Below are 144,179 nucleotides of genomic sequence, written 5' to 3' on the forward strand. Positions count from 1 at the left end.
TCCTCCTAAGGGACAGAACTTATAAAACTGTACCCTGTTAATTCTCTGGACCTGTATCTGTGATAATTCTCTCTTACTATCTTGATTGTTACTGCTGTTGTCAGATATTATACACTGTGTATCATGATTACATATATCTCCTGGTTTGCCATAGATGGAGTTTCATTTCTATTTCTTCTCCTTGTTGTTTTACTCTGCCATTTTTCTACAATTCCAATGGTATTCTAGATGATCGATTTTGAAAGACCCTAGTGAATTAACATTAATAATTTAAAAAATATTTTCTTCTCTCAGATATCTCCTCAACAAAAAATGTAAAAATTTTTGTTGTTAAGTGGCTAAATGATGAGTGCAGAAAATTTAGATAAAACATATTAAAGAATCAATTTTCATGTAAGAGTGGTAGGGAAAAATAAACAAGGGGTGGTACCTACCGCAGAGCTGATAGTGAGTGGATACGCTTAGGTATTTATTTACAGATAACACTGGATCTAATTGGACTAGAGCTGTTCTGATTGTCAGTCTGTACTCTACCATACTTATTATGCTACTAGGGGCCCAGTGCATGAATTCATGCACCTTGAAAGGAACTGTGGTCCGTGAGGCTGCAGTGGGCACAGCAGTGGGTCTCAGCCCATTCTCTGCGCCCCCGCCAGGCCCCTCCCACCATGGCCCCTGGTTCCCTGTCTGCTGGCAGCCCTGCTCCCACTGCTGCCACTCCCATGTGCTGACAGCACTGGCTCTGCTCGCACCCGCTGATGGCACAGCGATCAGGACCAGGCACCAGCTGTGGATGTGAGTAGGACTGGCACTGGCAATGGGTGTGAGTGGTGGCTCCAGCACCAGCAGCAGGTGAGAGAGGTGGCTGCCAGCCCCGATTTCCCCTCAGGAGCAGGGGCAGGGGGAGGTGAAGAAGCCCTGAGGGCGATTAGGGCTGGCAGTTGCCGCTCACACCCGCTGATGACGTCGAGCAATTGGCGCTGGGTGCCAGCAGTGGATGCAATTGGTGGCTCTGGCACCAGCAGCAGGTGCAAGGAGGCTGGTGCTGGCAGCAGGTGTGAGTGCCCAGTGAGACCATGGCACACAGGAGGAAAGAATTTTCAGTAACCACCAGAGGCTTGCCCCAATGACAGCGACAGCAACAGCGCCCCACCTTGGTCTGGTGCCCCTGCTCACCTGCTCCAGTATCCTTCCATGACAGTGCCTGCCATATTCCGTGCTCTGCCACCTGCTGCCAACGCCTGTCATGTTCTTTGCGTGCCCCCTGGTGGTCAGCACACATCATAGCGATCAGTTGTTTGGTTGTTCCACCGTTCAGTTTATTTGCATATTAGGGATATATATATATATATCCCAGTGCACGAAATTTGTGTGTGTGTGTGTGGGGGGGGGCACCTCAGCCTGGCCTGCACCCTCTTGCAATCTGAGTCCCCTCAGGGGATGTCAGGCCTAAACCAGCAGTCGGACATCCCTCTCACAATCTGGGATGCTGCATGCACCAGAGACCATACTTTTCATACAGGTGAAAGGCACCTTGCTGTTGTATGGGCAGCTACATTTTTTTTTGCCCTGATTATAAAAAGTAGTACATAGCCCTAACTGGTTTGGCTCAGTGGATAGAGCATCGGCCTGCGGACTGAAAGGTCCCAGGTTCGATTCCGGTCAAGGGCATGTACCTTGGTTGTGGGCACATCCCCAGTTTGGGGTGTGCAGGAGGCAGCTGATCGATGTTTCTCCCATCCAAGTACTAACCAGGCCCTGCTTAGCTTCCGAGATCGGGTGTGTTCAGGGTAGTATGGCCGTAGACCAATGTTTCTCTCTCATCGATGTTTCTAACTCTCTATCCCTCTCCCTTCCTCTCTGTAAAAAAATCAATAAAAATATGTATTTTTAAAAAAAGTAGTACATAACATGATCCTTCTGAGGCAGTAGTACCATTTTCCCCGTCTTATGGGTGGAAAAACTGAAGCAGAGAGAAGTTAAGTAATTGGCTTTGTCACACAATTATAAGTGTCAGCATCAGGGCTGACAAAATATGCAAACCAGAGTCCATGCATATCATTGCTGCATCATCCTGTTTTTTCAGTGTTAGAGTAGCCTTGCCAGGTTTTAATTTTTAAATCTAAGAGACTGTTCCCAATATATAGGAATGCATGTTCATCCCCATGTAGAATAAAGAGGATGTGGACAGTTTGGAGATTCTTCTGATGAATTAGGATTAAGCAGCCACAGATCTCTTTTTCAAATATTGCATTAGAGAAATCTAATCTTCAACAGCATGAGAAAAGATATAGTAACTATGAAAAAAGACCATCTATACTAATAATAGACTAGGGCCATCACGACCAGACAGACAATTGGTCACCATAAAGGAATCCCACCTGGATCAGGGGCGTGGCCGGCCTTCAAAACACTGGTGGCCTCTAGCTCAGGCCGGCCCAGTGCCCCAGAGGGGATCCCTTCCACAATCGGGAGCGCTGCAAACCACTGGCGGCCCCTTGCCCAGGCTGGGGTGGCGCTGGGAGCTGGGCATGTGTTGTGTTTTAAAAATAAAGAGCCCTGACCGGTTTGGATCAGTGGATAGAGCGTCAGCCTGCGGACTCAAGGATCCCAGGTTCGATTCTGGTCAGGGGCAGGTACCTTGGTTGCAGGCACATCCCCAGTGGTGGGTGTGCAGGAGGCAGCTGATCGATGTTTCTCTCTCGTAGATGTTTCTAACTTTCTATCCCTCTCCCTTCCTCTCTGTAAAAAAATCAATAAAATATATTTAAAAAAATAAAGTAAAATAAAAATAAAGAGCAGCTTCTTGAAGTGCAGTCACCAAGGCTCAGCTCCGCGCAGGCCCACTGGGCCCACTGACAGGCATGGGAAAGTGGAGTCGGGGCGGGAGCTCCACGCAGGCACACTGGGCCCAGCGCGTGTGACTGGGCAGCCTCGGGGGTTGTGCAGATGGATGGATCGCACTGGACAGACTGCGCTGGACAGCGCTGGTGGGCTGCGTGGAGGGCCACAGAGGTACGGAGCTATTAGGGCAGTGGCCCGGGGGGTCAGCGAGGCTAGGGTGCCAGGTAGGCCCCAGGTCCTTGGGTGCTGCTGGGGAAGTGTGACCATCAAGAGAGGGAGAAAAAGCCTTTCTTTCTGGAAGAACGTGGATGGTTTAATGGTGCTCGACTGCAGGCTTCACTGTGGGGGCGTAGGACCAGACGTGGGCCAGGACGTGGCCTTGGCAGCTGGACTCACCCCCAGCATCGCCTCTTCACGACTTCACAACATCACCCGCAAGTGACCATTGCTGCTGGCCTGTGGGCCCCGGTGAGTCGGCACCATGTGTGCTCAGGGCAGGGCTCTCTGTGTTTCCATTGAAAGGACACTGTATGTGATGTGTGCTGTTGGTTCCTTAAGGTTGAAATGGGGCAGCCTGAACTTGCTTACAATGAGATCTTCTCAGGCTCAGGGAACCGGCAGCCACTGGAGTGCCAGCTTGGCCATCCCACATAGCCAGACACCACCAGGAAGCACAGAAATGCCAAACCCCCAATGGAACCCACTGGAAAACAGACCCCAGTTCACATACTGGAGCGGAAACAAGAAAACAGTGGCACCTGTTGGACCTCAGCTGGGACTGTGCCTGTGGGTCTGTCTGCAGGGTCCCTGCACCCTCGCAGTGGCCCCATGGCCAAGGAAGCTCTACAAGCCTTGATTCCGGAGTTACAGATCTTACAGGTGCACAAAGGTGGAGTCGAAAATAGCAAGGTTAGACTGTGTGTGAGTGTGTGCATTTATACACATATGTCCATTTCCACCAGTCTTTTTCTGTGCTGTTTGAGAGCATGCTCTATACATGACAGGATGCCTGGATACTCCCCTGTGTATTTCCCCAAAGCAGACACTCCTACATAACAATTCTCCACCCAAACACGTGAGGAAATCTCCATTCAAATGGTATTAAGGTTCAATCCACAGACCCCATTTGAATTCAGACAACTGTGTCAACAATGTTTCCCACTCTCCAACCCCAGGATCCCATCCACCTACGATAAATCCTCTGTCATTCCTATCTCTGACAGTTTTTCAGTTTTAATTAAAAATCATAGACTTTTGCCCTAAAAAAATTAAAGAAATAAAAATAAAGAAAGATCCACTGGTGCTCCGAGTTAGGAGCCAGCAGTCCCAGATTGTGAGAGGGATGTCTGACTGCCGGTTTAGGCCCAATCCCTGCAGGATCGGGCCTAAACCGGCAGTCAGACATCCCCTGAGGGGTCCCAGATTGGCGAGCCCTGGGCTGAGGGACAATCCCCTCCCCATGCATGAATTTCGTGCACCAGGCCACTAGTTTGGAAATAAAGAATGACATAACACTAATAACACATTGGAAGGAATACACAGCAGATTAGGGAAAGCTGAGGATCAGATCAGTGAATTAGAAGACAGAGTAGGAAAAATATCACTCTATCTGAGAACAAAAAAGAAAAAAAAAGCCCTAACTGGTTTGGCTCAGTGGATAGAGCGTTGGCCTGTGGACTCAAGGGTCCCAGGTTTGATTCCGGTCAAAGGCATGTACCTCGGTTGTGGGCACATACACAGTAGGGAGTGTGCAGGAGGCAGCTGATTGATGTTTCTCTCTCATCAATGTTTCTAACTCTCTATCCCTATCCCTTCTTTTCTGTAAAAAATCAATAAAATATATTTAAAAAAAATAAAAAAAGAACAATTAAAAAACCGGAGGGCAGCTTAAGGGAGCTGTGGGACAACATGAAACATAACAATATCCACATCATAGAAGTACCAGAAGTGAAGACAGTGTGCTAGGTATAGAGAACCTATTTGAAAAAATACTAGCAGAAAATGTGCCTAACCTGGTGAAGGAAAAAGTCATACAAGTTCAGGAGGCACAGAGAGCCCCAAGCAAGAAGAACCCAAGTAGGTCCACACCTAGACACATTATAATTAAAATTCCAAAAATTAAAGACAAAGAGAGAATCTTAAAGGCAGCAAGAGAAAAGCAATTTGTTACCTAAAAAGGAGCTTCCATAAAATTGTCAGCTGATTTCTCATCAGAAACTCTACAGGCCAGAAGGAAATGGCATGAAGTACTTAAGGTAATGGAAAGCCAGGATCTGAAACCAAGATTACTATATACAGCGAGGCTATCATTCAAAATAGCTGGTGAGATAAAGGGATTCCCAAACAAAAAAGGTTAAAAATGTTTTATCACCACAAAACCAGCATTTTCAGAAATGCTAAAGTGACTACTGTAATGAGAAGAAGAAATGGAGAGAGAAATATAGGCATAAGAAATAAAAATAGAAATAAATAAGTACCTATCATTAATAACCTTAAATGCAACTGATTTCTGGATATTTATTTTTTATCCTGCTACTTTACTCAATTCATTTATCAGTTCTAATTTTTTGGTGGAATCTTGAGAGTTACCTATATACCATGTCATGTCATCTGCAAATAATGTCAGTTTTAATTCTTTCTTTCCAATTTGATGCCTTTTATTTCTTCTTCTTGTCTGATTACTGTGGGTAGGACTTCTAGTATTATTTTGGATAAAAGTGGTCAAAGCAGATATCCCTGTTTTTTTTTTTTTCTTGACCTTAAGAGAAACACTCTTAGTTCTTGCCCATTGAGTCTGATGTTGGTTGTGGGATTTTCATATATGGCTTTTGCTATGTTGAGGTATGTTCCCTCTATTCCCACTTTGCTATGAGTATTTATAATAAATGGGTGCTGGATTTTATTAAAAAAATTTTTGCATCTATTGATATGATTATGTGATTTCTTTATCCTTCATTTTGTTAAGTGGTGTATCATGTTTATTGATTTGTGAATATTGTATTAACTTTGCATCCTCATTAATCTTTTTAATGTATTTCTGGATCTGGCTTGATGATATTTTTGTTAAGCATTTTAGCATATAAGTTCATCAGGGATAATAGTATATAATTTTTTTGTAGTGTCCTTATCTTGTTTTGAAATTAAAATAATGCTGGCCTCATAAATGAGCTTGGGAGTCTTCCTTCCTCTTGAATTTTTTGGAATAGTTTGAGAAAGATAGGTGTTAGTTCTTCTTTGAATATTTGGTAATATTTACCTGCAAAGTCCGACAGTCCAGGATTTTTGTTTGTTGGGAATTTTTTGATTAGTGCTTTAATTTCATCAGTTGTAATGGGCCTATTCATGTTTTCTGATTCTTCCTGATTGAGTTTTGAAAAATTGTATGTTTCTAGGAATTTATCTATTTTGTCCAAATTGTCTAATTTGTTGGCATATGGTTGTTCATAATACCTTCTCAAAATTCTTTGTATTTCTGTGGTGTTAGTTGTTGCATCTCCTTTTTTCTATTTCTGATTTCATTTATTTGCATTATCTTTTTTTCCTTGATGAGTCTGGTTAAAGATTTGTCAAACTTGTTTATCTTTTAAAAGAACCACCTATAAGTTTTATTGTTCATTTGTATTGTTTTTTAGACTCTATTTTATTTATTTCTTCCCTTATCTTTATTTCATTTTTTATACTCTCATTTGACTTTGTTTGTTGTTCTTTTTCTAGTACCCTTATGTGTAACGTTAGATTGTGTATTTGAGATCTTTCTTTCTTGTGTGTGTGTGTGTGTGTGTGTGTGTGTGTGTGTGTGTGTGTGTGTGTGTGAAGTAGGCCTGTAATCTATGAATTTCCCTCTGAGGACTGCTTTCACTGTGTCCCATAGGTTTTGAGTTGTTGTATTCTCATTTTCGTTTGTTTCCAGGTATTTTTTTTGATTTCTTACTTGATCTCAATTTTAACACATTCATGTTATTTAGTCTTTGTGTATTTTTCTGTTTTTTTCTTCTTCTTGTTATTGATTTCTAGTTTCATACCATTATGGTCAGAGAAAATGCTTAATATGATTTCAATTTTTTGACATTTATTGAAACTTGCTTGTGTCCTAATATGTGGTCTATCCTAGAAAATGTTCCATATGCATTTGAAAAAAATGTGTATTTTGCTACTTGTGGATGAAAAGCTCTGAAGACACCAATTAAATTCATCTTATTTAGTGTGTCATTTTTAGACCTCTGTTTCCTTGTTGAATTTTTGCCTGGAAGATCTATCCCCTGCTATCAATGAGGTGTTAAAATCTACTATGACTGTATTATTTTCAATCTCTCCCTCTATGTCCATCAAGATTTGCTTTACATTGCTCCTATGTTGGATACATAAATGTTTACAAGGGGTATATCCTCTTGTTGGATTTCTCCCTTTATCATTATGTAGTGTCCTTCTTGTCTTTTACTATATAGACTTTGTTTTAAAGTCTATTTTGTCAGATATATGTATTGCTACTCCAGCTTCTTTTTGTCATTTTATTTGCATGAAATATCTTTTTCTATACCTTTACTTTTAATCTGTGTGTATATTTTGTTATCTGTGGGTCTCTTTTAGACAGCATATATGTGTGCCTTGTTTTCTTATCCATTCAGCCACCCTATGTCTTTTGATTGGAGAATTTAAGCCATTTACATTTAAAGTGATTATTGATAGTACATATTTATTACCATTTTATTCTTTTAACTATTTCCATCTGGATGTTTTTTCTTTTTCTTTTTCTTAAAGAAGACCCTTTAACATTACTTGTAATAGTGGTTTGGTGGTAACAAACTCCTTTAGCTTCCTTTTTGTCTAGAAAGCTTTTTATTTCTCCTTCAATCCTATCTAATAAAAGAGAAACATGGTAATTGGCATACGACCGCTACCCTTCCCATTGGCTAGTCAGCAAGATATGCAAATTAACTGCCAGCCAAGATGGCGGCAGGCAGCCAGGCAGCTTGAAACTAACATGAGGCTTGCTTGCTTCAGTGATGGAGGAGTGCAACGTTCCCCGCCTGCCTTGCCGGCCTCTGAGCCTGCAGTTTCAAACATTGTAACAAATATAGATGCTAAACAAAACTCCAGAAACCAGCTTTCAAACGGCTGGGATCTCAGAGCTGGAGTTGATACAGAGTTTCGATTATAGAACCAAAACAAACCAGATACCTGCTTTCAGGAGCGGAGGCCTAAGAGCTGGAGCCTCAGAGCTAAAGCTGGCCCAGAATAAAAAAGAAAAAAAAGAAAAATAGAAGCAGTTGGGAGCTTCAGTCCCAGCCTGAAAACAGCCCTCAGCCCCTCACCCAGACTGGCCAGGCACCCCAGTGGGGACCCCCACCCTGAAGGGTGTGTGACCAGCTGCAAACAGCCATCATCCCCTCATCCAGGCTGGCCAGGCACCCCAGTGGGGACCCCACCCTGATCCAGGACACCCTTCAGGGCAAACCAGCCAGCCCCCACCCATGCACCAAGCCTCTATTCTATATAGTTAAAGGGTAATATGCCTCCCAGCACTGGGATCAGCGGAGCTGAGAGGCCTCCCGGCACCAGGATCAGTGTGACAGGGGGCAGCGCCCAAACCCCCTGATCGCCCTGCGGCTCTGTGTGTGACAGGGTGCGGCGCCCCAACCCCCTCACCCCACGGGCCCTGCTCTGTGTGTGACAGGGAAGAGCCATAACCTCCCCATCGGCCCTGCCCTGAGTGTGAGAGTGGCGGCGCCCCAACCCCCTGATCGGCCCTGCTCTGTGGGTGATAGAGGGTGGCGCCCCAACTCCCCTATCGGCCCTACTCTGTGAGTGACAGGGGGGAGCTCCTCAACCCCCTGATGGGCCCTGCTCTGTGCATGACAGGGGGGAGCTCCCCAACCCCCTGATCGGCCCTGCTCTGTGTGTGACGGGGGCAGTGCCCCAACCCCCTGATTGGCCCTGCTCTGTGCGTGACAGGGGGTGGCACCACAACCTCCCCATCGACCCTGCCTTGAGTGTGACAGGGGGCGGTGCCCCAACCCCCCAATAGGCCCTACCCTGAGTGTGACTGAGGGTGGCATCGCAACCTCCCAATCCGCCCTGCTCTGTGCATGACAGGGGGCGGTGCCCCAACTCCCCAGTTGGCCCTACTCTGAGCCCGACCAGGTGCTGCACCTAGGGATTGGGCCTGCCCTCTGCCACCCGGGAGCAGGCCTAAGCCAGCAGGTCGTTATCTCCCAAGGGGTCCCAGACTGCGAGAGGGCACAGGCCAGGCTGAGGGACCTCCCCCTCCCCCCCAAGTGCACAAATTTTTGTGCACTGGGCCTCTAGTTTTAAATAATAGCCTTGCTGGATGAAGTAGTCTTTGTTGTAGGACATTTTTTTCATCACTTTGAATATTTCATGCCAATCACTTCTGTCCTGAAATGTTTCTCTTGAGAAATCAGCCCTCAATCTTACGGGAGCTCCCTTATAGGTAACTGTCTTTCTCTTTTTCGATTCTTTCTTTGTCTTAGATCTTTGCCATTTTAATCATTATATGTCTTGATGTGGGTTCATCTTATTTGGGACTCTGTTCTTCTTGGACTTTTGTGTCTTTTTCCTTCACCAGGCGAGGGAAGTTTATTATTTCTTCAAATGGGTTCTTGATCCCTTGCTCTCTCTCTTCTCCTTCTGGTACACCTATAATATAGTCATTGTGCTTCATGTTGTCCCAAAGTTCTCTTAAACTAACCTCATTTTTAATTTAATTTTATTTTTTGCTACTCTAATTGGGTGTTTTCTGCTGAGTTGTCTTCCATATCACTGATTCAATCTTCTACTTCATCCAACCTACTTTTATTCCTCCCAGTGTATTCTTCATTTTAGATATAGTATTCTTCATTTCCGACTGGTTCTTTTTCATGGGTTCTATGTATTTTTCATGCTGTTGTAGTTCTCACTAAGTTTCTTGAGCATCCTGATAATCATTTTTTTAAAATCTATATCTGGTAAATTGCTTGTCTCCATTTCATTTAGCTTGTCTTCTGGATATTCCTCCTCTTCTTTCATTTGGGGCCTGTTTATTTGTTTTCCTTTTGGGCTGCTGCTTCTTATTTATTTGTATGTATTAGCTAGATCTGTCTCTCAATATTGGTAGGGTGGCCTTATGTAGTATGTGTAGTGTGGAACCCAATGACACTGTTTCCTTGAGATCCTGAGCTGAATTCTCCAGGAATGTCCCTTGTGTGGGTTATGTGAGCCCTCCTGTTATATTTGAATATTGATTGCTATTGGCCTGTTTATGTGTGTTTAGCAGCATTATTCACATATTCAAAAGTTTAAAGCATCCTAAATGTCAGTGGATGAATGGATTAACTAAATGTGATATATACTTAAAATGGAATGTTATTCAGCTTTAACCAGTTAACTGCCACGTGTCCAAAATGGAAACCATCCCATTTCTTCCATATGTGCTAGAATATTTACAAATTTAAGTTACCCTAACTTTCTTTACAAACCCAGAGATGTCACTAACAAGTCTGATTTTAAAATTGGGCGACTAGAGTTAATATGCGAGGTTTGTGGCTATAGACGCACATGGTGTGTGGGGGAGGTCCTCTGCTTGCGTCTATAGCTGCTTATAGTGTACAAAGAGTTAAAAGGAAGGAAATTCTGCCTGGCCTGTGTTTCTCAGTGGTTGAGCATCAACCCAGGAGCCAAGAAGTCACTGGTTTGATTCCCTGTCAGGGCACATGCTCTGGTTAAGGGCTAAATCCCCAGTAGGGGGTGTCCAGCAGGCAGCCTATAGCTGATGTTTCTCTATTATCATTGTTTCTATCTCTCTATCCCTCTTCTTTTCCCTCTCTCTAAAAATAAATAAAACCATATATATTTTTTAAAAGGAAGGAAATTCTGACACATGCTACAACTTGGATGAATCTGAAAGCTGTTATGCTAAGTAAAATAAGCTGGACCCAAATGGACAAATATTCTATGATTATACTTATATGTTGTTCTGGAATATTCAAAATCCTAGAGACAGAAAGTAGAATTGTAGTTACCTTGGACTGAGAGGAAAGGAATGGGGAATTAGTGTTTAATGGGGTAGAAAGTTTCAGTTGGAGAAGATGAAAAAGTTTTGGAGACTTACAGTAATTGGTGGCTGCACAACACAGAGGTTCTTAATGCCACAGAACTGTGCACTTAAAAATAATTAAAATGCTACATTTATGCTATGTATATTTTACCACAAAAATAATAGTGTCAATAATGAGTCAAATCTTTAAAAAATGGTTTAAGTTATGTGACCCACCAATGTCCTCTTTTTTCATGAAATCTTGCTCCTGGGTCCCCCTTCCTCTTCTCTAATGTGGCTGTACTGATCTCCAGAGACCCAGTGTCATCCAAGAATTTCCCTTTCCAGCGCTATTGTTAGAGCCACTCCTTTCTTAATGTATTTATTGAGTTACTCCCTTGTTTTGGTGGATAATATTATTTATGAAAGGATACATGAATATTAAATCTTATGAGTCCTTGCATGTTCCAAAATGTCTTTATTTTGCCCTTTGCTGAATTGCACTTTAGTTTTCCTCAGAATATTTAAGGCATTTCTCCATTTGCTTCTGACATCCATCCAAGTCAATGCTTTCTAATTAATTTATCACATCTCAGCCTCTATATATGATCTCTGTCTCTCAGGTTTTATTGATTTCTAACTTGAAGATTGTCTCCATATGCATATACAGTCCTCATTTCTCGAACCTCTCCCATCTGGAACAATCCTGTCATACTGATACCGCAGCATGACAAAAACATCTCTCAGGCAACAAACAAAGGAGAGAATACTTTTGTTGCTGGAGAAATCAATGATTAGCATAATTTTGAAACATAACGGGGCCATCAAGAGTGCGAATGTTGCTAAGGGTGTAAAAGAAACAATGATCACAGGCAGTTGAAGAGGTAGAAAAACTTGTTGATTTGGATAAATGAAAAACAACCAGTGGCAGCATTTCAGAGGCACTGATTTATGACTAAGCAAAGATGCTGTATGCTGACCGGAAAGGTACCCCTGGAATGAGTGCTGAAAGTGATTCCTTTAAGGACAGTAGGTGGTGGTTTGATAACTTTAAGAAAATAATTGTTTATTTGTAGATTAAACACTACATTAGACATTCATTGTATATAAGAAAAGTTAAAACAGGGAATCATTTGGGGGTATGAAACAGATTAATTCAGTTTACATGATTTCTAATAGGAAGAAATGATTCAGTTTTCAAACAAATCACTTCTGGAACAGCCTTCCAGAATGAAATTAAGTCTGTATTTGTAAAGTTAATAATACCATTGTTGAATACCATCCACTGATGCTTTTGCCCTTGTTTATCTACTAGTTTGATCCTTTGCTTTTTGCTGTTCCCAGGAAATTGTTGGAACTCCATAACTATAATCCGACTGTATAAAAAGGGCTTAGGAAATTGTCCATTATCTTTAGTTTTCCCTGTTTTTTTTTAGCTTCTTTTCAAAATTGCTTTGGAATTGGATTCATTATTTTTGTTCTTAGAAAATAAAATGTACATCCCCAGAAGAGCAAAACATCAAGTAAATAAAAACTCCTATTTGTTTGAAAACTTAATTTGTTAGCTATTTTATGTATTACCTTCAAATTTCCATTGTAAACTGTTATTATTAACCAAAAGTTAAGTCTTTGCAGAGACTACATGATTGTGTCTCTCACAGCCTGACACTGAGAATTAATAAAACATATTTCATTTAACTTTTTTGTTTTGTTTGTTCACTTTGTGCCTTTATATGTATTCCCATCTAAGTGTTTTCAGTTTTTAAATAAATATTTATTACCCAGATCTATATATTTGGATGCATGCATAATTAACATCACCTTCAGTTAAACCTTTGCATTTTGCAAAAAATGGCAGAAATTGACCTTGATATTTTTCAGGAGGACAAATTCATAAATATGAAAACAGAAAAGAGAATCCTGTACAAGAGAGCAAATGACTCAGTGCAGCTTCTACAGTGAAATGAAGATAATCTACAAGGCCGGCACATTTCTGAAAAGTACAGTAAATTATACAATACCACAAATAAGCACAGATTAATATGAGCCTCTAGGTTTTTTCTTGATGCTGGCAATTTGTATATATCTAAGCCCTCATGTGCCTTGCTGTCAGTAGGTTTTTTCCATAAGAGCTAAACATTAGAGAGACCTCCCTGGTGAAATTGTCATTTAAAATTCTACTTCTGCTGTATTACCCATGCTTTGTGTGGAAAGAAGTAAAACTGATCTTTATTATTTTTCTTGTAAAGGGAGAGTTAGAGAAAACATTGATGAAGGAAATCTATAACTAACTTCAAAAAAAGGCCACTATTTGATCTTCCTGACTGAGGAAAACTTTTCAACAGAGCAGTTAGCCATTAGACCAGTAAGTTAGTTGCAGCTGCATCATGCTTTTTTTTCTAACTTATCTTTTGACAAGCAGAGAAAGGCTACATGGTTAAGAAAGGAAGACCTAAGAAGTTAAAGAAAGTACTGGACAACATGTAAATAAAGACAGAGGTGTGATCTAAACATGCTCTGGGTTTGTCCCAGGAGAATACTCTGTGATTCACAGGGCCCTTTCTCAGTGGGCTCAGCCTCCTCTTTTCCTTGCAGCAGCCCCCGCAGGCTCATTTTGTCTTCACCCATGTGTAGGTACCTCCACCACTCAATTCATCCCAGGAATTCGCACCCTGCTTCTTCTCCCTCCTCAAAACTTAGTGTAGAGAGGACCCAAAACATCAGCTGCCCTAGTATATGCTACTCCCAATAAACAGCCCCTTTTAAGACAGGTTTATTGCATAAAGGGAAAATGCATGTGAAGAACCATATGATCAGCATGGGATGTCACCACATGATAAGCATGATACAGCGGCTGTATGTCCATGTCAAATTTTTTCCTTCTGAATAACTCTGAGGCAGACATTATTATCTCTTGGTGAGGATAGAGATTTCTCTTCAGTTGACCTGAATGCCTACAATCTTTATACTATACCATGTCCCTCTGGCCCAAGTGACAGTACCTAACAAAGCCCAGACTTTCGGGCTTCCAACCAGAGCCCTCTTTTGCCTCTGCTTCTTACACAGCACTCCCTGCTGCTCAGCAGTCACCACCAAGAAGGACATGCTGTGCTCGTTGTTACCTGAGAAGATTCAGTTTCAGGTGATAATCTCCTGGGAGCACCCACAGGCCTTGCTGATCTTGGCCTGTGCCAGGAGAGAGTGGATAGCATTTTCCTCCACTATTCCTCAGCATATGTCATCCCTAATTTGCACTCCCCCACCTCTAGTGGCTAATGACTTTGGGGCTTTTAAGGTAATTAGGTTAAGAGTCCTCAAAAGCAGAATTGGATATGTCTTTTCCATTCAAATGCTGATTCTTTGAAATGAAGGTTGACTGGCAAAGAACATTTTAATGATGGTTATAAGACCCTGGTAGGCATGTATTCTTATTCTTCCAATAATCTCAAGTTGTTTGTTGAATGTAAACTAGTGTATTTTTGTATGACAGAGATGATTATGCAGTTGTGAGTTACAGCACAAAACCAACCCCCCCACTCATCACCACAGGAGTCATTTGTCACTTTGCTTAAGAGCAATGAGGCAATGAGTATAAGTGAAAAGAACTATGTCACAACAATTTGAGTGGCGGGGGAGGGGGGGGAGGCACTAATACCTCGACTTTTGTGTTCATGTAACAAAATGTCCCTCAGGGGAGACAGACAATTCCCACTTTTACATTCATCTGCCACATGAACTTATCTTTTTTTTTTTTATTAAACCTTTATTGTTCAGATTATTACAGTTGTTCCTCTTTTTTCCCCCCATAGCTCCCCTCCACCCGGTTCCCACCCCCACTGTCCTCATCTATAGGTGTACGATTTTTGTCCAGTCTCTTCCCTCACACCCCACACCACTTTCCCCCCCTAGAATAGTCAGTCCACTCCCTTTCTATGCCCCTGATTCTATTATATTCACTAGTTTATTCTGTTCATCAGATTATTTATTCACTTGATTTTTAGATTCACTTGTTGATAGATGTGTATTTGTTGTTCATAATTTGTATCTTTACCTTTTTCTTCTTCTTCCTCTTCTTAAAGGATACCTTTCAGCATTTCATATAATACTGGTTTGGTAATGATGAACTCCTTTTGCTTTTTCTTATCTGTGAAGCTCTTTATCTGAACTTCAATTCTGAATGATAGCTTTGCTGGATAAAGTAAACTTGGTTGTAGGTTCTTGGCATTCATCACTTTGAATATTTCTTGCCACTCCCTTCTGGCCTGCATAGTTTCTGTTGAGAAATCAGCTGGCAGTCGTATGGGTACTCCCTTGTAGGTAACTGACTATTTTTCTCTTGCTGCTTTTAAGATTCTCTCTTTGTCTTTTGCTCTTGGCATTTTAATGATGATGTGTCTTGGTGTGGTCCTCTTTGGATTCCTTTTGTTTGGGGTTCTCTGTGATTCTTGGACTTGTAAGCCTATTTCTTTCACCAGGTAGGAGAAGTTTTCTGTCATTATTTCTTCAAATAGGTTTTCAATATCTTGCTCTCTCTCTTCTTCTGGCACCCCCATAATTCGGATGTTGGTACGCTTGAAGTTGTCCCAGAGGTTCATTACACTGTCTTCATATTTTTGGATTCTTTTTTCTTTTTGTTTTTCCAGTTGGGTGTTTTTTCTTCTTCATATTTCAGATCTTTGACTTGATTCTTGAGATCCTCTAGTCTGCTATTGGAACTCTGTATAATATTCTTTATTTCAGTCAGTGTATGCTTAATTTCTAGTTGGTTCTTTTTCATAACCTCGAGGGTCTCACTAGATTTCTTGAGGGTCTCACTAAATTTATCGGCAGTTTCTAGAAAAATTCTTGAAAAACCTTAGAAGTGTGGTTTTGAACTCTATATCCAGTAGTTTGCTTTCCTCCATTTCTGTAATTTGTGACCTGTTTCTTTGTCTCCGCATTTTTTATGCTTCCCTGTGTTGCTAGAGTGGCTTTCTGTGCTAAGTGTCCTGTAGGCCCAGTGGCTCATCCTCCCCAATTACCTGAGGTGGTCACTGTGGGTGCACCCCTTTGTGGGATTTGTGCACAGTCTTGTTGTAGTTAAGCCTCGATTGTTGTAGGTATCAGTGGGAGGAATTGACCTCCAGGCTAATTGGCTGTGAGAATCAGCTGTGTCTGCAGTGGGAGAACTTCTATGCTGGAGACACCCTTCTGGGGCAAGACTTGCTTCTGTGGGGCGTTGGTGCTCACTGAGTCTGCCCCCTGAGTGTGTCCCTTATGGATCTGACGAGTTGTAATCTGGATGGTCCCACTCTGACCACTGGGTACACTGGCTCTTGGATCTAAGGAGGTGCTAATTTAGCCTCTGCCTGAGGCTACCCAGCAGGAGCTATGGAGAGATCTGCAGGTTCCTCTTCTTTGTTTGAGGTTTGGAGATGCCCAGATGAGGCCCAGCTGTGAAGCAATGCAAGCTGCTGTGGGGCCTTGGGCCTTCTTTTGGGAGTTCTGGGCCTCTGATCCAGCTGTAGTTTGTTAGGTAATTTTCAGGTTGTAAAGGGCCAGGCCTTTCACATGCAAAAGTCTCTGTGTACAGCTTGGGTGGGGCAGAGTCTCAGGGGATCAACAGGGTGGAGCAAGCAGCTATGGCTGCTCCTCAGTTCTACCCTAAGAGGTCCCACGTCTCAGTGTCCCGGTAATCGCTGCAAGCACCTCTGAGAGAAAGCTGCCCTCAAGTTCCCCCTGATGCCAGACAGACCAGTTTCTCCCCGTTTGAGTCTGGGTCCCCAGGGACTCGCCCGGAACTGGAGTTCAGAGCAGTCAGGAGCTTGAGACTCCCTCCCGATTGAAAAAGACAACCGCATCCTCAGTTGCCAGCCCTTTCCACATGCGTCTCAGTACCTCTGCACTTTACTTCCACACCTCCTCTGAGTCTCAGTGTCCTTTTCTCTTTCCTTCTAGTTGTAGAATTTCCACTCAGCCAGCCTTCCTGTGGTTCTGGATGATGTCCATTTTGTCTTTTAGTTGTATTTTTGAAGTGGTTGTGCAAGGCAGCAATTTCCGGTGTTTCCCTATGCCGCCATCTTGGTTTCTTGAACTTATCTTTTGAGGGTCCCAAAGAACATGGTTCCAATGTGCCGGCTGTAGCGGGTAGAGGCAGGAAAGTGGCATCTTTGTCAGCTGGGGCTGTTGTAACAAAATACCACAGACTGGGTGGCTTAAACAAGAGAAACTTAAACCTCACAATCCTGGAGGCTAGAAGCCCAAGATCAGAGTGCTGGTGGATTCGGCTCCTGGTGGAGAGAGAGAGGAAGTGAGCTCTCTGGTCTCTTCTTATAAGGACACTGATTCCATCACAGGGCCTCTACCATCATAGCCTAATTATCCAAAACCCCAACTCCATGTGCCATCACACTGTGGATTAGGGTTTCAACATATGAACTTGAGAGAGATACAGACAAATATTGAATAGCAGGTGGGGTAGCACTGGAAGAGGCTCCGGTGATGGGTGGTGGTAAAGACTGCAGGGACCCTCAGAGCCACAGTGGAAACAACTCAGCAGTGGGTACCACTGTAGATGGTTCTAATAGGAACTCTGGTGATTGAGGAAACACAACTGCTGTGAACTCCATGGAGGAACCAGTTGAGTGTCCTGGTGATCCCCATTTATAATTAAAGAACAAGTGTGGGGGGGGGTTACACAATCATGAGTGTTAACATAAACAAGAAAAATAAAGATTATTAACATAAACATGACTCCTTTTAAACTATCTTGCTGGTGTTGAAAAACACTGTTTACAACTATCAGAAAGAAATGTGGATGTAATTGATCTCCACCACCATTTAAATGGGAGAGATAATTATTCCTGTTCCTATGAATCAGAGTTTGTGGTAGAAACGGTCACAGTGATCCTCTGTGGGTTTAATCCCAAGCTGAGCATCTGCATTAGTGTTTGAGCCCCAATTCAGATGTGTAATATTTACCTTTATTGATGTGCCAGTGCCTTCGCACTAGCAAACACTAATCCTAGTCACCAAAACCATTATAAAGAGCAATTGCATAAATGCCGTCACATAGCTGTCTGCTTTCCATCACTCCCAGGTCCTCAGCAGGCAGCCTAACTCCACAATTGTCTGTTCCAGCCCCACCTCTCTGAGTCTTTTGAACCTCCATATGTTGTTGGCATCTCTCCCTTGGTCCCTTGTTCACCAAAGCCCTTTGCTCATATAATGTTAATTGTGAACATGGCACTTTTTCAAAAGATTCTCAGATCAAGTTTTAGCTCAAGTCTCTCTCCTTGGGTCTTCAAATTGTCACAGTTTCAGTCTGGCTATCCTGAGATTAGCAATGCTGGCTGTGGACTTCAGCATCCTGGGTGATTCCCTCCCTCCTCAGGGCCTCTGTTTTTGTTCACACTAACTTTTCCCCAGACTCTGTTAATGACATAGTCCTACCTGGAAAAAGGTAAATTTACTTGTGTTTTCCCAAGGGACTGAAAAACACCTGAGTGTTTTGGGGTTGAACTTCCTCTCCTATGGCACAAGGTAAGTGGGGCTCAAGCTGTAAATACACTCCATTCATTGCCAGAACACCTTTTAATTTTACTAAAAATATGCTTATCAGCAGACAAGTATTTAGTGCCTTGTATCATAGTGGGGTAAAAGTATCAGACATGCTCCCCAAGGTCGAAGATTTGACAATCTGGCCAAACCTGAGAAAAATGAGAACTGACAATAAAGTGTTTCAAAAGCTGCCTCTTCTTTCTCTTTCCATCTCAGACTAACACCTTAAATATAGTTGTCTCTGCAAAATTTTCTCCTTTTTGTTCTTGTCTCCTGTCTCTTACCTCTCTAACCCTGTATTGTCACTACATAATCTAGGTAATTCTCATTTTGCCTCCAAACCTTTTCTCTGTATAACCTTCAACACGTTACTTAATCTTGTTGTGACCTCATTCTTTTATACAGTGCAGTAGTCCTCCTTTATCCACAGGTTCCTCCCACCACAGTTTAGGTTACCTGAGATCAACTGTGATATAAAAATATTAAATGAAAAATTCCAGGACTATATAAATCATAAGTTTAAATTTCTCACCAGTCTGAGCAACATGATAAAATCTCTCACTGTCCCTCTCCATCCTGCCCAGCATGTGATTCATCATTTTGTCCAGCTTACCCACAGTGTATATGCTTCCTGGCCATTAGTCATTCAATAGACAACTCTGTTATCAGATCGACTGTCATGGTATTGATATCATTGTATTTAACCCAGTTATTAATAAACTGGAAATGAACAAAGGGAAGGCCAAATAATATAGGCATGCCCAGTAAGGTCTGGGTTACCTGTCAGTCACACCTGAGAGCAGGTCATTGGCCAGAATAGGCATAGCCACTGCAAGGGCACGAAATCTAAGATACAGAAGCTCCTGAACAAAGGAGTTTCCTCTCTTGCCTCTCTTGCTCTCTGGGCTCCTGGCTCTGTGTGGCAGGGAGCCCACTCTCTGCCTTTGCCCCCACGGCCCTCAGCGATGTTTACCCCACACACAATGGACTGATGGACTAGAACTAGCCTGATATTCTGTCAGACACAACTCCACCATGGAATGAAACTCTGGCCACTGGCTTTGCTTCTAGCTCTACTGAAGCCCCAGCTGTACCTCTTTCAGGACTAGATTAAGGAAAATGGGACTTTTGAAACCCAGGCTGTAATTCCAGGCAAATAAAACTGAACCACATCTTATTCTCCCATGGGGTCTACAAAAATTCTTATTCCAGAAGCAACCCCAGAACCCCACTCCCAGTAGCAAAGGAGAAGGGCAATCCAGGCAATCTACAATAACAGTATCAGTACTTAAGTTTAAGGAACCCATATTTTACTTAATAATGGCCTTGATATTTTCCATAATGTTTATTACAGTATATTGTTATACTTGTTCTATTTTATTCTTGTTGTTTAGTCTCTTACTACATCTAATTTTTAAATTAAGCTTTATCATAGGAAAGTATGCATAGGAACAAACAGTGTGTATATATATATATATATATATATATATATATATATATATATATCTTATATCTATGATTTCAGGCATCCATTGCGGGTCTTGGAACATATCCCCTACAGATGGGGGGGGGGATGTATGTAATGGGAATAATAATTAAAACTTTCTTATAAATTTGATGTGAACATTAAGTGAGAAAATCAATGAAAAGAAATTAGCTTGGTTCCTGATACTTGTTAAACAGCCAATACATATTAGCTATTGTTTTAAAGTTAGAATTATCATTAATTACCATCATCACCACTTTATTTGGCCACAGAAGAGATAATGGCAATAGCTCTCTTTTCCATAGTTCACAGCGTGGTGCACCATACTTTCTTACCTAATAATAGACAAAAATGTAAATTGACCATACCTTTGCTATGCTAACCAGCCAATCAGGAGAGTATGCAAATTAATCTAACAAAGATAGCAGTTAATTTGCATACATGGCTCCAAGCGGTGGAGTGAAGCCTGAGCAGCAAAGCCTCATAGCTCTGGGGCTGGCTCTGGCCAGAGCCCGGCCAGAGCGAAGGCCTGGGTGCCAGGTGCCAGAGTAAAACCGGTGCCAGCAGCCAGGGGAAAGGAAGGCCTATTGCACAAATCTCTTCGTGCAACAGGCCTCTAGTAAGCATATAAATTGGAACAGCTACTGACATGATGGAACTCATCTGTTTGGGTACCTTTTAGCTTATGATTGATTGATTGGAGTGATTCAGAATCACAAGGGAAAGGAGCAGAGAGGGATCAGTTCCCTGGCACAAATTCTGGTAGAAACCCCAGTTTTATTGATGATACTAAGTGGCCATTCATCATCACAGGTATGTCTTTAAAAGTGAGGGTGTCGCCCTAACCAGTTTGGCTCAGTGGATAGAGCGTCGGCCTGTGGACTGAAGGATCCCAGGTTCGATTCTGGTCAAGGGCATGTACCTTGTTTGTGGGCACATCCCCAGTAGGGAGTGTGCAGGAGGCAGCTGATCGATGTTTCTAACTCTCTATCCCACCCCCTTCCTTTCTGTAAAAAATCAATAAAATATATATATTTTTTAAAAAAGTGAGGGTGTCACTGCTAGACGAATTTCCTTTTAGCACATTAATATTAAATTATCTGTGTGTTGCTTTTCAGCACTTTCACATATATTTAGTCATCCCATATTACAGGTAAGAAGATTGAGACTACAAGATATGGCTGGCCCCCCTTCTTTTCTTTAATATCTCCCACTGGCCCTGGCCAGTGTGGATCAGTTGGTTGGGTGTTGTCCCATGCACCAAGAGGTCACCACTTTGATTCCCAGTCAGAGCACATGCTGGGGTTGTGGGCCTAATCTCTAGTTAGGAGATGTGCAGGAGGCATCCCATTGATGTTTTTCTTTCTCTCTCTCTCTCTCGCCTTCCTCTCTCTCTAAAAAATAACAAATATGTCCCACCATATGTCATTCTTTTCTCACAGCTATTTCTTTTCACCTTAAGTATTTTCTCTTTTTCTTTTGGGCAGAGTTACCTCATTTATTATTGATACTGATTAGAGGAGACTTGTCAGTAATTTGAGACTTGATTACTTATATTATCTTCTTTTAATTCTTGGAAAATGAAAAATATATTATTTAAAGATCAATACTTTAGCATGAAAATATGTAATGTTAACTAAAAAAAGACTTTTTTCTTTTAAGGTATGTGGTAAGCAAAGTCTGGAGTGCATTGTTCAGCTTCTGTCAACCCTTAGAACACTTGTTAGGTACTCATTTTTGTAATGTCCTCTACTACACATTTTACAGTTATGTTGATGATAAGACTAAACATATCAATTAATAACCAAAAGTTTTAATAAGCATATGTATAGGTTTACACACACACACACACACACACACACACACACATATTCACAAACATACATTTATATGTAAGAAAAATATAAATGGATAGAAAAAGACTGATAAAACTCTAAATTAATCTTTTTTTGCTGTTTTAGACAAATGTTTGCTTTTTATTACACTTGTATAGCTACTTTATTTTATACTTTATAGGGTCATTTCTATGGTTTCCTGCTCAGCATAATAATTTCCATTGGTATGAAATTATTCTGATGGCTACCTACAAGGCTCTGTGATTTCAATTGTTTGAGAGACATGGTGCCATTTAGAGAATGTTAAAAAATGTAAATATTCATAGTAGAATAGCCACAAAAGACAGTTTCCCACATTATATTGAAGAAAAAATAGACGCATAAGAATGATAATAGCAAGTTGGCATAGAAGAACCAAATCACTGTGGAGGTGGCAGCTAAAAGTTAAATGAGGATGGTAAGTTAGTGCTCTTGTTGAGAGTTCTTACAAATCAGTGGTATAAACTTGACTGCCTCCTACCCTGATATTCACAGAAAATCAAAATAACAAAGGAATTTTTATCAAATTTTCAGATTTTACTTGGACCATTTTTAGTATATTCTCCCTTATGTTTATTCAAATATCTACCTCTTGACACCCTTTGAGGCAGGTTATTTTTAAGCAGCTCCGCAGATTTTTGCTTCAGCAAGCTTTAAGACGTCTGATTTCTGTGTGTCAAAGCACACTGACAACTGTTTAAATCATAGATAGGAGAGAGCTGGTTCAATTGCTAGGGGAGATTGAGCCTTTAGGAGTTGTTGTAGTTAAAATGACAAAGAGTGAAGGAGAGAAGACAGGGACTGGACTCTTGGTGTCTGTCTCCGTAAGACCAGCTCCTGAGCAGGTGACTCCTCTGGAGTTGAAGCAACCCATTTGAGGGATTGTGAGGGCAATTCCTAATGAGTCAGTCTCATCTCTCTCTCTCTCTCTCTCTCTCTCTCTCTCTCTCTCTCTCTCTCTCTCTCTCTCTCATTTGTCTATGAAAAAAATACAGCAGGATTTCTCAACTTTGGCACTATTGGCATTTGGGACCAAATCATTCTTTGTTGGTGGGGGGCGGGGGAGGGCGCTATCCTCTGCATTAGACAGTTTTTAGCAGCACCCTGGCCTCTATCCACTAGATGTCAGTAGTGACCCCTAGTTGTGATAAAAAAATGTCTCCAGACCTTGCCAAATGTTCACTGGGGTGAGTGCACAGAGCAAAATTGCTTCTGGCAGAGACCCACTGATATAAAACGTTGTTGGGTGTACTTATTTATTAAGAAAATTTTTCCTAAATTACTGGCTCCTAATTTTTTCTTCTTGTCTTCATAAGGGAAGTGATAAAAGTACAATTATATGTAACATGTATTACACATTTTTTATTGCTAAATAGTTTATATAACCATAGTGACCACCTTAAGACAACCAATTCTTTAAAAGAATCAGTCTGTAGATTACCACAGGATTCTTATTCCCATTATTTTTCTTTTGCCCTTCTTCTCCCTTACCACAATTCTTCCAGAACCTTCCTAGAAAGTCAAAGGAAAGGAGGCAGCTATTGCTTCTGTAAGGTCGAAGATATGACACTGCATTTTGGGGAGATTGCTAAATATAAGAGAAAATATGGAAAGCAATGTGAAGAGTTATAATGTTAGACTAAATTGTAACTAAAAAGAAAGAGGAGGTAGGTGATTTGTAATATTAGACATTTTGGAAGAGAGTGAATATGTCTTCTTTATATTTGTTCTGGAGAAGAATGCATTCAAGAACGTGGATATGTACCCTAGATCTTGGACTGCCTCAGTACACCTCTACAATTTTTCAGGAGATGACTCTCATTGAGGAATAAGAGAGGAACCATCTAAAGAAAAAATGTGAAATTACTGAAAAAAAAAAAAGAAAAACAACAAAAAACAGAACCCCCAAACACTGATTTTAAATTCTTTTTTATCTTATACCTTATTCCTTAACCACTCTTAATATTATGCAGACTATGCATCAATTTTTGAGATACAATAGACATGATTGAATCTGTTTTTAGAAATCTTCAAAAGGAACAACCCAGCCTAATCCTTTTCAGTCTTATATTGTGGTTTGGGCTCCAAACTTAGTAGTAATAAAGAGTATTCTGTGGTTGTAGTCCTCCATGTCTGTATTTCCCTTGGGCAATGAGAAAAAGAAGTGACTGGATTTGGGTATTCTTAGTATCCTCTGCACTATATTTTTAATTTCACCCATTATTTTCCTTTTTAACATAGTTTCCTTCATCTTGTTCATTAGTTGAATCTTTATTGCACAAATAACATTAAAGACCTTTTCAGAAGTCTTTATGTATCTTCTTGCTTCCTTATATGTTTTTCACACCTGTGAAGCCTTTAGAAATATTAGAATTTGAAACACACTTGAAATTAAAAAAAATTTTTTGATTGGGGCAAAATCTCTATATACTTATGAAGGTTTTTTAATCCAACATGTTATTTTCTTAAAATATATTTTGTTGATTTTTTACAGAGAGGGACAGAGAGTCAGAAACATCAATGAGAGAGAAACATTGATTAGCTGCCTCCTGCACACCCCCTACTGGGGATATGCCCGCAACCAAGGTACATGCCCTTGATCGAAATCGAACCCGGGACCCTTCAGTCCCCAGGCTGACGCTCTATCCACTGAGCCAAACCAATCAGGGCCCAACATGTTATTTTAAGTGAGTATGTTCATTTCATCCCATCAACATCCTCACTCAAATCACCAAGAAATTCTGAGTTTAGGGTATGTATTTTGTAGAATAATTTCCACAATTTATTACTGGATCAAATTTGACTCTAGATAACAAATTTCAACGGAGGGACTTTAATTCTTTTACATATTTTTGTTTTAGCAGGGAAAGTTGTCCAAGGGCTTGGATCTTATTTGTCCCTAATTGATGTTGACTAGAGATAAAAATATAACCAGAATAGATTTTTATAGTAACTCTATATGCATAAAACTTTTAAAAAACTTTATAATATGCCATATATTACATGGATACATGAAAAAAGGTATCTTGAAGTTTTAGGGGGTTTCTCCCTCTAATTGTAACATAGAACATGTACTTTCCTTAACAACCTTTATTTTAAAAGATAAAGGTTTCGAAATTCTTATCCCTTTCTAACCTTTAAAATCCTGAGGTCAGTATGTAACTGCTCGCCAATGTGAGCTTGATACGATACAGTCTCTGCAAACAGAACACTGTGTGCTTGAAAATACTCTGATTCAAGGACTTACGTAGCTCATAACTCCTTTTGAGAAACTGAAAGTCTTCTAAGCCAGAGACCAGAGGTTAATGGAAGAAGGATTGAATATCTTTTAATATTGTAATCACAAAGTTCCCATCAAGGCAGGCTACAAAATTTTTCTAGGCCAGACTAAAATGAACATGCAGGACCCTTAGTTAAAAATTTATTAAGAATTTCAGGAGAGTGACGGCAATCATTAAACTAAGTTAGGGACTCTTTTAAGAATGGCAATTTTCAAGAGAGATATTTTTTCCTTGTAGTTGTCTAGTCCCTCTTTCTGGTTCAGCTGGGTACTTTGTAACTCAGTGAATGTCTTTAGTTATTTAGAACAGTCCAGGGTGATTCATTCCATGGCTTATCTTGCAGTAACAAGAAAACAAGTGACTTCTGAATAATAACATTAACCTGCAAAACACTTTTGATCCAGACTACATTTTATTAAATTTAGAAAGCATCAGCTCTAAGAAACACCATTGTTTTACCAGTATGTACTATTAAGAAAGAAAAGATGTTAGTAAATATGAAACATCGTCCATTGAAAATGAACTGTAAATTTAGAGACAGTAAACTGTTAAAGATCTTAGAATTGATGAAAGTGTGGATCTCAATAGAGAGCTCTTGCAACACGGAGCTACCTACCATTAGACCCTACCAAATGAAGTTGAGAAGCTCTTTTGTTCATAGAAATGAGACATGGAGTGTTAAGGAGATGTACTAAGGTCACCGTGTCTCATTATGGGTAGAGTAATAGGATAGACCACTGGTGCTGAACTGAAAGCTTTCCCCCTACAACTCAGCTGCTGTCTCAACAGGGTAAGAGAAGGTCAATTGTAAAGAAAGAAGAATTGACAAAAACTAGATGAGAAAAGGATAAACGTGCCCATGAACATTAATGTATTTTACTATATATAGTATATGTATATTATATATAGTAAATATATATGTGTGCATATGTGGTATATATGGTGTATATATTATACACATATGTATATATTTTAATACATATACATGTATTTTAAATGACATTTGGGAAGCAATATTTTTGTGTGAAGTTTAATCAATTTATGCCTCATTTTAATTAATTTTGATCTGTTGATTACATATATATTTTTTCAGGCTGTTGATTTATATATGCATGTACACATGCAATATATCTTTTTTGAATGAGTAGTATGGTGTATAAACATCATAAAAGTTTAATGTAAGCCACCAATCAACATCATAAATGTTTAATGTAAGCTACAGAGCCACTGATGACTATCTGCAACAAGAGTTAAGTTTCTGATTTTCCACTTGGAGCATCTTGTGCCTTTGCTGTGGTAAGAATTCTGTCCAAGCACCCCGAAGGACAGGTGCTGGTGATGGTCTTTGGCACTTACCCTGGCAGACTGAGCTTCTTTTCCTTGAGTACTTGTGTGATTACAAGTAGAAGAAGTCCCGGGAGAGGATGGTCTGGACAATGCTACCACCCCAGCAATGAGGTCAAAGAAGCCCTTAAAGTAGAAGTGCCAGGCACAGTTGGCGAGGTAGAGCTCCTGGTAGATGCCCAGGAAGAACAGGTAGTGGGTGGTGATGGTCTCCGCCTCCCAGTCTTGCTGATCATGAAGAGCTGCAGAAGGACGGCCACCGATTCCTGGTAAATGGAGAAGGTCCACGGAATCTTAAGAGGAGAGAAATCACGATTAACTAGAAATGAGCGGTCCTCCCACAGGGACCACCAGAAACTCCACTCAGAAGGTATCATGGTTTCCATCATAAGTTGCCTTAAACTTCATGTAGATCAGGTACACTGTTGCATAGGAGCAGGCAATGTAGATACGCTTCCTAGATGTACTATACACTGAGTGGCCAGATTATTATGACCACCCCAATCAGTATTTCACTGACACTTCCAAAAAATGAACATTGAAAACTTCCTAAGCAAATACTCTCAAGGTTTTATTATTATTTGCATAACTAATTCACTTCATTGTACTTATGAGGTGGTCATAATGATCTGGCCACTCAGTGTATAATGAAATAAATGAAGTAAAAAGATCCAGGTATGGAGTTGTGAAGACCAGTGCAAAGAGAAGCTGGCTTTTTCCAGAAATACCGGTGCGGGAGCGTGCCTTCCAGCTCTTCAGCAGCAGGATGAGGATGGCTAGGTGGGACAGGTTCAGGTCAGCAGGGAGATGCTCAGGGTGGCACCAGGGGCCCCTGGGAGGAAGCTGCGAAGATGGAGAGAGCGGGAGACGTGGCCAGGGGCATGGCCAAACTCCCCCTTTTCTTTTTCATTTTGCTTCATATTTGGAGAGGAAGAAAAGACATCCATTCTATTAAACCTTAATTTTCATCTTGTAGCTGTCACCTGATTGTCATTGGCACCAATGTTATGCCAACAGGAACTCCCAATTTGGGGTGCAGTAAAGAAGGAAACATTTTATTCAGTGCAAACAGCTCAGTTGTGATGTTGCATGCTGTGAGGAGGCCCTGGGGTGAAGTACCTCTCAGGCCAGACAGCTCTGCTCTGCTCTACCCCACCTGCTCCAGGTCTTCCTGCCCTGTGCCAGTTGGCTCCAGGGAGATGTCTTTGGTGTTTTAGCTGCAGTGAGAAACACAGTCTTCAGTCTTTGGTGGAAGAGTAAGTGCAATGTCCCAGCCAGAGGGAAGCCGTTTTAGACAGAGACAGACAGAAGTCCCTGCCCCTGGTGTCTGACTAGCCCATTTTAATGCAAATGAAGTCTCCAAATGCTCACAGTTTGATTGGTCCAAAAAGCACTATCCTGATTGGTCACAGTAGAACTGCTTTGATTAGTGAAGAAACTGACAGAAATATAGCTGCACAGCTCTAATCGGAAAAAGAAAGTCTTAGTCCCATTGGTTGAAATAGGATTCTAGGAACCCCTTTATAAGGGCTGGCTCAGAGGGCAGGAACACAGTACAGACAGGCAGTTCAGTACAGAAGGCAGGTTGTTCAGAGCAGACTGTTCCCTGAAATGCAGTTTATGTGAAAGGTCCCTGTGTAGAAATGACGGCTATGCTCTATTTTCTTTTTTAATTGATCCCAGTTAGCCACCAGGAGCTCTTCTTAGTAAGTATTTTATTTCTTAGGTTCCACACAGCTTATTGTCTTAATCAACATGTCACAGCTAAGTGCATTAATTTCTGAGGAAAATTCTAGCAGGTTCTTGTAACTGTTCATGAGCTGTGGCTATTTACTGCAATTAAAATTTTCTGTCATGACCTGAAACAAACTTTATGTGTTTAATTGGCAGGAAGGTTAAAGAAATAGCATTCATAAGTGACTGTATCCTTTCTTGGCTCTTGGGGATCTGGGATAAAAGGAAGAAGGTCAGGGATCATGAAACAGTAACCACCCAAAACCAGTTAAAATTTTATCTGAGCCCAAATGAGGCTCCAGCACAATAGTGTGCATTGAAAGAGAGGCTGCCAGGGCTTTGGAATGCAGAAGCTTCTGGGGAGAGAGGTAGGAAAACCTGGTCTACAAAGGGAAGGTTCCCGTCAAGAATGCAACCAGACATTATGAGCCACTCACTGTATTGTTAGTCATTGGGGCTCCATGGAAAGCTTGGAACATTGAAGGAAGGGAGCTGACTCCCTGGAAGCAACTAAACAAGGACTAGGAGTTTGAGTCACTACTTAGCTCTAGTTTGGTGCTCTATACCCAATCCCTCTCCACTTTCCGACTCCCCATCTGTAAAATAAAAGAAACAGATACTAATTTACCTCCTAGGGTGTTTTTGTAGCATAATGTCTAAAACAGGCTTGGAAGGAATAAATGGAGTAATCTGAGGCCACAGTTAAGATCAGTTAAGTGGAGAATTAAAGTTCATGATGCTTGAAAGAAAGAATGCAAAACCCCAGATCTACAGTGTCCTGTCCCTAAAGAAACAAGGAAAATATAAAAAAGAAAGAAATGGGCCAAAACCAGTTTGGCTCAGTGGATAGAGCGTCGGCCTGCGGACTGAAAGGTCCCAGGTTCGATTCTGGTCAAGGGCATGTACCTGGGTTGCGGGCACATCCCCAGTGGGAGATGTGCAGGAGGCAGCTGATCAATGTTTCTCTCATCGATGTTTCTAACTCTCTATCTCTCTCCCTTCCTCTCTGTAAAAAATCAATAAAATATATTTTAAAAAAAAAAGAAAGAAAGAAAAGGGAAAACTGAAAGAAGAGCCCAAGGGGCATGATATGCTTCAGAGGTGAGATAAGGTCAAATGGAGTCTGTAGATCAATGCCAGGCATGCACTGAGAACCTCGAGGGGTGGCAGTAAGTTTATAAATTATAAAATTTACAAGATTAGGAAACAGTTATGATTGTAGGTGGCAATGGTAATTGAGAGAAACAAAAGAAAAAATTTATGTCAGTCTGTATACAGAAGGCAACAGAATCAGATAAGAGGAAAAGAAGCAAAAAAGATAAAGGAAGTGGAATATATAGGATATATGCAAATTCAGCATAAAATCGTGTGCGCACACACACACACACACACAAACTTAGTTTGTTTAGAGTAAAAAACAACAACAACTAAACTAAAAGAAACAAAAATCCTCAGTTGTCCTTCCCCAACAAAATAGATTGCTTGAATTAAATAGACAAATTGGTTATCTGGTTGCTTTTGGTCTTGGAGATTCTGAGGAGGACCAAGTAAAACAAAATGAGTCATGGATCAGAACCATCTAATTTGTCTGCAGCGAAAAGCAGAACAAAGCAGATGTTTATTCCCTCTGGCTGAAGCCACAGACATGGAGGGAAAATGATTGCATTGTGGGAAATTAAGCAGGAGAGGTTAGGGGCGGATGGTTCTCTAGTAGAGTTGGCAGCAGACTGTGAAAAGTAGACTGTGCCAAACAGAGCAAAGGGACCGATGCCGCCTTCCTCTGCCAATGATAGTGCCCAAATCCCCGATGCTGAGATATGTACAGGGGAGCAAAGCATAATAAAGTACTGATTTGGAAACCAACCCAGATACAATCTTATTTTTCAGGCAATATGAATGAAAAATAAGCTTTCAGGATGAAGTCTGACAGTTGACACACCCATTTTTTTTTCATTTCAGCATATGATTAGATAGCCAAGGCAAAGGCACATGAAATCGAAGTCACTAGCATCCTGGTTAGATATCAGAAAATGCCTTTCATAGCATGATCATCTTCCACGGAATTTCAAAACCGGGGTGTTTCTCAGTCGCACTTGAATAATTTGTGGCTTCCGGGAAGGCATAAGGCTTGTTTTAACTACACATGTACTGGATACTGAATGTTTTTCTTTGAAACTCAAGAGAAAAGGTTCAGCAGAAAGTAACAGTCCCACACACTTCCTGCTCCTGTGCCTTTTCTACACGGATAACATCACATTCCTAAGTAGGCACAGCAGGTAGACAGTCCTGTGAAGATGGGCAAAATTCTCCCAGATCTCTGTGTCTTCAACACATTTTCTTTCTTTGAACCCTTTTCCAAAAAGAAGAAAATTTTCCTAGCAATAAGGCTTTGGAATAGATGAATTAGACATAGAAAATGCCCTGGCTTGATTGCAGTCTTATCTCAGATGAAAGTGAAGAAGAGAGGCGGGAAGTGGGGTAAGTGGAGGGAGCCCTGCCTCAACAACTGGCAGCACTCGTGGTTCAATTCTCCTCAGGGATGGATCACTCTTAAATCAAGACATTAGGCAGTGGGCCCTGAAAAAGTAGTTTTGGGACATATCTTAGTACCTTTCACCAACGGCTAATATCTTCTATGACATATAACCATTTTAAGGTCTACAAATTAATATGCTATTCAATAAAAGAGCTGTCTATAAGCTCAGAGCAGCAAATGGAAATTCTGGGGGATTTTTCAAAGTTCTCACATTAAAGGAGATGGGGACACATCATATTTTCTTAGTTTGAGAAAAAAAAGAACCAATATCATTTCCTAGGAAAATGGTGTTAACCTCATAATTGGTATGCCCTTGATTCCCTAACCACCCTTACCCTGCCCTTTTGTTTTTCTATGAAATATAAATGAATACAATTTTCCCTGGAAGTGAGCCCTAAGGCTAAATTTTATGCTGCTTATTTGAAATAATTTAAAACAAATATTTTTGTGAACTTTGGATCCTCAAATTGGGAAGAAATGTTTATAAACAGACACTAACATGGTTGATGACATAGTTATCTAAAAAACATAAGCCTTCCTTCCATCTGGCCCCATGAAATAGTATTTGTAAATGATGAATTTGTGTGTAAAGGAACAATTTCCTGTAAATCAATGTACCTTACTTTAGATTTCAGTTTAATACCTAAAACCCTCCCCTTGGAAAACAAACGTCATACAAGTTACGTATGATCTTCCTAGAAAAAAAGGCATGTTATTTGGGTGATTTAACTAGATTTTCAATGCTGTCTCATTGGACACCTGCATTTCTCAATAAAGTTCCAATTAAACCAAGATAGTAGAATAAATTTGGAATACCTATGTTGATAATAAATGGACACAGACAGATTCTTTGGGCATTTTCATTGTAGGCTGCACCCTAATAAACAAATAACAAATGCTTTTAATGACACCATTGCCATGAAATGGCTTTTGGTTTTCTAGTTTCATACCTTCTCAGAGCTATTTAAGTTATTAAACAGAAGAAAAATAAACAAGGGCTGCTCACCATGATTGAGGACAAGCATGATGGAGCCAATCCACAGGAAAATCCTTCTTGATTTTCAGTCATACTATCCCTGGCTGGGAGCTGAAGCTAGTCTCACATTTTAGTTGTGTGAGAATAGCAGATTTCAGGGGGTGGGGGTGTATTTGTCAAACTGTTGTATGATTCTGGTTGTCTGTTAAAAGAGAACAGAGCAAAATCATTCTCTTATATTCAGAAATCAAATTCCTCACTCCAGAAAATTTAGATATTAAGTAAGTACATTGTTGTTTCATGCCACTCAGGAATCTTTGCACCAATTGGGAGAGAGATGAATACACCAAAGGGCATTTTGACTTTGGAGCATGTAGTTACATCCTAGAAGCTGCAGCCTTTCGCACAGTTCCTGGGAGCATGAAGAGCTGTACAGATCACGGAATCAGTAGAGGGAGGCCACAAACTAAGTTTAGTGGCATTTTCTATTTGTTAGGAGAAAACAAGAGAAGGTGAACAATGAAATTCAGTGAGCTATTCCTCAACTCCCTGTTTCTTTCAGAAGCATTGACTCATGGGTCATTTCCTGGGAATTTTTAAAGTTCAAAACTCCTTTCTTCTGGAATATAAATAGGATTACAACCTGGGCTAGGATTTTGAAACTGGTTTCTATAATATCAGATATTAGCAGTAGGTCTTGTTCCATGACTATTTAGGTATAATTTGGCAAGTAATTTTATTCAGTCCTCATTTTTGCCTCCAATAAAGTGATGACAAATAACCTGCAAAGGGTCTTATAAAAAGAAATATGGACATTTATATAAATTATTTTTCTCCTTATATTAAAATAAACACAAAATACTTTGTAGGGTTATTATTTTTATTTTCAGTAACATTAATCCCAAGACAAGCATGATTGTAGTATCTTATATTTCTGTAGTGCTCTATGGTTTATAAAGCATTTTTCACATGAACTAACTCATTAGATGTTTATGAAAATACTAGAAGACAAACTAGATAGATCTTATTTTTCCATTTCATAAGTAAAGAAATGAAGAACTAGAAAGGTTATATGATTTACTTTAGGCCACACAGTCTTGAAAAAGGACTTAGCCCGTCTGGAGTGGCTCAGTGGTTGAATATCAATCCATGAACCAGGAGGTCCCTGGTTCAATTCCAGGTCAGGACACATGCTATATCCCCAGTGAGGGGAGTTCAGGGTGCCTATTGATGTTTCTCTCTCATTGATGTTTCCATCTCTCTATCCCTCTCCCTTCCTCTCTCTCTAAAAAATCAATAAAAACATATATATACATATATATATATTGACTTAAAAACCCTGGTTTATGATAATTGTCAATTAGTCTTTCACTCCTCTTGGGTGTCAAAGTTTTATCAGGTCGCTAAATTTGTCTGTACTTCCTGAGCTAAGTTGCTTAAAATCCTAATATTCTGATTTTTCAAGTGTTGCAATTTTAGTACAGAAATAAAACTGTGACCAGTCTTCTGGGTTGTGAACCTAGGTGTGAAAGATCTGACAGCATGGTAAAATTCAAACTTGATGTCTCATAAACAAACTGACTTGATAGATAGGGGATTTTAAACTCTGAGCATATAATAGAAAGAAGTAATAATATGCAACCATTTATTCTGTGCAAAACTTATTGAATTTTTCCACAGCTTGCCCTTTAATAGTTCCTCAGAGTCTTCTTGTAGAATAAGTTACCACTCCTCTGGCCTTACTTTTTGGTCTTAGGGTAGACCTCTAATAAAACAAGACCATTCAAAATCTCTTTCCAGAGAGTAGTGGGCCTGTAGTGGGTATATTTCTGGAGTGATGGTTCTCATCACATGTATTCCAGAGCAGAAGAACATGAGGGAGAGAGAGAGAGAGAGAGAGAGAGAGAGAGAGAGAGAGAGAGAGAGAGAGAGAGAGAGAGAGATATCTTGGGAGAAGAGATGAGAATTAGAGGGAGTCCTGACAAGATTTCCAAATCCTAGACAAGATTTCTAAATCCTAGTTCTAGTGCCTTCCTAGGGACTTGTGAAATTCCTGCCATTGGGTTCTGGGATACAGGTCTGAAGCCTTACTAATATAAGAACTTACCTGTATTCAAAGTGCATAAGATAACCTTTCAATCCAGCTAAAACAATTGTTCAAAGTAAGTGCCTTCTCAGACAGAATATTTTACATTCAGCTCTTTAATCCATGCCATGCGTCATAAACACAGTGAAGCATTTATGTAATTACGTGAAGGATAATGGAAATTAAAAGGAGGAAATGTGGTCTAGTGGTTAAATTTGCAGACTAAATGTCAGGAGTTTTGTTTCTGTTTTTTATGTGACTCTTAGGACATATACTTAGCTCTTTGCTGTCAGCCCTAAAGTTACAATAAGTTTGTCTCCTACTTAGCTGAACATAGATAGACTTTGATACTCTGGGACCTCTTGAGTAGTAGAAGATGCCCTTGCAATTGGAGAAGTCTTAAAGCCTGTGCAGAGTGAAGGGCTAATTTCATAGTTGGCCCATGCTTCATTATTCACAAAACAGAGGACAGTATAAATCATGCTTGATAGGTCCAGCTTCAATTATGGGAATTAAAGCCAACCCACTTTTTATCATGTGACATAGTTACCAGCTCAACACAGAAAAAAAATTGTGTTGTGGAACTGACAGAGTTTTGTATATATGTGAAAAGAGACAAGTGCTCTTTTTAAACGCTACCCTTCTGCTTTCATAGAACATTTATTTGTCTTTCAAAATCATGACATGACAGCACTCTTTAGTAGAAAATCCTTTAAATTTCCAATTATGATTTTCTGATTTGCTTAGAAAGGTCATCAAAAGTTCCCACTTACAGATGACATAATTGTCTATGAAGAAAATCCCCGCCCAGAGTGAGCAGAAGGAAGGAGATAATAAAGATTAGAGCAGAAATAAATGACATAGAAACCAAAAAAAAATACCTAAAATCAATGAAACCAAGAGCTGGTTCTTTGAAAGGATAAACAAGAATGATGACCCTCAAGCCAGGCTCACCAAGAAGCAAAGAGAGAGGACCCAAATAAACAAAATAAGAAATGATAGAGGCAAAATAACAACAGACCCCACAGAAATACAAATGATTGTTAATAAATACTATGGACAACTCTACTCCAACAAACTAGACAACCTGAAGGAAATGGATATATTCCTAGAAAAAGACAACATTCCAAAACTCAATCAGGAAGAATCTAAAAATCTCAATAGGCCAATTACTATGGAAGAAATTGAAGTAGTCATCATAAAGCTTCCAGCAAACAAAAGCCCAGGACCAGACGGCTTTACAGGGGAGTTTTACCAAACATTCAAGGAAGAACTAAAACCTATCCTCCGCAGGCTACTACAAAAAATTCGAGAGGAAGGAACACTTCCAAGCTCATTCTATGAAGCCAGAAGCACCCTAATACCAAAACCAGGTAAAGACAACACAATGAAACAGAATTATAAGCCAATATCCCTCATGAACATAGATACCAAAATCCTCAACAAAATCTTAGCAAATCGGATCCAGCAGTACATCAGAAAGATCATACACCATGACCAAGTAGGATTTATCCCAGGGATGCAAGGATGGTACAATATTTGCAAATCAATAAACGTGATACATTACATAAAGAAATTGAAAGAAAAAAACCACATAATCATATCAATTGATGCAGAAAAAGCATTTGATAAAATCCAACACCCATTTTTGATAAAAACTCTCAGCAAGGTGGGAATAGAAGGATCATACCTCAACATAATAAAAGCCATATATGACAAACCCACAGCCAACATCATACTCAATGGACAAAAACTAACACCATTTCCCCTAAGGACAGGAGCAAGACAGGGATGCCCATTCTCACCACTCCTGTTCAACATAGTACTGGAAGTATTCACCATTGCAATTAGACAAGAAGAAGAAATAAAAGGCATCCAAATTGGAAAAGAGGAAGTAAAAATGTCTTTATTTGGAGATGATATGATATTATAAAAATATCCCTAAAGACTCCATCAAAAAACAATTAGACTTAATAAAAGAATTCGGCAATGTAGCAGGATACAAAATTAATGCCAAGAAATCTATGGCATTTCTATACACCAATAGTGAACTTACAGAAAGAGAGACTAAAAAAAACAATCCCATTTACCATCGCACTAAAAAAATTAAGCCACCTAGGAATAAACTTAACTAAAATGGTAAAAGATCTCTACTCAAAAAACTACAGGAAGTTGAAAAAAGAGATAGAGGAAGACATAAACAGATGAAGAACATAAAATGTTCTTGGATTGGTAGAATCAACATCATTAAAATGTCCATACTACCCAAAGCAATCTTTAAATTCAATGCACTTCCCATTAAAATACAAACGGCATATTTCACAGACCTAGAATGAACTCTCCAAAAATTCATCTGGAATAAAAAAAGACCCTGAATAGCTACAGCAATCGCGAGAAAGAACAAAGTAGTAGGTGGGATCTCAATACCAGATATCAAGCTGTATTACAAAGCCACTGTTCTCAAAACTGCCTGGTACTGGCACCAGAACAGACATATAGATCAATGGAAAAGAATAGAGAGCCCAGAAATGGACCCGAAACAATATGCTCAATTAATATTTGACAAAGGAGGCAAGAACATACAATGGAGTCAAGATAGTCTCTTCAATAAATGGTGTTGGGAAAATTGGACAGATACATGCAAAAAAATGAAACTAGACCACCAACTTACACCATAAACAAAAATAAAGTCAAAATGGATAAAGGACTTAAATATACGATGGGAAACCATAAAAATACTAGAAGAATCCAAAGGCAACAAAATCTCAGACATATGCCGAAGCAATTTCTTCACCGATACAGCTCCTAGGGCATTGGAAACTAAAGAGAAAATAAACAAATGGGACTACATCAAAATAATAAGCTTCTGCACAGCAAAAGAAACCATCAACAAAACAACAAGAAAGCCCACTGCATGGGAGAACATATTTGCCAATGTTATCACTGATAAGGGTTTAATGTCCAACATTTATAGGGAACTCATACAACTTAATAAAAGGAAGATAAACAATCCACTCAAGAAATGGGCAAAGGACCTAAATAGACACCTTTCAAAAGAGGACATTCAGAAAACCAAGACACATATGAAAACATGCTCAAAGTCTCTAATCATACGAGAAATGCAAATCAAAACAACAATGAGGTACCGGAGAGAAACCAAGATGGCAGCATAGATTAACGCCGGAGATTGCTGCCTCAAACAATCACTTCAAAAAACAACTAAAAGACGGAACGGACACCATCTAGAACCAGAGGAAGGCTGGCTAAGTGGAAATTCTACAACTAGGAGGAAAGCGAATATCATACCCAGACTCAGAGGAGGTGCAGTGCTGAAGTGAAATACTAAGGTGTGGAGTGCAAGCGGAGCGGCCTGGAGGCAGAGGGCACGGTTGTTGTTTTCAATCGGGAGGGAGTTTCAGACTCTGAGCTCCAGTTCCGGGCAAGTCTCTAGGGACCCAGACTCAAACGGGAGAAGCGGGACTGTCTGGCTTCGGTCGGAACTCGACAGCAGCTTTCTCTTCAAGGTTTGCAGCGGTTGCTGGGACTCTGTGAGGCAGAACCCCTAGGGACGGAACTGAGAGCAGCCATAACTGCTAGCTCCAGCCCGCCCTGTAGATCCCTGGGGACCCGCCCTGCCCAAGCTCTGCACAGAGCCATTTGCCGGATAGCCTCAGGCAAATGCTAGATTAGCACCGCCCTAGAGACCCAGCACAGAAGCTCTCCCACTGCAGACACAGCGGACTCTCATAGCCAGTAAGCCTGGAGGTCAAATCACCCCTGGTATTGCCGACAACAATCAAGGCTTAACTACAACAAGACTGCGCACAAAGACCACTAGGGGGTGCACCAAGAAAGCATAAAAAATGTGAGACAAAGAAACAGGACAAAACTGTCAATGGAGGATATTGAGTTCAGAACCACACTTTTAAGGTCTCTTAAGAACTGTCTAGAAGCCGCCGATAAATGTAGTGAGATCCTCAAGAAATCTAATGAGACCCTCAATGTTATGATAAAGAACCAACTAGAAATTAAGCATACATGGACTGAAATAACGGATACTATACAGACTCCCAACAGCAGACCAGAGGAGCGCAAGAATCAAGGCAAAGATTTGAAATGTGAAGAAGCAAAAAACACCCAACCAGAAAAGCAAAATGAAAAAAGAATCCGATAATACGAAGATAGTGTAAGGAGCCTCTGGGACAACTTCAAGCGTCCCAACATCAGAATTATAGGGGTTCCAGAAGATGAGAGAGACCAAGATATTGAAAACCTATTTGAAGAAATAATGACAGAAAACTTCCCCCACCTGGTAAAAGAAATAGACTTACAGGTCCAGGAAGTGCAGAGAACCCCAAACAAAAGGAATCCAAAGAGAACCACACCAAGACACATCATAATTAAAATGCCAAGAGCAAAAGACAAAGAGAGAATCTTAAAAGCAGCAAGAGAAAGAAACTCAGTTACCTACAAGGGAATACCTATATGACTGTCAGCTGATTTCTCAACAGAAACTTTGCAGGCCAGAAGGGAATGGCAAGAAATATTCAAAGTGATGAATACCGAGAACCTACAACCAAGATTACTTTATCCAGCAAAGCTATCATTCAGAATTGAAGGTCAGATAAAGAGCTTCATAGATAAGGAAAAGCTAAAGGAGTTCATCACCACCAAACCAGTATTATATGAAATGCTGAAAGGTATCCTTTTAGAAGAGGAAGAAGAAGAAAAAGGTAAAGATACAAATTATGAACAACAAACATGCATCTATCAACAAGTGAATCTAAGAATCAAGTGAACAAATAATCTGGTGATCACAATAGAATCAGGGACATAGAAAGGGAATGGACTGACTATTCTTGGGGGGGAAAGGGGTGTGGGAGATGCGGAAAGAGACTGGACAAAAATCGTGCACCTATTGATGAGGACAGTGGGTGGGGAGTGAGGGCGGAGGGTGGGGCGGGAACTGGGAGGAGGGGAGTTATGGGGGGAAAGAAGAGGAACAAATGTAATAATCTGAACAATAAAGATTTAATTAAAAAAAGAAGAAGTTAAAAAAAAACAAAAAACAAAAAAACAATGAGGTACCATCTCACACCTGTCAGAATAACTATCCTCAACAAATCAACAGATGACAAGTGCTGGAGAGGATGTGGAGAAAAAAGAACACTCGTGCACTGCTGGTGGGAATGCAGACTGGTGCAGCCACTATGGAAGACAGTATGGAATTTCCTCAAAAAACTAAAAATGGAACTCCCATTTGACCCTGTGATCTTACTTCTAGGAAAATATCCCAAGGAAACTGAAACACCAATCAGAAAGGATATATGCACCCCTATGTTCATAGCAGCACAATTCACCATAGCTAAGATCTGGAAACAGCCTAAGTGCCCATCAGTAGATGAATGGATTAGAAAACTGTGGTACATCTACACGATGGAATACTATGGTGCTGTGAAAAAGAAGGAATTCTTGCCATTTGCAACAGCATGGATGGAACTGGAGAGCATTATGCTAAGTGAAATAAGCCAGTCAATGAAGGAAAAATACCACATGATCTCACTCATTTATGGATAATAAAGACCATTATAAACTTATGAACAAAAATAGATACAGAGGTAGAGAAGCCTCGAACAGACTGTCAAACTACAGTGGGAAGGCCAGGGAGGGTTGTGGGTCAGGAGGGGAGGGTAAGAGATCAACCGAAGGACTTGTATGCATGCATTTAAGCATAACCAATGGACATAGGACACTGGGGGGGTTACGGGAGGCCAGGGGATTGTCAAGGTTTGGAAAAAAAGGAGACATATGTAATACTCTTTGTAATACTTTAAGCAATAAAACAATTAAAAAAAAGATAATCCCCTAAAATAATACTTAGGTATCTTGTTAAACAAAAATAAAATATGTACAGGATCTGTATACTGAAAGTTTTCAAATGCTGATAAAGAAATCAAAGAATATCTACATAAATGGAGAGATATACTGTGCTCATTGGTGGGAAAATTTAAGATAGTAAATATATCAATTCTCCCTAAACTGATTTATAGGTTTAAGGTTATTCTTATAAAAACTAGAGGCCCAGTGCATGAAATTCATGCACGAGGCAGGGGGGTTGTCCCTCAGCCTGGCCTGCACCCTCTCCAATCTGGGTCATCCCTCTCACAATCCAGGACTCTTGGCTCCTAACCACTCTCCTGCCTGCCTGCCTGATTGCCACTAACTGCTTCTGCCTGCCAGCCTGATTGATGCCTAACTGCTCCCATGCCAGCCTGATCACCCCAAACTGCCCACCACTGCCAGCCTGATTGCCCCCAACGACCCTCCCCTGCCAGCCTGGTCTCTCCCATCTGCTCTCCCCTGCTGGCCTGGTTTCCCCCATCTGCCCTCCTTTGCTGGCCTGGTCACCCCTAACTGCCCTATCCTGCCGGCCTGGTGGCCCCCAACTGCCCTCCCCTGCTGGCCTGATTGCCCAGAACTGCCCTTCTCTTCCGGCCATCTTGTGGCAGCCATCTTGTGGTAGCCATCTTGGCTGCCATCTTTGGCGGCTATCTTGTGATGTTGTGAGGTCATTGTGCAAGGGTGCGAGGACCACCTAGGCTTTTATTAGTATAGACTAGAAGCCCGTTGCATGAATATTCACGCAATAGGCCTTCCTTCCCCTGGCTGCTGGCACCAGTTTTCCTCCAGCACCCAGGACCCAGGCCTTTGATCTGGCCGCAGCAGAGAAGCCAAGCTTTGAGGCTAGGCTTCTCCATTGCAGCTGCAGTGAGGCTTGGTTTCTCCACTGCAGCCAAGCCGCTTCAGTCTTCAGTCTTCAGTATTCAATCTTCAATCCAGCCAGAGCCTTCAGTCTTTGCTCTGTGCCTGTGTCTGCAAATTAACTGCCATCTTTGTTGGGTTAATTTGCATACTTATCTGATTGGCTGGTGGGCATAGCGGAGTGGCACCAATTTGCATGTTTCTCTTTTATTAGTATAGATACTAGCAAAGCTTTTTGGTATACATAGACAATCTTATTCTAAAATCTACATTAATAAAAGAGAAAGATGAAAATTGACCATGCCTTTGTGACACCCACCAGCCAATCAGGAGTGAGTATGCAAATTAACCCAACAAAGATGGCAGGTTAATTTGCATACACAGGCACCAAGCGGCTAGGGGCAGGGTGGCTGCTTACATATATGCTGGCGCCAAGTGGCCTGGGTCCCGGGGATGTGTGTCCTTGGGACCCAGGCTGCTCTGAGCCTGTAGGCCCATGTAGAGGCCCCAAGCAGCTGGGGTCCCGGAACGAGCCCTGGAAACTCCGGGCCTACATGCACAGGCACTGAGCAGCCAGTGGCAGGGCAGAAACACCCTCTGCATTGCCATGGTGGGCCTGTGGGCAGTGCTCATGTGCCGAGCGGCTGGGGCACTCTCACTGCCCTGGCCGCTCCTGGCCTACCCACCCAGGCAGGCCTGGGTCCCAGGGATGCCACTGGAATGTCCGATCCTGTCAGCCCAGCCAGAGGCAGGGGGCTGAAGTTCCCAGTCCTTTGCGTTTCTGCAGCCCCTGGACCTGAAGCGAGAGCCAAGAGTGCCGGGAGCACCAGAAATGCTGGGAATCATAGTTCTGGTGGCAGATGCATTGTGTGATCTCCTAGACACTAGAGCAAAGTGAGCCTGGAGCAAGTTACTGTTGCAGGTGGGGGATGGAGGGAAAGCAAAGGTGAGAGACAAGTAAAGTCAGAGTGTCAAGGAAAAATTAAAAGGAAGATATCCTGCAACTTCTATGAAATCTCTACCAATGAAGCAAATTAAAAAAATAATAAAAGACCTCTACTATTCTGTGAGCACCAGACAAAACTGGGTTGGAGTCTCAGACAATTCGCTCATAGGATTGCAAAGACAGACAGAAGCTTCCGGATTGGAGAGGGCTCCCCCGAGTGCTCCCAGATTGGAGAGGGTGCAGGTTGGGCTGAGGGACCCACCCCCCATGCACGAATCTTCGTGCACTGGCCCCCTAGTGTATATATAATAGCTAAATTAACCTTGATAAAAATAAAAAAAAGAGAAGAACCACTCTGCCTGCTCTTGAGGCTCACTGTAGAACTCTAGTAATCAAGACAGGTGGTGGTATTGGCAGCGGGATAGGCATATACAACAATGAAACAGAATAGAGAACCCAGATGTAGACCCATGCAAATGTGCTCCTTTGATTTTTTTGGGAAAAATGCAAAAGCAATTAAGTGAATAGCTTTTTCAACAAATGATAATGAAGCAATTGGAGTATCTATAAGTAAAAACAACAACATACAATCAAAAAAGTAATCCTCAACCTAAACATCAGGCATTATACACAAATTAATTAAAAATGGATCACTAACTTAAAAATAAAGTGTGAAAATATAAAACTTTTAGAAAAAAACTTAGAAGAAAATATTCAAGATATATATATTCAATATATCATTGTCAAGATAGGCAGAAAGGCCTTAGACTTGATTTCAAAAGTGTGATCCACAAAAGGAAAAACGGGTCAAATAGACTTCATAAAAATTTAAAAGTTTTACCAAGCAAAAGACCCTGCTAACAGGATGCAAAGACAAGCTGCAGACCAAGAAACAATATTTGCAAACTACATATTGACAAAGAACTACTATCTGGACTATATAAAGTTATCTGAAAACTCAATGGTAAAAAAAAACAAAACAGAAATAATCTAATTAGAAAAGAAGCACTATAGGTGATTTATAGGCAAATACATATATGAAAAGATGCTCAGCATCAATAGCTATTACGGAAATGAAAGTTAAAACAAATGAAATTCCACTCACACCTATCAGAATGGCTAAAATTAAAAAGGAAAAAGAATGGTTACAGTACCAAATGTAGTAGATAAAGCTGGGTTACTCATACATTGCTGGTAGAATTTAAAATGATACAGCCACTCTGGAAATAATTGGACAGTTTCTTATAAAATGAAATATTCAATTACCACATGTTCCAACAATTTCAATTTTTTGGGATTTATCCCAGAGAAATGAAAATGTACACCTGGGAATCTTTTTAAAATCCTGATTTCTGGGCCTCATCCTCCAGAAATTCTGTTTCTTTGTTACTAATGTTGTGGCCTCACCTCATAACAAAGAAACAGAATTTCTGGAGGATGAGGCCTAGAAATCAGGATTTTAAAAAGATTCCCAGGTGATTCTAATGTGCAACCAAGGTTGAGAATCACTGAGTTAGACAATAAAAAGGAATAGACTGTTAATTCACACAATAGCTTGGATAAATATCAAGTGAATTATACTGAGGGAGAAACAACAATATCAGAAAGGGTTACATACTGTATTAATTTTCTGTTGCTCCAGTGATGAATTACCACAAACCTAGTGGCTTAAATAACACAAATTTATTATCTTACAGTCTGGATGTCAGAAATCCAAAATCAGTCTCTAAAGCCTTAAAAATTCATGATGTGTACAGGGTTGCTTCCCTCTTGGAGACTCTGAGAAATTCAATTTCCTTGATTTTTTTAGTTTCTAAGAATGTTGACAGTCTTTGCCTTGTGACCTCTTCCTGGTGTCCCTCCAACCTCTGTCTCTGTCACTGCATCCCTGCTTTCATAACTCTGATCCCTTGTCTCAGTCTTATCAGGTCTTTTATGATTATACTAGAGGCCTGGTGCACAAAATTTCCCTCTCGCAGTCAGGACCCCTCGTTCCTTACCGCCTGCCAGCTCGCTGCTCCTTACCACTCAGCTTGCTGCTCCTTAGCGCTTCCACAGAGGCTAGAGAGGCTCCCACCACCACTGCTGCACTTGCCAACCATGAGCCCTGCTTCTGGCTGAGTGGTGCTCCCCCTGTGGGAGTGCACTGACCACGAGGGGGCAGCTCCTGTGTTGAGCGTCTGCCCCCTGGTGGTCAATGCGCATCATAATGACTGGTCATTCTGGTCATTCTGCCTTAATGGTCACTTGGGCTTTTATTATATAGACTAGAGGCCTGGTGTACAAAATTCATGCATGAGAAGGTGGGGGGGGGGCCCTCAGCCCGGCCTGCACACTTTTGTAATCTGGGACCCCTCAGGGCATGTCCGACTGTCAATCAGGCTTAAACCGGCAGTCAGACATCCCTCTTGCACTCCGGGACTGCTGGTTTCTAACCGCTTGCCTGCCTGCCTGCCTGATCACCCCTAACCACTCTGTTTGCCTGCCTGATGCCCCTAATTGCTCACCTGCCTGCCTGATCACCCCTAACCACCTCTGCATGCCTGCTTGATGCTCCTAACTGCTCGCCTGCATGCCTGATCACCCTTAACCACCTCTGCCTTGGCCCCAGGTCTAATTAGCATATTATGTTTTTATTATTATAGATTACTAGAGGCCCGGTACACAAAAATTTGTGCACTTAGGAGGGGTGTCCCTCAGCCTGGCCTGTGCCTTCTTGCAGTCTGGGACCCCTCAGGGGATGACCACCTGCGGGCTTAGGCCTGCTTCCTGGGGGATTGGGCCTAAGCTGGCAATCAGACATCCCTCTGGCAGCCAGGCAGTCCTCGAGAGATGTCCACTTGCCAGCGGGGAGCAGACCTAAGCTGCAATCAGACATCCTTAGCGCTGCTGAGGAGGCAGGAGAGGCTCCCACCACCACTGCTATACTGGCAGCCATCAGCCTGGATTGTGGCTGAGCAGAGCTCCCCCATGTGGGAGTGCACTGACCACCAGAGGGCAGCTCCTGCATTGAGCATCTGCCTCCTGGTTGTCAGTATGTGTCTAGTGACCAGTCATTCCCAGTGTTTCTGCTGTTAGGGTCAGTTTGCATATTACCATTTTGCTATATAGGATAGAGGCCTGGTGCACAGGTGGGGGCCAGCTGGTTTGCCCTGAAGGGTGTCCTGGATCAGGGTGGGTGTCCCCCGTAGGTGCCTGGCCAGCCTGGGTGAGGGGCTGATGGCTGTTTGCAGCTGGTCACACCCCCTTCAGGGTTGGGGTCCCCACTGGGGTGCCTGGTCAGCCTGGATGAGGGGCTGAGGGCCGTTTTCAGGCTGGCCGACGACTGAAGCTCCCAGCCTCGCCTTTTTTTCTTTTTTTTATTCTGGTATTTATTTACCTTCTATAATTGAAACTTTGTTGCCATCACTGGAGCTGAGAGCTGGCTCCTACTCGCTCCAGCTCTGAAGCCATGGCCTGCTGAAAGCAGGTATCTGGGGTTTGTTTAGCTTCTATAATTGAAACTTTGTTACTTTTGGAGCTGTTGCTTTCGGAGCTTAGAGCCGGGCCACGGCAGGCAGGGAATCTTGGCTTCCTCCATCACTGGAGCAAGCAAGCCTCCTGCTCGCTTCAGCTGCGTGGCTGCCGGCCGCCGTCTTGGTTGGGTTAATTTGCATATCATGCTGATTAGCCAATGGGAGGCATAGCGAAGTTATGGTCAATTACCTTGTTGTCTATTATTAGATAGGATTATAGATTGGCCCCATCCAGATAATTGGGAGATTATCTCAAGATCCTTAGCATAATCAAATCTGTAAAGTATCTTCTACTATGGAAGGTAATGTGTTTACAGGTTCAAGGGTTTAGGATGTGAACATCTTTGGGAGGCCATTTTTCAGTCTGTCACCTAGACTGCTTGATTCAATTTATATAATATCGTTGAAATCTCAACATTATAGTACTGGAGAACAGAGTAGTGGTTGCCAGGGTGAGGGAGAATGGGTAGGTGTAGCTATAAAAGGGCAACATAATGGCCCCATGTGGTGTTGAAACTTCTCTGTATCTTGATTGTGGTGGTGTGTACACACACACACACACACACACACACACACACACAAACACACACGTGAGCATAAGTCAAACTGGACAAATTTGAACAAGTTAAGTGAATTGTATCAATGTTAATATCCTGGTTTTGATACTTGAACTATGGTTTTGTGAGATGTTATTTTTTATTAAGGGAAACTAGGTAAAAGGTAAATGTAATCTCTATTTCTTACAACTGCAAGTTAATCTATGATCATCTGGAAATAGGAAGTTTAAAAAACAAAACAAAACAAAAAAAACTCAGAAAGTCATACTTACTATTGTAGAAATATAATAATACCTTTGGTTGGATTCCAAACCCATCTGGTCATCAGAATTATTTGGGGAAATTGTAATAATACAGGTTCCCTGATCTCCATCTCTAACACAAGTGATTAGAATTTGATAGAATAAAGGCCAGGAATCCCCTCCTTTAAAAACTTTCCAAGTGATTTATTATCAAAGAGGTTTAGAAATCACTATATTATATGATTTGCTGCTTTTCTCAAAACAGTTTTCATGTGGTATTTTTAGTTTACATAAAATTTCAAGAAGCACATAGGTCCATCTTACCAAGATGACAGTAGAGGAATAGATAATCCCTCTCCACATAGTCTTCAGATGGAGTTATGAATAAGACTAGGGAAAACTGAGTAAGAATGGAGAAAACATGAGATATTGGGTATACAAAATTATCAGGTAGACAATTCCTGTCTGAATTAACCTACTAGAAAGATGGCTGTTTTGAGGTTCTCCCTAGCAGGTGGTAGAGGGGAGCTGTTGCTTGAAGGAGAACCCTAGCAAGGCAGAGGTAATAAGTGTGGATATTAAAAGGGACACATTGATTAAAGATGCTCAGGGTTCTGCTCTGAATGTTCAATGTACTTATGTTATTGTGCATGATTATTTGAAGGCTCTACTTATAGCTGTAAGAGTCAGGGTATAATGAGAACCTCCATTTTAAGATGCCAAATAGGTGAGAAAACCAAAATAGCCAGATACAAGAGCTGGAGAGGAGAACTGATATAATGACGAAGGTAACTTGAAATTTTATGAGTGAAAAATTTTAGAGTACTTGGGTGGGAGCCAATAGAAATGTCCGTTAAAAGATAATGTGGGTCTATTGTGCCTGGTGACATAAAATAGGTGTTGTATGAATAAAGTGAGAACCCTATAATTTATGAGCTGACACTAACTCATTTCAGTTAATTTGGAAACTTCCCCTAAAAAGCAGGACCTGTGTCCTATCCACAAAGTTAATAAAAAAAAACAAAACCCTGATTGGGGTAAATTAAGATAAATAGGCAATTAAAATTAGATGAAAGGACAGTGTACCATATTTCTACACAAGTTTGAGTATTAATAATAACCAGATACGTGCTAATTGTTACTTTCCTGATTGCTGCTCATTTATCTTAACACTAAAGAGGTCTAAGATCCAAGATTAAGGCAGCTGATATTTGAAACTTCATCAGAAAACCCGGTGTGGTGGGGATTACCTATCCTATTACCCACCTTAGGCCGAATTTGCCCAATGTTTCTAAGGGTAGAGGGAATAGGTCTTATTATTCCCTGCTCCTGCCTATATCCCTCCATCGGAAAGGCAGCCAGCTGGAGCTATAAAAGATGCTCCCCTATTCCCACCAGATGCCCATCACTTAATAAAGGGACACCCTTCTCTGGTATCATTTCCCTAGAACCATGGTCTCTGCAAGTATAGCTGTAGTCACTGACCATATATGGAGAGAAATTAAGACTTCTGCCAGCAATATCTATTAAGAAATTAAGTGACAGTAGATAATATTCATTGTGAGAATTTAATGGATTCTGGACCACAATCTACTGTAATGTACCAGCCTCAGGGTATGTAATATTTGTTAATGTTCTTTTTATTAATAACACTAGAGGCCCAGGGCACAAAAAATTGCAAGAAGGCACTCAGCCTGGCCTGTGCCTTCTGGCAGTCTGGGACCCCTCAGGGGATGACCAACTGCTGGCTTAGGCCTGCTCCCCAGGGGATTGGGTCTAACCTGGCAGTCAGACATCCCTCTGGCAGCCCGGGAGCCCTCGGAGGATGTCTACTTGCCAGCGGGGAGCAGGCCTAAGCTGCAGTCGGACATCCTTAGCGCTGCTGAGGAGGCGGGAGAGGCTCCCAACACCACCGCTGTGCTGGCAGCCATCAGCCTGGATTGTGGCTGAGCAGAGCTCCCCCTGTGGGAGCACACTGACTACCAGGGGGCAGCTCCTGCATTGAGCATCTGCCCTCTGGTTGTCAGTATGTGTCATAGTGACCAGTCATTCCCAGTAGTTCTGCTGTTAGGGTCAATTTGCATATCACCCTTTTATTATATAGGGTAGAGGCCTGGTGCATGGGTAGGGGCTGGCTGGTTTGCCCTGAAAGGTGTCCCGGATCAGGGTGGGGGTCCCGCTGGGATGCCTGGACAGCCGGGGTGAGGGACTGAGGGCCGTTTTCAGACTGGCCACACTCCCTTCAGGGTGGGGGTCCCCGCTGAAGTGCCTGGCCAGCCTGGGTGAGGGGCTGATGGCTGTTTACAGGCTGGCCACAGCCCCTTCAGGGTGGGGGATCCCACTGGGGTGGCTGGCCAGCCTGGGTGAGGGGCTGAGGGCTGTTTTCAGGCTGGCCACACACCCTTCAAGGTGGGAGTCCCTACTGGGGTGCCTGGCCAGCCTGGGTTAGGGGCTGATGGCTGTTTTCAGGCTGGCCAAGCCCCCCAGCAGGACCCTCACCCCATGGGGGTGTGGCCAGCCTGGGTGTAGGGCTGAAGTCTGTTTTGAGGCTGGCCACACACGCCTGGTGACCGAAGCTCCCAGCCTCTCCTTATTTTTTCCCCCCCTGGGATTTATCTTCTATAATTGAAACTTTGCAGCCTTGAGCGGAGCTCAGTGCTCATCAGGGCATGTGGGAAGCTTGGCTTCCTCCATTGCCGGAGGCAATCAAGCCTCCTGCATGTTCCAGCTCTGTGGCTGTTGCCATCTTAGTTGGATTAATTTGCATACTCGCTCCTGATTGGCTTGTGGGTGGCTTCAGCATAGCGGAGGGACTGTTAATTTGCATGTTTCTCTTTTGTTATATAGGATTTTCTTTAAATATGTTATAGTCAAAGTTCTTGAGAAGGGAGCTGTTGCTATTTTATTGAGCTGTTGAGAAAAATTGACTATTTGGGTGGGGAGCAGAAGTGCATGACTTTGGGAAGATAATCTAAGTCTATTGTGTAACTCAAATGGAATGGGAGTTTCGTGAATGGGAGTGAGCAATCTACAGCCCATCAGCAGGCCCCATTAATATACAACTGGGGAGGTGTCTCAGTTCTGCTTTCTGGTCCTCACAGGGTGGGGAGGAAACAGTTTTCTCCCAGTGAATACTGGGCTTGGAAACAGGGCATTTTAGAGAGCTATTGTCTCTGTGGTTAAATCCTTGATATTAAATCCACACTTCATGGAAAGAGATATGACTTATTTGGTGAGGATCTTCTCACTGTCAACCCCCATCCTATTCTAAACCCTTTCCTATACCTCCTTATTACCCTTATTTAAACCAAATCACTGGTCTGGTCTGAAAGACTACAAGAATCCAGCATCTCACATCTTAAGATCTAATCCTTAATGACTGGCAGTTTTTTAGTTTTTCTTCATTTAATTCTGTGGATCAGACCTTCCAGATCTTTGGGGCATGTACTTTATGTACACTACACATTGGCATGCCCATGTCATAACGCACTAGAGTGGAATGCCAAACCATTAGTCAGCCAGCTGAAAGGTGTAAAGAATTTAGGTTATTGCTGGATATACCTACAATTTCCTACAGGTGAGCAATTCATACAATACTGTACTTAAAATTCCAATACCATTGTGTTCAGGAGTTTAGTAAACCTTTTGGGATCTAAGCCAACCTAACTCTCTCATACCTTCCCTTTCATATCAAAAGGATAAAGGCCAACACTGTCCTTCTATAGTCTTAATGTTAGCTTTTCTTTTCCTGGGTCAGGGACTTTCCCTTGGCCTAAGAAGCTCAACCCAACACCATCACCCCAATCTCACCCAACATCTGTACCAAGTGCCTTGGATGTGAGATAACATTTAATTAAATCAGTAAAAACTTGGCTGTGATCTGAAACACGTACGAATACAAGGATTGTGTCTCATCCACCTGGATACTATAGGATTAATGTGTTGAAATAAGAAGGGAGATCCTGTGACAAAGATCAGATAAACCATAAACACCACAATTTATTCCTCCCTGGGGATGTTTAATAGACCAGACCAATTATTCTGTTGCTCTGGTGTTTTAATTCCATATCAGTAACAGAGGCAGAGAATTAAATGGGTTTTCAGTGACACCTCAAGTCCCTAGCTAGTTCCCCACATCTAACTCCATTTTCTAGTAAATGGCTGGTTTATATATCACCACAGTTGCCAGGAGCTACATTTTTTCATGTCATTTCCTGATTATAGGTACTTGCATTCTGTAGAGCTTTCCAAATGTGTGTTATTGTTGTTGTTGTTTTCAGATAGTTGTATATCCATTATAGAATAGCCCTGTCAAGGGTATAAAAATACCTCTTTTGAATGTATAGAATATCATCTTTTAGGTGTGAAATGTTTAATAGTATGTGTAATAGTATGCACTTGAGGGCACATGCTTTTGAAAATTGATCATGGAATTCTCTTTGGGACTTGTCAATCTAGTTTATAAGAGGTCCAAGTTGATGCAACCTATGTAGGGCTTACAGTAACTGACCAGAGAGGGTGGACACTAGGCAACAGCAAGGCCCACTACACCTGGACTACTTCTCTCAGACTACCACCATACTGTCCTTCACCAAATATTTTTTGTGTCAGTCTGCTCCCTATGACCTCACACATATAGCACTGTCCCATTTATCTTCTCTTATATTATTTCATCTTCAAAATTGTCCATTTGCTAACATCTACACTAATAAAAGACAAAGATGCTAATTGACCATACCTTCACTATGCCCCAAGCCACACCCACCAGCCAATCAGAGTGACTATATCAAATTAACCCAACCAAGATGGCAGCCAGCAGCCACGGAGCTGAAGCAAGCAGGAGGCTTGGTTGCCCTGGTGATGGAGGAAGCCAAGCTTCCCGCCTGCCCTGGCGGGCTGTGGAACTCTGCTCAAGGCAACAAAATTTCAATTATAGAAGATAAATAAATCCCAGATACCAGCTTCCAGCCAGCCTCCACTGGGAGCTTGGGTCGCTGCGGGGCTTGGCCACCCTGCAAACAGCCATCAGCCCCTCACCCAGGCTGTCCAGGCACCCCAGCAGGACCCCTCACCCTGAAGGGGGTTTGGCCAGCCTGAGAACAGCCCTCAGCCCCTCACCCAGGCTGGCCAGGTACCCCAGTGGGGACCCCCACATTGAAGGGGCTGTGGCCAGCCTGCAAACAGCCATCAGTCCCTCACCCAGGCTGTCCAGGCAACCCAGGGGGAACCCCCACTCTGAAGGGGCTGTGGCCAGCCTGCAAACAGCCATAAGCCCCTCACTCAGGCTGTCCAGGCAACCCAGGGGGAACCCCCACCCTGAAGTAGCTGTGGCCAACCTGAAAATGGCCATCAGCCTCTCACCCAGGCTGGCCAGGCACCCCAGTGGAGACTTCCACCCCAAAGGGGCTGTGGCCAGTCTGCAAACAGCCATCAGCCCCTCACCCAGGCTGGCCACACCCTCATGGGGTGAGGGTCCCCTCTGGGGGGCTTGGGCAGCCTGAACACAGCCATCAGCCCCTAACCCAGACTGGCCAGGTACCCCAGCAGGACCCCTCACCCTGAAGGAGGTGTGGAAAGCCTGAAAACAGCCCTCAGCCCCTCACCCAGGCTGGCCAGCCACCCCAGTGGGATCCCCCACCCTGAAGGGGCTGTGGCCAGCCTGTAAACGGCCATCAGCCCCTCACCCAGGCTGGCCAGGCACTTCAGCAGGGACCCCCACCCTGAAGGGAGTGTGGCCAATCTGAAAATGGCCCTCAGCCCCTCACCCTGGCTGTCCAGGCATCCCAGCGGGACCCCCACCCTGATCCAGGACACCTTTCAGGGCAAACCAGCCAGCCCCTACCCATGCACCAGGCCTCTATCCTATATAATAAAAGGGTAATATGCAAATTGACCCTAACAGCAGAACTACTGGGAATGACTGGTCACTATGACACATACTGACAACCAGAGGGCAGATGCTCAATGCAGGAGCTGCCTCCTGGTAGTCAGTGCACTCCCACAGGGGGAGCTCTGCTCAGCCACAATCCAGGCTGATGGCTGCCAGTACAGCGGTGGTGGTGGGAGTGTCTCCCACCTCAGCAGTGCTAAGGATGTCCGACTGTAGCTTAGGCCTGCTCCCTGCTGGCAAGTGGACACCCCCAAGGACTCCCAAGCTGCCAGGGGAATGTCTGACTGCCAGCTTAGGCCCAATTCCCTGGGGAGCGGGCCTGAGCCAGCAGGTGGTTATTCCCCAAGGGGTCCCAGACTTCGAGAGGGCACAGGCCAGGCTGAGTGACCCCCCGCCCCCCGCAGTGCACAAATTTTTGTGCACCGGGCTTCTAGTGCTTTATAATACCCTAACTTCCAAATGCCTGCTCCTTTCTACCATCAACACCCAATTCAAGTTCCTCTTCCTCATTCATTTAATAAATATTCAATTGACATGCTAGAGTTTAGGTACCTACTGATGAATAAACAAGCATGCTCTCTGCCCTGTGGAACTTATAGCCTATTGAGGAAGTCAAACAATTAACTGGAATACAACCAAATAAGAAATAAAGACTGAACAATGAGAAGAATAATAGGTAGAACTTACTTAGCGAGGGTGGTGACATTTAAGCTAAGACATGAACATTGAAAAGAAGTCATGTGTACTTTGGTAGAGAGAGTGGGGACAGAACATCTGGCAGACAGAACAGCATATGATGTGATTTGATGTACACTTTAGAAAGCTACCTGTGGACAACAGATGGGAGAAGGACAGAAGATTAAGTGGAGAGACCAGTAGGTGACCGTAAAAGTAGTCTGAAAGAAAAGTGATGGATGAGAGGGTAGCAGTGAAAATGGAGAGAATTTACAATGTTGGATTGGATATAAGGTGTGAAGGATGGGGAGGAGCCAAAAATAGATAATCCCCAATCAATTTAAGCCTCTATCTACTCTTTTAGCCTAGTATTCAGTAAAGATCAAAACATATTTGTTCCTTTTCTATTTTCTCTGAAGACATAGCAATTCTATACACCACTTGTTTGCCAGTAACTCAGGTTATAACCTGTGACATCTCTTTCACTGTTTTTTAAACAAAGATACTGGAAAATATAATCAGATAAACACAAAAATTTATATAACATTTCATCCTAGGAAACAGCCCACATTGCTCTTTGAAGAGATGATAATTTCTTCCTGGGACAGCAAGTTCATAATCACTATAAGGAAGCATCAATTATAACATCTATTTTTTTAAATTTTATTTGGCATTATTTTCTTGATTAATTATATACTTACATTCTAAGGTGATATTAATTTTTGGTGCTTTTTCCAAAGGCTCAAGGCATATTTCATTCATGACCCTTACTCATGATTATAGACCAGAAAGTAAATAGTAGAATTGCACTGGTGGGGAATATAAAGAGGCTAAGCTAGAACTGTGTGTCTGGAATGGATGAGCACATTGCAAGGGTTCAGTCAAATATTGTCACAGTCTGACTAGTTCACACAGCAGAAGCAGAGGAGTCTGTTGGAGGTTGCAGAGAGGGAAAAAGTTGATGAGCTGCTAAAGGAGGAAGCCAAGTGAATATTGTTCCCCTTCATCTGAGGGTCAGTTTGCTTAGCTAGAGATCTCAGGTCAGACTATACTAGCCTGTGGTTTCCTGCACAACTCCTGGAGGCCTGAGAGCCTAAAGATGTCAGGTGGACTTATAAATGGCTCAGCTAGAGAGTGTTCTGAGTAAGGCCTCTCAGAAACAAGTCTTGGGTCTGGGGATTTTTCAGCGGGAAGGTTTGGAAAAACCATGTGTAACATGCTGGTGATGTTAGGGTGAGACATTCAGCTGAAAAAATGTGAGAAAGTTCCAGCTATCAGTCATCAATATTAAGGGTAAATCTTTTAGTAAGAAAAAGACTCTTCATGTAAATGCTTCTTTTGTAGTGATTTTCAACTTTTTTCATCTCATGGCACCACACATAAACTAAGTACTAAAATTCTGTGGCACACCAAAAAATATATTTTTACTTATCTGACCAAAAAATAGGGTATAATTTTGATTCACTCATACTGATGGCTATTGTTGTGTTGGCTATTGTCATTTTTTTTTTATTTGACAATCTAAGGCTGTGGTCGGGAAACCACAGCTCGCGAGCCACATGCGGCTCTTTGGCCCCTTGAGTGTGGCTCTTCCACAAAATACCACGTGTGGGCATGCACATACAGTGCAGTGTGATTGAAACTTTGTGGCCCATGTGCAGAAGTCGGTATTTTGTGGAAGAGCCACACTCAAGGGGCCAAAAAGCCGCATCTGGATCGCGAGCCGCAGTTTGCCAAGCCGCAGTGTGCTGACCACTGATCTAAGGGAAAAGAGGTCAGTGTCCCTGATTAAGTAGTAAGGTATTGCTTTTAAAAAGTCTTGTGGCACACCATTTCACTGTTCTATTGTCTAAACATGTTCAAAAAGTTATGATATCAACTTAGCATTATACATTCTCTTATACCTAAAAAAGCAAAACAAACATAGGTTATTCAGTTTTTCCACTTTGGAAAAAAGAAAAACTATCAATTCAACCCATAATTTTAAGCCTGTAATCACAGCTCTTTCTATATGAGAGGAGTGGTCTGAATGAGTAGCTTTGCTACTGACCATTTCAGCCATTTAGAAAGAGCTAGGCTGGTCCCTGCTCTGGGAAAAAACCATGTCTAAACAACTGCAGCTGAATCAACTGACTGAAAATTTTGGTGAACCCAATTAGCTGTGACATGGCTGTTTGAGTAAACCACACAGTTGAGGACATAACCTTTGGCTCTGCCACTGGTCTAGAACTGGCAAATACTTAACCAATTACAGTGAGTGCATTTTGCTGCCCTTATTTAGTTCACCCACAGGGCAGGCATATGTTCCTTTGTTTTTCAAGTACTAAAGTGAAAATAAACACCACCAGTCAAAATAGTACAAACTGATAATGTGAAATGGGGAATGGGCAAGGAATCATTGCCTAGTGATGATGGCATGGAAAAGCAAAATTTTGAAGCTAGGTACTTTCACTTTTCAATGATATGGGTTTATTGTGCTTTCCCTTTCCCAGAAATGCACTGCTTTTTTTTTTTTTTTTTTTTTTCTTCCAGTTCTGTGCTTAGCTCACCTTGGTTCCTAAAGATATACACACAGGCCATTATTTTCCTCTACTATTAGAAAGAAAACAAAGTGGTTAGGAGACCTTCCTGAATCAGGAGTTTTATAATGATAACACATATTTACAATAATAAAATGACTTTTTGCCAATATATTTGTATGGTTCTTTCTCTTATTGTGTTGATGTATTTTTAAATGAATACTATCAAAATATTCATTATTATAATCAAATCTATATTCTAAAGAATTATTTAAGGTGTTTGGGGGCTTTTTTAAAATATATGTTTTGCTGACAAACTAACCAAATATTTATCACTTACATACTTTAAGTTACACAATTTTAAGTTCTCTCATCACCTCTGTATAAAGTGATAGCATCACGGCTGCTCAGACCAGATTTTTGTTTGAGTAACTGTTTTCCTCTCCAGATGAGTTTTCTGAATTGGCATTTCTCTTAAGTTTTTCATGGAAGCCATCTAATCAAGGTGGTATTTGGACTGCAGTTGTACAAGACTGAAAACATACCCCAGATCATCGAACTGGGCAGGTGAGACTGCTTTTATAAAAGAAGGAAACAATGCTTTTGATTCCTATGTTAGGGGTCTCCCACATTTTATTCCCCATAAGGACTAGGTGAGGCTCCTAAGTCCCTGAACAGAATGTTACTCTCCACAACGTGCACCTATAATATCAGGCATGCATCTATATGATAGCATTCTTTTACTTAATTGTAGAAGTTGAGGCAATGTAGTAGAAGGACAGGGTTGGGTTCAAATTAATCTATACCACATTTTAGTCTTGAAACACAGATTAAATTACATGACCTCCACAAGTCTTTGTTTTATTACTTGGTAAAAACAAAATAATGATTTCTATGTAACAGGTTAAATAAAGAACAAATATTTACTTACTTGCTATATATGTTAGATACTCAGTAAGTGAAAATATCTACACCTAATTTTTAGAGTGCTTTTTATCTTTAGTAATCAATACTTATCTTGTACGTATTGAAGAGTGGGGAAAAAAAAGAGACATCAAGATTTTTAAGGAGAAAGTTTATCTGGAAGACACCAATTCTTTTTGTCCCAGTCAGCATCCCTTATCCAAATTCCTAACACTTTGTACACAGATCCAAGGGTTTACGTAGTGTTAGCATGGTGGTGGTGGTGGAAGGGAATAGCTGTTGTTCTAGCCTCCCACTGCCTACTTTTGAGTTAGTTGGTGAATTTGTTGAGTTAGTTAGGGACCACTATTCTATATGCAAGCCTAAGTTCATCAAAATGGGGAAAATTTTTTATTGCTCAAAATTCTTGCTAATAGGTATGAAGAAAAGTTTACAGCATTATACAACATGTCCCCAGATAGCCCACTGGTGGTGGCCCTTGATTCTGTGTTCTGGCAAGGTTCCAGGGGACCAGAGAAAGGTGGATATTAACTGTCTACTCACCATTTTGTAATACCCAGTACTATCCATAAGCATTTCCTTCAGCTGGAAAATAAATTTACAATCCATCAGTATAATTAGTTCCTCCTTCAAAATAATCTATTTCTTTCTCTGTGTTTTCACCTGTTATCCTGAGAGCAGAAGGTGATAAAAAGGAAGCCTCCCCAAAGAAGATTAAAACATAACTTGTTATGAAACACTTCATTTTCTATGGTTAAATACTATTCAGACTACAGGTAAAGCTATGTGTAATTTCCCTGGTGTTTGCCAAGCCCAAAGCCGCAGACAGTTAGGAGACACAGAACATGAGCAATGAGGGAATGTGGGCTAAGGGATTCCATGTTTAGACAGATGGCTTCAAGCAGTGTGGCTAGCCAGAGAAAGCAAGAGTCCATGTCTGGAGCACCAGGCCCCAAGGGAGCAACTGGAGACATTTGTACCAACCATGTGAGGTCATGGGAAGAGCTAAATATGAAGACAACATTGTCAGTCATCATCATCCACAGTGTCACCAAGAAAGGAACGTGCTTTAGTCGTAAACTGGAAAAATTGGTTATTTTTCTTGAAGAAGAGTTTTTATGAGAATGAAATGATGTGATATCAAAATAAAGACAGTCAAAATAAGAAGCAGTAGTGACAGACTTCGGTGGGTGAGTGGTGAGGGTGGTATTCCTTCCTCTTTGTTACGTCCTGACCAGCTTGTAGTCTTGGTCTACACCTGGTTTATTGAATAGGTTTTGTTTCATGTGTCCATATAGATCTGTTGATAATGCCTTCCTAAAATGTAGGGAAATAATTTAATGATTGATTGCTGATCTCTGCCACAGGAAAGGAAAGAAGAGTAGTTGTACTAATGCCATTTACTAGCTATCCCTGGTCTAGAACCTAATTTTCTTTTCTTTTTTTTTTTTTTTAAATATATTTTATTGATTTTTTACAGAGAGGAAAGGAGAGAGAGAGTTAGAAACATCGATGAGAGAGAAACATCGATCAGCTGCCTCCTGCACATCTCCTACTGGGGATGTGCCTGCAACCCAGGTACATGCCCTTGACCGGAATCGAACCCGGGACCCCTCAGTCCGCAGGCCGACGCTCTATCCACTGAGCCAAACCGGTTTTGGCAAGAACCTAATTTTCTTAGGCTTTACTTTCTCCATCTCAAAAACAATGGCAACCAGAGTTATGTGAATTATTCTAAGCATAAAGTGTAACTAATGAGAGTATGGTTCAAAGGTTACTGTGATTATGTTAAATTCACTTGTGTATAACATCATTTTCAGCATTCAAGTAAATGAAAGTATTCAACCTTTAGCATTATTCATGTGCATGGGTATCTGGAATTATAACAGTCCTGGTATTATGTTTCATTTACATAATGCCGTGGTACCTGATACAACCTTATGGATTATAGGCTTTTGTTGGCTCGAGTTTTATAGTATAATGCCAAATATTGAAACATTGAAATTTATTAAAGAAAAGGATGGGACACTTGAAACTGTCTTGGATATCTATATCTATCTGTTTGCTATTTATTTATTTATTTATTTTCAAAATATGGGAGATGGAGCATAAGAGACAAGTAATATCAACCTATATTTTAAAAAATTGTCTCAGAGCAAAAGGCTTTTTGATTGCAAGACCTGGAAAAGGTAGTCTTATATCAAGGGTCTGGAAGAGTCTTTGAGAATTCACTGAACTTAACCACCCCTTGCATTCAGGCAGGACTTCATATGAAGGGCTTCCAGATTTACTTTGCACAATCTCTTCTTTAAAGTTCCTAAAGCAGATTTGACAGTCTCCTTGAATTACCTATTACATGGCATATCCAAGTTTCATGGGTCCTGGAACTCATACAAATTTGAGGGTTCCTTTTAGAGAAAGTGGACACAAAAATCTCTTGTACAAATTTTACACAAACATAAGACATGTAAATGCATCACCAAGTCCTCTGCTGGAGTTTTGGAAGGGGTATGTAGCCTTATCTTTATCAGCCCTGAAGTGTTAACTATATAAACTTCTTATTCTTTGTATTATTATTATTATTATTATTATTATTATTATTATTATTTTAATTGATTTCAGAGAGGAAGGGAGAGAGAGAGATAGAAACATCAATGATGAGAGAGAATCATTGATCGGCTGCCTCGTGCATGCCCCTTAGATTGAGCCTGAAACCTTAATATGTGCCCTTGACTGGAATCAAACCCAGGACCCTTCAGTCCACAGACTGATGCTCTATCTACTGAACCAAACTGGCTAGGGCTGTCTTATTCTTAGTAGTAAGTAATTTTGGCTAACTTCTTAATCCTGCTTTTGAAAAAAATAATTTATTCAAGAATATAAACAATGTAATAGATATACTTAATTATCTATACTAATAATAGCCTAGGTGGTGTCACGCCCTCATGTCATCACAAGATGGCCATCACAAGATGGCTGTGTGCACAGCAGAGGCAGGGCCCAGCGGCTGCTCTGTGTGGTGAGGCCTGTGGGTCCCTCAGCTCTGCGTGGCATGGAGGAGGCTGGTCCTGGTGGAGGAGGTGGGTCACAGCAGGGGAGGGCACTTGGGTGTGATCAGGCTGGCAGGGGAGGGCAGTTAGGGGTGATCAGGTCAGCAGGGGAGGACAGTTGGGGGCGATCAGGCCGTCAGGGGAGAAGTTAGGTGTCAGTCAGGCTGGCAGGGGAGAGGTTAGGGGGCGATCAGGCTGACAGGCAGAAGCAGTTAGGGACAATCAGGCAGACAGGCAGGTGAGTGGTTAGAAGCCAGCGGTCCCGGATTGTGAGAGGGATGTTCAACTGCTGGATTAGGCCTGATCCCATAGGGGTCAGACATCCTCAGAGGGGTCCCAGATTGGAGAGGGTGCAGGCTGGGCTGAGGGATACCCCCCACCCAGTGCACAAATTTCATGCACTGGGCCTCTAGTTTAATAATAATAATAATATAAAGTATGTCATACTGATTCACATTTGATGTTTTTCTTTTTCAATTACATCCAAAGCAGCAACACAGTCAAGACCCAAAGTAATTATTCTATGTAAAAGCACAAGAATAAAACGACAAGACTCCAAATAGTAAAAGAAGGGAGGATGTAAAGTAATTTTATTAGAAACCTGTGTGAACAAACTTTTATATAAGCATCTTAACAGCTAAGATGATAAAGGAAATAAGGAAATACAAATATCTTACCTAAAAATAGTGGGTAAACACTTACCTGGACTATATTCATTAGCTATGTTTGCTAACAGAGCATTTTTGTAGATATTTTAATGGAATACAGGACTCTGCAGAAGTTTGCTAAAGCACCATGGATTATTTACATGTAGAATTAAACTTTCAAACACCCCTAACTCAGATCCAAACTGGCCCTTGGAAAATGGTCTCCAGTTAGGCCATGTGCTTGCGGGGGTTGCCTGTAATTGTTTTTTAGAAATTATTTATTTTTTACAAAAACACTTTGGTCTGATTTGTTACTATAAACAATACTTTCTTTTTTGTTTCATTTTGTTGCTTTTTTTACTGACAAATCTAAGGATTTATACCCAGTTGAAAGGTCTAACAAGAAGCCATTATTGTCCCTTGGTAGTAAGTGACAATAGAACAGAGCTGACATGGAGGTTCTGGAGACCCACTGGGTGGAAAGGTAGGTACAGGAGGAGGGGAGGAGCTGAGTCTCAGAACTGCCAGAGCAATAGTCACAGACTGGAAAAAAAGCCAAGTCAGTGTTAGGGATAAAAAAAGATGCCAAACCAGGAAATGGAAATCCTAATACAACATCTAAACAATGGTAGGTACTGGGAACAGAATGAGTCAAGACACATGGGGAAGTGCAGGCTCAGTCATCTAGAGCTGAGCAGAACCCGAGAGAGGCAATGGGAATCTTTAACTGGCATCTACCATGTAATCTGTACTGCCAGGTGCTCTGCACATCCATTTTCTCCAATCCTCACAGCTGTCTGGATAGTAGGTATTATTATCCTCATTGTATCACATCACTTTATCATAGCATGATACAGTGCATCACTTGCTTAAAAGACAATGAAAAGAAATTCAATAACATTAAAATCAATTTTTTAATTAAACTCTAAATGCAGAGTAATAAAACAACTTATTTGAGGACACAATTAACACTGTATATTCAACAAAAGAGTTGCCACTGTATTTAGTGGAAAGGTTGAAAGCAAAAAAACTGAGGGATGTAATTTACCACCGTTGCTTATCTTAGCGTGGATGTACTGTTAATAACTACTAGTATAGAAAAGAAAATGGTGAATACAAAGAAACAATAAACCTTTTTACAAAGGATGTAATTGTATACTTAGACAATTCAAGGATGGTAACTAAAAATTATGCAAAAGACAGAAAAATAAATCTGTTACCTTTATATGTGGATTTGTTACTTTTTAGTCACTGCATAGCATAACATATATGGAATGTGATACTGAAGAAATTAAATTACAGTAGAAATAATAAGCCAGATACAGTCAAAAGGTCACAGTTTTTCAAATGAGTTAACATAATCATTCCATTCATTTACTCATTTACTCATTAATGAATTCTTTTATTAATCAATTTTGTAAATAAAAACACAGGCTGTGTGTGAAGGGAGTGAGACAGTTTCCAGGGTCCCTGCCCTCATGAAGTTTCTAGTCTGTTTGATTGACATAGATGATACACATAGGCTGATTAGTACTATCATGGGTGAGATGCTGCCATTGCCCCCAAAATTGGCACAGAGCAGGTTTCAGAAATAATTTTTGTGTCATATGTTATGCCCAGAGTTCGGGGTCCCCAATAATCCACCACCAGGGAGCCTCTTCCGATGCAAAAGCAAGGAGTCATTATTAATCAGTCCTAGGATTGGCTCCCAGCCTCTGTCTGATGCAGCGGTTAAGGCGGGAGACCGTGTTCCAGGAGAACAAAGGTTATATAGGACTAGTTATTTGGGTGGGCTTAGGGGGTGATGTGGGTTACAGAGATTGGTCATTTAGGTCAGGGTTTTTCATCAGGGTCTTACAGCACAAAGGTCAGGAAGTGACCAGCACATTCTGGGGCTTGGGCCGTCCCCCACTATAGCCTTATCAGGACCTTAGCTTCATTCCTGGAGCTTCATTGGTCCACTCAGGTGGTGGTTGGGGGAGTTAGGTCGATACCAGCATTCTTGTGGTCACTCAGAAAAGGAGGGGGCTTGGGCTGAGGGCCCAGCCCTACAAGGCAAGATAGGGGAGAGGGAGGGGAGTATGTTTCTGTTTTGTCCTTTCATCATACAAGCAAACCAGTTTTGTTAGTTTAAGGGTCTCGGTCATTGTATCAAACAAAAAACATCCTTTGATGCTCAGGAGGCAATACTCTTTTGCCAGGGTGTTTTATTTACCTGACTAGGTTTCAGGTAACATTCAGATATTTTAAAAGGGCAAAAGGTTGTCATCATTGAGAATATGTGAAGAAGTGCTTTAAGTTTTGAAAGTCCTCTCTTAAGAAGGGTGACAGTGCTCTGAGTGAGGCAGCATCTTTGTAATAAATGTCAAATACCCCAAAGGGGCTGCTATGAAGGAGGCAGTACTCTTTTGCCAGGGTTTTTGTTTCAGCATCTAGAAGGGTTCAGCAATCTGGAGAAGGGCTGTGTGTAACTTAATAAAGAGTCCAGAGACAAAGCATAATTTTGAAAGGCATATTGGGGGTCAAAGGAGCCTAGCTAAAGAAACTAAGATCCCCTGTCTCAGGACCCCATGCTTTTTATTAACACAAATTGTCCTGAGGAGAGGCAAAGATAAATACATCAAAGGGTCAGGTTTCATTTACAGAGTCCATTGTCAGATTGGAAGAATTAGCCTACGGCTGTTCAGGTGTTTGGCCAGTAGGAGGCAATAACATGTAGATTAAGATGCCCTGAGCTGTCTGGCAGAAAGCAATCATCCGTTTTCAGGTTTGGGGAAATGCCTTTAGCCATTCCCAACAGGAGATAACATATGTGATTCAGCCCTTGTTGAGTCCCCAAATTCCATCAACCTTTCGATTAAACTCTTGCAATTATGACATGCTGGAATTGGCTTCTGGCACTCTGAGATGAATTAATGTGGGATTTAAAATGCAGTCTTCTTACTTAAATAGTCATTCTTTTTATGGTAGAAAAATGGTTTTACAGATCTTTTGTTGAACCAGAATTTAGTACTTATCTGCACTACTACCTTCCTTTGAACACTAAACAATAAAGATTTTCTTAAACATTCCTGTGAGGCATGGGAACTGGGATCAGATGAACTGTATTTGAGTCTCAGACTGTAACCTGAAGGCAGGTTTAATCTCTCTAAGCCTTCATTCTTTTCCTCAAGACATTTTATTATGAAGAATTTCAAATGAAAGGCAAAGCTGAAAGACTTTTACAGTGAACATTCATAATTACATCACTTAGAATTTACCATTAACACTTTACTTTATTTCTTAAATATCTATTCATATATCCATCCCTCTATTCAGCCATTAATCCATCTTAATTTTTATGGATTTTAAAGTAAATTTGCATAGATTACCATCTTTCTCCTAAATACTTAAGTATGTTTATTATTAACTAGAGTTAAATATTGCTTACAAGTTTTTCTTTTGATATAAAATGAACATACATTAAAATACATAAATCTGAAGTATATTTTTGTCTAATTTTGACAAATGTATGCACCTTTGTAACCCTAGCCCCTTCTCCGCTTGAACCTCCATTTTATATTTTAGTTATAACATGAAATCAAGAGAATGGTTTCAAAGAGTTGTGGTGAGGATAACATTAATAAAAAGTGCTATGTAAGTTATAAGGTGAGATATAAGTGTGAGGCACTATTTTTATAACTGTTAATTAATATAATTATTATCTCTTTGATGAGTATGGCTAGTAGATGTGAAGAAACACTGAGAGGGTGACAATTTCAGTTAGACTTGTAACCTTAATCACTATAAAAGCTATCATTGCCCCAATGTTAATTATTAAGCAATTTGCACACAGTGCTCTCACACAATCCCAACAGCCACTTAATATGGCATCCATTCCAGTAGTCTGGCTAATGTCTCTGTGCACTGGCTGGCATATGACTGGCAAAACAGTGATGGCAACATTGCCTCCTCTTGATTCAATTACCATTGCTTCATTGTGTGGGAAGCCACCGCTTGCCGATACTGTCAGTGCGCCAAGGAACGGGGAAGGCCGATGGACCTTGGGCGATAGCAGGGCTGATCTTAAGCACCGATTGTTGATTCAGGGGTGGCTCAAGGCAATTCCCTAACCTGATAATTCTTTTCCTGTTTACTAAACTTTACCTTTGATACGCCTGTATGTTATGGGGAAAATAAGACATTTTTGGGGGGATAGCAACCTGAATCAGTGCCAGTAACCAATGTACGTTCTTGATAGTCTATAATTCACTGCCCCTTTCTCCACAATCTGGTCTTGCAATACCTGTTTACCTAAGTACTCCCATTTTACAGAGGCCATAAACTATGAACAATACACAACCCCTGGAGGCGGTTATCAGCGCTGGCACCAGGCCAGGCCTTTAGGTGTGGTCTCACTGCCCCCATCCCAACACACGGGGTTTTTTTTGCAAAGCCCACGAAAGGTCCGTAAGTCCCATCCATATTTAGGGGACAAAGAAACCAAAGGGTATAAAGGGAGAGCTTCCTCCATGTTGTTTTGCTCAGTATTTGGAGAGAAACGGTTACCCCTGAGTCACTAGTACATGCAAAACATCTGAAAGTAAATTTTTTTCCTGTGTCTCCAAGTACTCCTGTGTATTTTTCAGTTGCCCGGTAAATTCTGTAACATATGCATTGCTAGAGGGCAAGATGTGTCTCTAAAACTGAATAAAAAGCAGATGGGACCCAGTCTCAGCTATGTCTCTTCAAGAAAGAGGCACCCCTGACCCCCAATACCTTCTAAATTCATATTTCTTATATAGTATTTTCATTTGTGCATCGGCCCCTCCTTCAGATCCTGAACTCTGTCACGAAGGTTGTGGCATCTGGCACCCAAATAGGAATCTGGAGGAGAAGGTTCACCTGAGCAAAAAACAAAGTGAAAAAGGAAAAGTGGAAATTCACCAGAAAGGTGGGAAGTTCACTGCACACAAAGCCCATGCCAGCTTCGGAGTCACAACCGTAAGTGGATGGGAACATTTTTGGAATCAGCCAGGTTAGAATGGGGAAGAATTCGAGTAAAAGACAAAGGCATCATTGTAAATTTTTAGCTTGCATGCTCAAGGATAAAGGATTTAAGGTGTCAAAAGGTACTCTCTTAAATCAGGCTCAAGAATAATGAGTGCTCTTGTCATCTTTAACTATATGGGCTCTTGTTCGAACTGCATTATGCCCACTTCATATTGGGATCAAAAGTCTGTAAAACCTGAGGCCCCGGATTCTTCAACTCTAATGTGGAAAGGCTCATCAACTAGAGAAAATGGGGCTTTTACAAAAGGACTTTTGCAAAAGGACTCTTTAATGCTTTGTCTGAAAATTACCATATGACATCTTGGGACAGGCAGATGTTAGCTAAAACAACTTTAGATGCCATCAATGGTATGGAGAGCAGAATATGATAAGTTCTGTGAACAACAGGCTGAGATCTAGGCTGCCTCTGGCTGTAAGTCCCAGGCAATGTAAAACATCTAAAAGATCCATGAAAAAAACTCGCGATTTATTAAATCTTGTCTATGTGTTTTGCACGCTTGTAATTATCATATATATGAGTGTCTATTGATTGTTGTTTTATCTGTCTTTTTTGTTTGGTTTAATTTGTTTATTGTTAGTCTATTAAACATGCCTTTAATTTATCTTCATAGAAAAGAAACAGTAGGTGGCCAGGCAATTACTAAATTTCCCCAGAGCAAACAGGATTTAGGGGTGGGGAGAGAGAATATGAGCAATACATGTGGCTGATAGAACAAGTCCTAGAAAGATTCCCCTATATAAAGAAAGTAGAGGTAACTAAAAAAGGCCTCAGCCCATTAATTACTAGGTCTCTTGGTGATCCTGCAAAATGAATGCCCACTCTCAGGAGTGTTATTAAAAGTCTCATTTTCGCCATGTTTTTGTTTCCTAGTCTGTAATTTGAAATGTAAATAAATAAGCCATTTCCCATGAATTGGAAACGCATCAGTGAAAGGGAAAAGGCTAGTTTAAGAAAAGGTGGCCTCTTGGCCTAAGCCCCATCTCTTCATGGATGCTATAGAACAGGCAAAAAATTTAATTAATTTAATTAATCCTCTGTTTTTTGTGTGTGTGTGTGTGTGTGGTTTTTTTTGTGTGTGTGTTTTTTTTGTTTGTTTTTTTTTTAGAAGATGGTGAAAATGACACAAGGAAAATATACAGGCTGTGTTTGGGCAATAAGATTAGTGTTTCCATAATAATGGGCAGTTCTTGACTAATAATGGACCATATTCCAAGGTTGCCTCCCACGTCCCGTGGGCACTCCTGTTTTTATAAAGAAAAATAAAATAAAATAATACTTTAACATTAAAGCCACTGAAAGTCAGTAAGTTATCTCTGTTACAGAATTTGCCAAAGAAAATGCTTTGGATAATAATAATTGGCTTTAAAATCTCAAAGTTGTTAAGGCAAACTATACATAACTAAAACGAAAGGTATATGCTAAATCTTTTTCAGTGGTAATTATATGATTAAACATAGTTTTCCAAAGTCTCTGGTAACTTAAAACTTTGGAGTTTGCTGAATTAAATAATAAAAATTATTAAATATCTAGGTATTTTAAGATGACAAAATACTGAAATATTAATCTGAGTTTGCCTCATATGAAACATCTTAGAGGATAGATTTGAATCTATTAATTGAATATGTCTTGTATTTTATTTGAAATATATCCTTAAAAATATAAATATATTACTAATCTGAGAAATGCTGAGTATTTAACTTGCCATATAAAATTTTAGGCTTCTAAAAGTTAAAAGTTCAGATTAAGTTGGGAGAAATTATATGGTTGTAATAATAAAATGCATAAAATATAGAAATTCATTTTTGAAAAAAATAATTATTGCATTTTCTCTGGAGAACTTAGTAGTTCAAAATATATTATAGTCCTTATGTGTACTATATGTGGTAAAATTCCAACCTAGGATATAATATTTTATTGGCCTGATTATAAAAGAGGATTAATTCTATGGTCCAAGCCAAATTTTTAATATTAGAACCAGTTTAAATTTAATTGATGTTTTTTAGAATAATTACAAAAAGTGCATAATATAATCTTTGGGTTATGTTATTTGATAGTCTTTCTAAATTAAATTTTAAGACTTTAACCAAGAGATAGCTTTGGGACATTTCAAGGGCCCTGAAATTGTTCAAGGATTTAGTCTCTCTTCTTAAAGGAAATATTATTGAACTAAATTAGACTGATATAATATACTTGAAATCATGTGGAAAGCCTTGTCAAATAAAAAAATTAATAACTGTGTTCTATTTTTATACATATATTTTAAATGTAATAAAAGTTTCAGCCTCTAAGCTTTGCAGGACAAGTTTGCTGTATACTTCTTAAGCAAAGCCAGAATATTCAGCAGAATTTCAAAACAGGAGCATAAATAATGCCAGACTCCCACCCAGCCTGCTCTACAGATTGGCTGGGGGGTGGGGCAGCATCTGTACTTCATAGGTCAAATGTATAAGTTGGCTTACTTTGCTTTTTAAATAAAGATGCCTACTTTAATTACTTAATAAGTAGGCTTTTCTCAATATAATCAAGGTCTCATATAAACTCATTTATATGAGAAGCCAATATTTAATGAGCAATTGGTTCTAATAAAGTCCAAAGTAAAATTTGCATACGTAGGCAAATAAGCACCAGCCAAAAAGAATGCAGTTAGAAGTAAACTTAAGCTTAAAAAGGAGAAATTTTAAAATCTCTTCTGCTACTATTTACAAAGTAAACTAAAAGTTATTATTCAAGCATTAAATCTCACCATTAATGAGACACCATAAATAAAAAGAAAGTTGCTTTTGCTTGAGATGTATGCATTGCAGTATGGGCCAGCGTGTTTCTCTCCTACCCATTTTTCTGAAAAGCAACCAAGTTGGTTGTTCTGTTTAAATGAAAGTAGAAGTCTTTAATGTAGCAATTTATGGCAAGCCCACAGGAAAAGCAAACTTTAGCAATGTTTACCCAACTAAAAAGAAACTCCCTCAATGAGGCTTAAAAATTGCTCAAGAAAGGTACAGAAAGAAACGCCCTTCAAATATCTAGGAACCATAATTGAAAATCAATGTATTAGGCCTCAAAAGATAGAAATACAACAGAATTGTCTTAAGACCTTAAATGACTTTTAGAAATTATTAGAGGACATTAATTAGTTACGGCCTTATCTAAAAATCTCTATGGGAAAAATGACAAATTTATTCAATATACTTAGGGGTGACTCTAATCTTTCCTTGAACATTAACAGATGAAGCTAGGGAGGAGTTACTAAGAATTGAGCAGGCAATCTCCTCAGCCCAAGTAGCACTGGTACAGCCTGAATTGCCTTTATTAGGACAAGTTAATCCTACTGCAAATAGTCCCACTGGAGTCATTTTCCAAAATAAAAACTCTTCTACTATTATTGAGTGGGTCCACCTAGGGCATCAATCTTCTAAAACTGTGGTTACATATATAGAACTCATGGCTCAATTAATATCTCAACTCAGAAAGCACTGCAAGCAGCTTAGAGGAGAAGAACCCCAATACATCCATCTTTCCCTCACTGGGAAGTAATTAGAAATGTTATTTCAGGCTGATTTGAATTGGCAGATTGGACTAAATGGATATTCAGGGGAACTTAGTTGTCACCTACTAAAAGACAAATTATTACAATTTTTATATTATACTAGAGGCCTGGTGCATAAAAATTTGTGCACTTGGGGGGGAGGGGGTGTCCCTCAGTCCGGCCTGTGCCCTCTTGCAGTCTGGGACCCCTCGGGAGATAACGACCTGCTGGCTTAGGCCTGCTCCCAGGTGGCAGAGGGCAGGCCCAATCCCTAGGTTCAACCCCTGGTCCGGCTCAAGGCAGGGCCGATTGGGGAGTTGGGGCGCCGCCCCCTGTCACGCACAGAGCAGGGCCGATCAGGGGGGTTGGGGAGCTCTCCCCTGTCATGCACAGAGCAGGGCGGATCGGGAGGTTGCGATGCCACCCTCAGTCACGCTCAGGGTAGGGCCGATTGGGGGGTTGGGGCACCGCCCCCTGTCACACTCAAGGCAGGGTCGATGGGCAGGTTGCAGCGCCACCCCCTGTCACGCACAGAGCAGGGCCCATCAGGGGGTTGGGGAGTTCCCCCTGTCACGCACAGAGCAGGGCTGATCAGGGGTTGGGGAGCTCCCCCCTGTCACTAACAGAGTAGGGCCAATAGGGGAGTTGGGGCATCACCCCCTGTCACACACAGAGCAGGGCCGATCAGGGGGTTGGAGCACCACCACTGTCACACTCAGGGCAGGGCCGATGGTGAGGTTATGGCTCTACCCCGTCACACACAGAGCAGGGCCCGTGGGGGGGGGGGGGGGTTGGGGTGCCGCACCCTGTCACACAGAGCCACAGGGCGATCAGGGGGTTGGGGAGCTCCCCCCTATCAGGCACAGAGCAGGGCTGATCAGGGGGTTGGGATTCCTTCCCCTGTCACGAAGAGAACAGGGACGATAGGGAGGTTGTGGCCCTGCCCCCTGTCACACACAGAGCCGCAGGGCAATCAGGGGGTCTGGGAGCTGCCCCCTGTCACACTGATTCCGGTGCCGGGAGGCCTCACGGCTCCACTGATCCTGGTGCTGGGAGGCATATTACCCTTTTACTATATAGAATAGAGGCCTGGTGCACGGGTGGGGGCCGGCTGGTTTGCCCTGAAGGGTGTCCTGGATCAGGGTGGGGTCCCTACTGGAGTGCCTGGCCAGCCTGGATGAGGGGATGATGGCTGTTTGCATCTGGTCACACACCCTTCAGGGTGGGGGTCCCCACTGGGGTGCCTGGCCAGTCTGGGTGAGGGGCTGAGGGCTGTTTTCAGGCTGGCGGGTGACTGAAGCTCCCAACTGCTCCTTTTTTTCTTTTTTTTAAATTCTGGGCCAGCTTTAGCTCTGAGGCTCCAGCTCTTAGGCCTCCACTGCTGAAAGCAGGTTCCTGGCCTTTGTTTACCTTCTGTATTTTGCCGGAGTCCTGCCCCAGCGAGTCCAGGGGTTCCCCAAAGGTGTGGACGGAGTCGGCGAAGAAGGAAGGACACGGAGACAGGGTTCAGTTGATCAGCAGCCTAGCCAGGATCTCCAGCCAAGTTCTGGTCTCGATTTCCAGAGAGGTTCTGCTGTTTATTGTCTTGTTACATCCGTATTTATACCAGTTGATTTTAATCCTGTCAATTTCTGTTACAAAGGTTAGGGCGTTTCTTATCTCCATTCCAGGGAGTAAAGATTATGTAGCTTAAGCATGATTGTTTGTAGTGATTAACTACCCGCCTGGCACTTAGTTAAGGAGTTTCATCCCTTCCCTGACTTCAGGGAAAAATTCCTACCTGGGGAAACAACCTTTCTCGGAGAGGTGACCTTGGTTAAAACACACAGCGCTAAGGGGAGCAAACATATTAAGAACAGTATGCTATATACGCCAGGTCCCTTGAAACATATGCTGTGCAGATGTTTCTTTCCTGCAGCGACTGTGTCAAGCAGCAAGGATGGACCGGCTTCCGGCAGTATTTGAAACAATGTTGCAATCCTCCTGGCTGAAGCCCGGCAACTAAATCAGGTTTCTGGGGTTTTGTTTAGCTTCTATATTTGTAACATAGTTGCTTAGAGTTGCAGCTCAGAGGCCGGCAGCAGCAGGCAGGGAATGTTGTAGTCCTCTGTCACTGAACCAAGCAAGCCTCATGTTAGCTTCCAGCTGCCTGGCTGCTGGCCGCCATCTTGGCTGGCAGTTAATTTGCATATCTCCCTGATTAGCCAATGGGAAGGGTAGCGGTCATGTGCTAATTACCATGTTTCTCTTTTATTAGATAGGATTCCTATTATTATACCAAGAAATACTAGGCCAGAGCCTATTCCTGGAGCATTAACTATTTTTACTGATGGTTCATCTAATGGTAAAGCTGCTTATCATACCATGGACTCAGACTGCGTCATCCAGACTAGTCACACTTCTGTGCAAAGAATTGAATTAGAAGCTATCAAGGCTGCATTGCAAAATTTCTAAGTGCCTCTTTTTATATATATATTTTATTGGTTTTTACAGAGAGGAAGGGAGAGGGATAGAGAATTAGAAACATCGATGAGAGAGAAACATTGATCAGCTGCCTCCTGCACACTCCCTACTGGGGGTGTGCCCTCAACCAAGGTACATGCCCTTGACCAGAATCGAACCTGGGACCCTTCAGTCTGCAGGCCAACGCCCTATCCACTGAGCCAAACTGGTTAGGGCATCCAAGTGCCTCTTAATATTATTTCTGATTCTGCCTATGCTGCTGGCCTGGTAAACAGAATTGAGACTGCTCGATTAAAATGGCTCAGTGACCAAAGTCTATTTATACTATTTAAACAGGTACAGCAAATTGTATAGCAAAAACAATATCCCTCATATCAGGGCTCATACCATTCTTCCTGGTCCTTTAACAAAAGGAAATTCATATGCTGATCAATTGGTTGCTTTATTAGAACAGGACACAGAATCTCATCAGCTTTTATGTCAGCCTGCCAAAATGTTGTCTAAACAATTCTCAATCACTTAACAGCAGGCAAAACAGATTATCAAGGAATGTCCCACTTGCATATTACATCTGCCTCAAGGGCCTAAAACAGGAATTAATCCTCGAGGATTGATAAGGGACCATATCTGGCAAATGGATGTAACACTGAACTCCTTTTGGACACCATGGGGCAGTGCATGTTTCTGTGGACACTTTTTCAAAGGTCCTATGGGCCACAGCATCTACAGGGGAAATGGCAAAACAGGTCATTAGTCATTGCCTAACTACTTTTGCCATCATAGGAATTCCAAAAATTATTAAAACTGACAATAAACCTACATACACTAACTCATTTCCAGCAATTTTGTAAAAATTCAACACATTACAGAAATACCATACAATTCCTAAGGACAGGCAATTATAGAATGCCAACATCAGTGGCTAAAATCCCATTTGAAAAACAAAAAGCGGGAATAGTGATGCTGGAGAAATCTCCTATAGGTAGCCTACACCAAGCCTTAATTACTTTAAATTTTTTTACTTGTAACACTGATGGCAAGACACCAATAAAATTATGGTACACTGGTGTCATAGTAAGCCAAAAGAAAACTGGTTTTGTTAAATGGAAGGATCCCAAGTCTGGTTTATGGAAGGGTCCTGACCCTTTGTTAACCTTTGGTCCAAGATATCCTTGTGTATTTCCAGAAAATTCATCCAAGCCCATGTGGATTACTGCAAGGAACATTAAACTTTAACATGGATCCAAGAGAGGAACTAACCAGACTAATGAGGACCTTGCACCTGGAGCCTCACCCTGTACCTGTGGCTGCAGACAAAAGACTACTCCAGCCACAGATAGCAGTAGCCCCAAGCAACATGCTGACGATAAGGAATGGGAGGAGAATGAGACAGATGAGAAACAGTCTGGAAATGACCTGGGGCATGGTAAAGAAGATAATCCAGAAAGCTGAGGAGTTTGTGAGGAAACAAGAACCCCGAGAATACCTGGGAATGTTTTCCTTGACATGCTAGCAGTCATCAGTTGTGGGACGGTGCAGACTGCCCTAGACAAAGCCAGAAAAGGTCGGACCTGATTGTCATTGCCCACTGTTTGTCCACCATCCAGAACTTGAATATCATTGCTATCATGTCACAGGGGACAGTGATTGAGAAGGGGACCCATAAAGAACTGATGGCCCAGAAAGGAGTCTACTACAAACTAGTTCTTTAGATGCCTGACAGCAATTTAAAAAGAACATGAAAGAACTCAATTCTTTTATTGGATCTCCCTACATCTGCCTCTTAGCATATCCACTATTGTCTGTCTCATTCTTATTATATGTTTATTTCTAGTCTGCAGATGTGGAATGAAGAGTCTTAAGAGCACTCAAGCCCTACAGATGGCATACATTTTTCAAGATTTATTAAGAAAACAAAAAGGGAAAGATATGGGAAGCTACCACTTGCTGATACTGTCAGTGCACCAAGGAACATGGTTAGTAGGGCTGACGCTAAGCACCGATTGTTGAGATAGTCGTGGCCCAAGGCAATTCCCTAACCTGATAATCCTTTTACTGTTTGCCAAACTTTACCTTTGATATGCTTGTATGCATTGCTAGAAGGCAAGATGTGTATTTAAAACTGAATAAAAAGCAGACGGGACCCAGTCTTGGCTGTGTCTCTTTAAGAAAGAGGCTCCTCCAGGCCACCAATGCCTTCTAAATTCATATTTCTTGTATAGTATTTTCATTTGTGCATCGGCCCCTCCTTCAGATCCTGAACCCCGCTGCGAAAATTGTGGCACACTGCACTTACAAACTATCTGGGTGAACTCAGAGGCTGGCCCTGGCTTTACCTCTCTCTTTTAGTTTTATCACATTTTATGAATGGGTAACAAACCAGAATGCTATTGGTCATAGAGGAATATTGATTTCTTGTCTTCCCTCAACAAAACCACCCATGCACTAAAAGTTCAAATGTGGACATTTGTCTACCAAATGCTGACATTTAGTGCCAGGTAATCTTCCTTATTGATGTTGTTAATAATTTGGTTATAATGTACTAGAGGCCCGGTGTACAAATTCGTGCACCTGTGGGGTCCCTCGGCTTGGCCTGTGGGGATCAGGTTGAAACTGGCTCTCTGACATCCCCTGAGGGGTCCTGGATTGCAAGAGGGTGCAGGCCAGGCCGAAGGACCCCACTGGTGCACAATTGGGGCCAGGGAGGGACCGCTGGAGAGTTCCAGGACATGTCCAGCCCATCTCGCCCAGTCCCGATCTGCTGGACCCCAGCAGCAACTAACCTACTTGCATCTGCCCCCTAGTGGTCAGTGCATGTTATAGTGACTGGTCAAACAGTTGAACAAACAGTCAGACACTTAGCATATGAGGCTTTTATTATATAGGATTTGGTTAATAAAATGATACTATGGAGAAGAATGGCCAGGACAGGCCTGAGACTTGGCCTGCCTGAAAATGTAAGGCAGGTGTTGGAAATTTTTGATTACATTCAGATCATGGGAGAAAATACTGTCCAGTGGTGTGGACAGAGCATGGTTACAGAGAAATGGTAGTTAAAGCAAGTTGTTAGCATCAGAGAATAATAATTCTACAAAAAATAAAGGGGGTATAACTATAAGTACATGGCAATAGGGACTCTATGAGTTTTCAAGAACACTGAAGGGTTTGAGATGGGTTTGAACTTGTCTGAGGGATATTACATATGTATTCCTTTAAGGTAAGGAATTCAGAATAGAATAGGATATCTGAATATTGGAAAGGCCATCCATACAGCATTTCATAAGGGCTTAACTTCAGAGAGGGTCATGGGGGCAATTTGTACCTGAAGAAGAGCTATAGGAAAGGTTTCGACCCTATAGATTGTTTCCTGGCTTAGTTTTCTAATGATGGACTTTAAAGTAAAATTAGCCCTTTCTACCTTTCCCCATGTTTGGGGCCTCCATGAAGAATGTAGGTGATACTGAATTCCTAGGGAGGTACCTAGTTGTTGGGTGACCTGATATATAAAGTAAGGTCCATTAACACTTTGTAGGTACTGGGGTAGGCCAAACTGGGGATTAGTTCTTTTAAGTAAAGCTTTTGCTACTTCTGAAACCCTTTCTGTCTTAGTAGGATATGCTTCTATCCATTCAGTGAAAGTATCAATAAAAACTAAAAGGTATTTTACTCTCTTATCCTTTGGCATCTGGGTAAAGTCTAGTTGTCAGTCTTCTCCTGGGTAAGCTCCTGGAAGGACTGGAGGGGCTAATGGACATTTAAGTGTTTTCCCTTGGGTTGCCTGGGGGAGATTGAATTTGTTGTTGAGGGTATACCATCTTTCCGTGTTAATAGTATAGGCTCTAAATTCTGGCCATTCTTTCTCAAATTGGGTGTATTGGGTCTGGGAAAGGAAGGCAAGGCCCCCAGGAATAAAGCCCCCTGTGAATAAAGTTTTTGAGCCAGAGCCTTTGCAGTCTTGTCTGCTAAATTATTTCCCTGTGCTATCTCAGAGCTGTCTCATTGGTGCCCTTTACAATGAACTACAACTAAAGGATTTGAGCATTATCTGAAGGCAATGGAAGTTACTAACCATTTTGGACAAGGAAGTAGTCTAGATAATAAATGTATTAAAATTCTTCAATTTGGCAGAATTTGGGGAACAAACATCTAGAATATTATTTGAAGTGGTTGACTTCATGAAGTAGAATTTCTTTGTGTCTTGTGTTTCATCTTAAATCATTATGAACATTTAGCACAATATATTTGTATTTATTTTATACTAAAGTAGTTTGTATAATTTATCTTTGATAAGATTGATATACCCTGAACATATAGCGAGCAGATCTCAAGGCTCCAGGTATCCCTAATCACATTGCCTTTTACCCTTGTAGATGAACACATTCCAATCTGTGGAACTAGCAGTAACTGAAAAAACGAGAATTGCAATTTCCTGCTTGGATCTAGGGAGAGAGGAAAGGTGTTGTTCAGTCAAAAGAGGCAAAATGCAAAATAGAGAAAAGCTGCAGACTAGAAGCAATGAAGACAAAAGCCTTGGATGTGAGAATTCCATTCAAAATGGAGAGAAAGCTTCCAGAAACAGTGTTACAAAGTAATCAGCTAACCCACTAGTACCTTGGGGAAACCAAGGTAAAGGGCATACAAATTCCAGCCAAACTGAGACTGTCTGTTGTCAGGAGTAGAACATTATGCTAATTCCTACCCAGTGAGATGTTCTCACATGGAGGTTAAATTTCTAAATATAACTACCTAATACTAATATCCTATCTAATAAAAGAGAAACATGGTAATTGGCGTACGACCGCTACCCTTCCCATTGGCTAATCAGCGAGATATGCAAATTAACTGCCAGCCAAGATGGTGGCCGGCAGCCAGGCAGCTTGAAACTAACATGGGGCTTGCTTGCTTCAGTGACGGAGGAAACCAACGTTCCCCGCCTGCTTTGCAGGCCTCTGAGCCTGCAGTTTAAGAAACATTGTAACAAATATAGAAGCTAAACAAAACCCCAGAAACCTGCTTTCAGCGAGCCTGGGATCTCAGAGCTGGAGTTGATACAGAGTTTCGATTATAGAACCAAAACAAACCAGATACCTGCTTTCAGGAGCGGAGGCCTAAGAGCTGGAGCCTCAGAGCTAAAGCTGGCCCAGAATAAAAAAAGAAAAAGAAAAAAAGGAGCAGTTGGGAGCTTCAGTCCCAGCCTGAAAACAGCCCTCAGCCCCTCACCCAGACTGGCCAGGCACCCCAGTGGGGACCCCCACCCTGATCCAGGACACCTTTCAGGGAAAACGAGCCAGCCCCCACCCATGCACCAGGCCTCTATTCTATATAGTAAAAAGGTAATATGCCTCCCAGCACCAGGATCAGCGGAGCCGCGAGGCCTCCCGGCACCGGGATCAGCATGACAGGGGGCAGCGCCCCAACCCCCTGATCGCCCTGTGGCTCTGTGTGTGACAGGGGGCGGTGCCCCAACTCCCTTATTGGCCCCACTCTGTGAGTGACAGGGGGGAGCTCCTCAACCCCCTGATGGGCCCTGCTCTGTGCATGACAGTGGGGAGCTCCCCAAACCCCGATCAACCCTGCTCTGTGCGTGACAGCGGGGAGCTCCCCAACCCCGATTGACCCTGCTCTGCGTGTGACAGGGGGGAGCTCCCCAACCCCCTGATTGGCCTGCTCTGTGCATGACAGGGTACGGAGCCCCAACCCCCCTGATGGGTCCTGCTCTGTGCATGACAGGGGGCAGCGCCCCAACCCCCTTATTGGCCCTGCTCTGTGCGTGACAGGGGGTGGCGCTGCAACCTCCCCATGCTCCCTGCCTTGAGTGTGACAGGGGGCGGTGCCCCAACCCCCCAATCGGCCCTACCCTGAGCGTGACTGAGGGTGGCATCACAACCTCCCGGTCCGCCCTGCTCTGTGCATGACAGGGGGCGGTGCTCCAACTCCCCAATCGGCCCTGCCTTGAGCCCAACCAAGGGCTGCACCTAGGGATTAGGCCTGCCCTCTGCCACCAGGGAGCAGGCCTAAGCCAGCAGGTCGTTATCTCCCGAGGGGTCCCAGACTGGGAGAGGGCAGAGGCCGGGCTGAGGGACCCCACCCTCCCCCCCAAGTGCACAAATTTTTGTGCACCGGGCCTCTAGTATATATATATGTATTTGTGTATAATTAACTCAGTGTTCCTGATATTGTTATTGTTTAATTAACAACTTTGTGTTGAAAGCCCCAAGGAAAATAATTTTATTTGAACTTAAAAAAAAATCACTAAAACCCACATGACCTCCACTCCAGTCATGATGTCCATATTTAGGGAGGGCCAGTTTCTGATTTATTCTTCCAAGTTACCAGTTCTAGGAGCCCTTTAGATCTTGAATAATAACCAATAATCATAAAAGCAGAAAATATTTATGAGCCCTTGCTATGTGTCAACACTGTTCTGAATGCCTTACTTCATTAGTCTATTCAACAATAGTCACAAAACTTTATTTTTATCATTATTTATAGATGAAGAAACAAGCACAGTGTAGATGAGCAACCAGTTCAACTAGGAACACAGTTGAAAGAACTGAACTCAGTATTCCAGAATAGGTGGCAGCTGAGCACATAGTTTTAATCACTTTGATATGTATTTCCAGGTAACTAATCCAGTACAGAGCTTCTGTCAGAGCTGCTTGCTTTATCAGGAAGCTGTGACATGTGCCTAACAATGTTAAGGTCCAGAGCACCTGGAATATGAGTTTGGAATATATCATGCTAACATGACCTATCTTGTTAGCTTAAACACCTACAATTATCTAGGAATAAAACAAATATACCTGGGGAGCTACTTTGAATGAAAGTAATAGTGGTTTCTCTCTCTTCTAAGAGAGGGTTTCTCAACTACCGAGATACTATACTAATGTGTTTTCCTGGAACCTTCTTACTCAATTTAATTGTAAGCCCAGATGAGCTCATTTTATATTTTATCTATTTTTTTCTCTTTTTTTATTATTTAAAGTATTACAAATAGTAGTACATATGTCTCCTTCTTCCCCCATTGACCTCCCTCGGCCTCCCCTATTCTCCAGCACATGCCCCCCCCCCCCTCACTCCACCCAGTGTCTGTGTGTCCATTGGTTTGCTTATATGCATGCATACAAGTCCTTCAGTTGATCTCTTACTCCCCCTGGCCAACCCTCTCCTGCTTCCACGCTGTAGCTTGACAGTCTGTTTGATGCTTCTTTGTCTCTGTATCTATTTTTGTTCATCGGCTTATGATGTTCTTTATATTCCATAAATGAGTGATATTTATCTTTCTCTGACTGGCTTATTTCACTTAGCATAATGCTCTCCAGTTCCATCCATGCTATTGCAAATGGTAAGAATTCTTTTTTTTTTTTTTTTTTTACTGCAGCGTAGTATTCCATTGTGTAGATGTACAGAGGCAAGAATATACAATGGAGTCAAGATTGTCTTTTCAATTAATGGTGTTGGAAAAATTGGACAGATACATGAAAAAAACAAAACAAACAAAAAACAAAACACTAGAGACCACCAACTTACACCATACACAAAAATAAATTCAAAATGGATAAAGGCTTAAACATAAGACAGGAAAACATAAAAAAATACTAGAGGAATCTACACGCAACAAAGTCTCAGACATATGCCAAAGTCATATCTTCACCGATACAGCCCCTAGGGCAGTGATGGCGAACCTATGACACATGTGTCAGAGATGACACGTGAATTCATTTTTTTGGTTGATTTTTCTTTGTTAAATGGCATTTAAATATATAAAATAAATATCAAAAATATAAATCTTTGTTTTACTATGGTTGCAAATATCAAAAAATTCCTATATGTGACATGACACCAGAATTAAGTTAGGTTTTTTCAAAATGCTGACACGCTGAGCTCAAAAGGTTCGCCATCACTGCCCTAGGGCAATGGAAATGAAAGAGAAAATAAACAAATGGGACTACATCAAAATAAAAAGCTTCTGCACAGCAAAAGAAACCATCAACAACAAAAACAACAACAACAAAAAAACAAGAAAGCCCACTGCATGGGAGAACATATTTGCCAATGTTATCACCGAGAAGGGTTTAATCTCCAACATTTATAGGGAACTCATACAACTTAACAAAAAGAAGATAAACAACCCAATCAAAAAAATGGGCAAAGGACCTAACTAGACACTTTTTGAAAGAGGTCATAAGAAAGGCCAAAAGACATATGAAAACATGTTCAAAGTCACTTATCATCTGAGAGATGCAAATCAAAAAGATAATGAGGTACCATCTCACACCTGTCAGAATGGCTGTCATCAACAAACCAATAACTGACAAGTGCTGGTGAGGATGTGGAAAAAAAGGAACCCTCATGTACTGCTGGTGGGAATGCAAACTGGTGCAGCCACTGTGGAGGACAGTATAGAGTTTCCTCAAAAAACTAAAAATGGAACTCCCATTTGACCCAGTGATCTCACTTCTAGGAATATATCCCAAGAAACTAGAAACACCAATTGGAAAGGATATATGCACTCCTATGTTCATAGAAGCACAATTCACCATAGCTAAGATTTGGAAACAGCCTAAGTGCCCATCAGCAGATGAGTGGGTTCTCTGCTTTGTTCCACTGGTCTATATGTCTGTTCTTATGCCAGTACCAGGCAGTTTTGAGAACAGTGGCTTTGTAATATAGCTTGATATCTGGTATTGTGATCCTTCCAAATTTGTTCTTCTTTCTCAAGATTGATGCAGCTATTTGGGTTCTTTTTTAATTCCACATGAATTTTTGGAGAGTTTGTTCTAGGTCTTTGAAGTATGCTGTTAGTATTTTAATGGGGATTGCATTAAATTTATAGATTGCTTTGGGTAGTATAGACATTTTAATGTTGTTGATTCTACCAAACTAAGAACATGGTATATTTTTCCATTTGGTTATGTCTTCCTCTATCTCTTTTTTCAGCATTCTGTAATTTCCAGAGTACAAGTCCTTTACCTCCTTGGTTAAATTTATTTTTAGTTATCTTAATTTTTTTTTGGTTGCAATGGTAAATGGGATTGTTTTTTTAGTTTCTCTTTCTGTGAGTTCATTATTGGTGTATAAAAAAGCCCTAGACTTCTGGTTGTTAATTTTGTATCCTGCTATATTGCTGAATTCATTTATTGAGTCTACTGTCCCGACCCGCGGGACAACAACGTGGGAACGAAGAGACACCCTAGGAGAATGAGACAAACAAGGGACACGAGAGAATGGAGGCAAGACAAGATTCTGATCAAGCCTCAAAATTTTTATTTTACAGCGGCAGAATATATATTGTTCCAGGGACGACGGTGGGTAGCAGGGGTGGGTAGCGATTAGCCTATCAGCAAGTGGCAGCTATTTGCTTGTGATGTGACAAATGGTGTGTGACAGTTATTCTTTATTGTTAGCTACAGGACACGCGTGGCTTCCAGCAACTGGGAACTGGAACTTTTAGTTTCTAGCAACTGGGAACCTAGAGACTTCTAGTTTCTAAGATGGAGTTGCTTGTGCCATGGCTCCCGACATTTCCTCCCTTTTTCTTTAATTAGGGGTGGGCTTTAACCGACTGGGGGAGTAGGGACCTGGTTCCTCCCGTGGGATTGTGGGATCCCACCGCCAATGGCTCTTGGTATCTTTTGGGGAGGAGAGGCAGAGCCAATAGTTATGTATGGATACCAACCTCTATGCAAACCAGGTGTGCTCACAGGGAAATCCAGAGGAGGTAGAAGAAAAATTTTGTGACCTTCCCTTGCAGTGCTTTGCCATGCACCCAGGTCGGTGCCCATGCCTTTCTCCTACTATGGGGAGTAGGCAAGCATCCCTCTGGCTTTATGCTGTCCCCGCAGGGAGAGAGTTTTGGCAGTCATTATAATCACGTTCACGGTCTAACATAGCTAGACGGTGGTAGTGTACCTGAATAGGTTTGGCCAGAATGCTATCAACTTGTTGTTTTATAAAGTTTGTTAATTTTCTAAAGGCCCAGGGGCCAAAGGTTAGGAATAGGAAAAAGCTGACAAGGGGGAAATCTCTTAGGCCTGTCTAAAAGTCCATGCAACTGCTTCAGAACTTCCAACCCTGTATGCTGATACCACTTCCCAGTCACATTCACAGGTATTATTACAAAGGCAGGTTGGTGCAAGAGCATAACATCAAATGGTCCCACCTCAGTGGAGATACAGTTAGTAAGGTTACAACCTGAACAGGTGATCTTAAACCCTTGATTCCCATGCACAATAGATCCCAATGGGTTAATATGAATAATATCAATAAGCAAAAGGTAAGGAGGAGGAACAGGATTAGTCCAAGTCTGCAGAGTGAAGGTTGGTGGATTAATTATATGAGTCCACTGAACCTCAGCCAAAGTTACTGGCAAGAGTTCCGAGTGAATGCTTTGAGCTTCCGCATCCAGCCTCTTCAAAGAGCCCCAGGTGAGGAGGGGCCATCTCCGTCTGAAGGGTCTGCCAAGGACGCCTCCACTGGAGCGTGTTCTGCCTCTTCTTTAGAGATCCGATTGCAAACTCGGTCACTGGGGTCTGCATCTGGAACTTAAGCACAAGTATACCCTCTTCCCCAAGTTAGCAACTCCATACTGTTAGGATCTTCCTATTTTACTAAGGCAGCCCGATGGGCTCCCATGGTCCATTGTCGATCTGCAGCAGACAAACCAGGGGATTCTAGTAATATGAGTGAAGAATTTATTTTACTAGGATTTAATTGCTTATAAAGATACTGGCTTTTTATGGTAGGTATCTTTATTAATAAAGTTAGTAAATTTAGTAAAGTTTTATGTCTGATTTACGAGGTGTAAATACTGTTTATCTTTAGCCTAATTTAAAATGTAGTAGTAAAGAGCTTTTGTTATTTTAAATTATATCCTAAAATTTATTGCTATATTTTAAGAAATTTTAAATAAAATAACTTGTTTTGCCCTTTCTTAGAGGCAAAAACTTAAAATATATATTTATTAATTTTTTATTTAATAAAGCTTTTTATGTGATTTTAAGTATATTAAATTGGCTTTATTAAAAAATTCTTTAAGAGAATAGACTTTAGAAAACATTTCAGGGCCCATGAAATGTCCCAAAGTCATTTCTTGGTTATAGTTTTGAAATCTAACTTGAGAGACCATCAAATATATATATAGTTTAAAAATTATATACTTCTTATAATTATTAAGAGATATCAATTAAATTTAAACTGGTTTTTGCATTGAAAATTTCAGTTGAGATCACAAAATTAGTCCTCTTTTTATCAGAGCAATAAGCAACATATTTTGAATTATAATTATTTCAGAGGAAACCTCAATCAGTAACATTAAGACTAAACTTTAAAAATGCAAGACATAATCAACCAACAGATTTAATACTGTCCTCTAGATTTTGTATGAGGCATACTTAGATTTTATTTAATTCAGTATTATGTCATTTCAAGATATCTAGGTATAAACTCCAAGTTCTTAAATTTTACAACAGCTTTGGAAAGTCACACTTGAGCCTGGCGAGGCAGGCCTGGCCTTTGATTTTAAAACGACCATAATTTTTTCCTTTGGAGAAGGTCCAGAAACAAGCTTGTAGCTATTGTTTTCTGCCCCTTGCTTGCCTGTGGGAAGTTTCAAAATTGGCCTGGGGGAGGAAGGTGGGGACTGTTTTCCCTGGAAGAACAGGTTTAGCCTACCCTGGACCAATCAGATGTAAATTGACCACAATCTTTAAGAATTTGCTACAGGAGGGAAGCAGCCCCTTTCTCCATCAGAAAGGCTTGGCTAGCCTTTTTAATTAATAAAGGGCTGGTTTTTTACCGGGCCAGGTTTTCTCTTTACACGTGAACAGAAATCCCAGCCCCTTTTTTTTAAATTTTGTAAAACTTTTCAATTACAAGAAGGAGACTTTAAATTAGAATACTGGGGAGGGGGCATCCATATTAGATGGCCCTGTGCTCCCTTTTTCTTTCCACCACATCCTGCTTTAGGGGAAGTTTCAGCAAGTGTGGGTTTCTCAGGGATATCAACAGATATTGACGGGCAGGCAGAGGGTGGCCGGGAACTATCTCTAAGGGCTGTTTCCGCTGTTTTTATAACATCTTGGATGTCAGGGTCTTTAGGGTGGAACTTAAGGATATCTTGAATAAGATTCCAATATGAGAAGGTGGAGACAGGGATTTTTTCAGGGCCAAAGGTTTGATAAAAATCTTGAAGAGCATCGTCTACTCTTTTCCATCGTTTATGATCAATAGTACCCTCTAGGGGAAACCATGGACAAGTTTCATGAATAAAGGAGAAGAATCGTCTAAGATCTTTTTTTCTTAACCCTTACTCCCTGTGTCCTGAGGGACTCCCTGAGCCCACCTAGAAATACCTCATGAGAGTTCAATGAGTTGCCCATTATTTTTGGCTGGGTAGTTCTCAAGATCTCCTCCTCCGCGTAAGCCTCTGGGATGTATAAACCCCGTGCCACGTCAGCTCGGAATTTTATAAATCTCTGGTGATCCTTATGTAACCGCTCTCCTTTTACCTTACGGCCTCTGCTCGGATGTCATAGGTCGGGATGTATAACCCCCATACCAGGATATCGACCACTAAGACATAGCGAGCTCAGAGTTTGCCAGAGAGGGAGACACAGGTCGGGCCAGAGAAAAATTACTTTTCCGAGTGATTCAGAGGTTTCACTGCCGGCTTCGGGTACCTTTCATTCTTCCCCGAACGGCGAGGTGAAGCGCTTATTAGTGGACTGGAGGGAGATCAAAGAAAACTAAAAAGGCCAGTCAAAGAGGGTGCCAAAAAGGGTGAAAGCTCTCAAGAGGTATTTTGAAAATCTTGTTTGACAAGGTTCCGCTGCCTACCTCTCCAACGATCCGTCTCACGGTCGGGTGAAACCGCGGCGATCTGAATGCTGAGTCTTCACTCGCGAGTCAATACTGCGCGGTGACTCAAAGGGGTGCCTGGCCAGGCGCTTTCAAGCAGACGCTCTTGCAGGGGGTCCCCAAGCCGCACGTTGGGCACCAGAGTGTCCCGACCCGCGGGACAACAACGGGGGAACGAAGAGACACCCTAGGAGAATGAGACAAACAAGGGACACGAGAGAATGGAGGCAAGACAAGATTCTGATCAAGCCTCAAAATTTTTATTTTACAGCGGCAGAATATATATTGTTCCAGGGACGACGGTGGGTAGCAGGGGTGGGTAGCGATTAGCCTATCAGCAAGTGGCAGCTATTTGCTTGTGATGTGACAAATGGTGTGTGACAGTTATTCTTTATTGTTAGCAACAGGACATGCGTGGCTTCCAGCAACTGGGAACTGGAACTTTTAGTTTCTAGCAACTGGGAACCTAGAGACTTCTAGTTTCTAAGATGGAGTTGCTTGTGCCATGGCTCCCGACAGTCTACTAGTTTTTTGATGGAGTCTTTAGGGTTTTCTATGTACCATAGCATGTCACCTGCAAATAATTACAGTTTTACTTTTTCTTTTCCAATTTGGATGCCTTTTATTTCTTCTTCTTGTCTCATCGCCATAGCTAGTACTTCCAGTACTATGTTGAACAGGAGTGGTGTAAGTGGTCATCCCTGTCTTGTTCCTGTTCTTAGGGGAAATAGTTTTAGTTTTTGCCCATTGAGTATGATGTTGGCTGTAGGTTTGTCATATATGGCTTTTATTATGCTGAGGATTGATCCCTCTATTCCCACCTTGCTGAGAGTTTTTATCAAGAAAGGGTGTTGGATTTTGTCAAATGCCTTTTCTGCATCAATTGATATGACTATGTGATTTTTATCTTTCAATTTGTTTATCTGATGCATCACATTTATTGATTTGTGGATATTGTACCAGCCTTGCATCCCAGGAATAAATCCCACTTGGTCATGGTGTATGATCTTTTTAATGTAATTCTGGATGTGATTTGCTAGAATTTTGTTGAGGATTTTAGCATCTAGATTTATCAGGGATATTGACCTGTAATTTTCTTTCTTTGCAGTGCCTTAATCTGGGTTTGTGATTAGGGTGATGCTGGCTTGATAGAAAGAGGTTGGAAGTGTGCCTTCCTTTTTAATTTTTTTTGGAATAGTCTGAGAAGGAGAGGTTTTAGTTTTTCTTTGAATGTCTGGTAAAACTTCCCTGTGAAACCATCTGGCCCGGGCTTTTTTTTTTCTGGAAGTTTTTTGATCACTGCTTCAATTTCCTCCATAGTTATCAGCCCATTCAGATATTTTTTTTTTAAATTAAATCTTTATTGTTCAGATTATTACATTTGTTCCCTTTTTTCCCCCCCCCATAACTCCCCTCCTCCCAGTTCCCGCCCCACCCTCCACCCTCACTCCCCACCCACTGTCCTCATCCATAGGTGCACGATTTTTGTCCAGTCTCTTCCCACATCTCCCACACCCCTTTCCCCCCCAAGAATAGTCAGTCCATTCCCTTTCTATGTCCCTGATTCTATTATAATCAACAGTTCATTCTTTTCATCAGATTATTTATTCACTTGATTCTTAGATTCACTTGTTGATAGATGCATATTTGTTGCTCATAATTTGTATCTTTACCTTTTTCTTCCTCTTCCTCTTCTTAAAGGATACCTTTCAGCATTTCATATAATCCTGGTTTGGTGGTGATGAACTCCTTTAGCTTTTCCTTATCTGTGAAGCTCTTTATGTGACCTTCAATTCTGAATGATAGCTTTGCTGGATAAAGTAATCTTGGTTGTAGGTTCTTGGTATTCATCACTTTGAATATTTCTTGCCACTCCCTTCTGGCCTGCAAAGTTTCTGTTGAGAAATCAGCTGACAGTCGTATGGGTATTCCCTTGTAGGTAACTGAGTTTCTTTCTCTTGCTGTTTTTAAGATTCTCTCTTTATCTTTTGCTCTTGGCATTTTAATTATGATGTGTCTTGGTGTGGTCCTCTTTGGATTCCTTTTGTTTGGGGTTCTCCGCGCTTCTTGGACCTGTAAGTCCATTTCTTTCACCAGGTGGGGGAAGTTTTCTGTCATTATTTCTTCAAATAGGTTTTCAATATCTTGGTCTCTCTCATCTTCTGGCACCCCTATAATTCTGATGTTGGTACGCTTGAAGCTGTCCCAGAGGCTCCTTACACTATCCTCGCATTTTTGGATTCTTTTTTCATTTTGCTTTTCCGGTTGGATGTTTTTTGCTTCCTCGCATTTCAAATCATTGACTTGATTCTTGCAATCCTCTGGTCTGCTGTTGGGCGTCTGTGTAATATTCGTTATTTCAGTTCGTGTGTGCTTAATTTCTAGTTGGTTCCCCAATATAAGATCGAGGGTCTTATTAGTTTTCGTGTAGATCTCATTAAGTTTATCGGCAGCTTCTAAACAGTTCTTGAGAGACCTTAAAAGTGTGGTTCTGAACTCTATTTCTTCCTTTGACAATTTTGTCCTGTTTCTTTGTCTCCACATTTTGTTATGCTTCCTTGGTGCACCCCCTAGTGGTCTTTGTTCGCAGTCTTATAGATAAATCTTGATTGTTGTAGCTAATTCCAGGGAGGGTTTGACCTCCAGGCCAAGTGGCTATATCCATTCAGATATTTTTGATTCTTCCTGGTCGAGATTTGGAAGGTCATATTTTTCTAGGAATATGTCCATTTCTTCTAAGTTTACTAGTTTTTTGGAATAGAGTTGCTCATAGTATTTTTTAACAATTCTTAATATTTCTGTGGGTTCTGTTATTATTTCACCTCTTTCATTTCTGATTTTGTTTATATGGGTCCTCTCACTCTTTGCTTCTTGGTGAGTCCGGCTTGTTTCATCAATCTTGTTTATCCTTTCAAAGAACCAGGTCTTAGTTTCATTGATCTTTTGTATTTTGGGGGGGTCTTTATGTCATTTTTTTCTGCTCTGATGTTTATTATTTCCTTCCTTCTGCTCACTCTGGGCTTTTCTTGTTGCTCTCTTTCTAATTCTTCAAGTTGCAGAGTCAGATGGATTATTACCAGTTTTTCTTGTTTTTTAAGGTAGGTCCGTATTGCTATGAACTTCCCTCTCAAGACTGCTTTCACTGTGTCTCATAGATTTTGGATTGCTGTGTTTTCATTGTCATTTGTTTCAAGGATGTTTTTATTTCTTCTTTGATCTCTTTGGTAACCCAATCATTATTTAATAGCATGCTCTTCAGCCTCCAAATGTTGGAATTTTTGTGATTATTCCTATTGTAGTTGATTTCTAATATTATGTCATTGTGATCTGAGAAGATGCTTGATATGATTTCAATCTTCTTGAATTTGAAGAGACTTTGCCTGTGTCCCAATATGTGATCTATCTTTGAAAATGTCCCATGTGTGCTTGAGAAGAATGTATATCCTGTAGCTTTGGTGTGGAATGTTCTGAAGATGATGATTAAGTCTATCTGATCTAGTGGGTTGTTTAGGATTGCTCTTTCTTTTCTGATTTTTTGTCTAGAGGATTTACCCAGTGATGTTAATAGGATATTAAAGTCTCCTACTATGATTGTATTGCTGTCAATCTCTCCCGTGATATCTTCCAGTATTTTTTTTAAATGTATTTGGGTGCTCCTGTATTGGGTGCATATATGTTTACCAGAGTTATATCTCTTGTTGTATTGATCCCTTTAGAATTATGAAGTGGCCTTCCTTGTCTCTTGTTATGGTCTTTCCTTTGAGGTCTATTTATTCAGATATGAGTATTGCTACCACAGCTTCTTTTTCATTTACATTTGCCTGAAAGATGTTTTTCCATCCTTTCACTTTCAGCTTGTGTGAGTCCCTTTTCCTGAGGTCACTCTGTCCCTTGTAGACAGCATATACATGGGTCATGTTTTCTTATACATTCAGTCACTCGATTTCTTTTGATTGGAGCATTTAATCAATTTATGTTTAAAGTTATTATTGATAGGTACTTGTTTGTAGCCATTTCTATTCTTTATACCTGTGTTCCTTCCTCCTTTCTATTTCTTCTTTTTATAGCATTTCCTTTAGATTTCTTGCATTGCTGGCTTGGTAGTGATAAACTCCCTTAGCCTTTTTTTATCTGCAAAGCTCCTGATTTCCCCTTCAATTTTGATTGACAGCCTTGTTGGATAGAGAATTATTGGATTCAATCCTTTGCTTTGCATCACTTTTTATACTTCATTCCATTCCCTTCTGGCCTGATGTGTTTTTGTTGATAAATCATTTGATAATCTGATGTAGGATCCTTTGTAGGTAACTCTCTCTCTTTCTCTTTCAGTCTTTTATGATTCTCTCTTTGTCATTAATGTTTGTCATTGTAATTACAATATGTCTTGGTGTGGGTCTTTTGGGGTTCATCTTCCTTGGGACTCTGTACTTGTGTGATTTTTTTCTTCCCCACATCAGAAAAGTTTTCTGTCATTATTTCTTCAAATATATTCTCTAATTCTTGCTGCTCTTCTTCTCCTTCTGGCACCCTTATTATACATATGTTACTTTGTGTCCTGTTGTTCCAAAGCTCCCTTTGGCTCTCCTCCTGCTTTTTAATTTTTTTCTCCGGTTGGTGTTCAGATCTACCTTATCTTCTAACTCACTAATTCGGTCTTCCACTTTTCCTATTCTACTGTTTAAACCCGCCATCGCATTTTTTTTTGTAGCTATATCACTTTTGTTTCGTTTCTGATTTTTGCATAGCTTGTTGATTTTCTCGTCGTCCATCGGTTTATGAATTATATGACTAGTTCACTGAATTCTTTTCCTGACATATTACATGTCTCTGTTTCATTTAGTTCCTTTCTTGGTGATTCTCTGTTCTTTGGGGATTGTTTCGTTGTGATCTCAGACACAGAGATGTGTGGCTGCCATGGGTCGGTGGGAGCTGCCTGTGCCAAGAATCAGAGTCCCTGTGTGACTGCACTGAGAATCAGAGTCACAGGAGTTCAGTGCAGCCTCATGTGTGCACCGAGAATCAGGGTCCCCATATGCATGCGCTGAGAATCAGAGTCACTGGTGCTTGGTGTGGCTTTTGTCACGCACCTAGAATCAGGGTCCCTTCACGTGTGCACTGAGAAACAGAGTCGCTGAAATCAGAGTTCCCAAGTGTGCGCTGGGAATCAGAGTTCCCGTGTGTGTGCGCTGATACTCAAGATTCAGAGTCTTTGGCACTTGTTGTGGCCTCACGCACGTGCTGAGAATTAGGGTCCCTGTGCCTGCATGATGAGAAACAGAGTCCCCGCATGCACGCATTGAGGATGAAAGTTACTGGAGCTCAATGTGGCCTTGCATGTGCACCAAGAATCAGTCTGCATGTGCACACCAATAATCAGGATCCCCTTGCACATGTACAAAGAGAAACAGTCCCTGTGTGTGTGCACTGAGCATCAAAGTCATTGGCGCTCAACAGGGCCTCGCACGTGCATGTGCCAATAATCAGAGTCCCTGACTTGCTAGGGGGGTCAGGTTACACAGCTGCCCTGTGTTGGCAGGAGGCCTGCTTGCATGCCACCGGTTCTGCAGGCCCTAGGCTGCTGCGACGGGTTGACGGGGAAAGGGATGTGCACTGTGACTCACAGAAATTTGGCTAGGATATCAGGAGTCTCGGTTTCCCTGGGTCTGCAGCTGTAGTAGCAGGTCTTTGTCCAGAGTGGCTGGAGGGTCCAGGTTTGTGTCTGAGGCCAGTCTGGGTGGTGGTGAGGCTAGAATCCTAGTTACAAGCAGTTCTGTCCTTCAAGATGGCATAGTTTCTGTGCCAGCACTTTCTGCTCAGAAGTGTTTGCAGCAGCAGCAGGGTCTTGCAGTATAAGACCTCCTGGTCCAACAGTCCCCGAAAGTCCTGCAGGATCTAATTCTCCCTAGCTCACACACATACTCACCACACATGTCCACACACTCCCCTTCTTCTCTCTCTCTCTCTCTCTCTCTCTCTCTCTCTCTTGCTGTAGTCTTGCCAGTCACCATCTTCCTTCCCCAGTCTATATTTATCTTTAAGTTGGATTTCTATATATAGCAACATCCAAGTAAAATAGTTTACCATCCTGTATTTCCTTAGTCCATTTTATCGTTCACATTCCTTGACAATTATTCATATTTTGTAACTTTCCTCACACTTCTCATTACTTTACTCCATCCATACTCTCAGTTAATGACTTGCTTACTATTTAACTGAGAAAATCAGAGTAATCAAAAAAGAAGTTCCACAAGTGTCCACAGCATATCCAACTGACTCTGCATCTGAAACCTTACAGTCTACCTTTCTTTTGTTATTATAAACGGACTATCCTGACTCCTTGCCAAGAGTAACCCTTGTACTCATACATAAAATTGAAATTCCAGTCCCTGTGCTCTACTCAAGTATATTACTTTGCAATTTTCTTCTCTCTTTCTTGTATAGTCATTTTCCCACCCTCACCTACTGAATAATTTTTATCAGCTATTATTTGTCCTATCTTCTGTGCTATTTTTCTGTTATTCTTTACAGCAAAAATCCTTAATAGAGTTGACTCTACTTGATGTTTCCTAATTGTCTGCTCTCATTCTTTCTCAAGTCTACCCCAGTTATGCTTTTGTTTACCTCTCCACCTAAACTGTTTTTGTCCAGGTCAACATGACCTCCATATTGCTAAATCTAATAATCAAAACATAGTCATATTATTTAAACTGTAAATGACATTGTTGACCACCCTTTCATCCTTGAAATGATTTCTGCATTTGACTTCCAAGATATTGAATTCCTATTTTTCTGATTATATCTCTGGTTACTCCTTATCAATTCCCTTTGCTATTTCACTGTATATGTCTGACCTCTAAAAACTGAAGTGTACCAAGGTTCAATCCTGGGAACTCTTCCCCCCACACACTTATAGGTCATCTCATTCAATTTTATTATGATCACTGTGATTTTTATGCAGATGCCTCCCAGATTTATATCTTCGACTCCTAGTGCTTTCAAGAGTTAGATTCATTTATCAAACACTATTCAAGCAATGGAAATCTCAACTATAGCATTTGTTAGATAAAAATTAAGAAAGGTAAGAATAAAAAAAATAATAGGAAGAATCTGTGGCAGACTATTAGTTGTCCACTCAAAATCCATTCCCTTATTTACTCCTTGCTAACAATATTCTGAACTTGTTCAGACGTCCATATTTCAGGAGAAGAATCATTTCCATACCTAGCTCAAGGGTAAGTCCTGCATAATCCTAAACAATGAAGCTATATTTTTGTAAATCATTTGTTTAGGCAAAGTCACTTCTGGCCAATAAGGTGTGAGGAGAATTCTGCTGAAGGAATTCCAAAAAAGGTTTCCTCAATGACAAAAAGAGAGGCTAAAAAGGGATGGCTACTCTTCTTCCAATGGACTTTGGTGGGGTGGGGAAGCTGGATGGGATGCCTGGAATTGCTATAGCCTGGAGCTATACTCCCCGGAGCTAGGGTTTGTCTGAACAAAAACTCCACATTGAAGGTGGTCAAGTGGAATGATAGGAAGAGGATGAGTCCCTGACAATATCAGCCTTTGGAAAAACTAACCCAGGAGCTGCTCTACAATGAAACTTCCTGTTTTGAGGATACAAATTGGCCTCATTGTTTAATCCAAATGATTAGGATTTTTTGTTACTTATAGCTTAAAAATTAAAGCTGACATAGTATGGGATTTTTTGAGGTGGAGAATGGGTACTTAAACGTCCAACTGTAGAAAATTGTTACAAGAGTTTATTTGAGCCAAAATTGACAACAGACACCAGGAAGCAAGATCTCAAATGCTCCAGAGAATAACAGATTTTTTTTTAATGTATTCAAAATTAAGAGGACATTTAAGGAAGATTATGTGAAGGTGGAAGAAAGCAAGACAAAGATTGAATTACAGGTTAGTTAACAAGATCCTGTGCTCTCTTGAGGGTGGTTAGGGCTTATTTCGAAGGTGTGTTAACGTAGATGCACAGAAACAAGGATAGGACTGTCTTAAGGCAAAGATAAACTTTTTACTAAAGTTAAATTCCATGAGTAGTCCAGTTAGAACTTATGATCAGATTACTCTATAAGATTACTTTCTATAGAATCCCTTTTTCATCCACATTCTTAAGTAAAAGACATACTGATACAGAAGAGTTATAAAATTCTCACTTAAAAAAACAAATCCTGACCCTGGCCAGTGTGGCTCAGTTGGTTGGGCTTCGTCCCTTGCACCAAAAGGGCTTGATCCCCAATAGGGGGTGTGCAGAGGCAACTGATCAATGTTTTGCTCTCACATCAATGTTTCTCCCTCTCCCTCTCTCTCTAAAAATCAATAAACTATTAAAACAAACAAGAAAACAAATCCTGGATGGGAATTTCTGGACTATCTTCTCAATTTCTATTAATCTAAAACACTTCTAAAAAATAAAGTGAACTTAAAAAAAAGGTCCATGCATGTTGGAGGTGATTGAAATTTGGTGGAGGTAACTGGTAAATATTACAGAAGTGCATGAAGAATGACGAGAAGGCAGGAAAGTGATTGAATTCTCATCTAAGCAATCTGTTAAAGCCTTCTGGAGAAAAATAAGACTTTCACAGTAGTTTGAAGGATGAAACTGAAATGGTGATGAGGGATGAAGTTGTTGTAACCACATGGTTCACTTTGAAAGAAGGTTCACAGGCATTGTAGTGTTACTGCTTCTGGAGGGCTTAGGAAGAAATGATGTAAAAATCAGAGAAGAAAGCCTTAGTTAAAGGAACCCTGCTTCTTAATAACCAACAGTGACATTTTGGACTTAGTTCATCATAATTTAGTTTAGGCACTGTACACTATTGTTGCAATTGGTAAAATAATACAATTTTATTTACTTTTTAATTACAAGATTATAAGGGGACTTAACATTTTTAATTACTCTGAGCTTCTCAGTCATTTGACTAGTTTAATATCCAGCCTTATTTTGAAGAGCAGACCAATTAAAGTTGCCAGTTTATGCAGAAGAGCTAGATATAACAAGGCTGTGAAAGGAGAACTGAAAATATTTGTCAGTAGAGTGAATGTTTGGTTTAGAGGACAGAAGTCTATCTGATATCTCATTTTAATACTAGAGGCCCAGTGCACTAAATTTGTGCACTTATGGGGGAGTTCCGTAGCCTGGCCTGTGCGTTCTCACAGTGCAGGAGCCCCACGATCTATCTCCCCAAAGAGGTAGGCCCGCCCACCCATCCAGGGCTCCTCATGGATTGCCCCAAAGAGGTAGGCTGGAACCCGGGGCCCCACCTCCACACTGCATGGACCCGCCAGGACACCCAGCATCGCCACGTGGAGCCGCCAGGACCTGCCTCCACGCTGAGCACGCAGCGTCAAGTCCCGTCCACCTGCACCCGCCTCGCTGTGCACGCAGTGTTCTGGTGATAGATTGTTACAACATGAGGGCATCACAGCATGAGGGTGTGGTGACCACATAGACTTTTTTTTTTGCATCAAAGGAGTGGATGAAAAATTTTATTTAAAAAAGAGCATGCAGGATCTTTAGTGATAGTGGTGCTTACAAACTATAGATGTCACAAAGCTGCACACTAAAGATCAGAAATTTCACCAAGTGTCAATATGTATCAAGAAAATTAACCTTAAAACCAAAACCCATCAGAGCCATTTTTTACTTCTCTATTGCCAAATACCCATCTGATGACCCATTTTTCAACAGGCATTCCTGCCCAGGAATATAAACTGGTACAGCCTTGGCATTTTGATAGAAATTCAAATGCATAAAGACTTCAACTTAGCAAAAAAAAAAAAAAAAAAAAATCACTACCTACTTGGCTCTCTATATGCATACTTAATGCCATTTACTACATTGTTTATAATTGCAAATGGAAACCCAAATATCCATAGAATAGTGCTAGTCAGTTTTTTTTTTCCAGATGTTTCTTTCTAATGAATTGACCATTACATTGCCTAAGTTCTGAAATGGCCAACAGACCATAGGAAGACATTTCTTTAGGCTCCTGCTTGAAACCAGCATCTTCAGCAAACTGCTGGCCTTGATTCAGGGCCAAACCACATAGACTTTTATTAGTATAAATTCCTGATTAAATGAAAACAATACCAATATTTGAAGAAAAAAAGCAATATTTATATAATCTTGGGGTGAGGAAGTACTTTCTAAGAATAATACCAAAATCAGATACAATTTTTTAAAAGGTCAGTAGTTTTTATCATTTTTAGCATAAATGTCCTAAATAACCTTTTAAAGTTTAGAGCACTGGAAAAAAATATATGTTGCATCATATTAAATTAAAAGTCAAGGTCCTTAATATATAATGAGCTCTTAGAAATCAATAAATAGATGAATACAACAAAAAGAAAATGGCAAAAGACATTAGTGGGGACTGCCAAGAGAAGAAATACAGATGATTAATGCATTTTCGACACAATGTTCACTCTTACTACAATTGCAAGTGTCAAATAAAAGCAAGAATAAGATACTATCCCTCCTCTATCAATTGATAATGATTATTTTTAAAATCCTCACCTGAGGACATATTTATTTATTTTAGAGAGATGAATGGAGAGAGAGAGAGAAAGAGAGAGAGGAGAGAGTGAGAAACATCCATGTGAGAGAGGAACATCAATCAGCTGCCTCCTGTATGTGTCCTGACTGGGGATCAAACCCCCAACCTAGGTAGGTGTACTGCCTGGGAATCAAACCTGCAATTTTCTGGTGTATGGAACAATGCTCTAACCAACTGAATCACCCAGTCAGGGCAGTTGATGAAGATTAAAAATAATAATATTCATTGTTGGCTAGGGTTCAGGAAAACAAGCAAATAACAGTGGTGTAAATATAGGTTCATCTTTACAGAGGAAAAATTGGCAATATTTATTTAACATCTTTAACATTTATTAAAAATATTCCCTTTGTTGCTGTAATTCCTACTGTAAGAATGAGGATAAAGGCATAAAAATAATTTATATCAGGATTTTTAATATTAATAAAATGGGAACACCTGAGCTTCTGAACAGGTTTTTCAACAGAATTAAGACCTGAGTTGAATAAAGTGTACACCTTATATGTCATTAAAATTACATTACAAAAGAATATCAATTAACATAGGAAAATATTCAGGCTATGTTGTTTAAAGTCAAAACAGCAGATTTCAGAACTGCATTTATTATGTGATCTTATTGATGTAAAAAATGTTATGTAGACATAGAGAAGATATGGAAGAAGAAACAATAAAATATTGAAAACTATCTTTTTATGTTAGGATTATAAGCAGCTGGATTGTAAAGTTCCTCATGTGTTACCCAACAAAACCTGTTTTTGTTATACTTAGTTTGAATTGGTAATAGAATTTTGAGTCAGTGTTGTCACGTTGACAGAAATTGAATCAAGGACAAAACTTAGGCTGGACTTCTAGCATGATAGATGGCTAATAAGTGGCAAAATGATTTATTGATGGGATGGTTTTAAATATTCTGTGTGATTTAAAGTGAGGATTTTGGAACAACTGGAATTTGGATGATCTTATTTGGTAGACTTCTTAGGACTCTGTTTTTATAAAGTCCTGTGCAGCCATCTGGGAAAGATCATCTCAGGATAAGCTTGGCCTCAGAGCAAAGCCTCACAACAAGAGGCTAACTGGTTCTGTTATCATAGTGCCTTCACTCACATGTGTCTCAGTGCAATTCTCTTAGATTTCCTGAATCATGGAAAGGGACCTGGTTGAGTTAAACCAGGGGTAGGGAACCTTTTTTCTGCCAAGGACCATTTGGATATTTATAACATCCTTCACTTAATATAAATTTATGTTGCTATGAAAAAGCTCCTAGATTTATTGAATTTTGAGTCCTGTCTGTGGTTGCCTTGACAGGGTCAGACCCAATGATTTCAAGGGACTTATAGGGCCTGTACGCCCGGACATGAGAGAGAAACATCAACCAGCTGCCTCCTGCACACTCCCTACTGGGGATGTGCCTGCAACCAAGGTACATGCCCTTGACTGGAATTGAAACTGGGACCTTTCAGTCCACAGGCCAGCGCTCTATCCACTGAGCCAAACCGGTTAGGGCTTTGGTGCCATTCTTATAGAAAGTAACCCAAAAGGAGAGAAAGGCATTCTGCGAACTGGCTCATCTTGCAGCTTGTGGAATTGCACCGTCCTTTGCACAAGCAAAGTAGCGTCCGTGTATCATGCCACCCAACTCCACCTCTTGGATGGATCTTGCCCTGGCACTTATGCCCTGACAGGTCCTTAGTACTGTTGGCTGTAGCAAACCAGTTTTGACCAACTCTTAGTGGGAATGCCAAGAAGAAGGGAATTGGAGTCTGAGATATTACTGAGCTCCAAATTATGTTGATATGGACTAGGTATTTCTTTTTGGTCCAGTGGTTGTTAACCTTTACTCTTTTAACAGTAAGACACATTTTTGTATTAATTAAATATTATGTGTAATTCAAAACATAAAATTGGTAAGTCAGAGATGATTTACATAGGAATGGGCAGGTGTGGTTAGAAACCCAATTACTCCATGTTACCTTTTCTCTAACCTAGGTAGGGGTACTTCTTGGAACAACTTCTTGAAAACCATGGATACATCTGATTTTCAGAGACATGCAATGACTTGGTCAATATATGTAGCAGCAGAGTCAAGGTTGGAATCCAGAACTACTTATCCTGGGGGATGTCCCCACCACATTGTGTGTTGTGTTCCTTCTCTAGCACGTCATCCTTAGAAACCCTCCACATCTGTGAGGTGAAGGATGTGTTAACTAACCTTCTTGTGTTAATCATTTCGGAATATAGATGTGTATCGTATCATCACATCACACTTTACACTTGCTCAATTATATCTCAGTAAAACTGAAAAAATAAATAAATAAAAAGGAAACCCTCCATGGTGCTTCTTTTAGAGAAACAGACCGTGTCTTGTGGTTAGGGAGGAAGAGGAGCACAGTAGGTGTCACATGATGGAGAGGTGAGAAACTATAAGAGCCTCAGTGGGAAAGCCACACAGTGCCTCCACACACTGAGGCCCTTGACAATGAAGCCAAAACCTCCTTCAGGCTGTGTTTTTTGGAGGACATGAAGGGGCTTCTCTGCAGGTGTTCCCTCCTGCTGTTCTGTGTGGCTTGAATCTGTGGGCCTTTCAAGGTCACAGTGGGCCCTCTGAAAGAACCTTTGATTTAACGTGTACGGGAATTCCCACTGGCATATTAAATGTTTTTCTATTTTATCATTTTCCTGCAGCTAGCAGCTTTTGGCATGCAGGCTGTTTTTATGAACATTATAAGTAAATATTCTAGGGTGAGTTACAGTGATGAATATGGACATGAAAGCCTAAGGCTGGAAGATATTAGGCTTCCTTGAAAAAAAGTGGGAATGGAAAAAGTAAATATCAAGGATTTTAAAATACTTGTCAAAGCTTTGCAACTCTGCACTGTGCATCCAAAATCCAAATTTAATAGAATTAGACCAATAAAACCAAGTTGGTTTAAAGAGATATATAGCTAGATATCCAAAAAATTTAATGGGTTTTACTTTGAGCTTGGGGCTTTTATTAAAAGAGAGTAAGCAAAGTTAGATTTTCATATCAATAACCATTAATTTTGTTTTCCAGACAGAACTAGTCCCTTCCAGACTTTTCTACAAAGCATGACAGACAGATTCCTAAGATATCAAGCTACTACCCAGAGTTTCCAGGGGCCATGGGCCACTTTTGGTCCAAATGTCCCTTTGAAAAATATCCCCCAAATAAATTAGGGGTGGACTGTGGTATTAGGCTCCAGTGCCTTCTTGAGTTGGACAGTCTTGGTGAGCTGCTTGAAAGCTGAGGTCAGGAAAACTTTTCTGGACACTGAGTTATTCACTGGTTATGCCTATTTTATAGTCACAGGCCTGGAAATCCCCAGAGAAACTATGCATAGTATATTGGTCAACAGTTCCAAAGTGATATCTGCCTCAAGATGCCCCCCACAAGCATCTTTTCTACTTTCTCTTCCTTCTCATAGTCCCTGGCATGGGTCAGAATGATTGAAGATGGGGAGCTCAACAAATACAGTTGATTTATTTTTTAAAAAATATATATTTTTATTGATTTCAGAGAGGGAGGGAGAGGGAAAGAGAGATAAAGAATACCAATTATAAGAAAGAATTATTGTTTGGCTGCCTCCTGCATGCCACTGGGGATCCAGCCCACAACCCAGGCATGTGCCCTGATTGGGAATCAAATTGTGGCCTCCTGGTTCATAGGTTGACACTTAACCACTGAGCCACAATGGCTGGGGTACAGTTGATTTACTTTGCTACACTAATTTTGCCCTATCAATCTATTCTACCTATTCCTCAATTGAATTTGCCCCTCTGCTACCTTGAGTCTAAACTTATTTGAATCTAAATCATTTCACAGTTTTCTAATTAGCTTGAGTGCATTTATTCAATAAATCCATAAATTTTCTTCCCTTTCAAGGTGTTAGCAACCTAATATTATTTGCTGTCATCTTCAAATTTAAGAGCCTAGTCTAAACCCAGATAAATAACAAAGTCAGCATCAACCATATAACAGGCAGTCAATAAATATATTGTCAAGAGGACCTTAGAGGGCCTGCGGGGAGGGAGGGAGGAAGGAAGAAAAAGAAAGGGACAGAAGGAAGGAAGGAAGGGAGAGAGTGAGGGAGGGAGGGAGGAAGATAGTATGTTGTTTAATCTCCATGTATTTGTAGGCTTGTTTACTTCCTTTTAGCAATTGATTTCTAATTTCAAGGCATTGTGGTCAGAGAATATGCTGGGTATAATGTCAATCTTCTTGAATTTGTTTTTTTTTTTTTTTTAATTAAATATTTATTGTTCAGATTATTACATTTGTTCCTCTTTTTTTTTTTCCCCCCATAACTCCCCTCCTCCCAGTTCCCGCCCCACCCTCCGCCCTCACTCCCCACCCACTGTCCTCATCCATAGGTGCACAATTTTTGTCCAGTCTCTTCCCACATCTCCCACACCCCTTCCCCCCCCAAGAATAGTCAGTCCATTCCCTTTCTATGTCCCTGATTCTATTATAATCACCAGTTCATTCTGTTCATCAGATTATTTATTCACTTGATTCTTAGATTCACTTGTTGATAGATGCATATTTGTTGTTCATAATTTGTATCTTTACCTTTTTCTTCCTCTTCCTCTTCTTAAAGGATACCTTTCAGCATTTCATATAATCCTGGTTTGGTGGTGATGAACTCCTTTAGCTTTTCCTTATCTGTGAAGCTCTTTATCTGACCTTCAACTCTGAATGATAGCTTTGCTGGATAAAGTAATCTTGGTTGTAGGTTCTTGGTATTCATCACTTTGAATATTTCTTGCCACTCCCTTCTGGCCTGCAAAGTTTCTGTTGAGAAATCAGCTGACAGTCGTATGGGTATTCCCTTGTAGGTAACTGAGTTTCTTTCTCTTGCTGTTTTTAAGATTCTTTCTTTATCTTTTGCTCTTGGTATTTTAATTATGATGTGTCTTGGTGTGGTCCTCTTTGGATTCCTTTTGTTTGGGGTTCTCCGCGCTTCTTGGACCTGTAAGTCCATTTCTTTCACCAGGTGGGGGAAGTTTTCTGTCATTATTTCTTCAAATAGGTTTTCAATATCTTGGTCTCTCTCATCTTCTGGCACCCCTATAATTCTGATGTTGGTACGCTTGAAGCTGTCCCAGAGGCTCCTTACACTATCCTCGCATTTTTGGATTCTTTTTTCATTTTGCTTTTCCGGTTGGATGTTTTTTGCTTCCTCGCATTTCAAATCATTGACTTGATTCTTGTGCTCCTCTGGTCTGCTGTCGGGAGTCTGTATAATATTCGTTATTTCAGTCCGTGTATGCTTAATTTCTAGTTGGTTCCCCAATATAAGATCGAGGGTCTTATTAGTTTTCGTGTAGATCTCATTAAGTTTATCGGCAGCTTCTAAACAGTTCTTGAGAGACCTTAAAAGTGTGGTTCTGAACTCTATATCTTCCTTTGACAATTTTGTCCTGTTTCTTTGTCTCCGCATTTTGTTATGCTTCCTTGGTGCATCCCCTAGTGGTCTTTGTTCGCAGTCTTATAGTTAAATCTTGATTGTTGTAGCTAATTGCAGGGAGGGTTTGACCTCCAGGCCAAGTGGCTATGAGAATCAGCTGTGTCAGCAGTGAGAGAACCTCTGTCCTCTAGGGAGGTGCTAATCTAGCCTTTGCCTGAGGCTATCCGGCAAGTGCCTCTGTGCAGGGCTTGGGCGGGGCGGGTCGTACAGGATCAACAGGGTGGGCCGGAGAGAGCAGTTATGGCAGCTCTCAGTCCTGTCCCCAGGGGCTCTGCCCCTCTGAGTCCCAGCACCCGCTGCAAAGCTCGGAGAGAAAGCTGCACTCGCTCTGACCGAAGCCAGACAGTCCCGCTTCTCCCGTTTGAGTCTGGGTCCCTAAAGACTCGCCCGGATCTGGTGCTCAGAGTCTGCGACTCCCTCCCGATTGAAAACAACAACCGCGCCCTCCGCCGCCAGCCCGCTCCGCGCACTCCGCACCTCAGAATTTGACTTCAGCACTGCGCCTCCTCTGAGTGTCCGTGTGCGTTTCTCTTTCCTCCTAGTTGTAGGACTTCCACTCAGCCAGCATTCCTGTGGTTCTGGGTGATGTCCCTTCCGTTTTTTGGTTTCACTTTTGAAGTAGTTTTTCAAAGCAGCAAACTCCGGCGTTAACCTATGCCGCCATCTTGGTTCTCCCCTCCTTGAATTTGTTGATGCTAGTTTTGTGACTCAACATATGGTCTATCCTTGAGAATGTTCCATGTGCACTGGAGAAGAATGTATAATCCGATGTTCTAGGATGAAAGGTTCTGTAATGTCAATTATGTCCATTTGGTCTAGTGTTTCATTTAAGGCTGATATTTCATATATATATATATATATATATATATATATATATATATATATATACACATACACATACATATATACACTAGTGGCCTGGTGCACAAAAATTTGTGCACTTGGGGGGGTCCCTCAGCCCGGCCTGTGCCCTCTCGCAGTTTGGGACCCCTCGGGGGATGTCCACCTGCTGGCCAGCACAAACGGGGGCATAGGATCAAGTCCCCCTGTGCCAGAAGACCCAGAGTCAAGTCCCCACCCACTTGTGTGTGCCTCCTGGATGCAGCATTCAGCCTCATGGAGGGGCTGACAGGCCCGGACACTGCAGCGGAGGCGGTGGTGGCGGCAGAGCGGCAAGGCTGCATTGGCCAGTTGGAGTGGGTAAGTCGTGCCGCGCTGCTCACCCCCGTGGCCCTCGGCTGGGTCCACAGGCCTGGACACTGCAACAGCGGGACTGAGGGGACTGGGTGCTGCCATCTTGTGGCTATGGGCGCCGCCATCTTTGTGACAGAGTGATGGTTAATTTGCATATTACTCTTTTATTAGATAGGATATATATATATATATATATATATATTTCGGAGAGGAAGGGACAAAAAGATAGAAACATGAACAATGAGAGAGAATCATTGATTGGCTGCCTTATGCATGCCCTACACTTGGGATGGAGCCTCCAACCCAGGCATGTATGTGCCCTGACCAGGAATCGAACCGTGACTTCCTGGTTCATAGGTTGATGCTCAACCACTGAGCCACATCAGCTAGGCAAGACTAATATTTCATTATTGATTTTCTGTTTGGTTGATCTTAGAGCTGTCAATGGAGTATTAGGGTCTCCAATTATGATTGTGTTTTGATCTTTTTTTAATTTTTTTATTGCTTAAAGCATTACAAAGAGTAGTGCATATGTTTCCTTTTTTTCCCCATTGACCTCCCCAGGCCTCTCCTACCTCCCAGTATCTTGCTTCCATTGGTTAGGCTTATATGCATGCATACAAGTCCTTTGGTTGATCTCTTACCTCTCCCCCACTGCAACCCTACCCAGCCTTCCCACTGTAGTTTGACAGTCTGTTCCATGCTGCTCTGCCTCTGTGTCTATTTTTGTTCATTAGCTTATAATGTTCTTTATTATCCATAAATGAGTGAGATCATGTGCTATTTTTCTTTCATTGACTGGCTTATTTCACTAAGCATAATGCTCTCCAGTTCCATCCATGCTGTGGCAAATGGTAAGAATTCCTTCTTTTTTTACAGCAGCATAGTATACCATTGTGTAGAGGTACCACTGTTTTCTAATCCATTCATCTGCTGGTGGGCATTTAGGATGTTTCCAAATCTTAGCTATGGTAAATTGTGCTATGAACATAGGGGTGCATATATCCTTTCTGATTGGTGTTTCTGGTTTCTTGGGATATAGTCTTAGAAGTGGGATTACTGGGTCAAATGGGAGTTCCATTTTTAACTTTTGAGGAAATGCCATACTGTTTTCCACAGTGGCTGCACCAATCTGCATTCCCACCAGCATTGCAGGAGGATTCCCTTTTCTCCACATCCTCTCCAGCACTTGTCGTTTGTGGATTTGTTGATGATAGCCATTCTGACAGGTGTGAGATGGTACCTCATTGTTGTTTTGATTTGCATCTCTCAGATGATTAGTGACTTTGGACATGTTTTCATATGTCTCTTGGCCTTCTGAATGTCCTCTTTTGAAAAGTATCTATTTAGGTTCTTTGCTCATTTTTTTAATTGGATTGTTTATCTTCCTTTTGTTAAGTTGTATGAGTTCCCTGTAGATGTTGGAGATTAAACCCTTTTAAGAGATAACATTCGCAAATATGTTCTCCCATGCAGTGGGATTTCTTGTTTTGTTGATGGTTTCTTTTGCTGTGCAGAGCTTTTTGTTTTGATGTAGTCCCATTTGTTTATTTTCTCTTTAGTTTCCATTGCCCTAGGAGCTGTATCAGTAACAATATTGCTACGACAAATGTCTGCTATTTTGCTGCCTATAGCTTCTTCAAAGATTTTTATGGTTTCCCATCTTACATTTAAGTCCTTTATCCATTTTGAGTTTATTTTTGTGTATGGTGTAAGTTGGTGGTCTAGTTTCATTTTTTTGCAAGTATCTGTCTAGTTTTCCCACCACCATTTATTGAAGAGACTTTCTTGTCTCCATTGTATACTCTTGCCTCCTTTGTCAAATATTAATTGAGCATACTGCCTTGTGTTAATTTCTGGGTTCTCTGTTCTGTTCCACTGGTCTATATGTCTGTTCTGGTGCCAGTAGCAGGCAGTTTTGAGAACAGTGGCTTTGTAGAATAGCTTGATATCTGGTATTGAGATCCCTCCAACTTTGTTCTTCTTTCTCAAGATTGCTGCAGCTATTCGGGGTCTTTTTTTATTCCAGATGAATTTTTGGAGAGTTTGTTCTACGTCTTTGAAGTATGGCATTGGTATTTTAATGGGGATTGCATTGAATTTATAGATTGCTTTGGGTATTATGGACATTTTAATGATGCTGATTCTACCAGTCCATGAACATGGTATATTATTCTATTTGTTCATGTCTTCCTCTATCTCTCTTTTCAATGTCCTGTAGTTTTCCGAGTATAGGTCTTTTACATCCTTAGTTAAGTTTATTTCTAGGTATCTTAATTTTTTTGGTGCAATAATAAATGGGACTTTTTTTTTCATTTCTCTTTCGGTGAGTTCATTATTAGTGTATAAAAAGGCCATGGATTTCTGGGTGTTAATTTTGTATCCTACTACTTTGCCAAATTCACTTATTAGGTCCAGTAGTTTTTTGATGGAGTCTTTGGGGATTTCTATGTATAGTATCATGTCATCTGCAAATAAGGCAGTCTTACTTCTTCTTTTCCAATGTGGATGCCTTTTATTACTTTTTCCTATCTGGTCACTATGGCTAGCACCTCCAGTACTATATCAAACAGGAATGATGAAAGTGGACAACCCTGTCATGTTCCCGTTTTTAGGGGAAATGAGTTTAGTTTTTGCCCATTAAGTATGATGTTGGCTGTACATTTGTCATATAAGGCTTTTATTATGTTGAGGTATGGTTCCTCTATTCCCACTTTGCTGAGAGTTTTTATCAAGAAAGGGTGTTGGATTTTGTCAAATGCTTTTTCTGCATTAATTGGTATGATCATGTGATTTTCGTCTCTCAGTTTGTTTATGTGATGTATCAAATTTATTGATTTGCGGATATTGTACCATCCTTGCATCACTGGAATAAATCTCACTTGGTCATGGGGTATGATCTTTCTAATGTAGTGCTCAATCCAATTTGCTAGAATTTTGGTGAGGATTTTGGCATTTATGTTCATCAAGGATATTGGCCTGTAGTTCTCTTTCTTTGAGTTGTCTTTTTTTTTTTTTTAAAAAAAATATATTTTTATTGATTTTCTACAGAGAGGAAGGGAGAGAGACAGAGAGTCAGAAACATCGACCAGCTGCGTCCTGCACATCTCCTACTGGGGATGTGCCCAGAACCCAGGCACATGCCCTTGACCGGAATCGAACCTAGGACCTTTCAGTCCGCAGGCCGACGCTCTATCCACTGAGCCAAACCGGCCTCGGCCTTTGAGTTGTCTTTATCTGGTTTTGGAATTAGGGTAATCCTGGCTTCATAGAAAGAGCATGGAAGTGTGCCTTCCTCTTGAATTTTTTGAAATAGTTTGTGGAGGATAGGTTTTAGTTTTTCTTTGAATGCTTGGTAGAACTGTAAAACCGTTAGGACCAGGGCATTTGTTTACTGGAAGATTTTTGATCATTGCTTCAATTTCTTCAATAGTTATCGGCCTATTCAGGTTTTTGGATTCTTCCAAATTGAGTTTTGGGAGTTTGTATTTTTCTAAGAATATGTTCATTTCATCTAAGTTGTCCATTTTGTTGGAATAGAGTAGTTCATAGTATTTTTTCATAATCATTTGTATTTCTGTGGGATCGGTTGTTACTTCGCCTCTTTCATTTCTGATTTTGTTTATTTGGGTCCTCTCTCTTTGCTTTTTGGTGAGCCTGGCTAGAGGTTCATCAATCTTGTTTATCCTTTCAAAGAACAGGCTCTTGGTTTTGTTGATCTTCTGTATGTTTTTTAGACTCTATGTCATTTATCTTCACTCTGATCTTTATTATTTCCTTCCTTCTGCTTAAGCTGGGCTTTTCTTGTTGCTCTCTTTCTAACTCGTTGAGTTTTGGGGTTAGATAATTTATTACCATCTTTTCTTGTTTTTTTGAGATAGGCCTGCAGAGCTTCCCTCTCAAGACTGCTTGTGCTCTCAAGACTGCTTTTGCTGTGTCCCATAGATTTTGGATTATTGTGTTTTCATTGTCATTTGTTGCCATGATGCTTTTTATTTCGTCTTTGATATCTTTGGAAACCCAATCATTATTTAAAAGTATGCTATTTAGCCTCCAGGTGTTTGATTTTTTTCAATTGTTTTTATTGTAGTTGATTTCTAGTTTTATGCCATTGTGGTCTGAGAAGATGCTTGATATGATTTCTATCTTCTTGAATTTGAAGAGACTTTGCCTGTGCCCCAATGTGTGGTCTATCTTTGAAAATGACCCATGTGAACTCGAGAAAAATGTATATTCTGTGACTTTTGGTTGGAATGTTCTGAAGATGTCAATTAATTCCATCTGATCTAGTGAGTCATTTAGGATCACTGTTTCTTTGCTGATTTTTTGATTAGAGGATTTATCCAGTGGTGTTAGTGGGGTATTAAAGTCCCCTACTGTGACTCTATTACTGTCAATCTCTCCCTTGATATCCTCCAGAAGTTTTTTTATGTATTTAGGTGCTCCTGTATTGGGTACATATATGTTTACCAGAGTTATATCTTCTTGTTGAATTGCTCCCTTTAGAATAATAAAGTGGCCTCCCTTACCTCTTGTTATGGCCTTCACTTTGAGGTCTAATTTGTTGGTTATAAGTATTGGTACCCCAGCTTTTTTTTTCATTTCCATTCGCCTGAAAAACCTTTTTCCACCCCTTCACCATCAGTCTGTGTGAGTCCTTTTTTCTAAGGTTGATTTCCTATAGACAGCAGATATATGGGTCATGTTTTCTTATCCACTCAGCTACCCTATGTCTTTTGATTGGGGCATTTAATCCATTTACATTTAAAGTTATTATTGATAGGTACTTGTTTGTCACCATTTTCAGTCTTTATGCCAGTGTTCCTTCTTCCCTTCCTATTTCTTCTTTCTATAGCAAACCCTTTAACATTTCTTGCATTGCTGGTTTGGTAGAAATAAACTCTCTTAGTCCTTTTTTGTCTATGAAGCTCCTGATTTCACCCTCAATTTTGATTGATAGCCTTTCTGGGTACAATATTCTTGGATTCAGACCCTTGCTTTGCATTACTTTGTATATTTCACTCCATTCCCTCTGGCCTGTTGTGTTTCTGTTGAGAAATCAGTTGATAGTCTGATGGAAGATCCTTTGTAAGTAACTTTCTGTCTGTCTCTGGCAAACTTTAAGATTCTTACTTTGTCATTGGTGTTTGCCAATTTAATGATAATGTGTCTTTGTGTAAATCTTCTGGGGTTCATCTTGTTTGGGACTCTGTGAGCTTCTTGGACTTGTGTGAGTTTTTTCTTCCCGATATCAGGGAAGTTTTCTGTCATTATTTCTTCAAACAGGTTTTCTATTCCTTGCTCAGTTTCCTCTCCTGGTACCCCTGTTTTGCAGATGTTGTTTCATTTGTGTTGTCCCAAAGCTCTGTTAGGCTCTCCTCCTCTTTTTTAAGTTTTTTTTTCTAGATGCTGCTCTGCTTGGGTATTTTTTCCTACCTTGTCTTCTAGCTCACTGATATGATCCTCTGCTCTTTCTAGTCTACTGTTGATGCTTTCTATTGAGTTCTTTACTGCAGCGATGTCATTTTTCATTTCTTCTTGGTTCTTATTCAGTTCCTCTTGGTTCTTACACATATTGTTGAATTTGTCATCCATCCTTTTCATCAACCTTATAACCATTGCTCTGAATTCTTTCTCTGTCATATTGCTTGCCCCTATTTCCTTTACTTCCTTTTCTGGTGATTCCTCCTTTTCTTTCATATGCGGGCTGTTTCTTTGTCTCCCCATGAGTGATCTCGGGGTTTCTGGTTATGTAGCTCTCTCTTTCCTGCATTGACTTAAAGGCACACAATACAACACAACAAGATACAACACTCAGGACACCAAACACAAATGCATTCACAATTCTAATACCCCTGAATAAATGTGACCACCAGAGAAAAGAGAATTAGGGAATAGAGAAGAGTGCAAAAATGATATTGAGAAAGAAAAAAAATGTAAGAGAAAAAAGAGAGAGAAGAAAAAAAGGAGAAAAAAAATTTTTATATAGGGAAAAAACTCCAATAAAATCACAACTAATCCAAAAAAATGCAAACAACAAACCTCCAAACAACAAACACCCAGATGAATCTGAGGAGGCAGAGCTTATTTTAAGGAGGTAAAGTCAAGGAATTGGATGAATGGGGAAATAGCCACAATTCAGTATAGAGGAGGTAGAAAGAGAATGGGTGTATAAGAATAAAAGTAAAAAACTAAATACAAAAAAAGAAATATATAAAATTCATATATATATAATTTTCCTCCTTATTTAATCTACGTATGTATTTGTTTACTATTGGAAATGGAGAATAGAGAGTAGATAGGCCTGAGTTGGTGATTGGAATTAGTTAAGCTATTAGTAGAAGAAGAGAACAAGTGAGGAGAGGAAAAAGAGAAGCAAAAAACAAACAAATAAAAAACTAATCAATAATCAAACAACAAGACAGAAAGAAAGAAAAAGGAAAAAATAAAAAGAATTTGGATAGTGAAGAAAGTGAAGAGAGAAGTGTGTATGGGTTTGGAGCAAGGGAGAGGAAATTAGGTGTATGAGTAAGATCAATTTTTAACAGGGACTAAAATGAAATGGTAGAGAAAAACTAAAGCAGGAACAGGGTAAGAGAAACAGGACAAAAAAGGTGAAAAGTGATGAAGAGAGTGTTGGTATAAAGGAAAAATTGAGATAGAGTAAAATAATGCTAAAAGGAAAATCAAAATAGAATGTATAACACTAATCCCAAAATAAAATAAAATAAAAAAATAACATAAGATAAAACTTTTTCAAAAGGGTAAAATAATAGTATTAATACTAATAGTTCAAAATAAAAATGTAATAAAAAAAACAAGGTAAAATCGAGTGAGAGAAAAAAATTAGTTTCTTAAGTAAAAGATAAAAACTAAAAATGTGAAGTAGTGAAGGTTGTTCACTTCCTCCACTATTCTGCTTGGCACATCTTTTTCCCGCAGGTAGTCAGCACAGTATTGAAGTTCCCTGCGATCCACTGCTCCTCTGTGTCCTAAGCCACAACCTTATTTTCAAGCAGGTGGGATCTCTCTGCTCTCTGGTTCTCAGTCTGTCTTTAGTTGTATTTACACACAAGAGTCAATTTCTGCTACAGTCCCTGGGTGGCAGTGTTTCTGTCTTAATATTTGAGGCTAAAAGGCCTTTCTACTCTGGCTCTGCGTGTAATTCTGTGCGCTACTCTGTGCGCAGGCTGCCTTTCTGGGCCCAGCCCAGCTGTGGGTAAATATCTAGAGTCCCCTTCTGCCAGCAGCCCTGTGGATCCCCTTCCACATTCAGGGCTACACTGACGCCAACAGCCGTGAATTTTCTGGGGGGCAGTCTTTCTCTGAGGCTATAGTTCTCACTGTGCACGTTTCTCCCTCTAATCTGGATCCCAGTTCCGGGTGGGTGCTCTTTGATTCAGCTGTTCCTTCTGCTCTGTGAGAAGGCGAAGGGCCTGTCCGCGAATTCGCGTGTTTGTCTCCCCCTGAGCAGACCGCCCAGGTGCCCGTGGTGGGGGAGGTTGGAGTTCCGGTGTTCGTGGATTCACAGCTGAGGGAACTGGTCCCCGGGCGTTGTGGTTGTAAGGTCCCAGGAGGCATCCGAGATCTCCCCGGTTGAAGGTAAGGCTGGGGTTCAGATCACAGTCAGTCTCCGATCACAGCTGTCCCCCCTTCAAGATGGTGTGGCCTCTGTGGCGGAGCCAGCTGCTCCGGGAGAGATTTCAGCCACAGCAGAGGCTACCCAGTCACGGGGGCCGGTCTGGCAGTCCCCAACAGTCCCTTGGAATATAGCTCTCCCTCACTCACAAGTACTGACACTCCCGCACGTCCACGCACTCTCCTTTCGTTCTCTCACGCTCACACTATCTAGCAGCCTGCAGTCCCCTCAGCAGCCATCTTCTCGATCTGTTTTTTTCCCCTTTAGATCTCTGAGTAGTTATTTTATATATTTCAGTGCTCCCTGGTTGGGTGCACAGATGTTAAGAAGTGTTATGTTTTCTTGATATAGTGTTCCCTTTATCATTATAAAATGTGCATCTTTGTCTCTCGTTGCCTTTGTTATCTTGAAATCTATTTTGTTAGATGTAAGTATGGCTCCACTTGCTTTTCTGTGGATGTTATTTGCTTGAACAATCATTTTCCACCCTTTTACTTTGAATCTACCTTTGTCTTTGAAGCCTAGATGTGTCTTTTGTAGGCAGTATATGGTTGAATTTTGTTTTTTGATCCACTCTGTTCTGTGCCTCTTTATTGGTGAATTCAGACCATTTACATTTAGGGTAATTTCTGATATATGAGGATTTCCTATAGCCATTTTATCTTTTGTTTTCACAGGTAGCTCTGTGCTCCATTGGTTCTTTTCCTTTGTGTTTCTGTCTGTTGTTTTTGTTTGGTGGTATTCCATACTTCTTTCCTCTGTTTCCTCTTTTTTAAAGCTATGGTTCTGGTTTGGGGATTTTTGTGTGTGGTTACATTAACTTTAAAAAATGTAAAGTTGCGCCCTGACCGGTTTGGCTCTGTGGATAGAGCATCGGCCTGCGGACTGAGGGGTCCCAGGTTTGGTTCCGGTCAAGGGCATGTACCTTGGTTGCAGGCACATCCCCAGTGAGGGGTGTGCAGGAGGCAGCTGATCGATGTTTCTAACTCTCTATCCTCCTCCCTTCCTCTTTGTAAAAAATCAATAAAATATATTTAAAAAATATATAAAGTTGCATACACACACACACACACACACACGCACACACACACAGAGTAGTTTTTTATTTTGTTTTTTTCTTTTGCTTGCATCTGGCCTTCATTTGCCAATTCAGACCTTTATCTCCTCCTCTTTTATGTTTTTGTTGCCACAAATTATCCCTGTTTATGCTGTAAGTTTTTTGGTGATCTTATTCATAGTTTGTGATCTTATGTGCTTTGTTTCAGGTAGAATAACTCCCTTGAGTATTTCCTGCAATGGAGGTGTTCTGATGATAAAATCCCTCAACTTCTATATATCTGGGAATGTATTTCTCCTTCATATTTTAAAAATATTTTTTTACTGATTTTTAGATAGAGAGAAAGAGAGAAAGAGAGAGATAGAAACATCAATGATGAGAGGGAATCATTGATTGGCTGTCTCTTTCACACCCTCTACTGGGGATTGAGCTAGCAACCCCAGGCATTTACCCTGAGTGGGAATCAAACCCAGGATCTCTTAGTCCATGGGACAATGCTCAATCCACTGAGCCACACCAGCCAGGTTCTCCTTCATATTTAAAGGATCATTTTTCTCGATATATTATTCATAGCTGGTAATTTATCTTTTTCAGATGTTTGACTATTTGGTTCCATTCTCTTCTTGTTTGTAGAATTTCTGCTAAGCATTCAGATGAAATTCTAATGGGTTTTCCTTTGTAGGTCACTTCATTCTTTTCCGTGGTTGCTTTGAGAATTTTTTCTTTGTCATTAATTTTGTACAGTTTTAATACAAAGTGCCTTGGAGAGGGCCTCTTTGGATCGAGGTAACTAGGTGTTCTGTTTGCTTCTTGAATTTGAGGATCTAGTTTTTTCCATAGGTTTGGGAAGTTCTCAGCCACTATTTGTTTGAATAGACTCTCCATTCCTTGCACCCTGTCTTCCTCTTCCAGAATGCCTATTATTCTGATACTAGAGACCTGGTACATGATTTCGTGCATGGGCGGGTAGCCTGCAGAGATCGGGCCCCAGCCCATGCCCCCAGCCTTGCAACCCCAACTTGCACCCCCAGTCTTGCAGCCCCGTAGCCCTGACTGGCACCCCGCCTTGGCCTGGTGCTGCCCGCTCACCTGCTCCACCATCCTGCCGCAGTCCTGCTCTCATTGGGGCCCATTGGGGCCGGCAGTGCCTCCACTGCCACCTGCTGCCAGCACCATGTAGCTGACGCCCACTGTGTTCTGCACCGCCCCCTGGGGGTCAGTGCACATCATAGTGAGTGGTGGAACGACCTCCCGAGGGGACAGTTTGCATGTTAGGCTTTTATTGTATAAGATTGCTTTTTCTGATGGAGTCAGATAGTTCTTGTAGAGCTCTTTAATTTTTCTTTATGCTCAGGCCTCTCCTCTCTGTGTCATTTCTAGATTTCTATCTTAGATATCACTTATTTTTTCCTCCATCTGGTTGGCTCTGTTTTCTATGCTCGGTAGTTCATTCTTAATCTTCTTAATTGCATGCTTCATTTCTAGGATTTCTGATTGGTTCTTCTTTGAAGTTTCAATCTTTTTGGTAAAGTACTCATTTTGTTCACTCATTTGTTTTCTGAGAGCATTGAATTGTCTTTCTGTATTTTCTCGTATATTGTTGAGTATTGTCAGAACTGAAATTTTGAAATCTCTGTAATTTATATCACATATTTCCATGTGTTCCAGCTTGCTTTCTGGGGATTTTCCATTTTCTTTCTGTTGATTCTCATTACCATGATTATTCATAGTATTTGCTATTCTCCTCTGTCTATGCATTTATATCTATTTATCTTAATGTCCCAAAGCAGCTTCCTCTTAAGAGGTCTTTCTACTATTTTCCAGTGGATGGTGCTGAATTGTAAGATTTTTTACCTCTGTCATCTCCCAGTTTTGATTTCCAGGGATTCTATAAGACAGTATAGCTGTGCTTGTTGGGGGTGGGATTTGTTTTATCCTTACCATAATGGTGACCCAGACCTTTGTGGGGTCCCACCCCAAGCACCCCACCTGGGAATCAGTCACAGAGGGAAACTGCAGTTCTACTGCAATAGCTCTTGGTCTACAGATAATATACAACTTGACCCAACTCCAAGGACAATAGGAGGCAAGTTTTGGGAGTGCAAGTGGCAGTAGGCCTCTGTAGTTCTATTTCTTTGTCTGAAACACTGCCGCCCAACAGTGGAGAGCCACACAGCAGAAATCCATGCTCTGTCAGTTGTCTGCTGGCTCAGTCATTGTTTGCTCTGCTCACCACTCACCTTTCTGGACTGCCCCGTTTCCCCCAGCTTTCTGGCCAAAGGAAGTGCCTGCTACTGCTGGCTTCCTCCCCTCTCCAGCCCAAGTGGTGAACTCCCAGCTGCAGGGATGCATCTGCAGGTTGTCAGAGCTTTCCTCCCTTCTCATCTCCCTGTTTATTCCTGGTTGCCCATCTCTAGATGATTCAATGCACAGGTCTCTCAGGCATACCTCTGTATTGAGCAGGAATTTCTTTGTTGTATTATTGTTGCTTGTTGTAATTTCAGGTGGAGAGGCCAAGGGGATCTTTCACACCACCATTCCTCTGACGTCACTCCTTGATTATAGAATTTTTGAGCCATATTCCAATTGGAATCCACTCTGGCTTTTTCATACTTGTGCAGGGCATTTGTGCAGGGAGCTCTAAGTTCATATTGTGTTCAGCAGTTTCTCTCAACTATACCCTCTCATTTCTGGTTTCTGTGCAAACAAGATGGATACAAGCTCAGGCCATGGACCATTCTGTATGTAAGTGATCTGTTCTCCCAATATATGAAAGCAGCTTTCAGTATCTCAATAACACTCATTCTATGTTACTTAGAAAAATTTCTCTGAAACAGAGGCATAGTTCTTCAAATTTTAACAATTGTAATTTCTTAATGAAAGTAATTGGATTGCATAGTTTCCTTCCTATATTAGAAATTACACAGAAACTGAAATTTCTCATATCAATAGTATTTTCTGCTCTAGTTCATTGTTCTCACTTTCAAAATATGTGAAAACAGTAAAGCTGTTTCAAATATGTCAATCTAATTTCAAATAAGCACTCCCAAACTCCACTATTGTGATTGTGTTTCTAGTTTTATTCTATAATCTTATCACTCTTGGCCACACATCCACATATCACCCTGGGTTATTTATGAAAATAAATCCTGTCCTGAGATCAAAATCAACTATCATTTTTTTCCTACATCTAAATTTATTTTTGCTGCTTTAAAAAAAAGATTTAAAATATATTTTCCAGTGGGTTTATTTGCTTAAAAAATTGCAAAAAAATTTACTTTGAACGATAAGTATCTTTTGGGTTGTCAGCTACCAACTATCACATATTTGGAATATCTTGAATTATCTGGGACCTGACAATTCAGTTTTAGGATTATTTATACCCTTGTCTTTGTTATGTGTTAAGATTTTCAAAGTTTGTCTAAAAATATAACTCTAATTACTTATTTCTGGCTCCTTGTGAGCATGGGCTTTATTAACCTATTGAACTTTATGTTATTCAGATTATTTGAGCTTTAATTTATCATCTCTAAGTTAAAATGAGTATTACCTACTTTATAGAGTTGTCATGAGAATTAAATGATATAGTACATGAAAAATAATTATTTCTCATTACACAGTAAGTTCTCAATAAAGAGTAGCTTTAAAATATTATCTAACAAATAAAATTTAAAATGAATAATTGGGTTACAATAATTTCTGCACATGTTTTCTTTCCCCACATGCGTGTATGCTCCGGGAGGATGGGCAGTGGCCTCCTTTGATAAGTTTTCCCCAACCTTCAACCCAGTCCTGGCATAGAGCAGTCTCTCCAGGAATACTGAGGGAATGAAATTCATCTAAATATCAACTTGCCATGCTCTCCATTGCATTGATAAATAGGAATTATCAATAGTTATTTATATTCAGTATTGATTTATTTTCCTTAAATACATTTAAAAAATTTAACTCTAATTTTAAAAATACTGTTTTTGTTTTACTCTTCTGTTTAAGAAATTGAAGTTGAAAGTCAATAAATTAGTGTTAAGAAGCTTAAGCCTAAAAAGAGTTAGCAGATAAATTACAATAGACTTTTCCAAGGAGAGATAAAATTGAGACAACTTGGGAGAATAACAGGAATTTGTTATTTGTTTTAGACTTGTTTCAAAAACAATGACCTATATAGCGTAGAGAGCTGGCTACAACTAAGAAAAAATTGCTACTCACATGTGAATATGCTGTGAGAATATTAATAACATCAGAGCCATTTTTTGCAAGATTCAGTTAAAGACACATTGGGTGTAAACATGTAGGTTTGCTCTATAAGGAATATATTTCCAACTTTTAAATTAATATGCCATCTCTCTCCTAAATATATATAAATAATTATATATAAGTAACTACTCCAAATGAGTTTACAAACATTATCCGGTGCCACATCAATATTTGAAACATATTTGGCTCAGATTTAAATGTTGCCTGTGTGTGCTTAAAGAGAACTTTAATTACATAATAGGATTATATTGATGTTAGTCTAACAAATCTTTCAAACACCCAATATGTGCTATAAATAGTACAAAGATCTAAAGATATGGCACCAAAGAGTAAGAGGAGAAGTGCTAAGATGCTAGAATAAAAGATTGGGGCCAGATTGTGTAATGCTATGCTTTTGAATTTGGAACATATTTTATCTTATAGCACAAGATTGTAAAATATATTTACCTTGAATAAAAAGTAATGTAAATATTTGTTACTTGGATATCTGTGATGGAAGTGGTTCTCAGACTGAAAGCAGCTATAGTGGACAAGAAGGCCCTGGGAGTAGATGACCACTCACATGTTGAGTATTTATCATACTTGTCTTATAGTCAAAGGTAGCTACTGGAGGTTTCTGACAAAGGAAGTGACCTCATCAGTCTGTGGTTAAGAAAAAACTGTCAACAAGGAGAATGAATCAGAAAAGGAACAATTACCACATTTGCTTTCACCTCATAGGTAACTCTTTTCTAGATACAGGAGAAACTATCTTTGCAGTCCCTCCTGGCCACTCATCTTCTCAATTTGGGAGAAGGCAAGATGATCTTACTCCTAGGACAGGTCACTGTGATGCAGGATTATTGCTGTGCTCTGCCTACCCATGTAGGAGTGCAGGCTTTTCATTTACTTGTTCTGTAGGAATTAAGCAGAAACTAATTTGTTTCACATTTCAGATTTCAGAATCAAGACTGCCTTTTTTTTTTTTTTTTTTAAAATCCTCGCCTGATATTTTTAGAGAGGGGGAAAGGAGAGAAGAGAAACATCGATCTGAGAGAGAAACATCAATTGGTTGCCTCCCGCAAGTGTCCCAATCAGGACTGAGGATCAAACCCACAACCCTGGTATGTCCCAACTGGGAGGCAAACATGCGGATTTTCAATGTACAGAATGGCACTCCCGCCAACTGAGCCGCACAACCAAGGCAAGACTGCATTTTTACTGAGACATTTTCTGAATCCCAAGCTGAGTAGCATCCTGATAAATATTATAAATTTATTAAAGAAAGTGAATTCCTATAGCTTGGCCCAAGGTAGCCTTCAGAATCTGCTGATATCTGAGTACATTTATCCAAACTCAGAAATATTTCTCTGAAAGAGAAATAGCAGCCAATAGTGCAGTATGTCAATCAGAGTTCCAGCAGGAAACAGATGGCACTCTCAAACTAAGTGAGCAAGGAGTATTAATAAAAGAGTGATTTACAAAGGTGTGAAAATATTTAAAGACACGTACACAGGATGTTGAAAGACCTTGGGGCTAAAACAGCAAAGGATGATGGTGGTTGTGAAGCTCTTTATTAGTCCCAGTTCTGAAGGGAAATGTGCCAGTTCCAAACCTCAGCAGTAGATAGCTATAGTGAGAGGGTCATTGGAGTAGAACTGTGATATTTGATGGAAACATGTGGCAGAAAGGGAATTAAATGCAAAGCCTCCCTCTCCTCCCACTTGGGCTGAGAGCCAATTGATATGGCCTCTATAGCTCAGCTGGCAGGGCACAGATTGGGACAGAGAAGGGTAAAGCATGGATCTGGTGGGCAAAGAGAAAATAACCAGCTAACTGCAGTTTTTAATATGTGGTAATTCCACATACAATCCTATATAATAAAAGGCTAATATGCAAATTGACTAAATGGAGGAACGACTAGTCGCTATGATGTGCACTGACCACCAGGGGACAGACGCTAAACACAGGAGCTGTCCACTTGTGGTCAATGTGATCCCACAGGGGTAGTACCACTCAGCCAGAAGCTGAGCTCATGGCTGGCAAGCGCAGTGGTGTTGGCAGGAGCCTCTCTCGCCTCCACGGCAGTGCTAAGGATGTCAGACTGATAGCTTAGGCCCGCTTCCATAGTGCCTGCACCAGTCTGTCTTCTCACCAGCAGTGTATTAGGGTTCCCTTTTCTCCACATCCTTGCCAGCACTTGTCATTTGTTGATGATAGCCATTCTGACAGGTATGAGGTGATACCTCGTTGTCATTTTAATTTGCATCTCTCTGATGATCAGTGACTTTGAGCATTTTTCCATATGTCTCTTGGTCATCTGTATGTCCACTTTAGAGAAGTGTCTATTTGGGTCCTTTTTTTAGTTGGTTCGTTTGTCTTCCTTTTATTAAGTTGTACGATTATTTTATATATTTTGAATATTAACCCTTTATCAGATATTTCATTGGCAAATATGTTCTCCCATACAGTGGACTCCCTTTTCATTAAACCACTTAAATGCTATGTATGACACTAATGCTGGTTGCTCTGAAAAACAGATGTAATATATCAGTTTCATAATTCCAACCCAAATTGTGTTATATAAGCCCGGTCTATTAAAGCCTACATTCCTTAAGAAGATGGAAATTTGAAAAAGAAAAAAAATCAAAATGAAAAAGAAAGCTTTCATTTATACTTTACATCTTGTCAGGTGACTTCTGTTATCTTCTTTAGGTTGAATGCTTGAACACAGGAAATACAACTGCATTAAGAAAGAATTTTCCTATCACTGAGAAAATCTGCTTATTAGGTTTGTCAGAAGCTGCCCTGCCTTCCCGCCAAAATAACAGACTGGTGAATTCTATGACAGTGGGTGTAGGTGGTTTATCAGGCTCTCATCTCTGAAGGTAGAGAGTACAAGTAAGGTCACAGGTAAAGGCATCGGTGGTCTCCTTTTAGTCTTGTCTTTCCAGATTAGGGTAGTTCAGTGTTTCGTGGTTTTTTTTTTTAAAGAAAACATCTGGGGTGGAAGTAGAGAGTGGGGTTCGGGTGGGGATACAAGATAACAGGTCTGGTATACCTGGAGGCCAGGTATCCCTGATCACCAGCAAGGGTTGGGGGGAGTAAGCCCATTTAGGCGTACAGAGCTCCATGGTACCATCTCCTTTCTACCAAAATATTTTCTAAATGCTTAAACAAAAGGCTGGCAAATCCCCAAAGATCAATTCTTCCCTCTGGGGTTTTTCAAAATCAGTTCTACCCTGTGGATCACATAGGCTATGGGATATATTGTCTCTGCCTGCAGAGAGCACTGGCCACCAGGCCTAGTCCTGCAATGCCTGTCTGTACTTCTGAGTTCTGACCGTTACTACTTAACGCTGCTGTCAGCATTAGCTTTTGTTTAAGTTCAAATATGGAAATATCTTCCCTTTATTCCCTGTTTTTCTTCCTTAACCCACAGCACACTACCCTGCGGAAGAAAGCCTTCATATAATTAGACTAAATGCTGCTTCAGAATGGTCTCTGTGCCAGGGTGAGGCTGGCATTCAGCAGCATGGAAGTGGAATGCAACCTTTTACTTGTATAATCATTGTGTCTAAAAACATCAGACACCCCTTACTGTATTGGTGACACACAGACTCTTGGGGGACAAATAATCATATTAACACTCATTTGGGGGTGAAGCAATAGAGAACAATGAGTAAAAACTGATTCCAAAATATAAAAATTAATAGCACAAACTTCAACAGATGTTTTCATTGTAAACTGAGGTTTTTGTTCCCTGATCAATTATTCCTCTGCCCTTTTATTTTTTATTTTTATTTCTTTAAGCCCAAGAGTTTGCTTTAATTCATACCTTCTACTTATCAGGCTGCTACGTGGGGACATTCAAACTCCATGTAGCTCTCATTAAGGGATCTGCCTGCCTCTACAGAGGACGTTCCCAGTATCAGTACATCCAGATCTTCGGCAGGTGGAAGAGTTGTGAGTCCACATTGTTCTGGTAAAGATGATTCCCCTACACTTTACAATAATAAACCCACTTCCACATTATGTAATTTAGATTTCCAGGTTACAAGCAGTCATTTCTCCATTACAAATTTAGGATACTGTTAGTCGCAATTTGGTCCTTTATAATAAATGGCAAAATAAAAGCAAGAACTACTCAATTGGACTGAAAGACGAAGTACATGACTTCTTTTCCTATTTACTACCAGCATGTTTCTCCCCCTTTCCTTTAGATTGCATGTTTAGACACTGACATAAAGATAACTGTCTCATATTTTGGGACTAGAGTTATTTTTATAATTGCACATGAAGCCCTGAATTGGAATATCTTAGCAGTAGTTAGAGGTTAACAAGATAAAGGGACATGCCTATCAATGTCTTTGAAGAAGGGCTGCATTATACAGTGGAGGGCCAAGGGTGAGGTTGTGTGAAGCTCCTACCCTTCCTCTTCAAAATTTCCGGACACAGCAAATAAAGCTACAGGTTGTCTGGAGCCAGCATATCTGCAACCTGCGGGCAGACGCTCATCCGTGTCATGGAGTGAAGGATGCTCAACCCTGGAAGACACTTTATAGATCATAGAGGCCAACTTCCCTAATTTACAATCTAAGGCAGTGGTTCTCAACCTGTGGGTCGCGACGCCTTTGGCGGTCGAACGGCCCTTTCACAGGGGTCGCCTAAGACCATCCTGCATATCAGATATTTACATTACGATTCATAACAGTAGCAACATTACAGTTAGGAAGCAGCAACGAAAATAATTTTATGGTTGGGTCACAACATGAGGAACTGTATTTAAAGGGCCAGAAGGTTGAGAACCACTGATTAAGGGCTATGTAAGTTAACACTGGTTTTGAACAAGAATATTGTCAAGTACTGTACACATTGTGAATCATTTTCATATACATATATCACTTGTTTCTCCCCCAAATATGAGTGTAGATGCTGGTTCCATTTTGCAGTTGAGAAAATTGAGGCTCAGAAAGATTAAGTGGCTAGTTCTAAATCATAAAACTGCAAGTAATGGAGATCAGACTTGAACCTCCATTTTATAAATTCTTCGCTCTTTTCACAAGGCTGTGTGCCCTGTCTGCAGTTAGAGCAGTGTGTACCCCAGCAAACATTTATTGCCTGCTTTCTAGGTGTCGGATATTGTACATAGCCTGTAATCTGCATTCTCTCTGCATCTAAGCCATTAATAAAAGGGTGCTAATAAATGCGAATAAACTTTATTTTTTTGTTATTTTTAATGTCATTAGGAAAATAAAAACAAAATCTTGGATTTTTAATTTTTTTTTTCTTCATTTTCCTGTGCAAGTAAGAATTCCCATTTTGGCTTATCTCATGAAGGTGATACCATAGTACCTGACAAAGATAATCATAAAATCTCCTGGAAGATACCTGGAAGGGTACCTAATCTAACTTTGTCATTTTTAAGATATCAGAAAATTAACACCAGGAACTTCGAGTACATTTTTCAAGGCCACATGTCTACTTAGATGTTGAGCCAGGACTGGAAATTAAAATGTCTGATCAGTTTATTTCTTTCAGAAGAATAGTTTTTAGCCAAGTGTACTAGTTTGATTATTTCATATGAATACTTCTTTTCCCCAGACAGATTTAAAAAAAGAACAAGATAAAAAGAGACACTTTTGGATTGAGATATATGTATATTCCTGATGCAAACATACAACAAAAAGATTAACAATTAAGCACATTAATCTGAAAGAAGAGGAGAAAAACTAGGAGCATTCCTGTTCTCAGTTATATTTTTCCTCCCTAATCAAAACCATGTGAAAAGCTAGAAAAGAATCAAGAGCCCAGTATGATTGCCAAAGATGAAGGGAAAGGAGAAAAAGAAAGATGAGGGAACAGTGAAGCAGAGACCAGTGTTATTTCCAACACTTTAGCACACAGTCACACTTCCAATTCTTCATAAGATAAGAATATTTTGCTCACATTGGGCTAATTTATGCTGCACAGGAAAGCCTTAGCTGTGCTTACAGCTCACCACTTCCTGTGGGAGTCAGAGAAATAGGCTCAAGACCTTCATTTCTTAAACCAAAATGCTTCCAAGTCAGAAGAAAAACCTCACTGTTGGTCCTGCCTTTTGGTGGAAGGAGTCCACAGTCAACTCCTAGCAATCATCAAGAAAATGTCTATTTATCAAGTGTCTCTTTTTTGTGTGTGTGTGTATGTAAGAAAGCCTAACTTTCTTTTGGCTTACTGAATTCCAATTACTTACTATTCATGCAAGTTAATTATTTATAGTTGTAAGTTTTGTTTTGCCATGACAACACAAACAATTTTAGGCACAGAAAAAGCCCTGCTAATCACTTGGAGCTGATCTCCATTCTGTCTCTCCATTACCATAGCTCGTTTACAGAACCTTTCATTCAGGGCACAGAGAAAGGGAAAGTTTGCTGGGAGGCTGCCTCCTGAAATTCACTCCATATATTTTCATTGTTAGATCAACTTAGATGAGGCGAAATAGTGAAGACATCTAAATGATATGGTCTCGTTTAATTTGTTTTAAACAAAGTTCAAAAACATTTCATCCATGATTATATTCCAAATTCTTCATAGTAGCCCTTTGACTTACTCTTCCTTCTTCCTACTTCCCTTTCTCACTGATTACTCATAGACTATTAATAAGATCCCATAGTTTTTTCATAGGTGCCACCTCAACCAACCACCTGTTAAGAAATTATCTCATTCTAGTCTTCCTCTTGGTATCCCAGCAGGTCTGACATGAGACTGGGGAAGAAAGTGTAGCTGGCTCACCTGTTAACACCTTCTACTCCCTGATATTCTGGTCTACCTCTTCTTTGAAGATTATTTTCTATGGGTTCCTTCCCCTTATCCCAGTCTGAATCTACTCACATGAAAAATCACTGCTCTAATGGGAAGGTTTTTTGAATCAACTGAGAATGCTCAGGGTCTTTTGGTTTTCCAACAACAAGGGAACTCACTCTAGAGCTGATTCCAGGTTGGCACTACCAGTATAGGAAGTAAAATTCTAACTTCTCGTTCAGAGATTGAGCCTCATGACATAAAATGACATGCCCAGCATCTCTACAGTTAATGAAAAGTGCAAAACCAAAAAGACTCAGATATGAGTTTCAACTCAGTTTTCTTTCCATTTTCTAAGGGCTTACAGAGCTGAGTTACAGGGAGCATAGGGTCATACTGGAGAACTTCCTGCTCAAAACACTTAGTCCTGCCATAACCAGTTTGGTTCAGTGGATAGAACGTTGGCCTGTGGACTGAAGGGTCCCAGGTTTGATTCCTGGTCAAAGGCATGTACCTTGGTTGTGGGCACATCCCCAGTAGGGGTGTGCAGGAAGCAGCTGATCAATGTTTCTCTCTCATCGATGTTTCTAACTCTCTCTCTCTCTCTCTCCCTTCCTCTCTGTAAAAAAATCAATAAAATATATTTAAAAAACAAAACAAAACAAACAAAATAAACACTTGGTCCTTTGGGTTTTGATTATAATAGAAGGAATTATTTATTTTTATTAGGAAATCTGAAGGAATAGAAGACCCAGACACTCTGGGTGGGAACTGTACAATTACACAGAACTCCATGGAGGGCACACAGGAAAAAAATAGTAATGTAACCAAAATTTTTTTTTTTTTAAGTTTTCAATTAAATCTTTATTGTTCAGATTATTACATTTGTTCCTCTTTTTCCCCCCCCATAACTCCCCTCCTCTCAGTTCCCGCCCCACCCTCCGCCCACACTCCCCACCCACTGTCCTCATCCATAGGTGCACGATTTTTGTCCAGTCTCTTCCCGAATCTACCACACCCCTTTCCCCCCCAAGAATAGTCAGTCCATTCCCTTTCTATGTTCCTGATTCTATTATAATCACCAGTTCATTCTGTTCATCAGATTATTTATTCACTTGATTCTTAGATTCACTTGTTGATAGATGCATATTTGTTGTTCATAATTTGTATCTTTACCTTTTTCTTCCTCTTCCTCTTCTTAAAGGATACCTTTCAGCATTTCATATAATCCTGGTTTGGTGGTGATGAACTCCTTTAGCTTTTCCTTATCTGTGAAGCTCTTTATCTGACCTTCAATTCTGAATGATAGCTTTGCTGGATAAAGTAATCGTGGTTGTAGGTTCTTGGAATTCATCACTTTGAATATTTCTTGCCATTCCCTTCTGGCCTGCAAAGTTTCTGTTGAGAAATCAGCTGACAGTCGTATGGGTATTCCCTTGTAGGTAGCTGGGTTTCTTTCTCTTGCAGCTTTTAAGATTCTCTCTTTGTCTTTTGCTCTTGGCATTTTAATTATGATGTGTCTTGGTGTGGTCCTCTTTGGATTCCTTTTGTTTGGGGTTCTCTGCGCTTCTTGGACCTGTAGGTCCATTTCTTTCACCAGGTGGGGGAAGTTTTCTGTCATTATTTCTTCAAATAGGTTTTCAATATCTTGGTCTCTCTCATCTTCTGGCACCCCTATAATTCTGATGTTGGTATGCTTGAAGCTGTCCCAGAGGCTCCTTACACTATCCTCGCATTTTTGGATTCTTTTTTCATTTTGCTTTTCCCATTGGGTGTTTTTTGCTTCCTCACATTTCAAATCATTGACTTGATTCTTGCGCTCCTCTGGTCTGCTGTTGGGCATCTGTGTAATATTCGTTATTTCAGTCCGTGTATGCTTAATTTCTAGTTGGTTCCCCAATATAAGATCGAGGGTCTTATTAGATTTCTTGAGGATCTCACAACATTTATCGGCGGTCTCACCAGTCTTTTCGAGGGCCTTACTAAGTTTATCGGCAGCTTCTAGACAGTTCTTAAGAGACCTTAAAAGTGTGGTTCTGAACTCAATATCCTCCATTGACAGTTTTCTCCTATTTCTTTGTCTCCGCATTTTTTATGCTTTCTTGGTACACCCCCTAGTGGTCTTTGTGTGCAGTCTTGTTGCCTTTAAGCCTTGATTGTTGTCGGCAATACCGGGGGTGAGTTGACCTCCAGGCTAACTGGCTATGAGAGTCTGCTGGGTCTGCAGTGGGAGGGCTGGATCTCTAAGGCGGTGCTAATCTAGCCTTTGCCTGAGGCTATTTGGCAAATGGTTCTGCGCAGGGCTTGGGCGGGGCGGGTCTCAGGGGATCTACAGGGCGGGCCCAGAGCGAGCAGTTATGGCTGCTCTCAGTTCCTTCCCCAGGGGCTCTACCTCTCAGAGTCCCAGCAATGGCTGCAAACCTCGGAGAGAAAGCTGCCTTCGAGTTCCAACCGAAGCCAGACAGTCCCGCTTCTCCCGTTTGAGTCTTGCTCCCCAGAGACTCGCCCGGATCTGGAGCTCAGAGTCTGAAACTCCCTCCCGATTGAAAACAACAACCGCGCCCTCCGCCACCAGCCCGCTCTGCGCGCGCACTCCGCACCTGAGTATTTCACTTCAGCACTGCGCCTCCTCTGAGTCTGGGTATGATATTCGCTTTCCTCCTAGTTGTAGAATTTCCACTCAGCCAGCCTTCCTGTGGTTTTGGATGATGTCTGTTCTGTCCTTTAGTTATATCTCTGAAGTGGTTGTTCGAGGCAGCGATCTCCTGCGTTAACCTACGCCGCCATCTTGGTTTTCCTCATGTAACCAAAAATTTAAGAAATAAAATGAACCTAAAGATCTTTATAGATATCCAATTCTTAGATAGTCTAAAGATACTCTTGGTCAGTACTTCTACATTTTAAACCCATTTTCTCACATAATTCTTTTTTTAAAAAATCATTATAATTTCACTTCTCATATTTGAAATCATGAAAATATGCACCTTTACAGATTCTTATGTGTCCCCAGATACATAGGTACTCCCCCTCCCCATAATCACTAAGAATTTCTGTAGCACAATCTCATAGATAAAGAGTGGCAAGAAATGACCTGGCTGAGATTCTATAGCTGTTTATATGCCTGCCCAAGATAAGAACATATGTCTCTTACCTTCTAGGCAAGAACTTTACCATCTATAATATTCTGTGTGCCTAGAATTTAAGTGTATCAAGAATGTGAGATGTTGCCCAGTCGTTGTGACTCAGTGAGTGTTAACCCATCAACCAAGAGTGTTACCTGTTGCATTTCCAGTCAGGGTACATTCCCGGTTTGCACGCTCAATCCCAAGTAGGGGGCATGCAGGAGACTGCCAACTGATGGATGATTTTCTCTTATCATTGATGTTTCTATCTCTTCTTCTCTCTTCTTCTCTCTCTAAATCAATAAAAACATTTTTTAAAAGAATGTGAGATCTACTATTCTTCAAATTCCTTAAAGTGCTCAAAATATTTCATTGGGGAGAGTTATTCTAGGCATTTTCTGGGAAACAAGCACATGGTATATCCATCATCCAAGTGAGTCTTCAGAAACACTGATGTTAGAAGCAGAAAATAGAGCCCCAGCCAAAGTCTCAATCTGCCTCTGAACAAAAGGGAAGGAAGTAAATGAAGATAAGAGTTATAGAAAAGAAAGCACCTGTGACCATTCAGATTTACATAGTAAATATTAATGAATGCATATCTCAAAGCAGTGTAAGGCCCAATTCCAATATTTAAAATTTTAAGCATAAAATTAATCAGCCAAGTGAAATGAGAATTTTTAAATGCTTGTAAGTGCCCCAGGAATCTTTAGAAATTTAAGCAACACTCTATAATTAATACACATGGGATTTTATTTCTTTTTAAAGAAAGAAAAAGTACAGCTGTACTGTGGACTCACAAAGAAAGATAGAGAATTTCATCTTGAAAGATATATAATGATCTCTTCCTGAGAATATCAAAGAAGGTAGACTCATCCTATAGCAAGCCTGATAACTGCAAGGGACAGGAAAGGACAGTAGTCCCTGGAAGGAATGTGTGTGTGGAAAGATTATTGAAACTTACAAGGCTTTAATAAAAGGATTGGAGAAAAAGAAACACAGGAGGTCCATTAATAAGACATAGGAAGGATAGATTTAATGATGAACATGACATTATTGAGATAATAAACTGCATCATTAAATTTATCTTTTAGAATGAAGAAAAAATATATCCCCAGGAATCTTTTTTGTGGGGAAAAGGGAGTAGAAATAACAATCTTTAAAAAAATTGGCCACTAGTCAGCAGGAAATTTTAAAACAAAATAACTTTAAAAGTAAGCAAAACTAATCTATGGTGTGAGAAGTTAGAAAATGAATAACCTTGGAGGGAAGGAATGGGGGGGCTTCCAGAATGCTGGTGATATTCTTTACACCTGTGTGAGATTCAGGAGGAGGGTTCTTTATGAAAATTCATTGAGCTGTACACTGTGATGCATGCACTTTAATTATGTGTTACACAGGAGCAAAAAGTCCAAATGAAAATGAAATAAAATGAGATTTTTAAAAATCTAAATATTAAAATTATAATGATGTGTAAACCAGAATCAAAGATGGAATAGTAAGGTAATGGAATTAAAAAGAAGCACATGGATATTTTAAACACTTATTAGAGAGCTGAAGATGAAAGGAAGAGCAATTAATCAGAATACAATCACCTTTTACTTTTGCAATCAAAATATTTTTGTACCAACTTTCAGACAAGATGGTAGAGTAGGTAAATATTATGCTTTCCTCCTCCCATGACCACATCAAAATTACAACTAAACTATAGAACAATAACCCTGGAGAACCATCTGAAGACTATCTGAATGGAACTCCTATAACTAAGGATATAAAGAAGCCATGTGGAGACTGACAGGAGAGGCAAAGACATGAAATGCACTAGTCCCATAGCCACATGTGACAACTCAGAAGCCTGAGGCCTGGAACTGGTGGCAATTAGCCTTGGCTAATAATATGGGCTCTCACGTGTGCCTCCAGGGCCAGCACAGGCAGCTAGCAACCATGGATCACTTCGTAGAAACTACCAAGTGACTCAAAACTAGACACAGGCAGTGGATGACCTTGACATGCACCAGAGCCCTTCACAAGAGGCCCTAGACACAAAATGCCTGATAGCTGGCTTCAGACCACACTAGAGTCCTACTTGAAAAGCTCCACAAACAGAAAAGGTGGCCTAAATAGGCATTAGAGTTCTGGTGGGGCAAATGCTGTTCTGTTGGGACAGATACCACACAACAACTCATCAACCTGTGTTGGTGGCCAGTCCTCACAGCCAGTTGGCTTAGGGTCAACCCCACTCACTGATGTGCCAACAGTAATCAAGGCCCCATTACAGTAGGAGGGCACACACAACTCACACACAGACACACCTGGAGTACATGACTCAGGAGGCTAGTGAGACTGTGACACTAGGACTACCTCTACATAAGGCCATCCTACCAAGACTGGGAGATGTAGCAGATCTACCTAACACATAGAAACAAACAGAGAAACAGCCAACATGAAAACAAAAACAAATAAACAAACAAAAAAAATCAATAAACATGTTCCAAATCAAAGAATGGGACAAAACTGCAGAAAAAAGAACTAAACAAAATGGAAGAAGGCAGTCTACCACATACATAGTTCAAAACACTGGTTAAAATGATGCTCAATGAAAGTAGGGGAAGAATAAAAGATCTCAGATAGAAATTAAAGAGATAATAAGCACAAAAAGAGATAGAGAAACCATAAAAAAGAACCAGTCAGAAATAAAGAAAACAATAACTAAAATAAAGAATACACTAGAAGTCACACTTAGATTATATAAAACAGAGCATCAAAACAGTGATTTGGAAGAAAAGGTAGTAGAAAACACTCACTCAGAATATAAATAAAGTGACTAAAACGAATGCGGATAGTTTCATGCACCGCTGGCACAACATCTAGAGTACCAATATTTGCATCATAAGGGTATTAGAAGGAGGAGAGAAAGAGCAAGGGATTGAAAACATATTTGCAATAATAATGACAGAAAACTTCCCTAACTTGATGAAGGAAATAGACATAGAAGTCCAGGAAGCACAGTAAATTCTAAATTAAATGAACCCATATAGGCTCACACTAAGATACATCATAATTATAATGCCAAATGTTAAAAACAAAGCTGACGTAGCAATACTTATATCAGAAAATGTAGACTTTATAACAAAAGTTATAACAACAACCCTGAAAACAATTATGCATTCAATGTAAAAATATCTAAATATACAAAGCAAATATTCACAAACATAAAAAGACATATCAACAATATTAATGTAATTGTAGGGGACTTTAAGACCACTTTGACATCAATAGGTAGATCATCTAGACAGAAAAAAAAGGAAGCAATGGTTTTAAATAACACAGTACACTAGAAGGATTCAATTGATATATTTAAAATATCTTACCCTAAAGCACCAGAGTATACTTTTTCAAGTGCACGTGAAACATTTTATAGAAGAGGCTATGTTAGGCCACAAAAAAATCTTAAGATATTTAAAAAGATTAAAATCCTATTAAATATCTTTTCCAATCACAATGGTATGAAATTAGAAATCAACCACAGAAGAAAACTGGAAAACACAAAAACACATAGAGGCTAAATAACATGCTACTGAATAATAAATGAATTAATAAGATCAAGGGTGAAATCAAAAGATACCTCGACACAAATGAAAATGAAAACACAATAACACAAAATCTACGCAATGCAGCCAAAGCAATTAGAAGAGAGAAATTCATGGAAACACAGGCCTATATCAAGAAATAAGAAATAGCTCAAATAAACAATTAACCTTACACTGGAAGGAACTAAAAAACAACAACAAGGCACAAATTGTATAGGTGGAAGAAAGTAACAATGATCAGAGTGGAAAAAAAAATTGAGTCTAAAGAAAACAGTAGAAAAGATTGATGAAGCCAAGAGCTAGTTTATTGAAAAGATAAACAAAACCTTGAACCAGACTTGTCAGAAAAAAAAGAGAGAGGATCCTACTAAATAAAATCAGAAATGAGAAAGGGTAAGAGACAACTTACATCACATAAATACAAAGGATTATAAGAAAACTAGTAGCTCGGTGCACAAAATTCGTGCACTGGGGTAGCGGGGCGAAAGGGGCCCCTCAGTCTGGCTGTCACCCTCTCCAATCTGAGACCCCTCAGGGAATGTCCAACTCCCTGTTTGTGCCCACACTTTTAACAGATAACAGCTCCATTGTTGTTTCTTTCTTATGCTTAAAACCATTGGAATTAGTAGGTATTCAAAGTGTGTATACATTTTGGGGGGACACCCTGTATATCTCTAGTCAGTGGTGAAAGAAACCAACAGCAGATTTGGAACCCCCAGACAGGGAACCTCGCTCACTCCCCACATGTCTCCCCACTTCACTTTCCACCTTTGTGGGCAGCAGGAGAATCAACGTTTTCTCTCATTAATTTGGAAAAGCATGTCCTGTCACCCACTGCCTGGCAGGAGTGTGCTAGGCCCCAAGCAAGCGAGGCTCAGTCAGGGCAGCCTTCGCTCATAGGTGCTGGCACCCAACGTGCACATTCCTCCTCTACAGTCACCCTGACTACCCCACTGTTTCACTGAGAGGATGGAATCCCTCTCCACCTCTGGGTTCTTGATCTTGAACGCTGACCAAAGCACCTCAGCGAGGGCCGCCCGCGCCCACCAGGTGTGTCTGTCTGCATCTGCTCCCGCCTCAGCACCTGCATTAGCCCCCTAGAGGTGATCTCATAGCTACACTGGCCTCTGTGGGAACAGGACATCACCACTCCGCCCTCTCACTGTCATCTCACAGGAGCCTACCCTCAGCACCCAGAACACCCAGACACTCTCCAAAGGACATGAAGCCAGACCACTGTCTCATATTATATACAAGAATAAACTAAAAATGGATTAAAGACTTAAATGTAAGCCCCTAAACCATAAAATTCCTAGAAGGAAATACAAACAGTAAAGTCTCTGACATTGCTCTCTCTATATATATGTCTCCTCAAGCAAGAAAAACAAAAGAAAAATAAACTAATGGGACTATATCAAACTGCAAAATTTTGTACAGCAAAGGGAACCATCAAGAAAATAAAAAGACAATCTACTGATTTGAAGAAGATATTTACCAATGATACATCTGATAATGGGTTAATTTCCAAAATACATTAGGAACTCATGCAACTTAACAATAAAAAGATAATCTCATTTAAAAAAAATGGGCAGAGGACCTGAATAAACATTTCTCCAAAGAAGACATACAGATGGCCAATAGACATATGAGAAGATGCTCAACATCTAGAGATATGAAAATTAAAAATCACAATGCAATATCACCTCATACCTGTCAGAATGGCTATCATCAATAAATCCACAAACAAGTGTTGGCGAGGATGTAGAGAAAAGAGAACCCTCATGCACTGTTTGTGTGATTGCAAATTGGTGCAACCACTATGAAAAACAGTAATAAAATTCCTTAAAAAATTAAAAATACCTTTTGACTAAGCAAATCCACTTCTGTGTATCTATTTGAAGAAATTCAAAACACTAATTTAATAAGACATGCATCTCTATGTTCATTGAATCATTATTTACAATACCCAAGATATGGGATCAACCAAGATGTCCATGAGAGATGTTTGGATAAAGAAGACATGGTATGATAACATACTCTAAATCGCTAATCATCTGAGAGATGAAAATCAAAATGACAATGAGTTACCATCTCATACCTGTCAGAATGGCTATCATCAACAAATCAACAAATGACAAGTGCTGGAGAGGATGCAGAGAAATAGGAACCCTCGTGCACTGCTGGTGGGAATTCAGACTAGTGCAGCCACTGTGGAGAACAGTATGGAGTTTCCTCAAAAAACTAAAAATGGAACTCCCATTTGACCCAGCGATCCCACTTCTAGGAATATATTCCTAGAAAACAGAAACACCAATCAGAAAGGATATATACACCCCTATGTTCATAGCAGCACAATTTACAAAGCTAAGATATGGAAACAGTCTAAGTGCCCATCAGCATATGAGTGGAGTAGAAAACTGTGGTACATCTACACAATGGAATACTATGCTGCTATAAAAAAGGAGAAACTTTTACCATTTGCAACAGCATGGATGGACCTGGAGAGCATTATGCTAAGCAAAATAAGCCAGTCAGAGTAAGAAAAATATCACATGATGCCACTCATTTGTGGAATATAATGATCATTATAAACTGATGAACAAAAATAGATACAGAGACAAAGCAGCATTGAACAAACTGTCAGTGGGAAGGCAGGGGAGGGGTGTGGAGGTGGGGGTAAGAGATCAACCAAAGGACTTGTATGCATGCATATAAGCATAACCAATGGACACAGACACTAGGGGGGTGAGGGCATGTGCTGGGGGGTGGAGTGGCCAGGGGCAGGGAGTCCAATGGGGGAAAAAGGAGACATATATAATACTATATGTAATACTTTAAACAATAAAATAAAACTTATAAAAAGAAGACATGGTACATATATACAATTGAATATTAATCAGCGATAAAAAAGAATTAAATCTTACCATTTGCAACAACATAGATGGACAAGAAGATACTATGTTAAGAGAAGTTAAACAAAGAAAGACAAATACTATATGATTTCACGTGTACATGAAATCTAAAGGACAAAATAAATATAGAAAACAGCAACCGGCTTATAGATACAAAGAACAAACTGATGATTGTCAAATGGAAAGGGATTTGGAGAGCTGGGTGAAAAAAAAAAATGAAGGAATTAAGGAGTATAAATTGGTAGTTATGAAATAGTCACAGGACATAAAGCAGAGCATAGGGAATATAGTCAATAATCCTATATAATAAAAGAGAAACATGTAAATTGACCATCCCTCCACTATGCTCACCAGCCAATCAGGAGAGTATGCAAATTAACCTGACAAAGGTGGCGGGGTAATTTGCAAATGCAGGCGCAGAGCAGCCTGTGTCCTGGGAACATCCTCGGGAGCCAGGCTGCTCCTAGCCTGTAGGCCCGTGCATAGGCCCTGAGCAGTAGGGGTCCCAGAATGCCCCCAGCCACTCCGGGCCTATGGGCACAGGTGCCAAGCGAATGTTCCCGCCCTGTGGTCCCTGTGCAGGCACCAAGCAGGCAGCCCGGGTCCATGCCCCCCACCCAGCGCCCATCGAGGGGTGAACAGGCCAGGCCAGGCCTCCCCGCATTGATCACGGGGGAACAGAGCAGACCTCTCCACGATCAATCATGGGGCAAACAGAACAGGCCTCCCCATGATCAATTGCAGGGCGAACAGAACAGGCCACGCCTCCCCACAATCTCAGGTGAAGAAGCCCTTCCACTGACCAGTCTGCACTATAGACCTGTTCGGGTGGGTGGTGCGGAGTCTGGGGTCTCTAACCTGTAGCCTCAGGAAGTCTCCCTCTTCCCAGAGTTAGGAGCACCAGTCCAGGTCCAACCAGCACCGGGTCCTGACTGCGGGGGTGAGTTCCTGCAGGCTGGGGTTTGATCCCTAGGCATTAGCAGTAGGAGACCAGTGCCTTTGTTATTGCTGTGTGTCCAGGTTTTAATTGAACAAATGCCCGGTGGTCCTGGGTGCCAGCTTAGCAAAATATTTTAGGAGTAGAATTCTGTCTGGGTTTCCTCAAATTACCTCAGCCTCTACTCATCCCTCTGTAAAGGCGCAGAACAAGTGAGGCCCCTTAAATAAAAATCAGAGGTCTCCAGCAATGGTGGGCCTCTCTCATCACAGTCGTTTGGATTGGATGGCATTTGAATATTTATCTAGGCACCATGACAGGGAACACACAAGCTCAAGTCATGATCTCTGCCCTTAAGTAATTCACAATCTTATTAGAGTGAGTGGATGATAAAAGCACAGTAATGACATCAGAATGTAAGGCAACAAGACAGAGAGGAACAGAGGCAATTGCTAGGATGATTTTCCAACAATTAGTACAAAGAGTATGTGCTTTGAATTAAATAAAAAAAATATGTGTGGAATTAGCTGCTTCATGAGTATGGGATCCCTTCCAATTTTAAAGGGAACCGAGTTCCATGTGAACTGTGTAATATGCTATGATATCTGAGGCACAGGACAAGGGAGGCCCTAAGCGTACTATGCTTTGATATTTGAGTCATTCTTTATTGTTCAATGTGATTTATTTCTGCACGCCTCAGTTTTGTAATAGTTAAATTACTAGAATAATACATCTTGCTATAAAATATTACTAGAAGAGCAAATGATCATGTGACATTTATTGTTATTTTCCATAAATGAACACAATCTCTGGTATGCTAAAATGATAGGTATTATAGAAATATTCAGATAGGGAGACCTACAGGCTTGATTACAAGTGAGGCTTACTATCACAACCCAAATTTATTGCTTAAAAAAAAGCAGGGAGCCAACTAGAAACTGAACCAAATATAAGCCCTTGAAGGGCAAATGTAAATTGGATAAGCTTTGCTATTACAAGAGCAAGAAGAAAAAATTCAGATGCAAGAATGAGAAGCACATTGCACCCACTCTAAGTTGCTGTTAAAGAAAAAGAATGATATACTATGAAAATACTTAATACAGATTATAAAGAGATTTGTTCAAAGAGGATTTCCTAGAGTAGGTGGTATTTCAGTTAATTTTTTTTAAATGTGAAGAGGTTATCTAGATAAGAAAAAGGTGTAGAAGTCCCAAATTGCAGAGGGTGCAGGCGGGGCTGAGGGACCACCCTCCAAACCCCGTGCATGAATTTTGTGCACCGGGCCTCTAGTATTGTAATAACTATGTATAGTGTTAGGTGGGTACTAGATAGATAGTGTAATCACTTTATAAATTATATGAATGTCTAACCACTCTACTATATACTTGAAACTAATGAATATCAACTGTAATAGAAATATTAAAACATTTTTAAAGTTAGAACTTAAAAATTGTAGATCTTAAAAGAGATGTATTCTTGTACCTTGCATTTAAAGTTTGTGGTGCATAGTTCTCATTCATAGGAATCTTATATCCTATTTCAAATCAAATCATCACATTCTAATCTTTCTTTTTTTAAAAGAAAATTCACGTTTCCATATGTACAATTTATTTAAGTTGAAATGTATCCAAAATTGTAGAAAGCAATGAAATAATATTAGATATATGTAACTTTAGAGAAAAGACTAGTCAATCAACCAAAAGGAATTTGATTTCTAGTTATGTGGTCAATCCAATACTACTTATCATTAAGGATACAAATAAAGTAAAAATTTAGTTGCTGTTAAGAAACAATCTAGTTTGGAAGAGAAGGCTAACAAATATGATTGCAGCAAATCTATTGTTCTAACAATGCTAACATTGTTCAATGATATCCTATCTAATAAAAGAGAAACATGGTAATTGGCGTATGACTGCTACCCTTCCCATTGGCTAATCAGCGAGATATGCAAATTAACTGTCAGCCAATATGGCGGCCGGCAGCCAGGCAGCTTGAAACTAACATGAGGCTTGCTTGCTTCAGTGACAGAGGACTCCAACGTTCCCCGCCTGCCGCTGCAGGCCTCTGAGCTGGCAGTTTGAAACATAGTTACAAAAATAGAAGCTAAACAAAACCCCAGAAACCAGCTTTCAGCTAGCCGGGATCTCAGACCTGGAGTTGATACAGAGTTTCGATTGTAGAATTGAAACAAACCAGATACCTGCTTTCAGGAGCGGAGGCCTAAGAGCTGGAGCCTCAGAGCTAAAGCTGGCTCAGAATAAAAAAAAAAAAGAAAGAAAAAAAGGAGCAGTTGGGAGCTTCAGTTCCAGCCTGAAAACAGCCCTCAGCCCCTCATCCAGACTGGCCAGGCACCCCAGTGGGGACCCCCACCCTGATCCAGAACACCCTTCAGGGCAAACCAGCGGGCCCCCACCCATGCACCAGGCCTCTATTCTATATAGTAAAAGGGTAATATGCCTCCCAGCACTGGGATCAGCGGAGCCGCGAGGTTTCCCGGCACCGGGATCAGCATGACAGGGGGCAGCACCCAAACCCCCTGATTGCCCTGTGGCTCTGTGTGTGTGACAGGGGGCGGGGCCACAACCTCCCTATCTGCCCTACTCTGTTCCTGACAGGGGAAGGCGCCCAACCCCCTGATCAGCCCTGCTCTGTGCTAATACGGGGGAGCTCCCCAACCTCCTGATCGCCCTGCGGCTCTGTGTGTGACAGGATGCGGCGCCCCAACCCCCCCACCCCACGGGCCCTGCTCTGTGTGTGACTGGGTAGAGCCATAACCTCCCCATCGGCCCTGCCCTGAGTGTGAGAGTGGCGGCGCCCCAACCCCCTGATCGGCCCTGCTCTGTGGGTGATAGAGGAGAGCGCCCTAACCCCCTGATCCGCCCTGCTCTGTGTGACAGGGGGGGAGCTCCCCAACCCCCTGATGGGCCCTGCTCTGTGCGTGACAGGTGGCAGCACCCCAACCCCCTGATTGGCCCTGCTCTGTACGTGACAGGGGGTTTTGCCGCAACCTCCCCATCGACCCTGCCTTGAGTGTGACAGGGGGCGGTGCCCCAACCCCCCAATCGGCCCTACCCTGAGTGTGACTGAGGGTGGCATCGCAACCTCCTGATCCAACCTGCTCTGTGAATGACAGGGGCGGCGCCCCAACTCCCCAATCGGCCCTGCTCTGAGCCCGACCAGGGGCTGCACCTAGGGATTAGGCCTGCCCTCTGCCACCCGGGAGCAGGCCTAAGCCAGCAGGTTGTTATCTCCCAAGGGGTCCCAGACTGCAAGAGGGCACAGGCCAGGCTGAGGGACCCTCCCCTTCCCCCCGAGTGCACAAATTTTTGTGCACCGGGCCTCTAGTGTCTATATAAGTGGTAATATGAATGAATGTAATTGTATGACTACATAATATCTTAGAGCAGCGGTACTCAACCTGTGGTTCGCGACCCCTTTGGGGGTCGAATGACCCTTTTACAGGGGTCGCCTAAGACCCTTGGAAAACACATATATAATTACATATTGTTTTGTGATTAATCACTATTCTTTAATTATGTTTTATTTGTAACAATGAAATTGGGGGTCACCACAACATAAGGAACTGTATTAAAGGGTTGCACGCAGCATTAGGAAGGCTGAGAACCACTGTCTTAGAGTATAATTTTTACCATTTTCCCATTAAAAATGTTGAAAAAGGAATTATCATATTGTATGAAATTTGTATAGATTATAATGAAGATTTGTTATTTCTTAGGAATTATCTGATAGAGAACAAAATTAGATGTTATATAAGACAGTTCATTAAAATTTTCAAGGAATTATTTACAACAATGAAATTTGCAGTTGTCACTAATATATATATATATATATATATATATATTTTAAAACTTTAGAATATTTTAAAAAGGGGAACATGAGAAAATGGGGAGCTCTCTTGAATTGAATGCCAGTACCACTAGGTATCAATTACCAACATGATAGGTAAGAGAAAATTGGTTAGGAACAAGCATCAAAAGCTTTAGTGGGGTAAGAGTGTAAACCAAACTACACTACAGTTAGAGACATCACTTAGCAGGAAGTGTCAAAACAAATAACCAGAGTCTATGTCTCTGTCTACCCAGTTACAAAAACCCCCATATTGAGCAGTGAAAAAAAGTTTAGCAGAGTGAGCAGTAGCTCATCTTAGTATCCACATTTCAGTCTTGTTTCTAAGCCACATCTGTGAGAGAATCAGAAATCAGAATATTTTCCTCAATTGAGTTGATGTCTGGCTGAGCGCAGTAAGCTGAATATGGCCCCACAAATGTAACTATATCCTAGTCCTTGGAATAGGTGAATGTTATCTTATATAGCAAAAGGGACTTTATAGTTGTGCTTAGAATAAGATGTTTCATAATGGGAGATCCAGCAGGCCTTTAATATTACAATGGTCCTTATAAGAGGGAGTAAGAAAGTCAAAGGAAGAGTTAGGAAATATGATGACAGTAGTAACAAGAAGTTGAAACAATGTGAGAAGCTAGAAATGCAAGGAAAATAATTCTCTCCTAGACCCTCCAGGCCAAATCAGCCCCGTGGACACCTGGACTTTAGCCCGATGAAACTGACTTTGGACTTCTGATCTCTTGAATACAGGGAACTGAGATATGTTATTTCAAGCCACTAAATTTGTGCTATTTTTTAATGGCAGCATTAAAAAGCTAATACATTGAGTAAGACGATCAGTTTAATTAGACCTGATTTTCATTAGGATATGTCTTACAAGGGCATTTTATTAATACACAGATTTTTTTTTAGAATGATAGGCAGTTCCCAGCTAAGCAAGATCTTCTTAAGCCATTCTCTCTCTCTCTCTCTCTCTCTCTCTCTCTCTCTCTCTCTCTCTCGTTATATTTGTGGCTTTAGGTGCTCTAAGCTTAACTTTTATTTTTATTTTATTTTTTTAAATTTAAATTCTTTTTATAAATATATTTTTATTGATTTAAGAGAGGAAGGGAGAGGGAGAGAGAGATAGAAACATCAATGATGAGAGAGAATCATTAATTGGCTGCCTCCTGCACACCCCCTACTGGAGATCTAGCCCGCAACCCCAAGCATGTGCCCTTGACCGGAATCAAACCTGGAACCCTTTGGTCCACAGGCTGACGCTCTATCCACTGAGCCAAACAAGCCAGGGCTAAATTTAAATTCTTTATTGTTGAAAGAATATGTCTCTTCCCCCTCCCCCCCATAGACCTCTCCCTGCCCACTTCCACCCCCCAGCACATGCCCTCACCCCTGCTGTCTGTGTCCATTGGTTATGTTTATATGCATGCATACAAGTCCTTTGATTGAACTTTTACCCCTCACCCCCCTCCCACCCTTCCCTGCTGTCCCTCTGAGGTTTGACAGTCTGTTCTGTGCTTCTATGTTTCTGGATCTATTTTTGTTCATCAGTTTATGTTGTTCATTATATTCCACAAATAAGTGAGATCATGTGATATTTATCTTTCTCTGAATGGCTTATTTCACTTAGCATAATGCTCTCCAGGTCGATCCATGTTGTTGCAAATGGTAAGAGTTCCTTCTTTTTTACAGCAGTATAGTATTCGATTGTGTAGATGTACCACGGTTTTTTAATCTACTCATCTGCTCATGGGCACTTAGGCTGTTTCCAAATTTTAGCTATTATAAATTGTGCTGCTATGAACATAGGGGTATATACAGTATATTCTTTCTGATTGGTATTTCTGGTTTCTTGGGATATATTCCTAGAAGTGGGATTACTGGGTCAAGTGGGAGTTCCAATATCTTTACTGATGCATCTCCTAGGATAATGGAAACTAAGGAGGAAATAAACAAATGGAACTGCATCAAAATAAAAACCTTCTGCACAACAAAATAAACCATCAATAAAATAATAAGAGAGTGCAGGGGAGAATGTATTTGCCAATGTTATATCCATTAACGGTTTAATCTCCAAAATTTATGGAAAACTCATGCAACTTAACAAAAGGAAGATAAACATTCCAATCAGAAAATGGGCAAAGGACCTAAATAGACACTTTTCGAAAGAGGACATATAGAAGGCCAAGAGACATATGAAAAAATGCTCAAAGTCACTAATCATCCAAGAGATGCAAATCAAAACAACAGTGAGGTGCTATCTCACACCTGTCAGAATGGCTATCATCAACAAATCAATAAATGATAAGCTTAACTTTTAAATCTAAGATGGTGCCCTTAGTATTATCAGCTCCTTGGATTGTTATAGAAACCCACTCACTGGGCAGGTCCTGAAATTCATGTCTGGTAAGGCCCATAGGCCATCTTTGGAACAAACTAAAAAAAAGAAAAGAAAAAGAAACTGATCGTATGGCTTAAGAAAGATTGTTACACTTGGAAATTGTAGAAGATTAAAATACTAAATCTAAAGTATAAGTCTTTTCTAAAAATATGTTTTTTATTGATTTTTTTAGAGAGAGAGGAAGGGAGAGGATTAGAGAGAGGGAAACATCATTAGTAACAGAGGAACATCATCCATCGGCTGCCTCCTGCAAGCCCCCTAATGGGGATTGAGTCTGCAACTCGGGCATGTGCCTTTGACTAGAATAGAACCTGGGACCCTTCAGTCTGCAGGCTGATGCTCTATCCACTGAGCCAAAACAGCTAGGGCTAAAGTGTAATTTTTAACACACTTGTGTAAGAATTCTTTGACAATTGTCTTTTTTGTATGTGATTTGCTCCCCATTTTTACTGCAGCAACAAAAAATGTGAAAAAACATACTTTTAAAGAAAGAGATTGTCCATTAACAATTTATTCTCTCTCACCAGATCATACTCCTTAAGGACAGACACTATGAATTATTGCTCTTTGTCTCCACAACCATTAGTCAGTGCCTGGTGAATAGTAGGTGGTAGTAGGTGACATATCCTCCAAGAAAAAAAAAGGAAAGAAAAGAAGGAAGAATGAAAAAAAGGAGAAAGAGAAGCCCTTTTTACCAGTAAAGGTATTTTTCTGGAAACTGAGTGAATTGAGGGAGCCAGAGTAAATTTCATCAGGCAGTAGCTACATAATTTTAAAATTTATTTATAAAAAGTACTAGAGGCCCAGTGCATGGATTTGTGCAGTGGTGGGGACGTGGCCTGTGGGGATCGCCCGCTGTGGGAGCAGCTGCTCATCCCAGTCAGCTGAGAGGCTGTGGACCTGCCTTCTGAGTAGCTGCTCCCGCTATGGGAGCACTGTTCATCCCGGTCAGCCAAGCGATGCTCCTACTGTGGGAGTGCACTGACCACAAGGGGGAAACTCCTGTGTTGAGCATCTGCCCCCTGGTGGTCAGTGCACATCATAGCAACTGGTCGACAGGTTGTTCTGGTCATTCCGCTATTTGGTCACTGGACTTTTATATATAGAGAGACTAGAGGTCCAGTGAACAAAATTCATGCACGGGGAGGGGTGTCCCCTTAGCCCAGCCTGCACCCTCTCCAATCTGGGACCCCTTGGGGTATGTCCGACTGCTGGTTTAGGCCCTATCCCGGCCTAAACCTGCAGTCGGACATCCCTCTCACAATTCTGGCCCGCTGGCTCCTAATTGCTCACCTCTTTCCTGCCTGGTCACCCTAACTGGCCCCCCTCCCCCCCGCTGCCAGCCTGATTTCTCCTCACTGCCTCTGAGTGCTGGCCAGGTCACCCCTAACTGACCCCTCCCTGCCAGTCTGTTCACTCCTAACTGCCCCCCCTGCCAGCCTAGTTGCCCCTCACTGCCACTCCTGCTAACCTAATTGCCCCCAACTGCAGCTCCCTGCTGGTTTGGTCACCCCTAACTGTTCCCCCACCAGCCTGGTTGCCTCTTACTGCCCCCCCCCTGATGGCCTGGTCATCCCCAACTGCCCCCCTCCTGCCAGCCTGGTGGCCCCTCATGGCCCCCCTGCTGGCCTGGTTGCCCCATGTAGCCTGCTGTTTAGTTGTTTGATCGTCCCTCACTAATCCCCTTGCCGGCCTGGTCATAGGCAGCCATCTTGTGAGGGTGTGAAGGTTAATTTGCATATTACCTCTTTATTATATAGGATTGTGTGATATATGAGAGTACTCTTTGTTATTCCATCTTCAGAAGAGAAAAAGTATAAGTCATACCTGACTAAAGTGGTTTAGGAACTAAAAGCCTAGGGCAGTGGCTGGCAAATTGTGGCCCCTTGAGTGTGGCTCTTCCACAAAATACCATGTGTGGATGCACACGTACAGTGCAATTGAAACTTTGTGGCCACACTCAAGGGGTCAAAGAGCCGCATGTGGCTTGTGAGCCGCAGTTTGCTGACCACTGGCCTAGGGAGTTTAAATACTTTTGTTTATCATAATAAATTATCCATGTAAAATTTGTCAAATTAATATGGTTCTATAATTTCACAGCCCATATTTTAAAATACTATAATTCTTAAAAATGGAAATATTCTAAATATAGCCCCCTTTCATGTAAGGAAACATTACTACATATCAATAACTTTATTTCCTTTTATTATATTTACTAGAGGCCCGGTGCACAAAAATTTGTGCACTCGGGGGGAAGGGGGTGCCCCTCAGCCTGGCCTGTGCCCTCTCGCAATCTGGGACCCCTTGGGAGATAACAACCTGCTGGCTTAGGCCTGCTCCCGGGTGGCAGAGGGCAGGCCCAATCCCTAGGTGCAGCCCCTGGTCGGGCTCAGAGCAGGGCCGATTGGGGAGTTGGGTCGCCACCCCCTGTCATGCACAGAGCAGGGCAGATTGGGAGGTTGTGATGCCACCCCCAGTCACGCTCAGGGTAGGGCCGATTGGGGGGTTGGGGCACCGCCCCCTGTCACACTCAAGGCAGGGTCGATGGGGAGGTTGCAGCGCCACTCCCTGTCACCCACAGAGCAGGGCCAATCAGGGGGTTGGGATGCCACCACTCTCACACTCAGGTCAGGGCCGATGGGGAGGTTATGGCTCTACCCTATCACACACAGAGCAGGGCCCATGGGGGGGGGGTTGGGGCACCGCACCCTGTCACACACAGAGCTGCAGGGAGATCAGAGGTTGGGGAGCTCCCCCTTATCAGGCACAGAGCAGGGCAGATCAGGGGGTTGGGGCGCCTTCCCCTTTCATGAACAGAGCAGGGCGGATAGGGAGGTTGTGGCCCCACCCCCTGTCACACGCAGAGCCGCAGGGCGATCAGGGGGTTTGGGTGCTGCCCCCTGTCATGCTGATCCTGGTGCTGGGAGGCCTCGCGGCTCCGCTGATCCCAGTGCTGGGAGGCATATTACCCTTTTACTATATAGGATAGAGGCCTAGTGCATGGGTGGGGCTGGCTGGTTTGCCCTGAAGGGTGTTCTGGATCAGGGTGGGGGTCCCCACTGGGGTGCCTGGTCAGCCTGGGTGAGGGGATGATGGCTGTTTGCAGCTGGTCACACACCCTTCAGGGTGGTGGTCCCCACTGGGGTGCCTGGCCAGCCTGGGTGAGGGGCTGAGGGCTGTTTGCAGCTGGTCACACACCCTTCAGGGTGGGGGTCCCCACTGGGGTGCCTGGCCAGTCTGGGTGAGGGGCTGAGGGCTGTTTTCAGGCTGGGACTGAAGCTCCCAACTGCTTCTTTTTTTCTTTTTTCTTTTTTTTAATTCTGGGCCAGCTTTAGCTCTGAGGCTCCAGCTCTTAGGCCTCCGCTGCTGAAAGTAGGTAATTGAAACAATGTATAACTCCAGCTCTGACTCCAGCTCTGAGATCCCAGCTCGCTGAAAGCTGGTTTCTGGGTTTTTTTTTAGCTTCTATATTTGTTGAAATGTTTCAAACTGCAGGCTCAGAGGCCGGCAAGGCAGGCGGGGAACATTGGAATCCTCCGTCACTGAAGCAAGCAAGCCTCATATTAGTTTCAAGCTGCCTGGCTGCCAGCCGCCATCTTGGCTGACAGTTAATTTGCATATCTCTCTGATTAGCCAATGGGAAGGGTAGCGGTTGTCGACCAATTACCATGTTTCTCTTTTATTAGATTAGATAGTAGAGATCCAGTGCATGAATTCGTGCACTAGTGGATCCCCTCGGCCTGGCCAGCTATTGGGGTCAATCAGGGCCATCTCACCCAGTCTTGATCAGGCTGATTGGAGCTGGCCGGCAGTGGGGAGGGACTGTGGGAGGTTGGCCAGATGCGGGAGGTTGGCTGTGGGAGTGCACTTACCACCAGGGGGCAGCTCCTGTGTTGATCGTCTGCCCCCTGGTGGTCAGTGCACATCATAGCTATGGGCCAATCATCTGGTCTTCCAGTCATCTGGTCGTAATGGAAGTTTAGGCTTTTGTATATGCAGATTTGAATGTGATAATGTTCAAAGTAATTGCATGTTGATCAGCCTTTATCTCCACAATTCTGCTTTCTTACTACTCAGTTTTATTCTGAAAATAACATTATACACATTAGATTTTCTGTCTATAATTTGTTTCTTTAATTGCATTCTTGTGTTTATATTTTGAATAAGAATATTACCACATAAAAAATGACCTTTCAGGAAATGTAATTACATGATAAAGATGATAATTTATTTCTCATTGTCTGCATTAGTCAGCTAAAGGTTTAGGAAGTGATGTTTAAGACATTGAAGTCAAGGGTTTTTATAGTTCAGTAGCATTGTTCTTTTCCAGAGTTTTTACTTGCTTACAGATCCATTCTGCCATTTTGCAAAGTACTTGCTATTGATTAAGAGAGGAGTTGGAAAAGGGAAAGTGGTTGCCTTAATGCCATTTATCCCCACTATTTTGTATCAGCAAATATCATATGACCTAAAAATAATAGTGTTTTTTTCCCCAAAAAATTACTGTGGGTGCTTTTTCTTCAGTATCAATCTACCAAGTAAGCTTACCACTGAGAGTAGATTGGAGAACAAAATTAAATAGGGAATGAATAAAAATATCTTAAACCTGAATAACTAGGTTCATTTTGTGTGTGTGTAACTTTTGTAGTGCAACTGAGCTAACTATACACAGACTTTAGGGAAGATCCCCATACATTGTACAACCATAAAAACATTGAATCATAAGAAAGACCCTTATCAATATTTCTAGAAATTCATTAGAATAATAGTAAGATAATGCTTTAAAAGAAAAAAAGTTTAGTACTTAAATAGAAAGGGCTCAATGTATATTCACTGTTTGTTCCAATCTTCAGTGGATCTAAAACAATTTAATGTGGAAACATAAAACACTTGAGGTGCTTGCTGTATCAGTGCAGTAACAAACTCTTACCACATGTCATAAGTTTTATTCAACTGCTCCGTGCTTATCATTTCTTAAGTGGGCTCCAGAATTTGTAGTATCCAGGAAGGATGACGTCTCTTATTGACAAAGATGATCTACATTACTTGTACATGCTATTGCATTGGGCCAGCCTTCTGATGGATGCCAGGAAGAGGACCCTGCACTCTCTACAAAGGAAGGCATCTTCCCAAAAAAGAATAGCAGTGGGAAGTCAATAAGCCTGTATTCCAGTCTGACTATGACCTTGTTAAAGTTACCATCCTTAGACTTCAGTTTTCTCTTTTAGAATATGAAGGGCTTCAAAAAGATGACTTCCAAAGCCTAATCTGAAATTCTATAACTGGTCTAGAGAACAGTGTTGTCCATTAAATAGGAATTTTGTCCAATGTCAGGTTCTTCTGCCCCAAATATTCCAGGTCCTGACTTGTACACAATAAGGAGCAAAAAGCAACTCCTTTTGATCCTGCAGTTAAAAATATTTAGTTCTTTGGTCTTTGAAACATTCTCTTCATATTCATAAATATTGTAACCTTGACATAGCTAGATTTGTACTTAACTATAAATACACACTATTGGCAAAACTCCATAAAATAATTGACTTACAATGACCTTGAGGCTAGCAGCATAACAACTCATGTTTCTCATTATCATTCCGTGCTAGATTAGAGAATTTTCCTCTCATTCAGCTGATTTTCAGCCTTTGTTGGGTAGTGGGTAGTGAGAGCTTTAAAATGCTCAAAATTCTATGCTGTGATGTGAATTTCAGCAGCCTGTTTTAATTTCTTACACATGATTAATGTTAACGTTTTCTCCTTATCACTGTCTTAGATTTAATTAACTACTGGAGTGATTATTCTTTCTGGTTGTGATGCTAGACTATTAAGAGTTTGAATCAAGAATACAACCTTGCAGGTTAAAAAGCCAACAAAATGCTTTTGATGGGAAAAGACTGTGAGTGTCTATGTGGATTAGTGAGTATTAAAAATCTGCTTACATTGCCCAGCCAGTGGGGATCAGTGGTTGAGAATCGACCTATGAACCAGGAGGTCATGGTTTGATTCCCAGTCAGGGCACATGTTCAGGCTTGATCTCCAGTATGGGGCATGCAAGAGGGAACCAATCAGTGATTCTCATCATTGATGTTTCTATCTCTCTCTCCCTCTCCCTTCCTCTCTGAAATCAATAAAAATATATATACATATTTTTAAAAATCTGCTTGCAAGACCCAAAAGTTATTGATTATAAAATGGATGTAAGAGACTCTAAATTTAATTGGAAAGAACTATAAAAAAATGAATTGTATTTCTTCTTAAAACCTCACATATAAACAAGCATTTCCACTGTACAGAGTAATGCTTGGAGACATAGATTGTCATGGTGTTTGCATCTCTGTGATTTTGTAATTCTATGATTGCTCTAGATGGGGTAGTGTCACTAGTTGTGAATAGCTAAAGTTGAAGGAGTATAGAGGGAAGGAATTTGCTTCTATTCAAATTTGAAAAAGTACATATTTTAAAAACCAAAAAACATTTACTGGCTGATTACAGACAGCAATGATGCCAAATCAAATTGGGTAAATGTTGCCCAGTATATATAAGTTCCTCAGTAATTATTTGTTAAATTAAATCTGAAAGTAAATGATTGCAAGATATTTCGGGAATAAAAAGTCCCATGAAATATTAGATATAAAAATGTAAGAGCTAAGTATTATTCAGAAAAAATTAAAGATTAAATGATTTGACTCCTGATCAATGATTTATATCATGGGGAATTCGTATAAAATATTTAATTAATGAATATAAAAACTTTGGATTTTAAATGGTCTTTTGAATGCATTTTTCTACCTCTTAACTTGTTTTATGAGTTTTCACATTTTAGCATTGTATTAACAAACTAGAGGCCCAGTGCACAAAAATTTGTGCACTTGGCGGGGGGGGGGGGGGTCCCTCAGCCTGGCCTGTGCCCTCTCACAGTCTGGGACCCCTCGGGGAATGACCACCTGCTGGCTTAGGCCCGCTCCCTGGGGAATTGGGCCTAAGCTGGCAGTCAGACATCCCTCTGGCAGCCTGGGAGCCCTTGGGGGATGTCCACTTGC

General features: G+C 41.0%; 1 non-coding gene and 1 pseudogene across 1 annotated transcript; both read right to left on the bottom strand.

Moving 5' to 3' along the window:
- Nucleotides 1-26,408: 26,408 nt before the first annotated feature.
- LOC132226678 (ER lumen protein-retaining receptor 2-like) lies at nt 26,409-88,125 on the bottom strand (annotated as a pseudogene).
- A 5,152-nt stretch (nt 88,126-93,277) lies between these two features.
- On the bottom strand, nt 93,278-93,414 carry LOC132229009 (small nucleolar RNA SNORA2/SNORA34 family). The gene has a single exon (XR_009451588.1). It is a non-coding gene; the product is annotated as a small nucleolar RNA SNORA2/SNORA34 family (small nucleolar RNA).
- Between the last annotated feature and the right edge of the window lie 50,765 nt (nt 93,415-144,179).

Source organism: Myotis daubentonii, chromosome 2, assembly GCF_963259705.1.
Source record: "Myotis daubentonii chromosome 2, mMyoDau2.1, whole genome shotgun sequence".
Taxonomy (NCBI): Eukaryota; Metazoa; Chordata; class Mammalia; order Chiroptera; family Vespertilionidae; genus Myotis; species Myotis daubentonii.